Here is a 144179-nt window from a genome sequence, read left to right on the forward strand (position 1 = left end):
TTCATCACAAATTGGTACTATCACTTTAGAGTTAAAATTCAAATATACAATATAAATCTGTTTTAATAAGTGCACAACTAAGTAATAAAAGATTTTCCAATGGCTATGATTGCTGAGTGGTAAAGCTGTATATAGAATTGTAATACGCTTTTGCAACCATCAGGTAACCGTTTTTAACTACAAAACAGAATCATAGTAAACGAAGCACGGTTTGTATTCCTTTGCAGTATATTATGTTAATTTAACCATAATAAGAAAGGAAGTTACCGTAATGTAAAATGTTAAACTTCTGAAAAAATAATGTCTATGCCAGAGATGAGCAACCTTTGTTATTTATTGATTTTAGAAGGATGGAATTTTTTTTAAATAAATTCCTACTCCAGAAATATACATACGATGGGTATAATCAGTCGAATTTGAGAGTGGTTATGGCAACGTTTAAAAAAAACTCATTGGTATGGCATCTATTAAATTCCATCTTGAACTTTAATTTCTTGTAATAATTAGAATTTACTAATTAGAAGTAAACCTAAGCGAAAACAGAAAATGCTGCATCATCATTTAGAAGACTGTTGATGTGGAGAATTGCATGGGTGGTTATGACCACACTCCCCAGATCCAGAAAAATGGCAAAACAACAAAACAAACAAACAAAAAAATACAGACTGTTGGACGTTACGTGAGTGTCACCGGAAGATTAATTTTATTGCCGAATAAGAAATAAACGTTTAATGCCACTGTATCTAGTAGGTCGCTGCAGCGGACCACATGAAAAGGTTGCCCATCCTTGACCTATGTACGCCATTTTGGACTGGCTCGGTCTCAGTAAACGTAATCACAGCTATTTGTTTGTGCGTTAGAATCTGTACACCACCCATTCCACAAAGAAATGCACGGTCAGTTGTTAACTGAATGTTGTTGAAGTGGTTGCCACAACAATGAAGTTGTAAATAATTCTCCTTGTCACAGAGCTGCTGTTCTGCAGTAATAAAAAAGGAAGAAGGGAAAAAACCCTTTTTATTGTCTATATATCTTGGCCAGAATATCTGGTTTTATTATTTTTGTAATGCATAGCGTATGTTATTTTTCCTAAAATTACAATAGGAACCCATGCGAATAACAATTTGCATAGAGAAGGACAAAGTCCTTGCACTAACGAGCCTTCAAAACGACTTGTTATTTGAGTGACAGACAATTATACGGCAAATGAATACAAACCACGCTTTTTTTAAAAAAAGAGATCACGGATATTTATGTTTTTATGATGCAACAACGAAATAGTTAAAATGTTTCAAAAATGTATACACATAGATCTATATAAAGTAAGATACATAACAGTTAACTGAATTGACTCATTTCCAAACCCACAGTCGGTTCACAAATTGATTAATACAAGTGCATATAGAAAGGCTGATTTCGTATTTATATTCGTAAAAAGACCAAAGTATTTAATTACAAATTGAATTAAAATCATACCTATTGTCTAGACCAGTGTTTCTTGAAGGCGCCTCAAGTAATGACACGCTTAGTAGGTATCTGAGATTAGTGATAGGCACAATTGAAAGCTGATAATCGATTATAGCAAATCATTTGATTATGGAAAATCATTCGATTATTGAAATCTCTCGATTATGTCCACACTGCCTCAAAATCGCTACTCACTCAAAGCTTGTTGTGAAAGTAATTTCTAAAAGTGTTTAGAAATTCCTCTTCCTTTATGTGTGTATTTATATTGTACCTAAGTGTTGTGACGCATAGGCTAAGAAACACTAGTCTAGAATGATAGCAGCCATTCCCCATCCCCAACTCCCAGCTGGAAAAGTCAATAGCGGATTATTATTTTGAAAAACTGCGCACAGCGCAGGTACTAATTTTCACTCTCTAAATAGGTGTAGTCGTGTTTCAAAATTTTTATAATTACCTTTATAAAATTGCATTACAATAACCTCAGTGCGAGATTCAAATTTACGAACAGTTATAAAAATTCTGATAAAATACTGCGGTACTTTTTAAGAGTTATATTGGCAGTAGAAATATTTAATAAGTATTACTACGCAACATTGTTATCAAATTAGAAGATTGTGTGACAATTGCGCCATCTACTGTTTGTTAATAACTTTCACACAAATAAAATCTGAATATAAATTTTGATTGAATTTTTTTTACATTACAGCAACAAACATGAAACAGTTCCGATGTTTAAAAAAAAAAACACATTTTATAGAGCAGAAATATCAGTTAAAGTGTATAAAAATGTAAAATAAAATACTTTTCATAAGGTAATACAATATTATCGAATATAATTAAAATAAAAATACTGGACTAGCTAATAAGGACTAGAAGCTATTAAAGAAAAGTGCATGCTTTTAACATAATCGGGTTTTTTGACTTAGATGAAATTTCAGTAGACGGTAATTAACAAAATAATTCTACCAAATCAAAGGAAACTAAACGTTATGCTATGAACATTATACCCAACTGGAAAACGATGCCTTTTCTGAACATACAATACAAATTCGAATACAAGTTTGATTAAAAATTAATTGTTGCACACTACTGTAGAAATAAAAATAAAATCTAAAACACGATAATGAAAGACATATGCGATAAAATTTCCCTGAATTAGACAGTTGCAGGTTTTTTTGTTGTTCTTGTTTTTTTAAATCATTTCCTATAACAGTCGAGGAAAGACTGCACAAACGTCCGATTATGGAGAACTATAATGGGACTGTTCACAAATTACGTAACATGTTTTGTTTTGTTTTTTACTTTAGGTCTTCCTCCCGTAGCATTCGTAACAGCTTTGGTCCCAGCCCCAGTATAACTTAACGAAAGCTTTACTTCCTTAACTCATTGTAATTACATTTATTTCTTAATTTCATATATTAAGAAAAAATAAATAAATAAAATGTACCCTATTTGAACGACAGACTTTTTCTTTTAGAGGAGCCATTTTAATCTGGATAATACCAATCTTGTTATTTTTTTTAATGATTTTTCTTATAATCCTAAGGGGAATTTCGCAGAATAAGCATTAGCGAGAGTTTCTTGAAACAATTTCATGGTAAGAATAACAAAACCTTCGTTTTCAAAAGAAAAAATTTCAGATTCAATCACCATTTATAATCAAGAAGATGCAAGTAATTCTATATGATTAAAATTAACTAAATTTTACCTATTAGCATGCGGAATACTGAAAATATTTTAACTGAATAACAGTAATGTATATCCAGATAAGTTCAAACAGGTTTTTAAAAAGCTTTCAGTGTGGTCAAGAAGGAACAGCATTTTGAGTATGCTGCCAGAAGCAATTACAGCTCCCAACAAAAAAAGAATCTTTAATTGATGCAAGCAAGAGAAGCTGTGGGGGGTAGGCCCTGATAAGCTTGAAACCACGAGCATACAGCCTGAAACTTATCCTGAAAATAGGGGAGAAAGGACTGAGAACTCGAAATACTCCTATTCAAGTTATATCATTTATTATTTTTCAAAATAACCTTTTACATAACACAGGAGTTTATCTCATCCAAAAGCATTGCACAGAATTTTATGTAACTCCCACCTCCTTGCGTTACGTGACTTGTGAATAGCCCCAGTAATATATTGCAAAGATAAGGCTTCATTAAGATAAGGATATATGAATGTAATGATAAGGCGCTTGCAACTGGAATAAAACGATGAGGCTTAAAACTGCGTGAAGGCACTCAGCAACGAAAAATATCAACAATATCCTAATACTGGATTTCTTAAAAATATAACATCGTCAGAAGTCTGCGTTAAATAATTCGTAGCACCAAATAGTCGCAAAAGCTGCATACTAAAGAACGATATCTACATGTTTCATTAAATTGCATAATTATACTTTTTGCATAGCATTTTAAAGCTAAGCCCACGTTCGAGACATATACCCAAAAGTTTCGTCATTTTTTTCTTATTTTTATTTTTAGGAGTTAACTTCTTAGAAGACATCTTAAGGTGAATCCTCTTAAACGTGTTCTACTAGACGGTGAAAAGACAGGGAAATTGAGGGCGCTTCTTCTCTCTCCCTCTCCTCTTCCTTCCCACCTATGGTGGCCCTATGCTCAAATTACATTCATATTATGGCCTGAGATATTTTGTCCATTCTCTCGCAAAGGATCATGCCTTCTGCGTCCACTGTACTACATAACGCTACGAACAAGCTATGTTTGTTTTTCCATCAGTCCGTCCTTCTTTTAATTGCCATGATAACCTTAGATACTAAGTTACTACGTAAGGAAGCAATAAAGTCACCATCACTACTCATAGAAACACACACACCGTGACTATTCAGATGTATCACTACAGTTAATTAAAATATATGAAGGCATTGTCTCACCAACAATGCCTTAACAATTGCGCCACTTCTAGATTTGCTTCCGCTGCAGGCAACTCGGTCACCATACTCTTGTTGCACTGAACTGATCGCATCCAAAGTTGGAGAAACTGTGAAGTGTCGAGGGAGCACTGCAGATAGCAGAAGCAGCCAATAAAAGCAACAGTGGGGAGCTAAAAGTTTCGAAAAAGTCTGATTATTACATTCCACTGAGGTTGTTTTGTTGAGTTTGTGTTTAATGGCGCGTTGGCTTCCACTGAGAGATATTACAGTACGTTTGAACCTCTCAAAGCCTTGTGAAAAAGTAAAAAGAAAGGGGTGGGGGGAGGAATATCACAGTCAACGATCTGATGGACAAATAATACCCAAAAAGGAACAGCGATGTCTAATAAGGATCGTTAAGAAGTGATCTCTGCAATTAGTGAAGCTGAAAGTACACAGCAGCGGCACACATACGGTGACTCTGTGGGCTGAAACCATCCCCAAAGGACTCTTTATAATATTAAAAAAAAAGGAAATCTAAATACATTTTACTACATCGTTAAAAAAGAAGTAAGGCGACTTGATTTCCTCTCTGATTATTGTGAAGTTTTAGTTCGTAATAGAGGTCACTCGTAATATCTCTCTTATGACTAGAAATCTGTTGTTACTATAAATATAGTTCATTTAGGGAAAAGGGTAATCAAGTTTCATAAACCTCTAGCTTTTCAAAGTAAAACCCTGGGTATATCACTAATAGTCATCAACAAGAGCTACCAAAAGTGCTCCCGCTATCATTAGTGGAATCCTGAAAGTGAAGTGTAGAAGAGGAAAAGAAGAAGTTATAGTAGATTACCTCTTGTGCTCGTGTTGTTTTCCTAAAAGAGACCGTCTGTCATAGTACATAGAACCAGTTCCGTGTCATATATCAATATTTTAAACAGTTGTTTATAGTCTATAAGTTACCATTGAAATTTGGTTGAAATAGATCCTACATACCAGCAGGATTACGCACTGAAGAACTAAGCTAGGCTTGTGCGCATCTACTCTGAGAAGAACAGTTTTCAAATTGGTATAACTGCAGGGATCTGGCCAATGCGAAAGCCGTGGAAGATAATTGGGATGAGCTGGGACGCTAGGTCAGGATACAAACGTTTCCAACTTCCACTGTGCTCATGATAACTGCTTTGGAAGAAAAGTGGAGCAAAATATTAACTGCCTACTATGGTAATTTGGTCGGAAGTCTAAGCAAAGCTAAAGATAGATCAACGCGTTATTGATTTCTTGTAAACACATCTTATTTTCTTGAAAAATAAAAATGCATCCATATTGCCATTGCTTTCTATAAAGCACTATAAGAAACACACCTCTGGTGAGATGGCAGTGTCATTGGTATTGCGATGATATCTTCTTTTAAATAGCAAAATACTTCTCTTATAGAAAGTGCTGCTTGTTCGAAAATAATGCAACACAAGGCAACTCTTTGAAAAGGCGGATTTCGTTCCACGTTGGGAAATTACTCCGTGTGAAAATAATGTCACCCTTTTAATGCAAAGTGAAGAAAAGGCCAGTACTGCTAAACTGTTCTCCAGTTAAATCTTCCACGTTTTTATATCCGCTTTCCATAAATTTCGAAACTGGAAAAATTAATACTCTGTCACTTTTGCTTTGCTATAACTACATAATATTTCACCCATGACATTTCCGATGAAACACAGTCTTAACAGTCTTCCCTGTTTAAATTAACCATAATTTCAATGATCCATAATTGGAAAAAATAAAAAGTCGAACGTTGAAATAAGCAGAGATGTTTTTGAGTTGTTGTGGAAATTGGCATATGAATTTTACCTTTCGTTTTTTTACCTTTTTTTAATTATTTCATAACTCTTTTCATACTCGTATATTATTTTACTAAGTTCTAGTTTTCTATTTTAAAAATTTAAATTCTTAATTATACATTTTCAGTTATTTTTCTGAATAATTTTTTTGTCATTTCATATTAGCATAAAATGCTGAATATACAAAAATAGGTCTTATTTACATAGAACCTTACAGCGTAGTACTATTTTATGAATACAAATCAGTAATAAAACAATGTATGTTTTCACTCATTTCGACTAACTGAGATACACTTTATTGATGTACTGATATTTATATAAAATATTTCAAACAACCTGAATTTTAAGAAAAGTTATTTTTGTTTAGTTTAGCAACCAACACCAGAGATCAGACAGAACCGTTTCAACAACATAGTAAAGATTTGTTATTTTAACCCTTTAAAGATGAAACTGTTCTATTTCGGGACTGTCTACCTTTCGAGTGGGCTTAGAACGTTTCCTTGTTGTAGGATACAACCTCTCTTCTGTACCTTCTTAAAAGTTGCGAGTTATGTGACTTTTACATAGTTTTTTTAAAGATCTTCTAATTGAGTGTATTTCATTTTGGCGTATGTATATACTTTAACAGTTCATTAAGAAGGATTGTGCTTATGAAAGGTATGTGAAAATCAATGAGGACTCCTTTTTAACTTAATCACTGTAAATAGGCTTACTGTGTTTCCTGGATCCATTTTTTCTTATGAAAAGTGCGAAGACTCTTAATATTTTCTCAATATAGAAGATTCTAAATTTCTCCACAGATGCAATTCTTCTTTTTTCCTTTTCTTAAATCTTATTAATTACGGCGAATAGCGGCCATAGCAACTAACTGAAGAGATAGTCCGAAAGTTAAAATTTAAAGAACCTTGCATTGGTATGGAATAAAAGTAAAGAAAAACTAATTGCCCTATTTCTTTAGCCCATTTATACGTATATATGTAATATTTTTATGGATTATCTGTCGAAAATAACAAAATAGAAAAATTGGTTTAGCGGAAATATCCCAGTAGTATCTCTCGAACATAAATAGAGTCCCAGCTCGCTCATGAAGGCTCAAGATTCTATTGACTACATTTTTAAGGAATTTCTTCCAGAGCTTATTAAATTAAGTGTTGATTTTTGTGGAGGCAGCGGAAATATTAATGATGCTTTCCTTTGTGCCTTAATTTTCTGCAATAACTGCGATGCCCTGCCAGCAGGATTCGCAATGAGAGATGATCGATTCATTAAATGGATCTTAGTGAATCCAAATAATGTGTGGCTCTTATGAACGGAATAAACTAAAAAGATGGGAGTCGCCAAAAGTTTAAATGGTAAATATGGGCATGTGTAAATATTGGTTACTTCAAAATGACTATTTCCTAAAACTGCAGCTCACGATAAAAATGAGATAGTCCTGGATGCGATCTCCTGGTTTCTTATTCATATGCTTAAAAGTTCCTACAAATAGTTTTACAAGGCAATAATAAATCGAGTATCGCAGCGATATTAAACAGCCCAAAATAACTGCGAATAACTGGCAACATTGTCCATAAATTATTCGTTAATAATAACAATATGTCATATTATAAAAATAATAAATATTCTGTCATTTGAAGCGTACATAACAACGAATTTCAACAAGAAATTTATGAACGAAGCACGTGAAAATACCCATATCAGAATCGTCCAGCAATCCACTATATTACCGAAAGTATTCACAAAAGTACACAGTTATTACTTAGCAACCTTTAATCCTATATTTAGTATAATATGGATCTAGTTTTAACCAATCACTGTACTCGCTCTGTTCGACACTTCAGACCAAATTTTGTGAGATATACAAGATTACAAGATTTGGTTATGGCGAGGCGAGGCGCGTCATGTCAGGTATTGGCAAGCTTGGCATCCATTGCTGTATTCAAAAGAACAAAAAGACTAAAGCCATTTCATAAAGAAACAATTCCAAACTGTAATACCCACAACTTTCATTGCTTTCGGTAATACATTGCTGTGACAACACAATCATGTGTTGTCACAGCAATTCCCTCAAGTATAAACAATGATCACATTCTGCCCATCTAAAGTCTTTATGAGTTTATTACCTTATGTCGCTTCCTTCATTCCATGTATTGATAACAGGGATCAAAACACGTCGGATAATCGACTTTTAATATTAGTTCTTTTAATAAACACATGATTTTTTTAATTGTCCCACTGTGAAGGTACAGCAACTGTTAAAACTTCTTGAAACCTCGATCCCAGCTGATGTACTTTATAACTACTTTCATGAAGGCAATGCTTTGTATTTCGCGAACAACGAACCCTGCGGGGGATGATTCGTTTGCCCTCCCCCGTTTCTTTGATAATATAATGATTTGGTAATGTTTCGATTATCTACCGATGGCGACTATAATAATAATATACTAGAGAGAGGAAATGATGAATTGATGAGTACAAAAGAGAGAGGAAATGATGAAAACACCAGTCCCAAATAGCATACACTCTTAATTTTTATGTTCAGTGCAACGTTGGAATTCCTTCTGATTGAAATGGTTTAGATCTCCTTTAAAACGGCTTGACAAATTCTATTATAAAAATGTACCTTACACCTCTTGAGGGAGCCCAAAATTTCAGCTGAATCAAAGTTTTGAATGGATAAGTCAATGCAGCCGGGGAACACACCTCTCATCTCTCTTTTCCACTCTCCAAACTACGCCTTCGTTCCAAAATAGTTGCTATATGAATTTTCACCTTTAATAAAGGTCTGGGTACGAATTTAATCTTAATTCTGTGATCCTCCATCAGACGAAGGCTATGTATGATCAGTTATATATTGTTCTCCATTTTAAAAGAACAACCCCTCTCATCCTTTGATGGGATCGATATTGATGATTTAGTTATCACAGTGAAAGAGATCATTTAAGAACAAATATCGTATCACATCGACTAAGTTCTGGCAAGCAGTGAAGTCTAAGAAAACATCGGCTATACACAATCCATTAACAGCTGGAGAATGCCCTTTCACTCAGGACAGCCTTCCTCTCATGACAACACTTTGACAGCTCGAAGACAACGCCCTACAGGTCATCTTTCTTTTGTCAGCCCTTCTCTGGCAACTGGTGGCGCTAATCAGTATGACATGGACCTTCTGCATGCAATAAGCGATACTAGATTAGTAAAGAACAGATGTTTCCATTAATTTGTATCTATCCGCTGTATGATTTAGTAGCTTGAAAAAGATGACACCGCATAAGCCATTCGCATTCACAAATTTCCCTTACCTGGTAAATAATTCTCAACAAATGACACCTTCAATAACATTTAAACATTTATCCCTGAGTTAACAGACTCGTTTTAAGTAAAGAATAACCATGTCTTAAAATATTTTTATGCGCATTCCTTCTTTCATTGGACAAAACAAAATACGTCGTAAAAAGCTAACTTTGATATCGTAATGGAATCGGTAACTACAGCATTCGACGTATACTAGTATTATTATTCTTGATTTCTTTGGTTAAAGAAAGAAGAAAAATATCTTTACAATCTCGTGCGAACCAAGGTTACTAATCATACAAAACACATCTAACTATGCGGACTTTAAGCCATCCCGTTACAATTAAAATTGTAAGTTTCGAATTCGCACAGCTTGCTTTGTGTAAAAATTAGTTGAAGAATAAAATCTTAATTTTATATATAGCAAAAAAGGTTTTAGAAGTGCCCCAGAAAAGTGTGTGTACTGAGAAACTTGGTACGGCCAAACTACAAGTTGAAATATCTTATCAAAAACGTTTAAATAAGCTTCATGTTTGGGGAGTTAAGTGATGTTCAAAGCTGACTTGAACGTGCTCCAGGAGCCTTGGATAATCTCGTACCAATATCCATTCTCCAATTCTTCCCGTGCCTGGCTGCATGGGAGGAATTTCAATGTCTTCGATGTCTTCGTGAGTAATGGAATATATATCCAGAACATCCTGAACTGTGAGAATCACCTGCTCTAGTTTGTTTACCAGGTTTATAAAATCCTCCAAATATGCAGCATCATTTCCATCCTGATTATCACGAAATACCTTAGCATATTCAAAATAATGCTTTAGAAGAATTTTGCACCGAATAAAACTTTCTTCTGGCTGTTCAAAATGGAAATAGAAAAGTTAATAAATACCTGATCGCAGACTGTTTGTTATTTTGTCACAATGCTAAAACAAAAATAATGGATTTTATTAAGATGTAACAAAAGTGCTTAAAATAAGTAAAATTTAATTATTAGAATTGCATGTTAGCAAATTAATATTTTACATAATTGCGAAAGACTTTGCAGATGTCAGACATTTCACAGTTAAAAAATGCTTTAAACTTAGTAGTTCATCTGATTTTCATTCGGATAAACTATCATTCGTATGCGTTTGTTATAAGTATTTGGTATATATCGATCACCAATCTAGAAACGTATTCTGAGCTTAAAAATTATTATTTTTGTTTTTACGGATAGATTCGAATGTCTAGTAAATGTGCAATGTCTTAATTTGCACAGTGAACTTTGGCTTAACCACGAGTTACCTGGGTATTCAAATCCTTTTAAAGAAATGGACTCGTCGAAAGGCTGAACGAATTGGGGGAAGAGGTCTCATGCTAAGAGAGCAATAAAACATTATTATACATTGGCTATGCCCTACCTTTACTTTATCCGCCATTTATTTAGAGACCAGTAAGACCAGTAAATCTTGAAACAGGGTTAGATTATGAAATCTCTTGGCGCCTTCGACTACAGACATCTACCTCTAGTTACTTCTCTTCATTTCTATTTCTGTTTTTCATTTCTATTGCTGTTTTCTCGTACCCATCGGGTCTCTTTTGAGTTTACTCATCCCAAAATTAAACAGGTTGAAACTGTACGATTTGTGAAGGCCGGCCTTTTCTGTTTTGCAGCCATCTCAACTCATGCCTTTCTACAAATGCTTTGCTGCTTTTCACTGTCGATTAAGCGCACCCACGGCAGAGTCGGGAGGCTAACCCTACAAGGACATTTTGTAGGACTATTTAAATTGTAGCACAAATGTGGCGACATATCTCCTACTCCAAAAAAGGTTGTTGGGCACAAATGCCAAAAGGGAAGTATTGATATTTTCAAAAATGTTCAGCACTCCCATTCACTTTTATATAATCTGTATGAAAACCTTTTTCTGAGGCGGACGAGAGGGGGCAATACAATACATTGAACGCCGCTTATTGCGATCACTTCGGGACACAACTTATTTGACAACGGTACCCTAAGAAACGAGAATGCAGCTGTTCAGTACTGTTTATTAATGCTGAGTGAAAGTTTTGCATGAAAAGGTAGAAGTATACAGGAAGAAAACATGAAATACAGCAATATAAAATACTTTAATTTGAGTGTCAACTGTTTCTTCGAGAAAGTTATCAATAACAATGAAACTATCATAATGTTAAACACAAATAAATAAATATTAAAATCAAGAATTAGAAAAGGGATAATGCTCCACTGTAAGACCGGTAGGAGTACAGATACAGTATTTTCTTTCACGCAGAAATGACACCGACAACCATACGAACTATACGAAGCAACAGCAGTAACTAGACACGCAACGTGTCGGAGTTTAAGAACAAACCTGGATGGTACGTAATCTCTTCCATTGCATGTGCGTAAACCGCAATAAAGCAGAAAAGCCATAACATAAACCGAAGTCGTTTATCCATATACGTTCATCCTCGTTTTGATAAATATGGTACTTCACTTCTATTTGCCTATGAAGAGCAGTTTAGATGTCACTGCTCTTCATAGGCAATTCAATTTTGATTGTCGTGGTACATAAAACAAGACTGGAAAAGTGGCAAACGAAACTGTTCAATGAGAACCAAAAATCGAATTTAGTTAAAGACTAAAAATAGATGCTGCAGCACCGAAAATTGGGTTGCAAAATACCTCCCAATGACGTAAGAAAAATTATGGAGCCATCTGAATGGAATAACAGTATAACAAAAAGGTTGAGAACACTAGTTTAACATCGTTATATGCAGCATAACATTAACTGATAAACAAATTTCCTTACCTCAGTGATAATATCATTTGGAATATCTGGCAGATCTCGGAACCTTCTATGTCGTACGCTATCTAGAAAATCCACTTCATCTTCTCGAGATTTCTTTTCCTGAAAATATATATGATATAACTAAATAAAAGATGCATTTTAAAATCTCGTTAATTTTTTTTTCAGAAATACACTAGAAAATTTTAACATATGTGTCGTTATTTAAAACAATAAAACACATAATATATAAATTCGATTAAAAAAATTATGGAACTAATGGAAATATTAAAATCCCTTAAAATATCAGTTTTATTATTATTTATCAAATTGCTGCAGTTATTATGAGTGATATGTTATAACATGAAGAACACAATTTGCATATTTAAATTAAATAACTCTGCTCTCTCACACTGTTTGGAAAAGTTCATGTTGGGTTCGATTCCTATCGCATGCCAAATTTTAGAAATATTCTTGAACGGATAAGAAAACGTTTTCTTTCTTTTTTTTTTTTTCACATCGCGTGTGCATGTTGCCTTGTTTTTTTTTTTTTTTTTTTTTACGAAAACAGGCAGATTAGTCATAGAATATATTGTACGCCTCATGGCTTTAATTACCTGGACAGAAATTTTAAGCGACGCAGTCCGTCGGATCAGTGGTGTGTTTGCCTGTCAGTGGCACCGAGGCAATTAAAGCCATGCTGTTTCAATAAATTTTGTCTGTAAAATGGGTGAATTCAATGTTCGGTTTGTCTGTTTTGCTGTATTAAAAAGTACAGTTTTCGGGATTCGAAGAAAAAAATAACAACAAAAAAAAAAAAAACAACCTAAAATGGGTTTTAACAGAGAAAGAAACTATCATTCTGTAACCATTTTTCATTTAAGTTCTCTAAACACTTGAACTTCTAAATACTTGGATTAAAGATTATTAATCGTATCTAAATCATATTTGAAACTGCCAGTTGTCATTAGCATTACTTTATCTGTTCAGAAACCTGCGCACTTCACACAAATGGGTTAGCAACTAAGAGAACGTTGTACATTAGTTTTTCACCCACCGTATAGTTCAGATGTGTCTCCTTGAAACTTATGTTGGGAGAAACGAAAGCTGAAGGTTGTAGTACATGCAATAAGTATATTAGAATATTTTCAAATACCTGTAGTTTATTTTTACTATGTGTGTTGGTCCTACCATATAGCGAAAATATTTTACAACCAAATTCTGTGGATTAACCATCTGCTGTAAGTAACCAACTATTTGTGTTATCTGTTGAGATAGCGTTTCTAAAAAAACAGATCCGAAAAAATCTATGAATGGCAGTGTCCATCAGTGCCGATAATCTAGATGCATTTATAATTCACAGATCGCCAGCGGATAATTTAATTCCTTTCCAATAGTACAAGTTCTAGATGCAACGTAAATCAGACCTAGTCTGCAAATATTTAATTTTTTTTTTCTGAAGTGGATTGTCGAGTTAAAATACTCGGTTCGGTTTAAAAAAAGTGTAAAAGTTCAGTCTCATCCTTCACAAAATCTATACGTCTCTTTTGGATTTTATGCTTGTTGAAGTTGAGAGGGAGGATTGGATAGTTTTTGTGATAAAAATGACTGCCTCACTGTAAAATTTTCTACCTTTTGTGTAAAGCTTGATAACTGCAGATTATAGTGAAAAGTCATTTCAAAAACCTTCCTTCACTCTTTGACACGATTTGAACGCAGATCTCCAAATATGGAGCAGAAACCACTAAACTGTCACTTACGCGATATTTAATATATTTTTTTCTTCATTGTCTAACCAAAATATTTGCATACCGTGTGGATAAGAATTGCTTAACGCGATTAGAATTTTTCGCTTTAATTTGTAAAAAGCTTAATGAAAATCCTGATGTTTCAGTAAGGTTCTCTCTGCGGAAAAATTTCAAGTTTTTTTTTTTTAACTCAGTTTATTTTTTCACGCAAGGTATTGTGATATGCAGTTTCTTCTGTATTTATTTATTATTATTTATTTATTTTTTTTTTTTTTCAAATAGTTTTTAGAGCTGGAAATGGGAAAGAAAGGCAGCGATAATTTTTAATGTTTTTTGTGGACGGGCGAGGAAGTTTAACCTTTTCTTTGCATTCCATTTTCCTTTGCCAAGTTCTAATTTGTGTCCTTTCCAAACTATCAGGCAACGGGGGGGGGGGGGGGGAGTTCTTCTATTTTTCGCCTTCGTCCCTGCATTATCTCCATTACCCGAAGTAATGCAATGGTATGATCCGTGGTTATAAAAATTCCCATGGAGTTTTCTGCTTAACCTTTGAAGAAGGCATTCGAAAAGCGTTCGTCTCTTCGGGATCGCCCTCCATCAGCTTACTTGTCTGCCTCTTCATAAATGGATGGCTTCTTCTATTTTAGTGGGAAATGAAGTTAAATTTGTGAAGTTCTACGGATTGGTTCACCTTTGGTTTTAATCAGTATAATGTGAAGGTTTTATCAGCTCCGTTTTCCTTGGGATTGATGTCACTTTTCCGGAAATAAATTTCAGGTACGTTTCTTCTTTTTTTTTTGTTTTCTTTATCACATTTCTTCCTTATTCTCGGCACTTATTCGAATTCTAGTGTTTAAATTTAATGAAATGATTAATTAATCTTAATTTTTACGAAAGGATATTTGGTTTAGTCATATTAGTAAAGGCATTTGTTCTACTTTACTCGTGTATCGGGTTTCGAAACGAAAGGTTCTGCTCTGCTCTGAAGTTATGTTCTTACGCTTGAGTCACGCTAATATAAGTTATTTTTAAACATACTTTGCATTTTTTAATAGAAAGAGAAGAAATTAAATAAACAAATACGCGTGTCTTTGTCTTTCAGCGAAGAAAAATCTTCATAATAATCTATTACAAGATTTAAAATAATTACATAGATGATGAAAGTTTATATTTGATTTTTAAAAATATTTCAAATAAACAAATTGGTTTGTATTCACAATGAGTGAAAAGCGGCTGTGTTGAGGTCCTTTGTCTTCATCTTCCGAAGGTTTAGTTCAAAGATTTAAACCTATATTTTCGATTTATTGAATTTACTTAAAGTTACGTGTCTCTGTTATTCGTTTATTAATTTATGTAGTTAACTGGTCAACTAACTGATAGACTTTATTTAGTTAATTACTATTATAATAAGAATTGGAAGCTTTATGTTTATAAAGATCATCGAATGCGGTAGCGATACCTCTTTTATTTCTGAAAAACGAACTTTAAGCCAGCTTGTGTTTGCACACAGATCCGCTGTCTTTAGGATGAAATGTATTCTCGAAGCCAGACAATCATGGTTAGTTTTTAAAATTACAAATAAATATGCGGAACAACGGAGCAAAGGGAATTACAAAATGGGCTTTGGAATTCAGATGGTGGAAGATGAAGACAAAGGACCTTAACACAGCCGCTTTTCACTCAATGTGAATACAAACGAATTTGTTTATTTAAAATATTTTTAAAAATAAACTTTAATCATCTATTTAATTGTTTTAAATCACGTACTGGATTATTATGAAGATTAAAGAATTCAAGATGAATGGATTATTATCCATTAATCTTGGTATTTTACAAATGGAATTGTTTACCAAAAACTACTTTTAATTTTGTATTATTCATTAAATCAATATACTGTTGATCGACAAAATAAACCAGAACTGTAAAAAAAAAATCCTGATTATTAAAAATGAGATTTTATTAACCAGTATTCAGTTTACCAAAGGAAAGTTTTCCATTTCGACTCATGTGCTACTCCTGTTACTGAATATGTACACGACGTTCCGCAATATTCTTGTAAATGAGTTTTCTAGCAGTAAGTGTAATTATCTGCTCTGTTAGGAGAACTCTTGAAAGCTTCGGTGATTTTATATCAGTATATTTTAGCATCTTTCAACTTATCGCTTCTTTTTTTTTTACTTGGGAGCATGCGCAGTTATACCGATGGTTACGATGTACAGTGTATTGTTTTGTTTTAAATTTTGTAACATTTCCTTAATCATTTTAATTTCTCTATATCCTGCACTGGTGAACTACGTCAGCTGAACTTCATCAGGTATTTACAGTTTTGTTTCCTAATTTTAAAAGGATTAGTTCTTGCTTCCATAAGAAAACACTTTTTTAACTGAGTTTGCTGTGAGTCCGTATTTTCGGATGTTTTTTGGGGTTTTTTTTTGTAACAAAATTAGCTTAATTGTTGAAATATATTTATCATTTCCTCAATAAAAAACACAAAATGATATTTTTCAAAAGAATTTATTTTTAGTAATTCAAAATCATTACAGTGTTATTTATGCATTTCCATCGATATACAATATGCGTGATGGTTTATATCACAAAAGAAAAATAATATACAACAGAACGGAATAAAAGTATTCCAAAAAATAAAATAATAAATATGATTTATTTAACAACACCATAAAAGTTTATAAAAAATAGTTTATAAATATCTATATATATATATTTACAGACGCATTTTCTTCAGTAGGATAAGGCACTGTTTTTAAGAGGACATGCGTATAAATTACAATAACCTCCATTACGTAACAGAGTTAATGATGTATAGCTAGAGTCTATACAAAAAATCTAGCACGTCTTCATTTTTACGAAATTGCTGTTATACACATATCACACTTTATTTTTAGACAGATTATAATTTTGATGAAAATCCCCGAAAGTTCTATTTTTTATTTTATTTTCAATTATTATGAAATAATGGCTTATTCTATAACTTCTAATGAAACCTAATGCAATATTTCTCTTTAGTACGTATTTTAGAAGCATTAAACATCACAAAATATATTTCTACTGAAGTTTATATATAATATACTCTCAAAAACAGACACTTCTCTATTGAACTGGTTTAACCAGTACACGATAGCTAAAAAAGGTGTCCAGGATGTACTATGGCTATCTGTAGCAGCAAATGAGTTTCGCAGAGCTCAGAAAGAAGGTGATCTAACAGTCAAGAACAGTCCGATAATAGGTCAAGAAGATTGAAGAAAATGATCATGGATCTTCTTAGAGCGAAGTATTATTAATTTAACCTGAATCTAGCCTTATTAGTTTCCCGAAAAAAAACCGATTTAATTTTTGAAAAATTACTGTCGTCACAATATTTTTGAGAGTATAGTACATATTCATGTAGACATAATGTCCTTGTGAGTGTTTCAAAGTTAACATAATAGTTCAATTAGCATTAAATTCAAATTTACTGGAGGACTGCTAACAATGAATATAAAATTCAAAGCTGAAAAGCTTTAAGATGTGTTAATTATTTTTCTTGAAGGTTTCATTATAGCTATTCTTGTTTATTGTTTTTAGTTTAATAATTTAATAGTAATTTAATAATAAACTTTACAATCTTCATTATGCAATTAAATCTCTAACCATATGAATAATCATGACGATGAAAACACTAACAATATTTTCATCGTGATTTATCAGTTATGCATTAATCACTGAAACTGGGTTAGTTCATCAAAAAGCGCATCTTTAGGGTCAACCCATATTATACAGAAATATATTAAGATAGTATTAATTACATCATGCAGAAACCTGACTATTACTTGCACTCAGCTATTAGTCGGAGTCAAATTTTAAAATTTTCAGTCTTCATTCGGTATAGAAATTGCGACACATATAACCTGTAAAAAGGTAGTGGAAAAATAGAATTCTTTGGAAGGCTGTCCAGACAAACGACTATGCAGTGCTGATTCACTGCTAATGATATTCAACTCCAAACGTTATTTATGCCTAATGAAACAAAGAACAGCTTTTATTACAAAAATATGGATGGCTATGCTATATTCCACGATAAGAATCATTGAAATAGTCACTTTGAACATATTTTTAACTTTCTTCAGCGAGTTTCTTCTAAATGCAAGACTGATTGGTTTCTATAGTTTTTCAGACAAGCTGAAAAGAAATCAGTTATCTTCCTTCGTATATTCATACCCGTATTTTATTTTCTATCCATGTGAATAGAATTTTATTTTCTATCCACGTTTCTATCCATGATCATTTTCATCACCGTAGGTACAATACCCGCATCACCACAGTTCCTAACTATTGGTGACTAGTATTTCTGTCGGAATTCTTTCTTGGAGAAATTATCTTTTCGTTAGAAGGTGAATTTCTCTAGAATAAGAGCGAATACAAAAATTCAGCACAAGTGTCTACGAGAAAATAATTCCTCTTTTGACGTCTCTTGTTCTATCAAAAATCATTCCTCAACAAATATCCATCACATCTCACACGAGTATATGAGCTACAATACAAATCTGTATCTATTATTTTTTTGTAGATCTGGTTTTCTCCACTTCAGAGCTGAAAACTGGTCATAGAATTCATTAGATAATTGAAACCAATATACAGTTATTACTCTGGCCTCGGCGATGAAGTTAATTTGGTACAAAACGATGACATCACGAAAACGGCAGAACTGGTGGGTTTGCATTAAAATTAAAATCTGAGTGCAAGGTTTTTAAGTTTTCATTTCTTTTAAATTAGAAACTATCTACACGTCAAAATAAGTTCAAAGCAAACTAAAATGCCAAAATGAATTTTTACTTCATTTCATTTAGAAAAGACGTTTAAAAACCTTGGTAAAGTAATTTAAATTACCGTGTATACATAAATGAATACATTTTAACACCACAATGTCCAGTTGAAATGAATACGAACATAAAGAACAAATACAGTACAAACGTTCATTCTATCAATGACTACGAACAACTTAGGGCTAGTATTTACAATCGCTACAAGTCATATATTTTACAAATACAATAAACAAAATATTGAGAAACAGATGCATAACTAGTGCGGAATCAGAAATACAGGGTCATCGAAGAAAAAAATTCGGTATTTCAAAATTTAATATCGCGTGAAATACAATAAATGTTCATAACCTCACAAAGTTTTCGTTCCTTGTTATCTTAGAATTTTCATTATTGTATTTTATTTCACGGGATTAAATTTTGAAATACTGCAGTTATTTTCCAAGGACTTTGCATAAAAAAATCTTCGTCTTTTTATTTGGTTATTTTGTCTGTACAGGGATTACGCCGTTAATACGAATAGTTGCAATGCTGGAAATTTTCCAATGCAACAGGGGTTGCATTAAATAAGGATACATTTTTCCACAAATTTCTTTGATCACAACATTCTTTAAGCTGCTTTTGCCTTTTCCAGAAGTCAAAATTATCCATTAGGCAGGTAAAGTAGATTTAATATATATACTTGTATGTAGATGTGGTAATAAAGTATAATATGAATGTCATATGAGGTATAATATGAATCGATGGTATAGTCCACAGTGTTTAAAAATCACTGTCCTTTGTGCAAAATAATAAATAAATAAAATAAATAAAAAATGATCACAGTCGGTGTGGGAAAATAAATTAATCCACAGTGCAGGACTTATGGTAATTTGTTTAGCTGATAACAAAACAACTTCTGAATATAGTCAACTGCTTTAAAGTATTCTCGAACTAAAATGAAATCCCATATCTTTCGTACTCCTCCTCTTTTGGCTTTCTCAATTTTCAGTTCACCAATTCGGCGTCGGATATCAAGATCGTTCAGACCAAACACTTCGACTCCGTCACCGAGAGAACTAATTATCTGCAGTTGTTTTTCATACATGCGCTCGATGTCCTCAACGTAATTACCACGATGTTCTCTCGCTTGCGTTAATGACAGCGATGTACCGGTGGCAAAATACTGCATGTATTCCATAGAGAAGAGAAATGATGTGTTTATCTGTGGGAGAAAAAGACCGAAATTAGTAAAAAATAGTAATAAATAAATAATATATTATAAGCTGAAAACTATATATATATATATATATATATATATATATATATATATATATATATATAAGTGTGTGTAACATGCCGAGCTTACTAAAAATATCTGAAAGACTAAGTGAAGTAGAAATACATGAAGAATGAAAAACATATAGAAAGAGGGAGAGAACTATAAATATATAAAACTTAAGATACTTTTTCCCATAAAAGGAACCAGTCTTATCAGTTTATTATGCATTTTCTGAATCTCCTGATATAGATAACTCTGTATTTAATTATTAATATGTAATTAGTGCTGGGCTACTTAATATATATAAACTGCTGAATCATTTGGATCGAGTGACATAAGCTCTGCTGAGGTGGATTGGTTACAGTAATCGCCAAGGTGAAAGCCAAAAAGAGTCAGTATATTATGTCTTTAGACAGTATTTATTCCAGGCCGATTTTCCTGAATGTAACAAAAGTTCTCCTCAGCTTAAACTGGCTATTCCAAAATGAACAATAACAAATATTTTATAGAAACTTTATATATAAAACGGGCAAAATTTCTTTCTGGAATCAAACTGCAGACTTTTTCTAAATAGGTAGCAGTGCGGCGTATTCCAGCCTGATGCCATTTTGGAATGACAATATTCACCTCAATATTAATAACTAATTTTAATTCACTCGTTTTAATTAACGTTAATTTGCATAGAACTGAAGCTTTTGCTTTCATCCAAGTCTGAAAAAGCGTCCAACCACGGTTAAGACGTCTGGTGAGATCGGCAAAAAGGGTGCCCATATGCGAAAACACTTCGAAAATGAGGACCTATGGAGCCTGGAAACCAGACACATTAAAGGGGACTTGATTGAGGTATATGAAGCTCTGGGAAGTGAAAGTAAAATGAATAAAGGATTCCAGAAGTAGGGGCCATAAATTCAAATTGGGAGGGGGCGAAAGAGGTTTAGATACTGATTGCAGGAAGTTTAGTTTTAACCAGCGTGTTGTTGACTACTGGAACAAGTTGCCTCCTGGGTGGTTGAGGCTGACAGCGTTGGGATATTCTAAGGCCAGCTGGATATATACCCATGAGAAGGGAGTCGAATCAGTAGTTTATTTTATTAATTAATTAGTTACTATTATTATTTTTTTGTCTGCCGCAGTAAAAAAGCTTCGGACTTGCACTATATGACTTCCTTGACTATATGACTAATAATAATACTAATATACACTTCTTACTATGAGTGTAGTAACTGTTTGACTTCCAAGTAAAGTCATAGGTCATCATGTTACGTTTTACCATCCTTAATTTGTAACTGCTGACACCGCCCATTAAACAGGTCATTCAATCGCTCTTATGTATAATTTCTTATTTGTACATTAACACGATAATGGAAGGATCCCGTCAAAATGGAAACCATAGACACAATGATCAGAATATTAAAGTTCTTCGTAAATCTGACAATGTCAGGTGTCCGTTTCTTCTTTACTCTGACCGAGGAAGATTCTGTTTACACAAAGACGTCTGTTATATTGGTGTTGCGGCTCATCGGCACCTTAGGTCATATTACGGCAGTATATACACGTGTGTATTTTCATGGGCCGATTGGCTGATTTTAAGCTCTAACTGAAGGCCTTTAAGACTTCTTTTATTCACTGACGAGATTCAAAACCACCTCCATCCAACGAGTAAAGAAATCGCTCTACTGTTATGGAGGATCTGTTATAAAAGTATAATGTCCACTGAATATCATGCTAATATAACAGATAAAAAGAAACACAGAACACTTCTCAAATTAACGCTCTGCTAAAGACGTTTTCTAGGCTTTTCAAATCTGATCGCCCAATTCCTCGTAAATATGACAATGTCTGGTCCCAGTTATCTTTACTTTGAACAAGATGGAAAGCGTCTCTATTCAATGAGTTAAGCTTCCAAGAAAAGGAAATGAAGGATAATTAAATAAAAATAATCTTGGTGTCTTGCATTATTTCATAAAAACAGTGATGATTCCGCTTCTTTGAACGTTTAGTTAGCTGCATTCGTCATTTAGATGCATCATTGAATGAAATCATTTGTGTTTCTTTCGCTTTTTTTTCGATTGAAATCGGCTAATGAAAGCGCGATTCACATTACTGTTAGTTGCTAGGCAACCATCAAGTTAATTAATCGGTTTTTTATGGTAATCACCGCAAGGTTAAGTACGAATAGCTGATATCTAAGATAATTTGGCATTTTGAAATATTATAAGATACAACCTCCTTCAATTTTTTCTAATAAAGAGAACACCTTAAGCACAGCTATGTATTTTTGAACAGTTCAGATTGTAACAGATAAACATCTATTAGATATTTATCTGTTATTTTGCAAACGGCTAATCTCCCATCCCTTCTTTCTTGATTTCATTGCAGAAGCAGGGAACTGATAAATGCGATTGACAGCGCTTCATACGGCTATCAAAAAATAAAACTAAAATTTTTTTTTGGCAATAGCTGTTGTTTGTTTTTGGGCCAAAGAAATTCAGTCTAAGCCGTTTTTCATACAATGTGGAAGGGCGGCGCTCGAAGGGTTTTATTTATCCACTGAAATATATGCAATACGCCATCCTTTTTTATGAAATGGCGACAATTTTTGAATTAAGTATGACAGGAATTTAATGAGACTGAGGAGAATTTCATATGCACTTCATATTCTATTCAATGAATCTTGAAGTTTTGTTTGTTTTATTTTGTTATTTTTTTATTATTATTATTTATTATTTTTTTTTTTTTTTTCAGTAATCGGGCTTTTGACATCTTTTCGTATCAATGAGAATTAATACAAAAAGATATCAAATAGTTCTCAATGAGAAATTCCCAATTTAAAAACTGGTAACGATATCTTTTTCACTTTTTTGGTTCTATAGTTCATGCTGTTTTAACGTATTTTCGAAAAGAATTGGGAACTGTTTGCATATTTCATGAATTTATATTTTAATATTACTACTCTATGTACCTAATTACAAAGTCATGATAATATCAGAATTCAAATTTTATTATAAATGTATTACATACTACCGTTGCAGAAGTTCGTTTTTAATAAATATATTCAGAAAATTATTTTACTTCAAAAAATTCATTTAACTGTGAAAACGATTTTCATACAAACGCTGTTTGCTGCGGAAACTGCTATTACTCAAGTAGTTTTAAGCTAGTTAAAGCATCCATTGGTTTAAAAGGGTATATATGATGATCGTACCGTACACATCTAAGGAAATCCTCGCTGGTAACAGGTGGTTATAATTGCATTCCTCCGGGACCTGGTGGAGAAAGCCCGAGTTCGAATCCCATCGATGCCGCGAGGAATTTTTATGGGCTTTTGTAAAACATGTGGCTGAATTAGTCGGTCTCAGGCGAGGATTGTATGGTTTTTACCTCACGGAAACTCGGGTTTTCCGGAATAACAAACAGACTTAAGAATACACGCGATTACAGACACAATATACTGATCCTTCATAGCCTTGTTTACTTTGGCTGTAAACACACACCTAACACAACACTTGAAGGTATATACGCTGAGATCAAAAGTTGCTGGATCATATTAAAAAATGAATAAATATCGTCACTTAGGATTTACTTGGGCATTCCATATTATCAACCCCTTAGTAGTCCAGCGATTCTGCCACTGTTGGAAGCATTTCTGGAGCTATTTCTGCGCATCCTGCGATCCTTTATCCAAAGCATCTTAAATCTTCATATTTTTTGTGCAAATTTTATTTTCGATAAGGAGAATTCAAAGAGCTAGATCTGAAGAATGCGAAGAACGCATAGGTTAAATAAAGCATTTTTATCAGAAATTTTCATACACTCAGGCTCAATCAGGTCTGCTCAAATGTCAAAAGCAAGTTTATCATGTTATTTAATATCAGTGGGATCGTACATGAAGAATTTGTTTTACTTTTAGTGGAACAAATTCTTTATGCACAATTTTGGAGCGAGCGGTGGAAGATGTGCTGCGAAAATGTCTGAAAAATGAGGTGCTGGACAGTAATTATTACTCACGCCAGTCTGGGTGTTTCAACAACATGTTAATAGAAGATAGGAACTATCCTCTATTAACTAAATCTATCTCCTAGTGATTTCTTCTTGTTCTCAAAAGTTTTGCACTCAAAGCAGAAACTTCATGTCGTTTCAGAAAAAAATCGCAGGATGTGCTTAAAGAGATCATAATTCGGGGGGGGGGGGGAATGGTTCCATCAGGAGGCAGAATCATGAACTCGCTGCACTGGAAAAAATCTCCGTCCAATAAAGGAGGAAATAATAATGAAAGTCTATTAATAATTTACGCAAAAAATGAGGAGGCCTTGTTAGAAAAGATGAATATGGATGAACACGTCCAGAAGACAGCGGCATAATCCGAGACAGTCATGAGTTATAAAGAAAGGTCATCACAGAATGCCATTTCTGAAATGGATTGGAGATATCTGCGCCAAGTTCCCCTTAAAACTGGAATCCCGTCCTCATGGTGAGGTTGATAGGTGTCCCTTGAAGTATCAGCATGATGATGATAATTCATAACAGATGAGTTAGCAATGGATGCCCATAAAGGTGAAGACAACCATCTGAGAGTTTATTTTAGATAAATTTAGAAGATTCTTTAGATCTGAAAAATCATCAGAGACTGGTGGAGAAAGGTGTAAGAAGAGCATAGTATTGTTCCAGGTAACCCTGATATATGCATGTGGATTTTGGCTTTCGTAACACGCACATAAACGTGATACAACATAACCTAACCGGAATGATGATACCATTCCAGATATATTCCATCTTCAGAAACCTTATCTGAGATTTAAAAGTAAATAATAGCATTATTTGTAGTCCGATGTGTGATATTGCAATGCAGTTTCTTTGAGTGAAGTTTGGGACATTTTTCTGAGACTGTACACTTGGCCGGATTACAATTAAAATCTCAATTAACATGTAGAAACATTCTTAATCAATTACGAATAAAGGTTTCCCACATAAGCCGAACTTTTGCTTCACATAACGCCAGGTGTGCTCTAGCCTTTCTTCTTACAGCCAGTTTCTGCAAACGTTTGATACATTGCACTTGTCGAATGTCTACTGATGTAACTTTACCTTCTATCTGACTGAATACCATAATTTTAGTTGAAATGCGAAAACAAGACATGACTTCTCGGGCGGACATTTCATCATTGAAGAGCTTGACCACGACGCATTTGATGTATCCGCTTCCATAAGAATATAAATTTATTATCTGTATCCAGCAGCATAATTTTATTATTTTTTTAATCGCAAGGATTACTTTGAATCACCCCATGCATTTAATTCAAAATCCTAAACTTATTAAGACATGATACAGATTATGAAAAATTAAAAAACATGAACACTACTTACGTTTATTTTCTCAAACTGTGAAGGCGTTGCCGACGGTATTTTTGGAATCCACGGAAGTGTTGTCTTTTCTAAATCACGATATTCACCGGACTGAGTGATCTGAAAATAGCGTTAAAACTGTCGCTTTTAACTATATTTCATTTGTACTGATTACAGCCTTGAAGATAAATATTTCTGTTATTACAGTATAGGTCATGCTACTCGAAAACTCTTGAATTAATGCACTGATATAAAGTTACATATATTTCAATATTGTAAAAGGAAAATACACGCAGTGATGTAGTATATCATTATCCAAAGCAATAGAATAATTTCTTCAGTTATTGAAATAATCGATTATTAATCATTCCTTTATGCCCATCACTACTTAAAATCAAGCATAGGATATACGCAGTTTACAGACACAATGTAGTGCTGCCTCAGCGACCTCTACTGCATCGAAATCTTTCCTGGACATTCAATAAATAATAATATAAATATTTTCTGCTACTAGATAAAACAGAACATTAATACTTCCTAAAAAGGACTTCATTGACATCTGCACATACGGTATAAATACACAGAAAAGAAAACCCTTATGTTAAACTAAACAGTACAGTTCATTCACACGTATTTGTACTTACTCGAGAAATTATCATAAAAAGCCATAAATTTTTCATTGTAAATTTTTCTTAAAAGGAAGAATAAGATTTTTTATATCTTTATAGCGCGTTTTTGAAAAGGTTTATTTTAATTTTTTTTATATTCATCAAAACAAAAATAGCTGAAAACAAAGTAGACTCTCAGGAGAGAATTGTGTTTTCCTACGCTACTTAGTACCATGAATGGGTTGAAGGTTGAGAAGATGAAAGAAGCTACTTGTTGACATTAGACTTGAATTTCTGTTGACTATAATTTTCAGAAAACACATGTGAAGGAAGATTGTCCCAGACAACAAAAGTTGAAGGGATAAGCGAGGAAGAAGAAAAGTTGGTTCTGTGAGTTTGAAGTCCGACAGTTAAAGGATGCTGGCTGGTTGCGGCACGTGTTAGGATTGGTTTGGAAGACAGAGCGGGAATTATAGAAACCAATTCAGAAGAACGGTGCCCATGGAGATATCTATAGGAAAAGCATGCAGCAGAAACGGAACGTGTATGAGACAGAGTGGATAGACTTTGTTAGAGATGGGTCATTAATTAACCTAGCTGTCCTCTTTTGAACGGAATCTAGAAGCCTGAGAAAGGTTTTAGGGGCACTGCCCAGATGTGGAAACAATTTCAATGGTAGGGCGGATTTGCGAATTTTACAGAGCGAGCAGCTGTTTGGAAGAAAAGTAACGCCGAGAGAGAAAGAGAAAACCCAATATTTTAGATGTAGTGGAAGCAATATTTGTGACGTACTTATGCCAAGAGAGTTTAGTACTTCACCGAAAAAAGAGAAACTAACCGCGACAATTAGATCTTCTGTATAATGCCGATTGGTGCAAATATGGCCCTAGTCGCTGATGCTCCTAAAACACGCCACTACCAGGAACAGTAACAAGTATGGCGAGATATTTTTATAACGTTATTAACGATGTTTATTACCGTTTAAATTTTACAGAACAATTCCTTAAATCTTCACCGAAATTCAATAAGTATCGATCTGTATTATTCGATTTAAAGTGGTAAGGCAGAGACGACCGAAAGACTTACAGAAGTACTGAAATGTTGTCAGCGTCAATACAATCCTTTCTTTGTAAGGTTGGGTACATCGCTTAGGATGAATCAAATTGAGAAATACGCTATGACTCCGTCTTACAGTTCTTTTAAAGATTAGCAAAATTAAAACAAACTTAAAAAAAAAAAAAAAACAAGGAAGAACAAAAAATATAAGACACTTATAGCCTAGTTTTCGTCATAATATACTAACAGACATGCGACTCTTTAGTGCAAGGCAACGTGAGAAAAAATTTCTGGTTCGAGGCTCTGAAGGTCTAGCGTTCTCTGGAGATTATCACTCCAGGAAATTCTAGAGAAATACGAGTGGTAGATATCACACACGGTTTATACGTTTCTAACCTTTACATTAAGGATGATAACAACCCATCCGGAGAAGATGAATCATCTCCAGTGTCTGACACTCCAGGAAACACTGCAGCCACATAAAAATTGTTTGCATCACAGCCTCAAGAAGCAGTCTCTTCTAACAGTCTTTAGGAGAAGTTCCACGATGAAAAGCCCTCTAAGTTGTTCCTGTGCTACAACTCTGCTTATAATTAGCCAGAATTGCATAAACTCTCGTAGAACTATGGTTAAACTATATCAGCCAGGAATAAAATCTCGTTTTATGCAAAGTACACTCACGGTATATTTCTTTATCATGGGAAAATTTTTATTATAGTTAAAAAAAGAGAAGAGGAAACTTACCTGTAATTAATATTTTCCTCATGTTGTGGCCAGAGTTACGTGACAGCACATAACACTGGGAAATAGAAAAACAAGTGAAAAAAAACAGTGAAAGACTAACTTCACTTTCCGAGGTGGGGAGGGATAAATCCTATGCTCATCAAAGGTGACTGACTTTATTCCTGAGTACAAAAAACAGATAAAAGAAAAGCCTTTATGGAGAAATCCAGTCTGGAATAGGATCCTATCTTCTCTAAGTCAATGTGGCAGTCTTATCTACTGCATTTTTATAGAGCACGCCGTAGAAGTTAGGATGCAATCATGATCTTATATACAGCTGAGTACAAAAAAAGTATGCAGTCTTCAGAAAGTCATTAGCTTCATGAAGAAATTAAAATGATCGGTAAATGTAATTTTTTTGCAGGTAGATGCCTGCTAATTTTTCTAGTTTGTTGGGTGACCCTTAGTTTCTTGCAGTTCTCTAAAAGGAATCCAAACTTTAATGTTTTTCCTCGAATTTGGGAGTAGTACATTGACTTTTTTGAACCTTAACATACTAATTTGGTTTCACTTTTTTTTTTAAATAGATTTTTAATTACTTGCAGTTCAGTTGAAATTTAGGATAATCAGATTGATTCTTATAATGTTCTTTATATTGTTTAGACATATTTTTATGAACGCAGAGTTTTAAAGATTTGTAAAAAAATTTAAGAAATAAAGATTGGGGGTTTTTAAAAATCCGATTGCAATTAGAAAGACGCAATTTAAAGAGAAATTTTATTTAATTTTACAAGCTAGTTCTCCCCCTTGCCTCCCAGGAAATTCGGATTTTTCATCCAGTAAAAAACAGTAAAACAAAAAAAACCGAAAATGGACTTCCTTTCGTACAGTTGAAGGGTACAACACACTGACACCTCATAGCCTTAGTTAAGTTGCCACAAAAATAAAATAAACAAACAAGCGTCCTTAGTCGGAATTTCCGGCTAATGATGCTTTAAGACATGATGGCTCAGTTACTGTGTGCTAAGTGATCACTTTTTCATTATGATAGTTGGGTGAGAGAGTCCTTAAAATGGCTGAACTGAGTACTAAAGCAATCAATCTAGACTTAATTAGGGGTGGTTCCTGATGGAAGCTGTGCGTGCGTGTCTGTGTGTATATAGGTTGAATCTTAAAGAATACCGAACATTTATTGTGGATCCAAGATGTATTTTTAGAAAAGATGAGCATTTGTTATAGGAGTTGGACGAACTTTTCAGAGATAAGTAAAAGTACACGGCCTTTTTGCAGTGTATTACTGAATGTATAGTTAACGTAAAGACGTGTTTTTATTTATTGAAGTTTCACTTGTATGTTGGTGTTAGGTGTTGTGAAGAGTCATGTAATACATTCGTTTTTTGAGATTTGTTTAACCAGAAAATGGAAGATCCTCCTCACCGGGTTAAGAAGAGTGCCCCGCCTCATTAGGTACAATTAGTCAGGTGATTGATGCAGGGCTAAGTAGTCTAAGATGAAAATAGTTTAATAAACTTTTATGAGACAATAAATAAGACAACTTATTTATTGTCTTATTAAGAAGAATAAATAGATAAATAGGCGTTGAGCTTAGGGATGAGGAAACGCTAGGCTTATGTGAAAGTGTTGAAATGATGACGATTATCATCGATGTGTAATATCTGATCTGAGTTCAAAAGGCCTCTCTGTTTGTGGAAACTGGACTGACTGTCATCTTTTCCGATTAGCCACTCGTGCGGACGCAAATTATTCTCGACTTTATGTCCATGCATTCTTGTATAAGCCAAATTGTTAGAAAACTTGCATATACTAGGACTTACAAGAAAAGACAAAGCAAGTTTTGTTAAATATTCACTCATCAAGAAGACAATCTAACAGTTGGACTTCTTGTATTTTACAACTTTTAGCAATACCCTCAGAAACCTTAGTAAGATCCCTCTGTAAGCTAATTATTGCATATTTCATAATGGCAACATATTTTGTATAAACATATTGAAACTGGAGTGTGTAACCAAGCTTCAGCCTGCTCTATTTTCAGGTCTTCATATTTTATGGAGTAACCTGTCAAATCAGGATGAAATAACGATAATAGACTTGTGAGCAGAATAATTTGATTCGTAAAACGTTTTGTGCCTGTAGATTCAAAGTTGTGTAGCAAATGATTTAAAGATATGCCGTTCTCAGCATATTTCAGAATAATTTGCTCTGCAGCATTTTTGCAAAGTTCATATCTTACATTGTTACATTGATAGCAATGATTTTTTAATATCTAACTAGAGCATGGACTAAGAAAAACCAGTATCAAGTTTTCTTCTCTGTTATTCTATCTTAAATTATGAATGGAATTCGTGGCGTTTTGCAGACAGAACAAGATTACCGCCACTGTGTAAGAATTCTTCGGTAATGGAATGCTTTTATTTATTTCTCCACATGTAAATATTTTTCCTTTGTAAATAATAGAAGAACGCAGAGCTTACCTGCATGTTTTCAATAAATAAATTATTCCGAAATAAGACATTGAACGGTAAATACGGCCATGACTTGTATTCTTTGACGTGTATCGTCTTTTATTGATAGACTTCCTTTAATTGGTCGAGCTATCGACTTATTAGAGAATTAAATTGATTCCGGGGACATCAAGAATTTTAATAGAATAATATTCATCGTTTTCATGTAGATAGACCTGTCTTCGGGAACTGATCAACGATGCCCAAGCGAAAGAATTGTCCAAACCACCATGGAGATAGTTCTACCTCAATAGTTCCCATTTGTAATGATATAGGAATACGTAGGGAACAACTCAATGCAGAAGTAAAAATCAACAAATTTGAAGCGCATTACTCTGTGAGGTATATGATCGCGGGAATCTTTCTATTCCCTCAACAGACTGGCGCTAAAGCTTGGTCTTATGTCCAATTTAGAGACTGCATAGCATTGCCCATTCAGATGATGCTATCCATATTGCTATCTATGCTTCATAGTCTTGATCTCTGCTGAGAAATACATGCACACACCACTCACTCCACTATCGGGAATAATACCTTTTCTTATACCACTTTTTTGTTTGTTTCTTCCTTTCTGTTTCCTCTTTCTTTTCGTTCTTTTGTAATAGGGTAAATTCTACAGTACAATAGCTATACAGTTCATGTTTCAGATCCTCTCCATCCCCCTTCCTACCAAAAAAAAACAAAAAAAAAAAAACAGTGGATATACCCCTATTACTAATCGCATCATAGTTTAAAGCTTCTGTGGATGCTACTGGAATAAAATAAATCTAGGAACTTTATATTTACACGCACCTAATATAATAAAAAATACTGAAAACCTATTCGTAAGATGTAAGGGACAGAAAGAACTGAATAATCACCTTAATCAAGAAATTGTAAACATCGGCATGAAAAAAGGGCTTAAGCGACTCTATCTTGCTATTATTTTCAACATTATCTGAAAATAGCGTTGCCGTGTAACGTTGTACTCATTAAGAGCCTACATTCAAGATTTATCTCGAAAGTTTGTGGATTATTTTAGTAATTAAAACTACACTCACCATTCTGTCTCGGAAATCTGTGGCATGTCTTACCGCAGGAATCAAGACAGTCATTACTCTTGAAAGCAATTCGCGTTCTACTGATGGAGTCACTTCCTCGTTAAGCGACTCAGCTTCCATGGCACACGGAGGTAACCGATAGAGGTCGTTGGCAGACGTGCTTGTAGGAGAGTAGACTGAGACGGAGGATACTGAACCGACCAAACCCCACGTAAGGCACAGGCGAAAGTCTAGAGAGAGAGAGAGAGAGTGAGTTAACTTCCAGTTAGCTAGGTACAAGGTTTGTCTTTTTCTTAGAATCTATGTTAGCACAATGCTAAGGCATTAAAGATTATTAGAAGCAACGTGGGGAAAAAAGCTATCATTTATTTTAATGGTTCGAACAAATTTATAACTTTTTTGTTAATCCTCTATCTTTATTCATTAATTATATAGTAACTTATTATTAACAGCATATTATTATTATAGGCTTTATAAATATACATGGCATTTTCTTTTAAATTATAGGAAAGGTCACTGAGCATATTTTATGGAAATCAGAATATCATAAAATTAACAGTCACATGTAATTTGAAATAGGCTAACATTTGCTTTTAAGGTATTATTTTAAGTATTATTAAATACGTTTATTTATAGAAATATATTTAAAAAGATAGATTAATTTAGTCTTACAAAAATATCTTTTTTATAAATTTATCGCTTTTTCAATATGCCTTTAAATAAACTTATTTTATAATATTTATTTTTTTAAAAGTGTATAGATCTTTTAAAGATCTATACCCATAGTAATTCGTTAATGGAATGTAAATATTGTTGAAAATATCAACAAATAAAGGGTATCTACAGATTACAAAGATTAATAAACATAACATAGATGTGAGAATTTTTTTAAGAAATGTTTTCAAGATACACATTTATTGGACAATCACAATTAATCCATTATATGTAGTTTCAACCATATTCACTACCAGATCTATCGATAAATCCTTGCTTTCTGAGAAAGGCAGATAATTATCTTCTTTACTCTCCCATAGTGTTAATCATAAATTTGTTTGCTAAAACCTTATATAAGATGGAGCAGTTCTCCTTCTGAAGGTGTTGCAAACCAAATCATAAATAAACACTACTTACTGCAGAGATACCAAAGGATAATGAATAAATGTCTATTAAATAAATACACGTGTTAATGGCATCATCGCGTTCTAATCTGATAATTCAGATTAGTATAAATCTAGATTAAAAAGAAATTGAATAAAAGAAACTAATCCCATCTAGAAATAACATCGGTCTCAACAATTCTTTCATTTCAGGGGTAATTCACGCCGTTAAAAATAATTTAGCGACTTTAAAATAAATTTTAAAAATCTGAGAATCAAATGTATGGTAACCTGGATTTTAATCCCGAATTTTGAATTAATAAATAATATTGGACATCAAATATGAACTTCAGTAATTTATGCAACCCTAAGAGAAATGCAAAATACTAGGTCTACCTACTGAATAAGAAACATTTCGAGGGCCAAAGTGATAGCATAAAACCAACGAGTGTGACTGTTTTCCTTCCAGCATCGGTAAGATTCCAAATATGTGCGAAGATCATTACGCTGAAGAAATGATTTACCAATTTGAACCACTAACTCTAATATAAATTGAAAGTAAGAAGGACTCGACTCTGGTGTATCGAACTCCATGTCTGTTATTTATACTCTGAGGTGCACTTGGTTTCTGAACGTACTTCGGTAGAGTTCAAAAATCACTGGGATCTGACGTCACCGAGGAAACTGACTTCCACGAGGCCATTGGGCATTCCGATAAGGTGTGCGGGCGTGCGAAGACCAAAAGAGAAGAAAGGCGCCAAACATAAACATCAGTATTGGTGCATGGTCTTGGGGTTGGACTCTGACGTCAAAAGGCGGCACCTTTCATCATTCACTAGTCTTGAGTCAAACGTTTTACGTTTCAACAACGATATGAGTTATGGTTTTTTTTTGAGGTGTAAACCAATCCAAACTCAATCCGCCAGTCTCGCCTTACACAACTACCAAGAAAATCACTAAGAGGATATCCCTGGTTAGTGTGGTGACGATTTTTGGTGAGTTTACTACTCTGATGTAGTGAATGTTTATTTTATTTTCTTATTTTAAATATAAAACAGATCCTGTCAAAATAATAAGCACTCTGTGAATAATTATTATTGCTAGAAAGAAATTTGTTGGTCCGTTTTTCCCAAGAAATTACCTCACAAAAAAAAAAAAAAAAAAAATTCAAGTGTAACGTTATGATTCACGATCGGACGAGAAGTACAGGTTTCTGTACATAATAGAAAGTGCAATACAAAAAGGAAATTTCGATCTTTTTATGACATAAAGAAATCAAATAAAATATCCCCAGCAAAACGAAGAGCGCAGGATCTTTTCAAAATAATAGGAACAACCGCAGATAACTAAAACATCACTCAACGATTATTATTAATGAAGCAAACACATCCCCGGACAGCCTCAAGGCTGGAAGCGTTCTTGAAGTGACATACTGAAGAGGGGAAAAAAAGAAGAACATAAGAAACAAGTGATAGCGCATTATGACCAAAGCAGTCGATGTGCCAAAAAAACTTCTCAAATTACCATACAACCAAACAGCCAACCAACACTAGATTAAATGTTATACACGACGTCAGTTCGCAAAGTAAAAAAAATCAACTTACATAGGATGGTCTTAGAATGATCATAAGTATTCAGTGGCCACAAATGAATAATGGAGAAGGCCTAAGAGGGGATCTGAAAGATCTTGTCCTCAAAGATACATATCAGTGCTACAACTTGTTTGGTGAAAAGCAAAGGTATGCTCTTTATATGACGGCCTCCGTAGCCGAGTGGGCAGGAGCGGGAATGCAGTAGCACACGCTCTTTGAGTAGACCGGGGTTCAAGCCCCTGACTGCTGAATACGGTCGATCTGCCAACCCGCACTGGACCAGCGTGGCAGATTATGGTCCATTTCCCTCAGCATGAATTGTTGAGGAGGCTTCCACCCTGCAGTGGGTTGATAATGGCTGCACTTTACTTTTTATTTTATAGGAATCGTCATTAAATAATTTAAAAATAATAACAACTTTAGAAAAAAACCAAGTACAGCTTTACTATTTACAAATTTGGGAAATGTAGCTTATCATAAATACGCATGCAACATAATTTTTTCAACACAGATTCTGGACAAAGAAAAATGAACAGGCCAATTGCTTATTAGTGCCATCTCAAGTATCACAGCGGTTATAATCTCCATCCGCCCAAACCCCTGAAAAGGCCTGAGTTCGGATCCCATTAATAACGCCAGAAATTTTATGGGAACGTGTTTTACGACGTGGCTGAGTTAGTTGGTCTCAAGCGAGAAGAAATATCGCGAAAGAGGAAAGATATTTTGCGTTTCCCTCTCTCGGAAACTCGATATCAGCAAACCGATCGAAGAATACTGGCAATTGCACACAATTCATTGATGCCTCATAACCTTAGTTGCTTTGCGGTTAACACGCACATTTTATACAATAAAACGTTAACGTTCTCGTTTCCAGCAAGTTCTAATGCCAATTAATGTCTTCAGGAAATACACTGAACTTGCTGGTCCCGTTATTACTACTATTGTTATAATTTTAATAATTTGGTTCTATGGCTCACTCGAACACGTTCTGTGGAAAAAAGATTTTCTAGTTAAGGTATCTTTTCAAGAGGTATTCTTCTAGCTTCAGATGGAGTTTCGCGTTTTACTTTTATTTATTTTTCACTATAAAATATATACAAGATGCTATACGCACCAAACACATGCACATCACACGTAAAATAATCCGTATATTATAAATACATTTAAGTAAAATGCAACAAGCAAAAACAGCAGGAAGCAAACTAAAGTTTATTAGACACATTTTCACAAAACTACTCATAATGTTCACTTTTAGAGCAGAAGCAATTTATAGGTGCAATTCACTGACGCATCATGGCTTGAGTTACCATACTACGCCAATCTGAAACAATCCTGTACCTCTGTATAACTACCCACTTGTAGCAACCTCGTTGCACCGACAGAGCAGACTTTCCCAGTTCAAATTTCCTTTTTTTTGCAAAACTATTCCTATTGGATTACTCAAATACGAATCGAGTCTGACCAAATCTCTCCTCTCTTTAATTAAAAGTCACTAATTTCAATTCAATGTGCAATACCTTTCATCTCTCACTAATAAGATATTATATGGTTATTATTCGTCACGTGTATCTCATTTGTTGCTAAGGGTGGCGACTTACTGTAAGCAATATCTTCTCCACTCACGCGCCCATCATACGTCGCCACGCTGGCCAGCGGATCTCCGAGTGTAACCCAATAAATATGGTGTAATGCAATACAGATAAATATAGCCTAGAAATGTGTTTAGATCGTTTAGTGATGATAGGCTAACTGTTTTCACTCGTGTAAAGATAAGTGGAAGTTTTTTTTTTTTAGTTTACTTTTTTTTGTGATATACACGCTCGCCTAAAAGTTGGGATCACAGCGTATGACAGAAGTGTTCGTTTTTTTTTAATTAGCTCTGATGGTATAAGGTTTAATATAAAAAAAAAAAAAACACACTACAAAGTACTTTAAGATTTTATATTTATAATTGCAAGATTACAGCAAAAAATATTGAAATGATTAATATTAACAACTATGCCGATTTTTCATCAAAATATCCTTCACGAGATTTCATCACTGCCTTGCACGCCACAGATGTGGCATTCTGGCGAAGTAACATTACTCCAAATGATGAAATCTCGTGAGTTTTAGTCAGGCGACTGGGGTGGCCACACCATAATTTGAAATAATCCGTCCTGTTGTTTAATTGCTACAAAGTCTCTGTACAGCTTAGAGCTGTGCTTGGGGAGGACGTTGTCTTGTTGTAATATAAACTTTCTTCCAAAAGTCGAAGTGTCTACAGGACGTTGCATTATGTTCAAGAATGTTTTTATAGCTTCTTTTCTTAAAATTCCTTCAATTCTTCGACGTTACCCACTCCAGAAAAACATAAGCAACCCCAGATCATGATGGAACCACCACCGTGCTTGGCTGTAAGCACTAAACAATGTGGCACTTTTTTTTTTTTTTTTTTTTTGCTTCAGTTAATCGTCTTATATGAACTCTATGCTTGGATCCAAAAATTTCAAATTTGGATTCATCTGTCCACAGTACGTTTTTCCACTCTTCAATTTCCCAATGTTGATGGCTCTTAGCCCAAGCTAACTCGTTTCTTTCAATTTTCCGGTTTTAATAAGGGTTTTCGGACGCTACTCGACCATGAAATCCTGTTTATTTAAGACGAAGTTTTACAGTGGGCGTAGACGTGAGAGTTTCTCTGTTCCTATTGAACTCGGCTCGAATTTCAGGTGCAGTAAGTTGTCGATTAGAAGATTAATCGTTTAGAAATCAGTTTTATGGTCTTATCTTGTGCTTCCGTTGTTACTCGCGGTCGTCGTGATATTGGTTGTCCTTTAAACTGCTAATCTCCTTGAATTGTCGAATCATAGTTTGTGCTCTAAATGAAACTAGTTTTTTACCAATACTTCTCATGGAAAAACTTTCTTTATACAGAATTATAAAAGCACTTCTTTTTTCAACACTCATTTTCTTATTTCTTACTATGTTTATCTCGGAACGCACAACTTACACCAAACACACTTTCTGAGTGACGGGTGTTCAATTTAAATTGCAGTTCTTACTCCTCAGTTTATGTTATTGCAAAACACTATATGTACTCTATAATAATAAAACAATACTCCCACTTTCTAGAATATTCTAAATCATTGATAACGTTTAGGAACTTTCTGCAATGTTCTACCACATTCAGGAGTCTTCGATACCATTCTGGAATATTCTCGAATATGATGTGATTCCAAACTTTTAGGCAGGAGTGTATAAGAATTGGATTTTATAATGTGCATAGTACCAGTTGAGTTCTCTCCGCTTCCTTCATCCCAGAATTATCTAAAAATCAGCACTGAAGTAGCTGTTCCCGTTTGCCAGGTTGTTTTCATTTGAGATTTAAGAGGATTTTCCATCGACACGGATCATTATATACAGTAGGAAAAGGAGAAAGTGAAAGATTGGGATCTGAATTATAAGCACTGGCTGAAAAGTTTGAAAGAAAAACCATTTTATGTAAGATTTAAAAATGAATGAATCAAAGAACCACCTTTCGTTGATGGAGTGAATTGATAACACGAATAGGAGTTCTTACGGTCTCGGCGAGGATCGCATTCTTTATTCTCCCTGGAAATATGAATTTTTAATTCCTCAACAACCGATAAACCTGCTAGAGAATGCCCTCACTTTGCTGATACTTATATGCCTCATGATCTTGGTTGCACCGTCGTTAAATTCTGTAAACAATTTATCATCCAAACAAAGACGTCAAGAGAAACTGCTTGAGTTTCATTCGTAGGACTGCAGCCACTGTTACTGCACACAAATATTTCTGCAAATATCAGAATAAGAAGAAATAATGTGGAATTTTAATGCTCATATGAAAGAATATAAATCTACATGTATATACAAAAACTGTATATATAATTTAATTATACGCAATGTAATCTACCCAAAACCAATGTTTATTTACTCATTGCACTTCTCCGATTTTAAAGTTGATAACTCTGATGAAATATCAGAAGTGTTTCCGAAGTGTTTGTTCTTCAGCTATTGGCAACGCACCAGTATCGAAATCATTAAGAGCTAGAGAACAAACGATATATATGCTCTAGGGAGTAGCACAGTTGATATAATCATCATCCCCCCCAATACCGGGTAAAGCGGCCTGATTTTGAATCCTCTCAATGGCGCGAGAAATTTCGATGGGCTTTTTTTCACAACGAGGTTGTGTTAGTCGGTTTCAGACGAGGGTTACATGGTTTTTTAATTCCGAAAACTCGAATATTTCGTCCAGCAGACAGGCCACAGAATACACAGTTTATAGACACAATATACGGACGCCTTATAACCTTAGTTGCTTTGCGCTTAGCCTTAGTTGCTAACGCGTACACTAACAAAAGGATAGTTTTTACTGGAATTTTTCATGTATATAGACCTAGTATACAGATCTATATGCTGCACTGCTTCTTTTTGACTGCTGGTTCCAGTGGTGCTTCTGAGTTTTTGAAGTAATTATTGCTTTTTAGTTTATAACATTCGGGCCACCCATGTGAACTGATCTTGCTCGTACCATATATTTTCATACAAAAAAAAAAATTCGGAAAAAGGCCCAGACAGACACAGTTTTTATGCTTTGTTGAAAGTCCGCTTCAAAGAACAAACTGTTGGAAAAATAAAATCGAAAGAAGATATGCATTTTCTCTAGAAGTTATTTTTCTAGTTTTCCTTAATTTTGGACGAAATTTGAGCTATTTTTTTTTAAAATAATTTCTTGTATTGTGATAACGAACCGGACCAGTGTGTCGTCTGCTATATATTTATCTTTGCACTAATGGTAAGTTAATGAGAGTGCCAGTTTTCCTCAGATTTTGCATACTGAATTTTCTGAGCAGACCCGGTAGTGCTAACTTGTGTGGATAGCAATTATTTCATTCTTGATTAAGGAGTTGAGTAATTTATCCTTGCCTGTTGGAGAGCCATCCAGCAGAGGATACCCCGAGAAGCAGCACGTTTAAGTTAGAATCGATTTATGGAGATTACATGTCAGTTAGTCTGGTTCCACAATAGTTATACAGGGTCAGTTCCAACATTGCTGCTATGCATATCTACACCATTAATCTTTGTTAGTGCTCCTAGAATTTTTCTTCCTTAGCCGTCTTGTTGATAGCGAATGTATTCTTTTGTGAAAAACAGATATTCTGGACAGCATCAGTGTCTGGTATTGATTTATTCATGTTAACAAGGACGAGGATACATAACACCCTCTCTAGACCTATCCTAACCTATGACTCTGAGGCATGGAAAATGAGCGAATGGGATAGGAGGAGGTTGACTGGTGCAGAAATGCGCTTCATGCGCAGAACCGCAGGCTCTACCAGACTTGACATGAAAAGAAATAAATCAAGACATCCTGTCAGAACTGGAGACAATTTCAGTACTGGATTTTATCGAGTCATGCAGAAACAGATGAATCCAGCATGTAGAGAGAATGGAGGACGGACACTACCCGAAAGAGATTCTAAACTACATACCCCGGGGAAGGAGAGACAGAGGCAAAGACCCCTGCAAAGATGGAAAGAGACCGTAACAGGCCGCTAGGCCTAATACTGAAGAGGAAGAGAGGTAAAACATATTTCCCTTGTGTCGGGTTAATGATGTCTCTTCCGTGGCTAGATGAAGTGTTTTTGGGTGGTTTCTTTTTTGAATGCAATACAAACTTGTACTTGAATATACATACTAGTTCAGGATTGCTCGTTTATCGTAGTTTACAGAATCAACTGTAATAACCTCCGATGTGAGTTCAGAAAGAACCGATATTGTTATATAATTTAGTTTTGTCTTGTTGGTATTGACTAATTCTCTTCTATCTCTGGAAACTCGTTAGAGAAAAACCAAAATCGAAGACTGTTTTGCGATCCCCCATTACTAGTCATAACAAGCTCAGTTATTCGTGTTTTTAATTTGTGGTACCTCATTTCCACAGAATATTCGAGACTTAAAGAATTGAGATCCACCAGAGAAATCTTGTGGGAGACCAGAACTAGAAAGGTTCTAATAAGAAATGTTTCACAATTGTTCGCACTCCTTATCCACTTAATTTAGGCGTAATTCAGTCAGATCTCGAAAGTTCGGACTTAGTATTAATGTGATCTGTCGTCAAAGTTTCTGCATGGTGAAGATGTATAACTAATACAGTATATATACTATTTCAGAATAACCCACTGATATACCACATCGTGCAGTTCCACAGCCATTGAAGTTCTGTCCACCATTGTTGTAAACTACAGAAGCTGACTCTTGTGCCTTTCCCTGAAGCATTAATATGGAACTGTCCAAGAAGATTATCTTTATGGGTGACTGAAAATCGTACTGTGCTTTTTATCATAAAACTGCATTATTTTGGTTACTGAATGACAACTGAAGAAAGTTGTTTGTATAGAGTTACTATAACGGCTCACTGATTGTTTGTTTGAATTTTTAGGGCGCTTTAGCCCTTGACAACATGTATAAGTACTAACGATCTTGGTCATATTTGATCTGCCGCTAGATTCACTGCTCAGTCTGAAAGAATTGGCCATGTAAAGCAGGATCAACATTTTGCTAAAAGACATATGACAGTCGAAATACATCCTTTTGTTGTGCATGATTACTGCCTGAGATTGTGAAGAATGTCAGGAATTTTTGTATATAGAATTCACCCAAACAGAGAGTGAATCAGATCATCCTAATTCTCTTCACTGTTTGAATTACTTACTTTGAACAACTTCACTGGAAATAGAACCACTCCAACCATTTTACATCGTCCTTCAAACTGGATTGTGGTCTTCTGACCTTAGAGCCCAGAAAATATTTGTTTTCTATAAGCTAGAAAACCAGGCAAAGAGGATGTGCTGAGTGAGGGGAGGGGGAGGCTCGTGCGAGCCATTTGTTAAATTTCTGGGCATTATCTGAGACCATTGTGTTTGAAAAATATAACATACTATTTAACTCGCATTACCCTTAGCTGAAATTTTTCTCGAGTGATCCTCTTGTTAACAAACTGGCAACACACCCCCCTCAGTAAAGAATACATACAATTTAACGCGTGAACATGATACGAACCTCAGGAACATAAAAAGATACAACAAAGTCATTCCACATGTTAGCAATTTCACTATTCAAGTTTTTGATAGGATGTTCCCTTATCTCATTTTCTAACAGCTGATTGGAAGGAGAGGTCCTTAAACTGTACTACGCCATCACCTGGGCAATAATACGCGAGCAGTGCAATATAAGCAACCTAAAAAAACAACCTTCGTGACCACGGATGATTTTAGCCTTCTACTCAAGTTCAACTGGGACTTCCTACACAAAAAAATAAAAAAATAGATAAAAAGGCGGAACTCGCATGAAAGACTTCTAAGAAGTCGGTCATTATCTTGCAACAAGATTTTAAATGGAATATACGAGCTCTTTTCGAAAGATTTCAAACAACTTTTATTTTTAAACTTACCACTATTATAAATGAGCTGACTGTTTAGCTTGGTCACCCTGCCGATATATCCAGTCATTTCCAAACGCATTTTATTAATTCGTGTGGTCAAAAACATTTTATTCCAACTTAAGTTTACGATAAAATTCAGCACCAGGTACGAATAATGACAGCAAAAGAAGAGTTATCGAAAATCTTTCAGATCACTAAACAAAATACTGAAAATAAAAGCCATTGCTTTTCAAACACCAGGACTCTCTTATGTACTCTAAGGAATAAAGATTATTTGACCAGGAAACCCATCTAACTCTTCATTCTGCTCCTAAGTTTTTTAATCTTATCAAAAAAAAAAAAAAAACATTTTTGGATGAGGCCTACGATGGACGGTTTTCATTTGAAAAATTCATTATGCAAATTATAGTCAAAGATTTGAGTGCCCATTACTTTGAGACAAAGCACTGAAATTTTGGATTTCTTCATCACTGGATATATGTGAAAACGACTTTTGAAAGAAAAACAAAGCTGAATCTCTGTTGTTCAGTACAAACCGAGCCGTTGATTAGGCACATCAACGGCCTATATTATTATATTGCAACATTGTGTATTATGTCCGTACAAAAGTGTTCACTAGCTGATATGCACGTTGTTGCGGGCTGAAAAACCCGGAATAACTAACTGGGTGGGACCTTACTCGCTCTTCTTGAAATCGCCTCGATTGAAGAGCCTTTGGAAATTCTTCCAGCCACTGACTGGGCTCGAACTTCGAGCTATCCAAACGAATAACGAAACCCCTATACTATCAAATGGATTCAAAACTGGGGTTGTGTGTTATAACTCAACTGTTTCGATATGTTTCTTTGTAAATAACAGGTCAGACAGTTCATATCACCTTATTCTCAAAATACGTCTTCTTGTGTATCGTAGAAGAGATCTCTTTGGAATTAACAAAGAATCGGCTAAGACCATGAGTTTCAATATACCTTGTCTGTTTAGTTGAGCTGAATATAGTTCTGGTATATTCAAGGTTAAATAGGGTATGTGGAAGTAGGAAAAATAAAAATTAAAAACAATTTTTGGGAGGTGCAAAAGATACAGTCCCTGATAAGATCACTAATTCAGTTGCAGTGTGAAAAGCTCATAAGTACCATCCCGACGATAAATATTCTCTGACAGTTTGTCAAAGGCCGGGGAATAGACCTCGTGAACAAATTTCCACGCTGTATTAGAGCAGTAACACTATCCACTGCAGTACCAGCAAAAACCTATCAAATGTACAAAACAAAAGTACATTTGATAAAAATTACTCTGACATCGGCTAACTACATTTCAGAAGCTTTTTCTTTATGTAGTTTTGAAGAAATATTCCTCACCAATATTTCCTCAATACTACATAACATCCTAATTGAGCGATATCAGTGATTTAATGAGTGTATTTATCAAATATGGATTATAATAATGAATTATTTTTTGTAATTAAAACTCTTCTTAGATCAATTAGTTTTAAGTTAATGCTTAATTTAAACTCAAATATTTCATTATAAATAAATAATGAAAGGTAATCTTATAAACTATGCCACATTAAAGCAAAAAATTAAAGCAAAGCTTCTGTTTCAAACAACAGTCAGCAAGTCAAAAGTCCATTTTTAAAATGTAAATAAATAATTCTGATTAAGATTAATCACTATATTTTATTACTATTAATTAATTACTTTATCAAGATTAATTGGTCATTCGTGAATAAATAATTCTATTAAGTAAAACATTCAAACGGAAAATAACCATCCAATTAATAAAGAAGACAGCGGTTCTCAAAGCGTGGTCCGCGGACCCCCAGGGGTCCGCGGATCACACAGTGGTATCGTCACACGGTGACGATACTACTGTGTGCTACCGCGCAGATTTTCATAATAATACTAAGACTCTGAGAGTCCTCAATAATTTTTAAGAGTGTAAAGGGGTCCTGAGACCAAAATGTTTGAGAACCGCTGGAATAAGGTATTAGTGGAAATTCCACTTAAAATCAACACTCATAAATATAGATACAGTCTGTAGAAACAGAATGGCAGCATACCGCCACATTCTCAGTAGTTAGGAGCAAATATCATAAAAATCTATCTCTCGTCATGCAATTAAGTACGCACCAGCAACACTTGGTTACGTATTTCCTGTAACGCAAACCCTCTTTAAAACTGCATCTGCTAGTAAACAGCAAAAGTAGTTTGGTAGTGCCATATACTACCAGGATGTAGAATGGGCGTTCTTATCCTCTTCCGCAAGCGTCACTTATACGGTGGAGCAGTCGATTGGGGAAGAGAGAAAGTTTTGTAACTTACCTTAATAAAAGGTTTCATAATATTCATTTCAATAAACTAATGTTTCTAGTAAGAAAACTGTTAGAAAATCATATTTTCTTGTATGAGAAAACATAAAGATTTACTAACTCAATTAAATTCGGTAAAAAAAAAAACAAACAAACATTTATCATTCTTTGTGCTGTGATTGTGTATCAGAAATGGCTGAAGATCTCTCTTTCATGGGAAGTAGAAAAATTAAATTTGTTTCTAGTCAAAAACGTAGAGATAGAGCCTTTTTTTTTTTTTTTTAAATAGATATGCGCACTAAGCAAATACCTCTTTTGCAACTGAGTCTTAATGGTAATTGAAGATTATGGAATTTCTTAAATAATGTCTAAACGCTCTCGATATAGAAGGGAAAGTCGTTCGAAATGATCAAAGCAATCGAAGATAAATTACATTCCTCGTGGCTATATGAAGGCAGAGGTTAGACTACATGAACATTAACTTCTTTATCACGTGAATTCGAACATGATGTCTGGTTACCTGCATCTTCTAACTAGATTAGAAGAAAATGACAATTATAATTTCGCTTTGGACGAAATACACCATTGAAAATACCTCTACAAAAAAGGTAAGAAGGGTGCGCGGAATGGAATGAATCTACAGAAGCTGGGTATCCGATTAAGACAGAAATAAGATTAACAAAAGCGTTAAAAAAAAAAAAACTGCTACAAAACTATAAGGAAAGTATAAATTCGCTTGCCCAATCACAAGAGAAAGAAACCAGCCCATAAACATAAGACCTGAGTTCGAATCCCGTCGATGACGTGAGGAATTTTTACGAACCTTTTTCACAACATGGCTGAGTTAGTCGGTCTCAGGCGAGGACAGTATTGTTTGTTTCTTTCCAAAACTCGGGTTTTTCATCCAATAAGCAGAAATCGAACACACGCAATTACAGACAATATACACTGCGCAATATGGCCTCAGTTGCTAATGCTCCTAAAACTCGACTACGCTAGTCAAAGTGGAACTACTAGCCAACTGTAGTTCCACTTTGTCCGCGCGGTAGCATATTGGTTAAAATAGCCACCGTTCCTCCCCACCGCGTGGGAAAGCCCTGGGTTTGAATCTCTTCAGTGGTGCGAAGAACTTTTATGGTTTCCTTCACTCGGTGACTGAGTTTCTCGGGCGAGGACAGCAAGGTTTACCCCCGGAAACTAGAGATTTTCGTCCAACAAAGCAGGCAAACTGACCACATATGCATTTATGAACATAAATCACATGGGAAGATGTTCTTGGGGGGGGGGGCTGATATGACAGTAGGATATTTTTGTAGGATATCGTGCAAAGCTGTAGTTCCATATTTTTTTGCCTCAAGGCAAATATGGACTGATATGTAAAATTAAATATCGACTGAGAGGTAAAACTACTGTTTTACATATCAGTCGGCTTTCAAATGGAAGCACCCTAATATTTTAACATCACAGCTGCAAGTGCTTTGAGATTATTTCTAGAAATTTGAATAATAAAAGTTAAGTTTTTCTATCATTGATATTCATTATTAAACATAAATTTTTAAAATATATATATTTTTTTTTTTTTTTGAAGAAAATGGCATGCATCTTCATTAGCTCTTATAAGATCTAATGTTTGTTCTCTCGGATAAATGTAATATGAAATAAATTATTGTACTGTCAAACGACACGAAACTTAGAATGAACATGAGCTCTCTCTCTCTCTCTCTCTCTCTCTCGTGTTCATTCGGCTCTATCGGAGCACAGGTCTTCCACCTAGTTAACCGCTAATAGAAGTTGCATCCAATACTTTTAAAAAATGGAACCCAGGTGAGGTCACAAATATTAATGTCATCAATGATGATGACTCCACTATTAGAAAAGTTGGAATAGAAAGTCCAAGTTTCAAGGAATAAAAAGTCAAAGTTCCTAGTGATTTATGAAGTTCAGTGAGCTTTTTAGGTCAGGCTCACGTGTGTTAGACGCCAAAGCAAATGAGATTATAATGCGTCGGTATATTGCGTTTATAATTGAGCGTGTTCTTCGGTCTGTTTGCTGGACAAAAAAACCTGAGTTTCCGGGGAAAAAATTATGCGACCCTTGAGTGAGACAGACTAATGAGATACATTGTGAGAAAAGGCCATGAATTCCTCACGTCATTCACAGAATTCGAATTCAGGCCTTTTCCACCTGTTGTGGGAGGAGGGTGATTATAATCACAGTGCTACCAGCGAAGGCGAATAAAAACAACAAATGAATTTGATAGAACTGGATGAAAAAATTGAGTCAGAGGGAATAAAAAGAGAAAATACGAGTATTAGGAGGTTTATGAGAAATAATATCAAAACAGGCACATCCACAAGTACAGTCACTGAATAAATAATTAGTTGAGACGAAATGAGTGGTTGTTGAAAACTGGTAGTTGAGATTTTGAGCAAATGAAAATGGTGTTTAAAAGACTCTGTTCAATAAATTGGAAAATATTTTTAGAAAAGTTTGGTTTTCCTTAGAATATCTTTATCCATTAGTTTAACGATTCACTGAAGTAAAATTTTGGGGGGGGGGGTAACACATGAAATATGAAGTTTTAGAAATATCGACAGACTTATTTATTTCTATTTATGCAAGTCCCTTTGGGAGTAGGATTCGCTGGTCTCTAGCTTACTAGAGATTGGATTATCCACCACCCTCTATTACTCAGAATTGGTCTTCCTGGGTACGGCAACTGCTGGCATCTACTGGTATTGCACTATCTCCAGTGGATGAGGCATTCTTTGTGGTTTTGATTACGGTACGTGTTAGTAGAGGATTGTTGGCACCCATTGGACTTGCACTACGTCCTATGGGTGCTGGATATAATCCATTTAGGACAGTACGTGTAGAGTTGTGACCTGCCTCCTCGTGGCGTGTGTGGGTACTGGGAAGCAGCCTTTCTGGTGATCGCTACTTCCGAATAGCAAAGTAACCAGAAAATTAACAGCACAATAACTATGTTCATTCCTGACCATTTTACTTCGTTGTGTATATCACCGTCGCCATTGTTCTCCAGAGAACAATGGCGAAGATTAACTAACGTTTAGGAGTCGCCCTACATAATGCACATCACATGTCTATTTCAAACTCTTGGCCACAGAGTGCCCTTGACACACACGCGCGCAGACTCCTAGTCACAGCTGGCAGAATAGAGGCAACGGGATTGTTTCATTAATTCATCATGGAAACATCCAGAAGCTATCTAATGGCTAACCTGCGATATCCTTTGAAAGTTGTACTCAGTGGTGTGGAAGAGTTCAATTAACCTGCTTAGTGGTTATAAAAGGGGGGGGAACCGTGCTGACTGCCGACGTCCCTGGCTTCACTCTTGAAATATTGCTTCTCACCATGGCGCACTATGGCCATAGTTGCCGATGCGCCTAATAAATTCCGAAACAAACAAACAAACAGCTTCTCACCATAATGACCTTCAATAGGTACGATTCGCATTACATCATCTCTGGAAAATGCGAGTCATTTATCATTTTCCACCGCAGAAACTATAACCGTAGCATTTTCCAATCACTACGTGGGGGGGGATAAAATAAAATAATGTTATTATTAACTGTAATTCACTTCCACCCTACTGAAGTCACAATCCCACCTTACAAACGCAAATCTGACTGAAATTCACAGAAGATTCTAGGGTGTTTAAAGCGGGTGTTAGAAGAACATTAAAGACATTTATTTACAAAAAATGTACAACCTTAATGAACATTATGTACAGCATTTACATAAAAGAAACAAATAATTACATACAAGCATATCAATTTCCATACATTTGAACCCTACTACACTATCTCTCTCTCATCAACTATTCTCAATTTACAAATTATTAACATCAGTTGTATCTTACTAAATTTGAATCCTCGATGATTACTCAATCATCGGGTGTTAGAAGAACATTAAAGACATTTTATTTACAAAAAATGTACAACCTTAATGAACATTATGTACAGCATTTACATAAAAGAAACAAATAATTACATACAAGCATATCAATTTCCATACATTTGAACCCTACTACACTATCTCTCTCTCATCAACTATTCTCAATTTACAAATTATTAACATCAGTTGTATCTTACTAAATTTGAATCCTCGATGATTACTCAATCATTCTCTTACATTACCAATTTTTATCTCTTACATCAAACTCATTTCAACTATTATTACTCTTTCTATATATTTTGTTATATCTCATAGCTTTTAACCCATGAAATTTATTACAACTGGTATTACAACCTCTTACATCAGTACTATTTACTACAAATCACTCATTCCACCTTAGTTACTCTCTAGTTACCATCTTAGTCATCCCTCTTTATCCCTAAGGTTTCTCTATTAATAAAATTTCTTTCTCTTTACACCTCATCTGGTATGTTATTTGTGTTGGCACCTGGCCTATTTAATGATATAGGTTAACAGATCCTTACAGTACTACCCGTATAAATATTTTTTATAATTTCTTTGCTAATTCCTTTATACTATCACTTTCTTTTTATTACCTTTGTACCACCCTTACGTTATTTCATAATCATTAACATTCATAACAAATTATTTGAACCTTAGTAACTAACTTGCCTAATACAACAGGAGCCTTCTTTTTTAAAGGATTATCATTCAATTCCTTACAATTCCTTACTTATGAGTCCTTGAGTTCAGGATTCCAGAAAAAAACAGGAACGGACTTACGTTCCGGAATGGCCGCTACTTCCAATTTCCTTGCGTTCAGGCTTCCTTCGTGGCAGACAGGCTTTCTTCCATTTCTTGGGCACACTGCCTTCCGATGCTGGACCAGGCTTTCTTTCTCTTCTTGGCCCATTTATCTGCACGTTATCACAACTGGCCATTATCACTGAATTCCGATGCCGGACCAGGCTAACTTTATTCCAGTTGTAACTGTAAATGTCCAACATTTTCCAGTTGTAACTGTAAATGTCCAACATTTTCCAGTTGTAAGATCTACTCTTACAACTGGAAAATGCATGCGTGTATGATTTCTGCCGTTATAGTGTTATAGGCCTACGTGAAAAGTATAATAGCAAACAGGTTAATAAATTACCTACACTTTGCCATTTATCACGTCATATGGAATAATTTATATTTTTAAAACAAATTCGATTATGGGCTTAATGTGAACGGGATTGTTTCATTAACTCATCTTGGAAACATCCAAAAACTTCACCTGTATGTTCGGTCTGATGTACTATCTAAGGGATGACCTGCGATATCCTTTTAAAGTTATACTTTTTCGTCCAGAGAACACACGAAATTTTTACAGACACAAATACGGATTGTATGTAATCAATTACGGGTAACCCTAATATAATAATAATTTTTTTTTTCTTAATAAGAAATACTGAACGTGCATTCTGCTGTCTTGAGCCAATCAATCCCATGTTTATTCTCTGCCTGAAAATAATTGCACAATATCCTACTGTGTTGTTAAAACATTGCAAAATCGCTGGGCTTAACTTATATGTATAATGTTCAGATTTCCACGCAATACGAATTTGACTATTACAGTGACTAGGATTTCTGGTCTTCCACATCAAGTGAAGGCCTGGATTCGAGTCCAATCACGAACTGAAAACGAGAGGGACATTTTGGGATTCTTTCACATCGTGGCCGAGTTAGTTCGTCGTCTCTCACGAGAACTGCCTGCTTTTTATTTATTATTAATTTATTTTCATCACGCTTTTCCGTCCTGCAAATGACGCACACTGAGTATAAAAAAGGACGCAATTTACTGCTACGGTATAAAGATCCTGATGTTATCTGTTGCAATAGAGCTTTAGGCGCATTAGCGACTTAGACCATATTGCGATGAACTCGTATGTGTTATGTAAATTAAGTATGTTCTGTGGGCGATTTGCCCTTTTGTTGGGCCAAAACAAGAAAAAAAAAAAAAAGTCATAGACGTTGATTTTGAACTGTTATGGAGCTACAGCTGATTGAATTTTAAAAGTTGACTATGGAGTTTTGAACAATAAAAAATAATTAATAAGAATTAAGCAGACATGTACACACAAAACCTTTGTTCTTACTAAGTACGTTCAGCTTTTTTTTTTATTAGTTTTTTATTTTTTTTTTTCCTATTTCAAAACTCCATTGTCATTTTTCTTAGCCGTTCAAAATCAGGCACACGTTTGACTTTCTTTATTTTCTTATTTTGGACCCTAGAAAAAAAAATCAGTACAAAAATTATTTTGTACTGATTTTTTTTTTTTTTTTTTTTTTTTACTGCTTTTCTTTGACTTGTTGAATGTCATGTACCACTTAAAATGAATTCAAAGTCATTATTCTTGATTTATTGGTGGATATTTCCCTTTTATGGACGCCATTCCAATCAGTAATAGATTTTATAATATCAGCCAGCTCGTGTTTCTAATTCCCTTTTAGAATTACCCCTAACTAAAAACTAATTACCCGCAAATGCAGTAAGAGGGATTCTTTCCCTTTCTATAATCCAATAGTTCGTCGAACGCACTTTACCACATAGTTGGGCAAAGAACAGATCATGGAGACACCCATTTGTGACTTTTTTTAGTTACGCTATTGAACTCTATAATTACAGATTGAGCTACTCTCGTGGGTAGTACAGTTAGTAATCGCCTTCCTCCCCGCACTGGCTGAGAAGTATGAGTTCAAATCACGTCAATGATGATGTGACGAATTTTTAGGGACCTTTTTCACAACTTGTCTGAATTAGGCGGTCTCAAGCGTGGGCTGCATGTTTTTTCTCACGGAAACGGGGGTTTTCATCTAGCAAACAGAAAATCGACCACAGAACATACGCAATTTATAGACAGTATATACGGAGCAAAATGGCCTTAGTTGTTGATGGGTAATGATATCACCCGAAGACCAACCAGAACGTTCATAAACCACACTAGCCAAGGAACTGTCAGATAGCGACACCTACACGCTCTGTGTATATACCAATTTATTTGTGTATATACCAATTTATTTAAGTCCTATTTAATTTATTTTGGCAATAAATTAAACTTACAGTTAAATTAAATTTAAGGTGAATGCAAGACTTGCTTTCATTTTAGCAATATCTGGTGGCAAAACAACATTTTCATAGTCTTAAGATCGGTAATACAACTACTTTTCAAACACTGCATAGCAAGTTGTATTTTCAGTATAGGCTCTCCCCCCCCCCCACACACACACTTCAAATTGGAGGACAAATGGCTTCCACATAAAGAATGTAGAAAATAAACGTACCATTCTCAATTTCTAGGAGAAGAATCAATAATCATTATTATTGTTAAATACATGATTATGAATTTATTTAACTAAGAGTTAAACAAATATGAGATAGTTATATTATAACATTAATTGATGTTAATTAATTAATTTTAATTATATTGTAAAAAAAATAAAATATATAAATAAATAGATATATGAAAAAATAAATTACTGTAGAACTTCAAGGGTGGGTGTCCGTTAAACTGAAAGTGTTTGTTTGTTTTTTTTTCGGAGACCAATTTGCCACAACTGAAAATTGAGTTTTTATATATGTATGTGTGTGCGTGCCAGGATAACTCAGAATCGGAGCTAAGAAGCCGAATTTGAGATACTCATAAACCCCTCAGACTCCTTTCCTCCTTTCTTTTTACATTATGTGACAGGGTTTTTTTTTTTTTTTTTTTTTCTCACGTTCCTTACAGATGCAAGAACAGTTTCGCCAGAGTCTTAACTTTTCTAACGGCTTTAACTGAGCAACACTCAGATGCACAACCTTTTCTCGTTTCACCAGTTTTCACAGGGCCATCATCATACACTTAAGCGTTGTTATAATAAAGAAACAGTTAACAATAAGATAGAGAGTTCCCGGTTTGTCTCCATCTCATGGATCAACTCAAAATACGCTCTGGTACAAGCGAAATTTTTTCGTCCGTTAAATCCGAAGGCTGTTTCATTGAGGTCCGTAAAATCAAGGATTTACTGTAATATGGAGTTAGGAGGAATATCCTGTCTCCGTGTGTTTTTTCTTTTTTCTTGCAGCCAGGAGGATTTAAACAGCTTAGATAACGAAATTGTCTTAATGCTGAGAGCAGAACAAGCTTTCATAAAGGGTTGCGTGATATTGCATAACTTTCAAACAGATGACGCCACAATTTATTTAAATTTATTTATTTATTTTCATAGCTGATTAACCTATTGGAGGTATATTGGAAAAGGTTAATCCATATCTAAAAGGTTAAGCTGCCCACTGGTTTTAAAACATATGGTTGAAAATGATACCAAGGAAACACATTGCGAAGACAAAGTTGGTTCTGCGGTTCGATGCGCCTTTGCCGTTCCCTTTACCTTTATTATTTCTTTTTTTAAAAAAAGAAATGACAAAGGTAAAGAAGAAATAATCTGAAAAACCTTAAAGTACTTGCAACATTCACTGGATTTTCGATTCTAAAGGAAGTTCAAAGATCTTCGACTTTTATTTTTAATTGAAATAATATTATTTCGACTTTTGTTATTCAATTCTATTAATAAAATAAAAAAAATGCTACTTTAAGTTTAGATGAAAAAAATAATAATTTAAATACGAATCATCAAAAATTCAATAAATGCCCACATTTTCCAGTAATTTTAACTTTCCCTTAAGAATACACCAAGCTGTATATAAATTGAATTTGAAAAAGCTTCCTCCAATAATTTAAAATTAAACGCAGAGACTTTCAACAGAAATAGCATATAATACCGTACTCTGAAATTTTCACCGGTAGCGCTTTCCACCTTTCCTACAAACCTGTACCGCCAGAAATCTTTAATTCCATGTCCATGCAACTGTTGATATTGTAGTCTTTAAAACCAATTAAGTCAAAGTGAATTAAATTTTAAAAAAAATTCATAAAATTTACAAAAATGATATACGATTTGTGCCTGTATATCGATGTGCGTGAGACAGCAGTACCGACTCTATGCTGTAATGCAGTTCCCAACGGGTGTGCCTCGACACACAGCTGTACCGCAACATTAGGAAAAATTCCATTAAGTTCGATGGCAATCACTATTTCGGTATGCCGTTAATATTCGTCTTTTAACTTAAAATGTGACTTGAGTGGCAAAAGATTGGGAATCACTGCTCTAATGGTTTGTAATTAAACAATTAGTCCATGAAACTACTAGTGTACATATTATTAGACTATTATGATGCAGTATATAAAATTATGATAACTTTTTAATTATCAAGAAAGAAAATAGGATATGATACATTATATTTGTACTGGAAGATTGCCCTCTTATAGTAACTCAATTCTCAAATAGATATCACTTCATCGGGAGAAATTAAAATTAGAACATCAGAAGATACAATATGGTAGTATTAGGTTCCAGGTAGGCGATCCATGTGATGAGTTGTTGACGTGAATTAACAACACTTTTGATTATGAATATAATGCATGATTGGTTGGGGAGTTTTTTTTTTTTTTTTTTGTTTAAACATTCATCGTACTCGAGTACTATCAGTTCAACTCTACATATTTCAATTATCAAAAAAAAACCAATGATTTCTAAAACGAACATGCAGAATACTTTTACTATTTGGTTACTTAAATGACATGAAAATTAAAAAAAGGAAAAAAAAAAACAACAAAGAACATAACAATACAGTATAACCTTCCTAACATAATAACGAGAGATTGGACTGGAAACTTATTAAAAGTGTTCTAGGTTTCTTCAGTTGATAATAGATGGCAGCAGTTGACTACTGCCATTTTTACGACAACGCAGAATTATAATGAAAATTTCCTAATGTATTACAACAATTCAGTTTCTTGTGAAATGCGAAGACTTTTTAAATGCCAAGATTAAAAGGCTTCTTACATTGATAGCACGAAGACTTTTAATAGTAAACAACTGGTGAATGTGGAACTAAAAATTATTTATGTGTGTCGTGTCTACAAAATTCCCAAAGGGAGTGAGTTCATACAATAGTTTCTATAAATATGCAGTAGAGGTTCTGAATTTCTATTATGTATTTATAGAAACTCTATAAAATTTAAGCTTAATAAACCTCTATAAAGCTTATGCTTAATACTCCATATTAGGCTTCTTTTGGCAACAGTGATGCCAGAAATTTTTATGGGTTTTCTTTTACAAGATGGCAAAGTTAGTTGGTCTCAGACGAAAGTTGCATGGTTTTTCTCCCGGAAGTTGGGGATTTACGTCCAGCAAACCGAACGAAGAATATAGATATTTACAAATATAATGTACTGAAGCTTCATAGCCTCAGTTCCCTTTGTGCTTAGCACACACTGAACTTAATCTAAACACACTGAACTGTCATCGAGATTGGGAGGTTGGAACACCTTTTATATAGGATTTAGTATTAATAGTGGCAAGATGCAAGAAAGCAACTAATACAGCATCAGCCAAAAAAAAAAAAAAAATCCCATTTCATCTATCCTTCCCATCCAATAGTTTGTCTAGTTCTTCCTTGAATTTATTCAACCAATTCACTTCCACAACAACAGATAAAAGCTTGTTCCAACAATCAACCACCTATTGGTTGAAGGCACACTTTCATTCATTTACATCCAACCATTCTTCCTCAATTCGAATTTGTGCTTCCCCCTTCATGTGCACGGTTTGAACAAGAAGAAGAATTCTATCAGTATTGAGTTTGCTCAAGCCATTCAAAACCTTAAACACCTCAGCCAGATCACCTCTTAGGTGCCTAGTCTCCAAATATTTCAATTTGGCAATACTAGGTGGTAGATGACTCTCTTCAAACGGTGCAATACCACCACTTTGCTTATTGAAGGTTTGAAGTGATGGAACCCATGTTTAGTCTCCAGAGCTAAGTACCGGTCAATCCTTCGCCATCTATTCCATCATACAGTATGACTGATGACTTTTCAGGTTATGATGGACGTCATGGCAAGATCCAATCTTCCTTATATTTCGAGGGTACAGCTCTAATACGGTGTTCGCAGGTCGGCCGCTAGTTAGTACACTGGACCGAACCTATTGGTAACTCTTTAGGAGGCTTCCGGATCAGCTAGTGTATAATCTCGCACCTCTACTCTGCCAGATAGTGACTGGAGGGAGTCCGAGCAATGTGTATGCGAGGGGCATTGTCGAGGCCACGTTATGTCAAGGATCTGGGTATATTCTTACCATGTGTACGCCATATCCAAAAATTTCATTTCTTCATACAGCATGTCCCACCCACTTTTTCTTACTATTGAATACACCATGAACTGTCAAACTAAGAGAGTAAGCTTATCTGCGAAAAGATAAGCTTACTCTCTCCCAAAACCTTCCAAACAATTCCTAATTCATTTCACAAATATAAGTGGTCTCAATTCTAATTTCAACGATGTCCATTTCCACTTGCAGTTTGCCAAACCCCGTGTACTTTTTCTGACAGAATCTCAGTTATCGGTTGATTCAACTACTGCTCATCTCAGTTGCCCAAATTATTCGCTGTATGATTCTTTTCGCTCAAAGGTGGTACTTGTGCATATGTCCGTTCCAATGTTCCCTGTCAGAGACTTGATAATTTGGAATCTCCTCTTTTCGATCTTCTCTGGCTTAAAATCTCTCTACCTCATTGTGTCAAATTCATCTGTTGTCTCTACCGTTCTCCCAACTCCATTAATCACTTGGAGCTCTTTGCAACTTGACTTTCTCCAGTCCAACTTTCCTAACAGTGTGGTAATATTCCTTGGTGATTTTAATGTTCACAACTCCAGCTGGCTTCCGTTTTCTATTCACACCGACCCAGCTGGTCGAGATGCTGAGGCTTTTGCAATTACTAATGACCTTGCACAGATTGTTCATTTACCTGCAAGAATACCGAACAATCCTAACCATACAGCCAATACGCTTGATCTTTTTCTCACAAACAACCGTCCTAAGTACACAGTCGAAGTGAAAGGTCCTTTAGGCACCTCAGATCACAACTTGGTGATTGTCTCTTTTCTAATGAAGCCTTTATCTCATGGCTATTCCCAACCTCGTATTATTTGGCATTACAAGAATGCAAAATGGGACGACCTGCGAGATTTCTTTTCTTCTTTTACTTGGTCGGATTATTGTTTCAAAACTTCAGATGTCGACGTTTGCTCAGATCGTGTCAGTGAAATTATTCTTGCAAGAATGGAATCCTTTATCCCACACACCACTTTAAAATCTCGTCCTTTATCTAGACCTTGGTTTTCCAATAAATGTGCTAAGGCTATTCAGGAGAAGAACGTTGCATATCGTAATTGGCTTGTTTCTAATTCTTCAGTTTCATTTTCTTCCTACACCAAAGCTCGCAACAATTATAAAGCAGTTATTAATCAGTCCAAACTAGAGTTTGAACAGGCTAAGAGTAGAAAACTTGCTTCTTGCCCTAATGGTAGCCGAGCATTCTGGTCTCTTGCCAAAGCTATTGGCCGCAACTTTTGCCCATCTCTGCTCCCACCTCTGTCCAAACCAGATGGTTCTGTTGTCACTTCGGCCAAGGATAAAGCTGACCTGCTAGCATCCCATTTTTCTTCCAACTCATGTATTAATGATCTTGGTAAAACACCTCCCACCATTTCCAACACGATCCATTCAATGGAGGTCTATTTTTCAAGATCACTTCGAGTAGTGACACATATCATGAACATTACCCACCCAGTCGTGAAAGAAATAATCACCTCTTTGCACAACTTGTCAGAACTTGAGAGAAACATACATTGGGTGATCACTGAATTATGACCACCCCTATGAAAACTGAAAGCGACTCGTTAATCACATGAGGTACGAGAGTGCGCAGTTAGTCGACCTACGTAGCATAGATGAGGTGTCAATGGTTCAGTAGGTAGCAAAATTCCTAGCTTGATGGGTAAAAGGAAGGATTTATCGGACTTTGATAAAGGGCAAATTGTGGGAACTAGACAAGCTGGTGCCTCGATTTCCCAAACGGCTGACTGGCAGGATGTTCGAGAGCCGCCGTAATTAAAGTGTACCAGGACTGGCGTAAAAATGGTCAAACAACGACCCGACGGCAAAACTGCAAAGGTCAGCAAAAGGTTGATGTTAGAGGTGAGCGCCGGGGTCGACGACTCATGTAGGCGCAGCACTGTTGAAGAATTAACTACCCAATACAACATGGGCCAACCCGGAACAATATCTGGCATGACCATGCGTCGCACGCTCGCACTTATGCGCTATACCAGCAGACGACCCCTACAGCATCCTCTCCTAACCAAGGTTCATCGGCATAAAAGACTCGACTGGTGCAAAAGCATGCAAGTTGGATGTTAGAAGACTGAAAGAAGGTGTGCTGGTCGGATGAATCACATTATTTACTCCACACTGTGGATGGTCGTGTACGGATTTGGCGTCAACAACATGAGGCTCTTCATCCGTCATGCATGGTATCAAAAGTGCAAGCCGGTGGAGGTGGTTGTATGGTGTGGGGCTTATTTCACTGGCAGGAACTTGGACCTGGTGTATGTGGAACAACGTATCAGTGGTCTCTGCTATCGTCAACTGCTTGCTGACTGTGTATGCCCCGCTATGTTACACTTTTTCTCGAATGGCGATGGTGTCTTCCAAGATGACAATGCGCCGAGCCATCCGGCACTTGATGTGAAGAAATGGTTTGAGGAACACAGTTCTGACTTCCAGCATATTCAGTGGTCTCTGAACTCCACCGATAGCAATCCCATAGAGTACTTGTGGGACATGGTGGAAAGGCATATCAGGCGCCTGGATACACCAATCACCTCCATACCTTCATTGCTAGCCGCATTACTCACAGCTTGGTTGGCTATACCTTCCGACATTTTGTTGAATCAATGCCACGTCGGATGGCTGCTGTATTGAGCGCAAAAGAAGGCCCTAAGAAATATTAGCTGGTGGTCATAATTCAGTGATCACACAGCGTATACTTATGTTGGGTTCCAGGACATGGCAATTCCTAGAAATGAACCAGCAGACAATGCTGCCAAATCTGCTAATCTACCACAGGACAAAAAGTGGAAAGTACCTCATCAAGACTATATAGACCAATAATCCATGAAAAATGCATGTACCAGTGGCAGTTATCATGGAAAAATCAATCTAACAATAAGCTTCGAAGTATCAAGCCAAATCTTGAGTGATGACCTTCCACCTTCAGTTCAATCAGAAAACAGGAGGTAATATTGGCTCGTCTGCGAATAGGTCACACAAATATCACTCATAGTTATCTTTTAAGAGGGAAGGTACCCCCTCAGTGTCATCACTGTAACACTGTGCTTTCAGTAAAACATATTCTTGTTAAATGCACAAAATATACAAAAGAACGCTAGAATCTTTTTACTCCAGCCACAGCAGAAAACCTCTTATATACTTACTTTACTTTTGGATAATAAAACAAAGGTCTAGGGCATTTTTTCATTTCTCAAAATTATTAATGGATACCACCTCGTTTAACTATTTAAAAATAAATCTTCTGGTACTACTAGTTTTGCAATTAGCTCTATCCAAGAAGAAATAGCATACACACAGTAACCACATGACATGTATGGCGCACTATGGCCACAGATGCCGATGCGCCTAATAAATCCCCAAACAAACAGCAGTCATTGGTTATCTTCAGTTTCAAGATATTCCTCCACCATTTGAGCTCAATGTGCAGTGGCGTTGTGTGCATGAAAAGAAAATCTGGGACAACCACACTCCTAAAGTCGCACATAGGCTTTGAGGATCTATTCTCGCTAGCTCTGTGCAGTACGGTACTCCTATCAAAAACACGAAGAGGGGTACGGCATTATTCCTCCCCACACGAGAACACCAATTTAACTATAAGTATCCTTTCTCTAATGTTGGAGGAATGGTATCGTATTCCTTGTTATCTCCAGATAAAATAACGTCTTGAATCTGTTTGTAGGCTAAAACGGGACTCATCAGAGAACAGAACCGTACCCAATTTGTCAGGGCTCCAAGTCACATGTTCATGGCACCAGTTTCGATGAGGTCTACGGTGGTTTGTGATTAATGAAACGCAAACCAATTGTTTCCTTGCATACAGTCCACTTGAATTGGAGCCTTCTTAACATAGTCCAGTTGGAAATATTTTCACCTGTGGCTGCATCAACCTCAAAGGACAGTCGATGACATGACTGTAGGGTACCGACTTGTTGTTAGAGCCAGATTCTAGTTGATTCGTCCGTTCTAGTAGATGTAGCCTTCGGACGACCTTGGCCAGCTCTCCTTTAATGCTTCCTGTTTCCCGAAACTGCTTCCATAGTGCAGAGACGACATTGCATGACATATTAAGGAAATGTGCCACCTCCATCTGCGATTGCCTGGCTTAAAGTCATCCAACGGCCAGCGATCTCAAGAATCACCTAAACGACGGTGACTTCCATCTCGAGTACTGGAGATGTAGCTGTCCCACTGAGCAAGCCAAGAAACGAAAATGAAATGATGTGGCTGCAATCCGTGTTTTTATAGGTATGAATAGTTTGCATAATGTGCAGCTCTGTAAGTTTTGTCATATTATGGTTATCCGAGAACGGTCTCCTCCACCCATATGTATTATGTCCAATATTTATGTGTGTCTTCTGGTCTGGTTGCCCGTTTTTCCCAAAGAAAAAAAACCTTGTTATCTCCTTTGTGACCACATCATAATAACCAATCAAATTTGTCGGACAAATTTGATTGGTTATTATGATGTGGTCACAAAGGAACTGGATGCAAAAAATAATTTTGATATCATATACTTGGATTTCAGGAAAGCTTTTGACACTGTTGCGCATGGAAGACTACTGTACAAATTGGAGCAGAATGGTATTAAGGGTAAGTTGCTACAATGGATAAAAGGATGGTTAAGTGGGAGAAGACAGAGGGTGGTAATCAATGGGTGCTGCTCTTCGTGGACTAATGTTATTAGTGGAGTCCCACAGGGTTCGGTGTTGGGTCCACTGTTGTTTTGTATATTTATCAATGATATTGATGAAGGTATATCAGGCTTAATGTCGAAGTTTGCAGATGACACGAAGGTTGGCAGGGTTGTTAATGACAGTAATGGCAGTGTGCTACTGCAACAGGATCTAGATAATTTGGGCAGATGGGCTAAGAAGTGGCAACTGAAGTTTAACCTTGACAAATGCAAAGTACTGCATATGGGTAGAAGTAACCCCAGAGAAACGTACCAACTGTGTGGTACTACACTTAAGGTGGTAGAAAATAAAAAAGACCTGGGAGTAATTGTGCAGTCAGATATGAAGTTTTCTGAGCAATGTAGACAGGCTGCTAGGGCAGGTCATGGGGTTTTGTCAATGATATATAGGAATTTTGCTAGCAGGGAAAAGGAGGTGATTGTCCCTCTGTATAAGGCAATGGTCAGGCCACGCCTTGAGTACTGCGTACAGGTCTGGAGGCCTCATTTTAGGAAGGATGTAGATTTGCTTGAGCGTGTACAGAGAAGAGCAACACGATTGGTGAGGGGAATGAAGGGATCCTCTTACCAAGAGAGGCTTAAGTTCTGCAAATTGCAGTGGCTGGAGACTAGGCACCTGCGCGGTGATCTGATTGAGGTCTATAAGGCCTTGAATGGGTTGAGCACGCTGAATTCTGATGGGATCCTCCCACTTGTTCAGAATACGAACCTACGGGGACATAAGTTCAAATTAAGAAAGGATAGATGTAGAATAGATGTGCGGAAATTTGCCTTTAGCCAGCGGGTGGTTAATTGCTGGAACAAACTTCCATCTGTCGTTGTGGAAGTTGATAGGTTAAATAAATTTAAGGAGGAACTGGACAGGCATTTGGAGGGTATGGTGTGATATTTTTTTTTTTTTTTTTGGCTGATGCTGCATAAGCTCCTACACTTGCTTTCTTGCATCAAGTGCCACTACTACTACTACTACTATCTCCCTTGAAATCGACTAACTCAGCCACAGAATGAAAAAGCCCATAAAAGGTTTCTTGTATCATTGATGGTATTCGAACCTGGGCCCTTTTCCATCCAGTGGGGAGGACTGTGATTATAACTGCTGTCAGGGCCTGATTTACATATAAGCTAAACAAGCTACAGCTTAGGGCCTCACTTACAAGGGGCCTCTCTCCTTCTTAAAAAATCGTTTTTAGGGTTTGTAGTCTAACGAAGGACCTTTATAATGTCACTCGGTTGTCTGTCTGTCCATCCGTCTGTCACAGCATTGTATCTCTGGAACCACTCAACCAGAGGGAGGGAGAGAGAGAGAATCGCCAAGAAAGAGAAGAATGATGATATCCAGCTCAGAACCCTGGGTGTGCCAAGCCCATACCCACCAGATGTGAGCCCTCTGGGCTTAGGGCTACAAGTTTAAATCCGGCTCTGACTGCTGTGCTACTTGAGATGGCTACGTCTTTGGTAGTAGCATTTAAAACTTTCAAATATAGCTTGCTCTAATGGCCGAGCCTTTCAAGCAGTGTTCTTTGAAAAAGATGCCAATTTTACCACTTTTAATGTAGAGTGGGAGTATTGTGCTCTACACGCAACGCTTTGTGCATGTCGACTTATTTCTCTTGTGAGACGATCGCATCACAGAGTAATCCCGCTACTCTGTGGATTGCATGTTCCGAATAGGCAGTTTCGATTATACGGCTGGGAATTGTATTATTACCGTAGAATACTACAATACTGCAATATTATTATAATATTGCAATTAAAAAACTGAGAAAGGCTTATTCGTTCATGAAGGACGACTGGAAAAAAAAAATATCGTATTCAAGTAATATTTATTATATCGTTAAAATTGTGAATACCTAAGGACAGTGTGGGATTACGGCACGGGCTAGCAAAAATATATATATATCCTTAGTAAAGGGGCGCCGAAAATCTTTCTGCCCGGGGCGCAAAAATACCTTGGTACGGAACCGCCTAAGGATTTATTGTGCATATTTAGTGCTGTAATTTTTTGAGTGGTTTGGTAAATTAATTTCTGCCTAACATATAAAAATGTCAAATATGGCTTATAATTAGAGATTCTGAAAATCTTAAGTTTCATAAATAAATTTATAGCATGCTATGTTCTGAATTGTATTATTAATTAAATTTTGTTATTACAGTTTTTTGCACTTTTGTATAAATATTTGTATAGAAATTTGTATAGAAATAATTTGTATAGAAAAATAATTTCTTTAAAGAAACTATTTTTTGATAAATAGTTTCTTTAATAATCCAGAATGGGATATCTTGTAAAACTATTTACAAACAGGACATATTAATTTAAAGTTTGGACTGTCTTTCGAAAAAGGGAATGACAGACATGTCTAGAACACAGTGGTGTAGCCAGGGTAGAGTCAGCAGGTACGTTGGACCCCCTGAAACCAAAAATAACAGGTGGGTTAGTATTACGCAATTGGCACCTTTTTTTTGTGAATGTAGCTGTTGACAAAAAAAGTTCTGGGTACGCTACTGCTGGAACAGCAGGCTGATATATGGACATAATCTGTGTTACAATGTAACCATCGATTTAGTACTTCAAAGTTTTCATGTCCTAAGGCTAACCTTTTGTTTGTAGAATTCTAACTTATTGATAACTTTTAGCTTCCAAGAATCACTGTAAAAAAGCCTCTTCATTATTAGGATACAAAGCATTTGATTGTTTCCGGCAAAATTCGTATTCTGTTTTTAAGGGTTTAATGTGGAGTTTCGTATTCTTGTGTTATGTGAGTTTTTCTTGACCTCTGACACATTTTGCAATTATTTTTGCTTTTTATACCAAATTAACTGCATTTTGGAAACCTATTTAAAATAGAAAAAAGAGTTGAGTTCTCGAACAGCGGCAAGAGGGGGATAAACACCCTAACTAACACTAACCACAGCTGGTTAGGCATGCCAATCAATACCTTCTTCCTCTTCTCCTCGCCACCATTTTGGAAAGGTGCACCCGTAAGTAAATTTTAACACCAGCTAAAATTTAGTATCCCGTTCCCCTTGTGTGACAAGCTATGTGACAAACAGAAGGTTGTGTGAAGGACGTGAACTGAGAAAAACAGTTGTAGTTAGAAGGGGAAAAATTATAACAGGGGGTCATGTTTTTAATTGACTTTCATTTTTTTTTAAGTTAAAAAAAGGTTATGTTTTTACCCTACTTCGAGAGGGATTGAAGCAAAAATCAGTCGTTGGCCAGAGGTACCCTGATACTAAATTTTTACTAAACATTGCACTGTGTGACCAGCATGGGTAGAAAAAAAAAATTAACACTAATATCTACTCATACAATTAAACTTTTTCTGTATCGTTTGCTTTAGTTTCTATATGCTCTTTAATGCTTACATCACATTTTCAAATTACAGTGAATGGGGAAGTTGAATAATTACAGTGAATGGGGGAAGTTGAATAGAGCAGGTCCCTATTAAAGAATAAGAGAGAACAACAGCAGGTCCCTGCTAAAAATAAATTACCTTTTTTTGCTAAAGCATCTGCAGCAGCATGTCAAATTGATGACCTTAAATGATTCTGTAATATAATGGCATGTCACATTGGGCCAAGTTCGACCTTTCAAGTGTCATCATCTTTTACAAGTAACAACAGCAGGTCCCTGTTAAAAATAAATTACCTTTTTTTGCTAAAGCATCTGCTGCAGCATGTCAAATTGGTGACCTAATATGATTCTGTAATATAACGGCATGTCACATTGGGACAAGTTCGACCTTTCGAGTGTCGTCATCTTTTACAGGGTAACAGTGCCATTAAAATAATGGCAATAATGATAAAGAATAATTTTTTTAAATATTTTTTTTTTTCAGTAATGCCACACCAATGTACTGTGTGCACACCAGTATACCTGCAATGCATTGGTGAAGCTATGAGCACTCCCAAGTTTTCCACCTCTGATCTAAGGCTGTGAGGTATTGTGTACTGCACGTGGACATATAGTTGATTAGTATGATTATTAGACAGGTCCTGTGGTTTCCCATAAATCTGCATTAAATATTCTATGATGCTGCACACCTTTACAAAACCAACCGGTGTGGGTAGAGTGTTGTTCAACGGATCACTTAGTTACCGAGAGGCAATACCACCAGGAAGAGATCTCCAAGCATCTATCCACAGCATGAGGAGCTGGACCATGCACAGCAGATAAGAATGCTTATTGGGCTACCAATACTCTACTGAAACAACAGCAAAGGGAACGGATTAGATAGTGTGAAATAGTTAAGAGCAGGCAAGACAAGATGGGGGATTAAGGAAGAAGACATCCCTCAAGGCGAGTGAAGAGCATGAATCTGAAAGAAGTAAGGGGGCCCTATATAAGGGTAGGTAGGATGGGATGGATAAAGATGGAAAACAGAGGATCACAGTTAGCTGCAAGGCCACTGAACTCACAGAGAACAATCCCACGCTGGGAGAAATACACTCCCACCTAAATGTTTAGAATCACAGCATGTGATAACAGTTTCGTTAATTTTATTAAAATCAGCTATGATAATGTAAAGTTAAAGTTTTTAATATAAAAAAGACACATTAAAAAGTAATTTAATATTTTTTATTAAGCATCAAAAAATTTACAGCAAAAAAAACATTTAAACGATTAATATTAACAACTATATTGATTTTTCATCAAAATATTCATCACTGCCTTAGACAGACGTGCCATTCAGTCTAGGAACTATTATAAAATTAATAAAATAATTTTATAATAGTTCCTTGACGAACATTATTCCAAACGATCTACAAGGTTTCCTATGAATTTTGTGAAGATCAGCAGATTTCACTGACTTCAGTCAAGATGATCCCATAAAGGCTCTATTGGGCTCTTAAGTCTAAGCTATTACAAATTATGGCATGGCCACCCCAGTCAGGCGACTGGGGTGGCCATGCCATAATTTGTAATAGTCCCTCCTGTTGTTTAGTTGTTATAAAGGCCCTGCACAGTTTGGATCATGGCCTTGTAATATAAACTTTCAACTAAAATCCATTATTTGGGTACCACTTGTCTTCGTGCGATGGGCATGGTCATAGAATGGAGTGGTTGTAGAGTTCTGTTGTGACTGGGTGATTACTGTGGAGGTGTTTTCTTTCTGATTATTTTGTGTCATCAAGGAAGGGGTGTGCTTAGCTTAGGTAGGGTGTTTATCCCCCCACCCTGCTGTTTTAAAATTGGAAAATGAGTTCCTAATTTAAAAACAGTGGCAAGTGGAGGGATAAACACCCTAGGCATATCAACCAAGGATAGTGGATGGGGAAAGCAGTGAGTGGCACCTGCCAATCACTGCTTTGTTCCTGTCTGTTTGTCAAAATATGGATTATTACCCAAGATCTGGAATTTTACTGAAAAGGTATGCCTTGGAAACTTCCTGTGTGATAGGGAATGCAGCAAAACCTGAATGACCTCTTTTGGTTTTAGGAGACATCACCTATGTGGGAACAACATTCAGAACAGGGTAGATTTGAGATTTATACCAAATTAGGAGCTGCTTAGACAAAAAATAATTCCAAGAACAAAAAACAAAGCCGTAGATTTAATACAGCGGGAAGGGGAGATAAACACCCTAAGACTGAGGCAGTCTGGAGGGTGCAACCATAAGTAAATTTCAGCCAGGACAAAATATATACCATATTTCTCCCTTTTATGTACATTTTACCTAATTATATAAATTTAGTGAAAAATGAGCTTGAGTTGTACATTCATCCTCCCTCAGAATTTAATAAGATTTCTTTCAAGTATACTAACAAAAAAAAAGTATAATAATAAATATTCATTTGAAGAGACGGTTTCTTGAGATATTAATAATGTATCCTGTGTCACCATTATATATTTGTGTGTGTATTTTACATAGAAAACTGATTTTTTTCAAATGATTTTTTTACAGGTGAGATTTAAAATGAGATGGCTGTATTTGGCAAATAAAGGATATAATTTATTACCATTGTTTGAATGTACTGGTATGTAAAAGATATTTATTTTTTTGCTTTGGGTTCTGTGAGTGGAAGGGGCCACAAAATTGAGTTAGAAATGCAAGGTTTGATAAAAGAGTGATTAAATAAAATTGCGTTTCTTTGCTTAATCTTCCACTGTCAATGTGGCATCTGAAGGATTTAAATTTTTCTGTTTCTTAAAATTTGTGGATGAAATTAAATCCTCAACGTACCATTCCTCACCAATCATATAAATATATATGATTATAAAGAGTAGTTTCTATTTCATTTTGATGTAGAGAAATCAAATTCTTTTGTTTGTTATTTAACAGATGCCAGGCAAGTAAAAGTGCCAGACTTCCTTGTACTCAAGTCTCATGCTCGTGTGATATGAAACACCAGAGAGAACTATAATATTGCCATAGAGCTTTGTTTTACTGGCTTTTCATAAACTAAATGCAAATGATTGACAAAAATACAGACATTTGCCATCCAACTTCCAGATACCACAAAGCATATGCATTTCAATTCAGAGGATGAGTCATCTGGAAAAATATTAATAAATAAGATAAACATTTTTTTTTTTTTATTATTGGTTTCCCTCATTCATTTTTGTTTGATATTTTGTAATCAAGTTTAGAAAATCAAATGAATAGAACACCATTTTCAATTCAATGAAAACTAAAAATTATATTTTTGTAATTAAAACAAAAAAAGGTATCTTATAGATTAGCATATATGACCCATTTAGGAGGCAACATAGGGTTAATAACCAAAGTACATGTAAGACAAGGCTTCAAATGTAAAATATCAATACATGAACACTTGTCAGAAATAGAGGAACAGTTAACATATTCAGAGTGTGCAAAAGTCTTATACCCCTTCTTCAGCAAAAACATCTTGGTTATTTGTTGTGAAAGTGATAACTGAGAGATGTAGGTATGACTAATGGTGGGGAAAGTAATCACTAAAGACAGTTACACCAAGGTAATCTGTGTGAGCACCATTTTCATAGCACACACATTTCCACATGCAGTGAAAGATACACACAACAAACAAAACAGTATTGCTGATTTTAAGTAATGAAAAGCATTTTGGATAATATCATTTAAATTCTTCCATTGAATGTAGAGTTTCCTTGATACTTTGTTTGATGAACCCATGAAACATTGTCACATGATAACAGATCAGTGCTTTAGGGTGACCACTCAAGAGTTGCATTGGCCATATATTGCAGTGCATGACCTGTAAGAACATTTTGTTTTGTTATATAATTATATTGCCAGGCATCATTGCTTAGAAAAGGCACCGAGTAGAGTGTGAGCCTCTTCCCCCCCAACAAAATTTCTGGGTCTGCTACTTGAAATGCTACTGGTTTCTGATATAGTGTGATGTAGAATTGATTTCTTGTAGACCCTACCTTTTTTATTTTTTTACAGTATCTCAGTCTTTTCATTTTTTCTCTATGTATAAATGAAGTTTGTTTATTTCTTCATTAGCTATTCTGACATAATACTGTTGGTTGTTTTGGAAGTTTTGAGTATGTTTTCTACTTAGCATTAGCATTATTTTTGATTATGAGAAATCTTTGGCAAAGGATGCAAAGAAAAACAGCAAAGAGTTCTTTACTTATGTAAACTCTAGAAGGAAGGTGATGAATCAGATTGGTCCACTTGATATCGACAGTTCATCCGTTGATGATCCTGCTCAGGTAGCTAACAAACTAAATGAATATTTTGCATCGACATTCACACATGAGGAGCTATTCAGCGAGGGGAATGCCAGAGGTGTATTCAACTCTGGCAGTAAGCTAGATAATCTTGTAATAACTGAGAGTAAAGTGGAGAAGAAATTGTTGAAGATAAACACAAGAAAGGCACCTGGGGTGGATGGGATCTACCCAGTTATATTAAAGGAGGCAGCAAACCCTTAGCAATAATTATGAGAGCTTCCTTGGACTCAGGGGAGGTACCCATAGACTGGAGATGTGCAAATGTGACCCCAATTCACAAAGGAGGATCAAAGGCTGACACAAGTAATTATAGACCTGTGAGTTTAACTTCTGTTCCAGGAAAATTAATGGAGGCACTGGTTAAACAAGCACTGCAGGATTATCTAGACAAGACTTCAGTTACAGCTTGGACACAGCATGGTTTTGTTAAGGGGAAGTCTTGCCTGACCAATCTGATTGGATACTATGATATCAGGAAGGGCAACAGTATTACTGGATAGATTCCACTCACAAAAGAGCTGGATGCAGGGAATAACTTTGATATTATATACTTGGATCTTAGAAAGGCTTTTGATACTGTTGCACACGGAAGACTGCTGCACAAATTGGAGCAGTGTGGCATTGGAATTGCTGCTATGGATTAAAGGGGTGGTTGAGGGGGAGAAGACAGAGTGGTAATCAATGGACACTACTCATCGTGGACTAATGTTATTAGTGGAGTCCCTCAGGGTTCAGAGTTGGGTCCATTATTGTTTTCTGAATTTATAAATAATATTGATGATGGTATATCAAGCTTAATGTCCAAGTTTGCAGATGATACAAAGGTTGGCAGGGTTGTTAAGGACACTACTGATGCTATGCTGCTGCAACAGGATCTGGAAAGGTTTAGCAGATGGGCTGAGATGTGGCAAATGAAGTTTAACATTGACAAATGTAAAGTACTACATATGGGAAACAATAACCCCAGAGCAACGTATCAACTCTGTACTACACTGACAGTGGTAGAGAATGAAAAGGACCTGGGGGTAATTGTGCAGGCAGATATGAAGTTCTCTGAGCAGTGCAGACGGGCTGCAAGAGTAGCTCATGTTGTCTTGTCAATGATATACAGGAATTTTTCTAGCAGGGATAAGAAGGTGATTATTCCCTTGTATAAGGCAATAGTCAGGCCACACCTTGAGTACTGTATACAGGTCTGGAGGCCTCATTTCAAGAAGGATGTAGAGCTGCTGGAACGAGTACAGAGAAGGGCAACAAGATCAGTGAATGGAACAAAGGGTTGCTCTTACGAAGAAAGGCTTAAGTTTTGCAAATTACAGTGTCTGGAGACTAGGCACTGGCTAGGTGATCTGATAGAGGTGTATGAAGTCTTGAATGGTTTGAGCATGCTCAATGCTGATGGAATAGTTTCTCTTGATCAGAATAATTCCCGCATTTCCACATCCTCCATATTTGGTGGATCATGGGCTCGAACCCCGGTTTGATCAAGAAGCATGTACTACGCACTGCTGCTCCTGCCCACCTGGCTACAGAGGCACCACAACCCATGCTGTGTCCAAGCTATAATTACCTGTGTCTCCCTTTGATCCTCCTTTGTGGATTGAGGTCACATTTGCACATCTCCAGTCTATGGGTACCTCCCCTGAGTCCAGGGAAGCTCTCATAATTATGGCTAAGGGTTTGCTTACTTCCTTTGCCACCTCCTTTAATACAACTGGATAGATTCCATTCATCCCAGGTGCCTTTCTTGTGTTTATCTTCAACAATTTCTCCTCCACTTTACTCTCAGTTATTACAAGATTATCTAGCTTACTGCCAGAGTTGAATACACCTCTGGCATTCCCCTCGCTGAATAACTCCTCATGTGTGAATGTCGATGCAAAATATTCATTTAGTTTGTTAGCTACCCGAGCAGGATCATCAACAGTTGAACCATTGATATCAAGTGGACCAATCTGATTCATCCCCTTCCTTCTAGAGTTTACATAAGTAAAGAAAGTAAGTAAAGAAAATGCATACCATACTTGAATAAAAAAAATATGCTACATAAATTTTAAATTTAGATTTTTAACTTAAAACAGTAGCCTTTATAAATCCCAAAGAACATATGGATTTGGTTGATAATTTATTCTTAAGGGATCAGCACTAAGCTTAATCAGAAGTGAGAGGAATGTCAAACTAGCTTAATGTCACATGTTTGCTTTCTAAAAAATTGGCCAAATCCTTGTACAATTTGGGAGCTGTGCAAGTTGCTGTTTTTAAAATTCCATCAGTAGTTATGTTCTATGTAGGGAAAATAAATGATAGCGGGTTTGATGCATTTATGATATGTCTAGATCATTAGGGACCGAGTCTGTACCAAACTCATAGGTTGCTATATTTATGTTGAATTAGAAGCTTTCATTCATTACATAAACATGAATTTAATGTTACATACGCAACTAAACTCAGTGATTAGGATATAAGTTATGTAAGTAATGAAGGTAGCGTCATAAGAGCAATTTGACCACCTGGTGGCTAATCAGATAGGCCAAGAGTACACAACGATTATTCTCAGAAACTTAGTTTTGTTATAGTTTAATTCTATAAACAGGGCTATTCCTAGAGTTATATACAAATATGTGTAAATTTAAAAATGTGCCCTTTTATTGCTGAAATCTTATTATTATTAAATTTTTTTTTTTTTTTACTGTTGATCAATATAATCCCCACTCATTTGAATAGCTCCATACAAATGCTGTAATCTCCTTCTGGGAAGCAGGGAGGGAGTATTGTTTGGTACTTTTTGCTAAGATTTCTTATTTCCTTTTTTTTATGAATAAATTGGATTTAGCAGAATATGCAAATGAAGATGGCAATGCTTTTAATTTTAATAATTTAAAAATTGTGGGGGGGGGGTGGAGATTTCATGAAAATGAAAATTAAGGAAGCTGTGCATAAGAATTTAAAGATAGGATGATAACTAAGTGTATGGGGAATATATTAGTAAAATAATAAGAGGAGTTTACCTCAATATAGTACGTAGAACACTTCCGTATGATACCCTCCAGAAATTAAAACGAAAAAATCGACAACTTACCGGTACATTAGAGTAAAATATAAATAATTAAATAATCAAATTAATGCAATTAAAAGAATCTAACGAAAATATTCAAAACGATTTAGGAAGGAAAATCGTTTAAATGAAAAGCAATTAATAGAATCTAACGAAAATATTCAAAACGATTTTCCTTCCTTAGGAAGGAAAATCGTTTTGAATATTTTTGTTAGATTCTTTTAATTGCATTAATTTGATTTTTAATTGTGTTAAATTAATTATTTATATTTTACTCTAATGTACCGGTAAGTAGTCGGTTTTTTCTGTTTTAATTTCTGGAGGGTATCATACGGAAGTGTTCTATGTACTATATTGAGGTAAACTCCTCTTATTATTTTACTAATATTATTATCAACGTAGAACATATTGAGTAGTATAGCTCTGATTCATACTATCTAATGGGGAATATAGGAATATTATGGATGACTTGATTTAGGAACAGAATTCAATACTGAAATTTTTATTAATAGAAATTATAATCAATGTATAGTAAATTGTTAATTTAATCCTTATGATTTAACAAAGTATTTATTAAATGATCATTTAACAAATTATCATAAAACAAAGATGAGGGGGGGGAGAAGATAGTGTAGTGCTGTGCACAAGCTTAACCAAGTGACCATCCAAAATTGATTTCCTGAGTTATTAGCTTTCCAAAAGAAAGATGTCAACAGCTCCCATGAAGAAATAAATGTTAATTTTGAATGTTTGTATATGTAATATCCACTTTGAAAAGCTCTTGCTTTAGAGATTAGAATTAAGGGTATGTTTATTCTACCCAAGTAGCCACTCATTGGTTAGTTGCTCTCTTATGAATGCCATCTCCTTTACTTAACCAAGAAACCCCCAGAGGTTTTGGAAAGAGATGTAAAATAATACACCATGCTTAATTAGCACAGTAATAATTAGTGATTTACTCTTAAGATAGTTTTAATGTTAATATCATCAACAAGTGCATCTATGAGACCTATATATTATAACTTTAAAAAGGATACTTTGTTAGTTCACTGCTTAAAATTAAAATCCCAGTCACTCATAAAGATACTTGGCCTACCCCTCCCTCCATAAAGTGGTACCACTGAACTCATTTCTGGTAGTTGTTAAAAATCCTTTTTATATATGAAATATGATTTAGTTTCAAAAGTGATGCTGTTAATAAATTGGGATGAAGAGTGCTCATATCAGTGGCCTGTGCACTCTTAAATATATATATATATATATATATATATATATACATACAAAACTTCATTGCTTTGTCCACTGCCCACCATACATGCTTTCTATTATCAAGGAAAGGCCATTAGTATACACCCCCTAACCACCCTCCTTTTACATGCAAGAAATCTAAAGAATCCTAAATAGCATACCATTTGGTCTATGCAGGTGACCCCGTACAGAGACTAGATTGGCCTCTGTGCCAAATGGGTTAACAGTTTGAAATTTTTAGCAATTGAAGTTTAATACTGGCAAATGCAAGGTATTGCATATGAGTAGCAGTAATCCCAGAGTAACACATCAGCTATGTGGTACTCCACTCAGAGTAGTGGAAAATAAAAAGGAGCTGGGTATAAGCTCCTTTTTGTGCAGTCTGATATGAAGTTCTCTGAGCAGTACAGACAAGCTCCCAGGATAGCTCATGGGGTTTACAATGATATACAGGAATTTTTCTAGCAGGGATAAGGTGATTATCCCATTGTATAAGGCAATGGTCAGGACACATCTGAATACTGCAAACAGGTCTGGAGGCCTCATTTTAGGAAGGATGTAGAGCTGCTGGGACGGATACAGAGAAGGAGAATGAGATTGGTAAGGGGAACAAAAGGGTGCTCTTATCAAGAGAGGCTTCAGTTCTTCAAATTGGAGCATCTAGAGACTAGGCACCTGCAAAGTGATCAGATTTAAGTGTTTTAGGCTTTGAATGGTTTGAGAAAACTTACAGCTGTGGGCTTCTTCCTCTTGTTTAGACTGCACATAAGAGGGCATAAATTCCAACTGAGGAATGGTGGTTGCAGAATAGATGTGCAGAAGTTTGCCTTCAGCCAATGGGTGATTGATCATTGGAACAAGATCATTTTTAAAAAAATTAGCATGAGTAGTAGCATATGATATATGAAAGCAAGCTGCTTATACAGCATCAGCCAAAAAAAAAAAAAAACCACTTCCCATTTCACCTATCCATTCCCTTCAATAATTTGTCTAGTTCTTCCTTGAATTTATTTAAGCTATCAATTCCCACAAGAACAGATGGAAGTTTGTGCTGCCAGTCAAAAGAAATCTTTGCTGTTTTCCTTGGCACCTCCGTAGCCAGGTGGGAAGGAGCAGCAGTGCGTCGCACAAGCTTTTTGATTAGACCGGGGTTCGAGCCCGTCACCACCAAATATGATGCGGAAAGGTTAGGGAATGACCATCGCATATCCCTGAGCAATATGGCCTTAGTTGCTAATGCTCCTAAAAACCAAATCACAAACAAACAAAAGCTGTTTTCCTTTGCATCATTTGCCAAAGATTTCTCATAATCTGCATTTTCCTGCCTAACATACTTTGTCACTTGATTACAGACTACGATAGGCTTCTGTGTCGCCTAATAATTTATATGCATTGTTCAAACAATCAGTTACCCTCTGGCAGAAAGAATTTTTTGTGAATATATTCTGCAGCCATCCTTTTCCAATTTATACCCCCCTCATGTATATTGTTCAAGAGTAAGCATGCCATCAGTATTTAGTTTATTCAATCCATTTAAAGCCTTAAACACTTAAATCATGTCTCTTCACAGGTGCTTTGTTTCCAAGTACTTTAATTAGCAGAACCGAAATGTTTTTGGTAAAAAGTCCTTTTATGTCCTTGGCTAATATGGTTACTCTTCTCTCTCCATCCATTCGAAGATATCCACATCCTTCATAAAATAATGTTTCCAGACCTGTATACACTACTCAAGACATGGCCTAATCATTGCCTTTACAATAGGATAATCACCCCCTTGTCCCTGCTGGAAAAATTCCTGTATATCTATCATCCACAGAACCCCATAAACTGTCCTAGCTGCCTTTCTGCACTATTCAGAAAATTTCATGTCAGATTGTACAATTACTCCTAGGTCTTGTTCATTCTCCACCACCTTGAGCATTGCATCACACCTAATTGGTATACAGTTCTGGGATTACTGCTGCTCATATTCAATACCTTACATTTATTACTGTTAAACTTCATTTGCCACTTTGTAGCCCTTTGCTTAATTTTTCTAAGTCTTGTTATAGTAGTATGCCTTGATTTCTGTCATTAAACTCAAATCAGCATAACTAACTCTGGGGGTAACTTAGAGTGGATGGGGAAAGTTTGTGTTCTGAGGTTTTGTGGCAGTTGATAAGTCCACGGTTATAGGTAATAAAAAAATTAGGATAAAAAGTTAGGTCATCTGCAGCATGTGTGGATTACCAAACTTTTTATCTCCCCCAGATACACACTATACACATGCATTATAGTAGTAGTAGTATTCACCATATATTGCAAGGAAGCCACAGAATTTTACTGCACTGTTTAAAAAAAAAAAAAAAAAAAAGAAGCAGATAAGAAAACACAAATTATATGCTTGTGTATAGTGTTAATTCTAATGCAGCTCTGGGGGTTTCCCCAACTCTGCATCCAGCTATGTGATGAATACATACTCTGTAAAGGCCAGATTTATGTATGTTAATGAATGTTCATGCAGTGTTAGTGTGGGTTATGTTCATCCAGCCTCTTAGCCTAGAAGCTTGTGTTTTGGCACAAAAACCTCTAGTTTACCATCTAGCGGCATGAGGAGGTAAGCCAGGCAGTAGGGAGTGTAAAGCACTAGTGGAACATACCCTGAAGTAGTCAAGGCAGGCACAGTCTAGTAAAAAAAAAAAAATAAAGTGGGGAGGTAAAGTGGTAGAAGGATAGAGGGGGGGGGGGCAGTAGTGGAGGTGCCTGCCTGGTTAATGAGGTAGACAGCAAAGGGACCCCCTAAGACTGGATGCCCATCCTGTTCCAGGGGTGGGAGTTAAAAGTTGGCAGTGGAATGACCCACCAGGTGAAGAGAGGAAGGAGAGAACAATTTCCCCGGGTGGTAGGATTGAAAGATCATAGGGAAAGGGATCCCTATATTGGAGTGCCTTTAGGTGCTCTGTCCCACAATTGGCAGGGGTCTAGCCCTATTGATGTCAGCATCCCACACCATGCCAGTTAAGGAGCCACGGCATGGTCTCTGCTTGGATGGGCATGGGCAACAAGTGGTTCACATGTCCATCAGTCTATCCAGTTAAGGGGGCAGGAGAGACAATTAATTACACTCAATCATTCAACTTTCATTCTTATTTTATGATTTTCTTACATTTTTCTTGTTATTGTTATTTTTTTTTGAAAATTTACGAGCCCATTGTTGAGACGATCATTTATTTTACAAATGAAATCCTAAATGCAATTATTGAGTATCCAGAGCCGAAATTATGGTGGGGCGAGCGGGTCCCCATTCCCAGCACCAATTGGGGCCCCATTGATCGGTTATGTATTTTAAAATTGTTTCATTTTTGATTTAATTACAGTCTGACCTCTGTTTAACGAACTTCTTTATAGTGAATTTTTTTGATTCCCTTGGTAATTAAATTTAAATAGTTTCTGTTGAACGAAGAAAATTTCCATGTAACGAACGGATTAGGAGAGACAACTATGCATGCATTGTTCTCACCTCTGGCCTTTAGGCAACTTAGGTAATTAGAAAGTGTAAATTAAGGGTGAAAGGGATTACCATTTCACAATATTAGTGGTGTCCATAAAATCTCTGCAGTTAAATACCGAGAAGTCGCACTAGTCAATATGCTTTCCATAGCCAGTCAGAGGATTAAGAAGATTCTCAACACGGATTATAGCCTCTGGTAAACCTGTGTTGTGGTTCCCCTTTACTCCAACAAATGGGCATATGTTTTTCAGACAAGTGAGTGATCCTTGCCTTCCAGTAAATTTCTCCTGTCTATGTTTACATGGTCATAGTAGCTGAATATCTGTGTGATTCCAAAATTTTGCACTGTATTCAAAGAACTAGTGAGAGTAGCAATGTAGATGGGGGATTGAGGCAACTAAGATATTATATAAACTTTACGAAGGTGAAATGTTGGCAGGTTTTGAAACTTTGTCAAGCCTTTCACTGTGTAGAAAATGTTCTAAAATATAATGGCATACAAGCAATAGTTAAAAAAAAAAAAAAAAAAAAAAAAAAAAAAAAAAACTGTATCGCCATTCTCCAAAAAACTAGTGTGAATTAAGGATGATTGCTAAAGAACTTGATGTGGAGACTATAAAGATCTGTCGTGTGTTCAGGCCACGATGAGCAGCTTGCGGATGGCAGTTGTGGATTGGAGGAATTATCCCGCTTTGTGCAAACATTTTGAATCAGAACTTAAATATTCCGGATTATTACATCTACTTTTAAATTTGGAATTTCTTAACCATTTAGCACAATGATCGACATCCTGCAGGAGCTCTCTTACCTTTCAGAAGCTTTACAGAATCACAATGTTAAAAACATATAAATTAATTATTCGAACTATCAATGCTATTGCTAATTTGAAAAATCCTGAAGGAAATTATGAATCTAAAATCGAGAGCATGTTGAAGTTGAAAGAATTCGAAGGAATGAAAATCGAAAGTAAAAAAATTACCTTGTGACAAGTTATTAAATGCATTGTTTTATCCTTAATGGATAAGTTATTAATGCAACAGAGTGATTTTAAATGAAATAAAGAAAATAATGATACCATTGAAAGAAATTTTAACCATATGCTACCTAAAATCTTGGAATGTGAAAGAAATTTCGTCTCGGTGACAAGATGGTGAAAATCAAATAAGAAATTTAAGTTTTCTGATAAAATATAAAATAAAATTAATGATTTTAGAGATCTTGTCAAAGCCAGTTTATCTTTAAAATCGAGTGAAATTCCCTTTTCAATTAAGAAAGCCAAAAGTATCTTTGAAACCATTGCAATTAGCAGTGCTGAAGCTGAGTTCAGCTTTCAGTGTAATGAATAATATTGTGACAATTAAACACGTTGAAGATTATGATGACCATACATCTAAATGGAAAACCATTGCTTCAATTTGATCCGGATTGTTACGTCAAATCATTCCTCTGTAATCATCATTCATCTGTTGAGCAATGAATATTAATAAAGATCTACAACAAATATTAATAAAGAAGTAAATTCTATACGGCAATTTTTAGAATAAATTTTTCTTGAATATTTTTGAAATTTTTTTTCATGTAATCTGCATATTTTTTTTTTTTTTTGTGTACTTTTTTCTAGAAAGTTTGTGTTTTATGTAATATTTGTTTTTTATGTTGTGGAATGCTTTGTGATAGTTGGTTATTTGTGATATGGGAAATATTTCATGTTATTTTTTATTTGCAATATTAAAATTTTATCATTAAAAAAATGTATCCACTATATTTCCCTAGTTAAAAAAAAGAATAAAAAAGTTGCTCATCACACGTGCAACTTTTTTATTCATCTTTTTTATCCTAAAATCTACATTGAGTGACAAGCATGTGTGGTAGATTGTTTATGCGAAACATCCTTCGTGTTTCTTTTAGGTATTTTGTTTTGTATATATCAATTACGAAATAAGAGCTTTTTTATTGTAAATATTTTATTGATCATTCACAGATTTTCATAATTTCTGGAAGTCAAGATACGATGGATATATGATAACTAAAGTAAGAGATGTATACTTGCGAGTGCAACGTATCTAAAAATTAACCCCGGGGGCTCACATCTGGTGAGTATGGGCTTGGCAAACCCAGGGTCCTGAGCTGGATATCATCATTCTTCTCTTTCTTGGTGATACCTCTCTCTCTCTCTCTCACACACACACACACAGGGGGGTAACTCGGGAATTTTTTTTTTTGGCTGGTGCAGCATAAGCCTCAGGCTTCCTTGTACCATATGGCTAATAATAATAATAAATAATAATCTCTGTAAAATAGCACCGATTGACATAATAATCTTGTAGTTGAAGTGACATATGCAGCTGTCAGGGGCACTTAACAATGGATTGTAATGAAAATGGGAGACGAAAAAAGAAATTGTTGACAAATATTTGTATTGTTGCAATCATACTTACTGCAGTAGTAACTTCAGGAAGCATGATTGTGATGTCATACTATTCAAAAATTCTAAAAAGTTAGAACTCCATACACTGTTTTATCCAGTTATCATCATAGGGCAAGGCATGACGACCAGGTTTTTTTTTTTTAGATAGACCTAGGCACGTTTTACACATTCACTTATACGCATGGTTAAGGGGGTAATAAGCCACATCTGACCACCCCTCTAAATCCGCCCGTGACTCAAGATATCATACCAGTCACGAAAAATGTGTCACGCACTCTAATCACACTACTAGTAGTGCAAGAGTGGGAAGCGCCTCTAGTTTAAGCCACGGATGACGTCACTTCCGTGATCAATTAGATTTACTCAGTAGAAAGTCGGAAAAACTACGAGCCCATTGTTAAAATATTCACAGTTCGCCACTGGGTGAAGGTATGCATAAAATAAAGATTAACATAGAGATTGATAGCGACTTAATATCTACATAAATGATATATAAATCTTATTACAAAGATGAAGGTGCATATTCTTCCGTACTTGCACACATGCTTCCATTCATTTGTTCAACATTCATTTCACACACTGTTTCTTCCTTTCTGCACTACACCCTCAGGCACTTCAGCTTACTGTTTTTTTCAGATGGGGGTGTAGCCCTGTCTGCATGTCTTACACACGAGGGAGGAAAGCAGTGGGTGTGTTGATGTTATATTAATGAAACTAAACCAAAATAACTTAAAACCTATTAATAAATATCCATACTAAGTACACCATCAGATTATATAATGTGTGTTTTCTTTAACCCAGTCCCATTCACTCACATCAGTTATTCCCATTTACCATAACAGCATTCACAGAGTTCCTGAGAGTCCTATACATCTCAATCGCTCACTTTTACTGCTATACTGGGCCATTCACCAAAACTCTCATTCATTCCCTTTTACCAAAACTACTATTACTCCATAGGCTTACACCCTGCCCATTCATTCAGCTCCCGCCACATTCATGCAGTTGGTTCTATTGTCATTCATTCATTTCATGCATTCTATTCTATCTCTCTATGTTTCAACCCTAGATATCTCAGCTTACTAGTATTTTTCAGCTGGGGTGCATCCCTGGCTGCATGTACTTCCCCTTTGGTGTTGACTAGTTTCTGCGGGTGCCCTCTGACCCCCCAGGCACCCACCAGTCAGGGTGACCTGGGGGACAGAGGCCCAGTTACCAATCCAGTAGATATAAATTCTTCGTATCTGTGCAGGATGTTGGTTACAAATACCCTATCAGATTAAGATGTCATCACCTAGGCATGGCGGGAGACATGGGCAAAATTGATTATTGTTTGGTTGTACAGCCTGTCTCTGCAGGTTGCTTCCTATTTCAAAGATTCTTTAAGTATAGCTAACAAAGGCTTTTTATGTGTTTTCTTCCATTATGAAGAGGTGTTCTTGTCCCCTTTGGAGGGGGGCCTATTTCTGCTATTAATTGTATTCTTGGTATATTATATAGATTGTGTGCCCGCTCCTCACTCTCACTGCAAGTACAGTATGGGTCATCAGTCAACCCTAAGGAAATAAGCTTTGCCTTTAGGGAGTTGTGACCTGTCAGAATATAAATGGTACATAATCCAGGGGCAACCCACTTTTGGTGGCTTTGGACTGACCACTGCCACCTGTGGCAGAAACCTTTTGGTGACAGCACCTTGGGTTTCCTACTTCCAATTATTTTGTCATAATTTGTGGAGTTTTGTGGTAACTTTTTTCCTTTCAGCCTTGATGTGTGTCTAGATGGTGGCTATCTTGATGGCTGTGTCTAGTGCAACACCCAGAAATTCTCTGGGAATGCCCTTCCTTAGTCTATAATAGAGTCCTCTTTTAATTACTTCTAGGTACAGTGGGAGAGTGTCAGCCGACACCTGCAGTGCCAGTGCAACATGCCCTTGTAATTGTGAGAAGTATTGTTCTCTGAATAGTTTCTAATTTGTTCCTATTCCTGACTATGGCCGTGCTGGTAAACCAAGCACCAGCTTCATAAGTGATTACAGGTAAGAACACTGCTCAATAGAAGTTGCCAGGGTCTTCCTTTTGATTCCACTCACAATTTTTGTCAGATAATTTAGGTGAGGGAAAAAGTTAATTTTGAATTGAAACCAACCCCCAGGTATTTTAATTCTGCTATCATTTTAATTGTTGTTCTATTAATTTTTATTTATGGGGGTCTCCTAATGTCTGAATTTCCTATCAAAAGAATTAATTTTGTTTTTTTAGGCAATAGCATGTGCATTTCTGCCCGCTCTTGCAGTTGCATGAGAGTGGCACTGGCTCTTTGTTCTGCTACCACTCTGGTGTTTCATTTTACTAGGAGAAATCAAATCATCCACAAAAGTCTAGTCTATCCACTGGGCCCAGATCCTGGTGCCAGAAGTTCATCCAAATTAATTGTTTCAGAAGAATGGGCCAAGGATTGAGCCTGCGCCATCCTTTTGTCACAGAGCATATCAACTCCTGTAACTTTGTGCAAACCAAGAACTTTTGTTAGTGAGGTTAGTCCTTAATTACCTGATAGCATTAGCAGAGGCATATGGTGCACGAAAGCAAGCTTATATAGCATCAGCCAAAAAAAAAAAAATCACATTCCAAAAGTTTGTCTAGTTCAGTCTTCAATTTATTTAAGCTGTAAACTCCACAACTTGGTAAAAGTATCGGTAAGAGTTTCCACGTGTTCGTAACTACCGCTACCATTAGTAACTTTCCCGCCATTGTGATACCGTACTAGATATACCGTTAGGTTATATACCGTACTAGGATAGCGTTAGTTGAACTTCGTTAGCAGTTAAATTGTACGTTTAAATAAATACATATAACGACTTAGATTACAAACGTAATATAATTAATAACATAACATAATAAATTAATAGAATCATGACTCAGACCAGAGCAGCAAAGCAAAAGGCTCAAGCTAATGGAAGTGCTGTGGCTCAGAGCAGAACTGAGGGGGGGGCAGTTGTCCTCTGACTCACAGCCTTATAAAATGCACTGTTTGCTTAATGTTTGCAGAGCAATCGGGTACAGGACATGATACTGCCAAGAGGATGTCTTTGTGTGTGCGCGATGCAAGGAGCGTATCGATATCAGGCAACAACTCGGCGTTCTTATGGGGCCTATATGAGAGCTTGAAGGACAGGGTGGATGCCCTCGAAGAAACAAAATTGAGGGGCCCATCAAGCTGTCAGCTGCCCACATCAACGCCAGAGCTTGCACTTGGGCATCACGTGACACAAGAGACAACCCCCAAGGCAGAATACGCTCGGTCCCGAAGGAACTAGTAGTTGTTGGTGACTCTTGTCAGGGAAACGGGGAACATGCTTTGTAAAAAAGATAGGTGGAACAGGACCAGGGGGTATGTCTGCCCAGGGGCAAAGGTTGATGACGTTGTAGAGCGAATATCATCTTTTAAGGGCACAAAAGGTGATATAGTTTGTACACATTGGCACTAATAATATTAAGAGTAGGAGACCGGCAGAATTACGTAACAGGTACAGGTCACTGTGTGAACAAAAGCCGAGAATTACGGGTTGAATTTGAAAGTGTCTGCAATTCTGCCCAGACACGATAGGAGGGAGTATATGATGAGAGCCTTGTCGATCAGTTCGGCCCTGGAAAGATTGTGCAAGGCTCAAGGGGTAGAATTTTTTTCAGCCTGGACTGTACTTGTTAACAGGAGAGATTGCTTCTACAGGGATGGGATACACTTAAATAGAAAGGGTGCAAGAATATTTGCTGATGCTATCGAGGCAGTGTTAGGTGGGTCGGAAAACTGCTAGCTTGGGGGAGGGACAAAGACCAATAGATTGACAGTAGCCACTGGCAGAGGTGAAAGAGATTCTTGCACTGCTTCTATTAGAATGAGCAGAAGCCTGAAAAACAAGATGCATGGTATTTCAGAGACTGCTGGGAGCCATTGCGGTACAAGTAAACACATGGGTTGTGTTAGGGTAGCTAAGAATAGAAACGGGTGCAGGTATACTTGCGTGTACACCAATGCTAGGAGTTTAGTAAATAAATTTGATGAATTTGAGGTATTGCTCAAAACATCGAAGGCAGATATTGTTGGGATATCAGAGACGTGGTGTCACACAGATATAAGGGATGCGGAACTGCAATTTGGGGAGTACAACGTCTACAGAAAGGATAGACAGGATAGGAAGGGGGGAGGTGTTATGCTATTAGTTAAGAAACACATAAAAACCAAGGAAGTGAAGCCAGTCGACATCGCTGGACAGTGCAGTGTGGAGTCAGTTTGGTGTGACATAAACATTGGGAGATCAAAATTGAGAGTAGGAGTGTGCTATAGGCCTAATGACTCTGATGAGTATAATAAGGAACTGTACAGGGAAATAGAGTGGGCCAGTAAATCAGAGTGTCTTATAATGGGAGATTTTAATTTCCCAGATATTGACTGGATTTTGGGGGCTGGTTACTCACACACTAGCAGGGCTTTTGTGGATTTATTGGATGATTGTTTTCTACATCAGCATGTTCGGGAGGCAACTAGAGGGAGTAATATTCTTGATTTGATTATCAGCAGTGATTCTTCATGCATTAAGAATCTGCAGATAAATGAACCACAAGGTGGCAGTGATCGCAGTGTGCTGAAGTGGGATTTACTCAAAGAGGTAACTACCATTAGGGGTAAAGGGAAGGGTTATTGCTTCCGTAAAGGCGACTACGATGGATTGAGACAGTATTTAAATTCTATACAGTGGGACCAACTGATGATGTTACCAACAGCAAATTCAAAATGGGAAGCATTCAAAGAACTTATCTTGGAAGCTACTAGGCTTTACATATCAACTAAGAAATATTGTTCAAGGTTTAGGCCAAAATGAATGTCAGATGAACTAATGAGGCATATGGCAGAGAAGAAAAATGCATGGGATACATACAAATTAACACATGACACAGAAGCCTATGATAGATACAAGTTGATATGCAACCAAGTTACAAAGGAGGTTAGGCAGGCGAAGGCAGATTACGAGAAATCCTTGGCAAGGGATGCAAAGAAAAACAGCAAAGAGTTCTTTACTAATGTAAACTCTAGAAGGAAGGGGATGAATCAGATTGGTCCACTTGATATTGATGGATCAAGTGTTGATGATCCTGCTCACAAACTAAATGAATGTAGCTAACAAACTAAATGAATATTTTGCATCGACATTCACACATGAGGAGTTATTCAGCGAGGGGAATGCCAGAGGTGTATTCAACTCTAGCAGTAAGCTACAGAATCTTGAAATAACTGGGAGTAAAGTGGAGGAGAAACTGTTGAAGATAAACACAAGAAAGGCACCCGGGGTGGATGGGATCTATCCAGTTATATTAAAGGAGGCAGCAAAGGAAGTAAGCAAACCCTTAGCCATAATTATGAGAGTTTCCTTGGACTCAGGGGAGGTACCCATAGATTGGAAATGTGCAAATGTGACCCCAATTCACAAAGGAGGATCAAAGGCTGACACAAGTAAATATAGACCTGTGAGCTTAACTTCTGTTCCAGGAAAATTAATGGAGGCACTGGTTAAAGAAGCACTGCAGGATCATTTAGACAAGACTTCAGTTATAGCTCAGACACAGCATGGTTTTGTTAAGGGGAAGTCTTGCCTGACCAACTTGATTGGATACTATGATGCAGTCACAAAAGAACTGGATGCAGGGAATAACTTTGATATTATATACTTGGATCTTAGAAAGGCTTTTGATACTGTTGCACATGGAAGACTGCTACACAAATTGGAGCAGTGTGACATTGGAGGCAAATTGCTGCTATGGATAAAGGGGTGGTTGAGGGGGAGAAGACAGAGAGTGGTAATCAATGGACACTGCTCATCGTGGACTAATGTTATTAGTGGAGTCCCTCAGGGCTCAGTGTTGGGTCCATTATTGTTTTCTCTATTTATAAATGATATTGATGATGGTATATCGGGCTTAATGTCCAAGTTTGCAGACGATACAAAGGTTGGCAGGGTTGTCAAGGACACTACTGACACTATGCTGCTGCAACAGGATCTGGAAAGGTTGAGCAGATGGGCTGAGAGGTGGCAAATGAAGTTTAACATTGACAAATGTAAAGTACTACACATGGGAAACAGCAACCCCAGAGCAACGTATCAACTCTGTGGTACAACACTGACAGTGGTAGAGAATGAAAGGGTCTTGGGGGTGGTTGTGCAGGCAGATATGAAGTTCTCTGAGCAGTGCAGACGGGCTGCAAGAGTAGCTCATGGAGTATTGTCAATGATGATATACAGGAATTTTTCCAGCAGGGATAAGGAGGCGATTATTCCATTGTATAAGGCGATGGTCAGGCCACACCTAGAGTACTGTATACAGGTCTGGAGGCCTCATTTCAAGAAGGATGTAGAGCTGCTGGAACGAGTACAGAGAAGGGTAACAAGATTAGTGAATGGAACAAAGTTGTGCTCTTACGAAGAAAGGCTTAAGTTTTGCAAATTACAGTGTCTGGAGACTAGGCACCAGCGAGGTGATCTGATAGAGGTGTATAAAGCCTTGAATGGTTTAAGCATGCTCAATGCTGATGGGATTCTTCCTCTTACTCAGATAAATCACCTGAGAGGGCATAAATTCAAATTGAGGAAAGACAGATGTAGGATAGACGTGCAGAAATTTGCCTTTAGCCAGTGGGTGGTTGGTTGGTGGAACAGACTTCCATCCCTTGTGGTGGAGGTTGATAGCCTAAATAAGTTTAAGGCTCAGCTGGACAGGTATTTTGAACGAACAGAGGGGTGAAGTGGAAGTGGTTTTTTTTTTTTTTTTGGCTGATGCTGCATAAGCTTGCTTTCTTGCATCAAATGCCTCTACTAATGCTAACAACGAAAGCTGGAAGTTTATTCCAGTAATCAACCACCTTCTGGCTAAAGGCAAATTTCCACACATCTATTCTACAACTGTCTGTCCTCAATTTAAATTTATACCCCCTCAGATGTGGAATCTGAACAAGAGGAAGAATCCCATCAGCATTGAGCTTGCTCAAACCATTCAAGGCCTTATACACCTAAATCTGATCACCTCGCGGGTGCTTCATCTCCAGACCCGGAAATTTGCAGAACTTAAGCCTTTCTTGATAACAGCAATCCTTTGTTCCACTCACTAATCTTGTTGCCCTTCTCTGTACTCGTTCCAGCAGCTCTACATCTTTCATAAAATGAGGCCTTCAGACCTGTTTGCAGTACTCAAGGTGTGGCCTGACCATTGCCTTACACAAGAGGATAATCACCTCCTTATCCCTACTAGCAAAATTCCTATATATCATTGACAAGACCCAGTGAGCTACACTTTCAGCCTTTTTTGCACTGCCCAGAAACTTCATATCTGACTGCACATTTAGCCCCAATTCTTTTTCATTCTCCACTCCCCTGAGTGTAGTACAACACAGTTGATGTTACCCTTTTGTCTTCCATGTTGCACATGGAAGACAAAAACTTTCCTAAAATCAAAGTATATGATATCAAAATTAATTTTTGTATCTAGTTCCTTTTTGACCACCTCATAGTATCTGATCAAATTGGTCAGACAAGAGTTCCCCTTAACAAATTCATGCTGTGTCTGAACTATAACTGCAGTCTTGTCTAGATGATCCTGGAGTGCTTCTTTAACCAGTCACTATTATTTTCCCCTGAACAGAAGTTAAACTAACAGGCCTTTTTGTGGGATATTTGTCTGGCAGAGTCTTTTAAAGATACTGTGCCACTAGAGTGAATCAAATGCCCCAGGAAAGTCAATGGATATCACCAATCTATATATTCCTTCTGTGTTTTGTACTGTAGTCAGAACGTGGTGCATGGCATCCTCCGTACAGTTACCCTGCTTAAATTGGCGCCTCCGTAGCCAGGTGGGAAGGAGCAGCGGTGCGTAGCACACGCTTCTTGATTAGACCAGGGTTTGAGCCTGTCACCACCAAATACGGAGGATGCGGAAAGGTCAGGGAATGACCACTGCATATCGCGGAGCAATATGGCCTTAGTTGCTAATGCTCCTAAAATCCAAATAACTAACTAACTAACCCTGCTTAAATCCATATTGATTGTCTGAGTGGTTGCCTGCTTCACTGTAATAGGTGGATATTCTGTTGTATATCAGTCTTTCATATATTTTGCTCAGTAGAGGGAGAAGAGCCATTGACCTATATGATTTGGGTTCTGTTGGTGGTTTTTCAGGGTTCTTAAGTATCAGCAGTCTGTTTTCCATGTCTTAGGGAATTTGCCATATTAAACAATGGTTATAGGGTTCTCTGAGCCTGTATGGTACTGTTTCTGTGAATTTTGTAATAATTTCTGCCTCTAAGGAGGTCATGCCCACGGCATTTATTATTCTTAGTTTCGAGTAGGACAGTTTGCAGTTCTTCTATTGTGAATGATGGTTCTACGTTGGCATGTGCATATTCAGTATTTTCCTTGCTTATGATTAAGGGAGAAATCCCCAGTCTCAGTTTGGATAATGTTATCTGTTATATTGTTGACAGAGTCTGCCCAACACAGGGTTGGGGTTCCATCTAGTCTTATTGTGGTCTCAACTACGTCTCTTCTTGGCAGCTTGTTGGTAACTGTTCTGTACATAACTCCCCATGGGTCAGCATTTCCAGAAGTCCCCACCAAGTGCCACCAGGATTCTTTCTTCTTCTATTATGAGAGCAGTGTATGAGTTCCTGAGAGTCCTATAAGTATCTCTCAGGGCATCAAACTCATTTTAGGGCCAAGTTGTTCAGGCCTTTGAAAATTGCTTCTATGTGGTGGACCCTTTTCCTGAATGTAGTCAGTTCAGGGCACTGCCGGGGGACTACTTGCTTTCTCAGTTTTTTCTTGGGGACAGAAAGGTCAGTTGATTTATTATTATTCTTGTTGTATTCAATGCTTATTCATCTGGGCTATAAATGTTGTGTGATTTAGATCACTCATTTTCCTGCTGCTGCTGCTGCAACTCTGCTGCTATGACTTCTGTGAATGTTTGCCAGTTGGCTTTTTTATATTAAATCTCTTGATATCCATAAGTGGCTGCTGGACTGTCTGTAGCTGTCTATGCAGAGAGAAGGTTATAACTCTATGGTCTGATGTTGTCCACTTTGGCTGGACACACCAGTTTGTTATCTTAAATGCTATAGAGTTTGTCTTAAGAGTGACATCAATGTCACCCTCCCACCTTGTACTACTGTACATAAGCAGATTGTGGTTGGTTTATTACCTGCAGGGGGGGGGGATGTTGCAATAAATTATATCAGAGTTTGTCCACTGTGGGTGCCTGCTCTGTCTTCTGCATGGCTATGCTATAGGGTTGACCGGCAGTTGACATCAGCATAAACTATTATATTAGCATTTGGTAACAGTGATATGGCTGTCTGAAAATACTGAACACTTGGTTTGTTTTCTCCAGGCCTGCAGTAAAGTGATATAATGTAGACCTGATCCACTGTACTGTGAAGTGTGCACACACTGCCACTGGGGAGCAGAGGGGACCCACCTTTGTAATAGTCAGGTCAGTATTTTTAACAGCTATTGCTGCTGAACTATTTCTGCTGAACACACCTATGGTGTGTTCAATGATTAACTCCTTGGATATCCTTGAACTCTACCCATATGAATGTAGGGTTCTTGGAGTACCAAGATATGTGTTATTCTAATATTTATTTTTGTTTTGTACAATTTTTGTTCTGTTATCTTTTTTTCTGCTCTGTTATACACTTTAACTGGGCTCATGCATGTTGTGTATTATTATTATAATTAGCTATATGGCACAAGGAAGCCAGAGGCTTATGCTGCACCAGCCAAAAAAAAAATTCCCAAGTTACCCTGAGAGAGAGAGAGAGAGAGAGTCAAAAGTAGAAGGGAATCACCAAGAAAGAGAAGAATAATGATATCCAGCTCAGGACCCTGGGTGTGCAAGCCCATACTCACTAGATGTGAGCCCCTGGGGTTAATTTATATGTTAAAAAAAAAGAAATAAATATCTATATTTCTTTCTTCCAATTTGATCTGATAAACAATTGTGCTCTCTGAGCATTCATTTGAATGAAGTTTAGAGCTCTGGTTACTTTCAGGTTATTAATCTGACCCATAATTTGTTCTTATTTGCATTAATTTCACCATTTTTAGATAACAGGGGTATTTGGCAGCCTGATACTATAGTCAGATATCCTGGCTGACTTGCATGTAGCATACTTGGGCTGTTGATTTTTGTTATTACAATTTTTGTATTCATGGTCAGTGGTTGCAGTCTCTGTCAGTATGGCCATATTTATGGAAGTTAGTACATTTTTGTACTGGGAAATGTTCCCTGAATCTATGATGGTCCAGCCAGCATAGATTCTCTGTTGTGCTTTCAATATGTTCCAAATCCTTGGTGCTATCTCTGTAATGATGTTAAGTTGCCCATTTTTCTTTCTTTTCCTTTTGGTTTCTCTCTTTAGTTGCAAATTCATCTGTTATCATTTGGCCTTAAGTTTGTGTAATAAATGTCCATCATTAATTCCCTTTCTGGGAGTGACTCCACCATATCAAATATAATTATATTTAGTTTTCTTCCTTTTTTGCTTTTCAGGCTCTAGGTCTAATTTTTTAACTTCTGGGTAGGTTTCAGTTTTTTGCATATCTTCTTTACTAGCTGCTTCTATCAGTATTCTGTTGTTTCTTATTTTTCTCAAGTTATTTACTTTCACTCATTTTAAGTGTGGCTCAAGTTTGATCTGACTGTCTTTCACTTCTCTTTAGAGAGGAGTATGTCTTTGCCATCACTATAAGGCAAAGACAGACTCTCCCCCCCCCCCAAAGAGCAGTGAGGCTGTGAAACACAGTCATATTGAATTTTTTAGAATAATGAGAATTCCACCTTCATTAATTTTACTAACCCCTCTCACAGCCTTATAAACCTCAATCAGATCACCTCTGAGGTGCCTAGTTGCCAAGCTGTGTAGCCCACATAATTGCAGTCCTTCCTCATACAGTCGCCCTTCTGCTGATCTCTCCATACTTGAACACAATATTTCAAATGTGGTCTTACAATTGCCTTTTACAGTGGGATTATGATCTCCCTATCTCTACAGGATACCGTTTGATAAATCATTGATAGGACACCATGGGCTTTCATATCTGCCCATATTGTAACTCCCAGATCCCTTTCCACCTCCACTGTTTTTAATTCAACCTGACCAGTGGTATAATATTTGTGGGTAGCTATTCCCAATGTGTTAAGACCTTACATTTAGCAGCATTAAAACATAGCTGCCACTTCCTGACCATCTTTGAAGTCTGTTCAAGTCATCCTTCAGGATGATTTACCAATATTTACGTCATATGCAGCTTTTGACATCACACCTTCTATCCCTTCGTTGATGTCATTTATAAAAATGAAAAATAACAGTGGTCCAAGACTCGATCCTTGAGAAACCCCACTCCTGAAGTTACACCAATCTGAAGAATATCCCTTAATTACAACCCTCTGCCTTCTGTCCTGCAGCCACCCAGCAATCCATCTTAGAACCTTACTAGTAATCCCAACCTATTCAAGCTTATACAGTAACTAACCTCTCATGAGGGATCAAGTCAAATGCTTTGCTAAAATCCAAATGAACTATATCGAAATTATTCCATAAATCCAGTTCATGAGTAACTGTGTCAAAATAGCCTACTAAGGTAGTTAAGAGTGATTTAACTATGTATAAATCACTTAATCACTGCCTCAAGCTATGAAGGAGTCTAGACTATGTATAAATATAGTGCAAACGCATCAGAAATACATAGCTATATCTGAATAAATCAGAATATTAGTAAAACAGCATCGTTTTAAGTTATATCTCAATATTGTGAATACCTTCACAACGAGTTGCCATAATATTGCACTACTTCGAATAAGTAACGCTTCACCTAAGGAGAAGACTAAGGTTCTTATTCTCAAATGGATACCACCACCACCCAGACGGCACCGTTTCAGAGCTATTTATGTATGTACGTGAATATCTACTCGAATATCCACTTGTCCCTATTAGACTTAGAAAAGCAAAAAGTAGAGGGAAAGTTATAGTAGGAGTGGAAGAGGAAAAGAAACGGTGTAGAAGAATGAAAGGGACAATAACTCCTTCAACTCACACCACTCAAAAACTCAAACTCCTCGAATAGGCAACGCTTTCCCAGTGGAGAAGGCTGTTGTTACCTATTCTTGGAAACTCCGGACATCATCAGGCTCCCCCTGGCGGCACCGTTTCAGGGCTATTTGGCCCTTCTTCGGTGGGTGGGTAGGTACCCGAGTGATGCAATGATGGCAAAACAGTTATGAAGTATAACTCCACAATATGAGAGATGCCTGATGGTGTATCATGTATTTAGACTCAAGCGTTTAGGGCATAAGCCTCAAGCTATGAAGGAGTCTAGACTATGTATAAATATAGTGCAAACGCATCAGAAATACATAGCTATATCTGAATAAATCAGAATATTAGTAAAACGGCATCGTTTTACTAATACATACATAAATAAATTTCACATACATACATAAATAGCCCTGAAACGGCACCAGGGGGCACCTGATGATGTCCGGAGTTTCCAAGAATAGGTAACAACAGCCTTCTCCACTGGGGAAGCGTTGCCTATTCGAGGAGTTTGAGTTTTTGAGTGGTGTGAGTTGAAGGAGTTATTGGCCCTTTCATTCTTCTACACCGTTTCTTTTCCTCTTCCACTCCTACTATAACTTTCCCTCTACTTTTTGCTTTTCTAAGTCTAATAGGGACAAGTGGATATTCGAGTAGATATTCACATACATACATAAATAGCCCTGAAACGGTGCCATCTGGGTGGTGGTGGTATCCATTTGAGAATAAGAACATTAGTCTTCTCCTTAGGTGAAGCGTTACTTATTCGAAGTAGTGCAATATCATGGCAACTCGTTGTGAAGGTATTCACAATATTGAGATATAACTTAAAACGATGCCGTTTTACTAATATTCTGATTTATTCAGATATAGCTATATATTTCTGATGCGTTTGCACTATATTTATACATAGTCTAGACTCCTTCATAGCTTGAGGCTTATGCCCTAAACGCTTGAGTAATTTAACTTTAACAAAGCCATGTTATGTGTCCTTCAAATGTCATATCTATCTAAATGTCCCTGAATTGCACACTTAATCACTGCCTCTTAAGATTTTTCTTACTACTGAAGTCAGACTAACCAGTCTGTAGTTACCAACTTCACTCTTAGAACCACTTTTATGTATTGGTGATACATTGACACTTCTCCAATGGATAGGAATTTCCCTTGAGTCCAAAGCAGCTCTCAAAATTAACCTCAGTGGTTCAATACACTCCCTTGTACTCTCTCAGAACTACAGGGCATGTGCCATCAACTCCAGAAGCTTTACTTGCTTTTATGCTCAAATGTTTTTTTAATAAACAATCATCTATAATTATGACATCACTAATTTCATATGACTCAGCCTCACTCGCACAACTTCTCAGCATGAAGGGTCTCTTGTCAATAAAGACAGATGCAAAGTACCTGTTCAATTCATCTGCAACATCAGCTGATTTGTCTGAAACTTTCCCACACCCAATGCACAAGGGACCAATCTGATTTGCTTTTTCTTCCTTGTATTGATATACATGAAATTCCTTGTCCCCATTCTTTGCTCTCTTAGCCAATGCTTTTGCATATGCAGCCTTGGCCTCGACCTTATTTGTGGTACTATTACAGATTAATTTGTACCTGTTATAGGCTTCGGTACTTTTCATTGCTTTGTAACTGTTCCATGCTGTCCCTTTCATCAGCCAGCTCTGCAGTCATCCATTTCGGCATCAACTCCTGCAATATGTTTTTAAAGGTATGTATGCGTTCATGGCTTCTGTGATTTTTTGCTCTAAAAGTATTCCATAATTCAAATGTATTTGCCATCCCTCGGCAATCTTCCCAGTTCACAGATGTCAGTTAGTGCCTTAAACTGTCAAAGTCCCCTCTTCTGAAGTTAAAACCAGTGCCTTTACTTTTAACTACTGCAACATCTTTCAGCTGATGATTGCATGATCACTTCTTGATAATGGTTCCTGTACTTTAAGCCCTGTGATGTCATCTGAAATGTTAGCAATAACGAGGTCAAGGATATTCTCACCCCTAGTACTTTCTCTAATAGGTTAGTACAAATAATAATCATCTAGTTTATTTAAAAAAAGTTTTTCTCCATCGTAAGTTTCCCTCCCAGTTATTCCAGTCAATCTGGGGCAGGTTAAAGTTACCCATAATAAGACATTCACGCTTGCTTGCTTTCCCATTTCATCTTCGTGTAAAGCCTCTCATATTCTTCACGACCTTCTGGTCTGTAGGTTACTCCCACTCTCATTGTTCCTTTGCTTCCGACTAACTCACACCACACAGATTCTATGCTGCGGAGACATAACTTCAGACTCAGCAAAAGCTCTTTTTGCACTCAGGTTGCTTTTGTAAGAAGCATGACCCCCTCCTTCCCTTCAATCATCCCTATTTTTCCTAAATACATTATACATACCCTAGTAGAACTTGTCATCGCTAATTTTGGGGGTGGTACCACATTTCTATTAGCCCTATTATATCAACATTAGATATCCTATCTAGGAGTTCAAATTTACTATTTTATTGACAACACTCGCGATATTACTGTAGACACAGTTGAGACTAAGTAATCTTCTATAGTTTACTGCCCTGACACCCCTTGAAGTTATTTAGGTTTGCATACCAAGCTTCTCTCTCATTGTTACCTTCAGAACATCTTATCACATTAGCTGTTGTAGCAACACAAGAATTCATGAGGTTAGTGCAAGCATTACTTTGACTCATATCATCAGATAAATGTAGATCTAAATTACCTTTCGCCCCCCCACAACTAGCAGTTTCCCTGAACCCTTAGGGCATCCACAGTGATACTGGCAAAAATCCCTTCACCGCCTTTATTCAAATTAATTCCATCTCTACAAATTAGATTCCTACTACCTGCAAATTACAGGAATTTTTCTTCCAGGGATAAGGGGGGTGGTTGTCCCATTGTATAAGGCAATGGTATAAGGCAGCCACACCTTGAGTACTGTATACAGGTCTGGAGGCCTCATTTTATGAAAGATGTAGAGCTGCTGGAATGAGTACAGAAAAGGGCAACAAAATTGGTGAGTGGAACAAAGGGTTGGCATTATGAAGAAAGGCTTAAGTCATGCAAATTGCAGCTTCTGGAGACTACGCACTTGCGAGGTGATCTAGTTGAGATGTATAAGGCTTGAATGGATTGTGCAACCTCAGTGCTAATGGGATTCTTCCTCTTGCTCAAATTAGTCACCTGAGGGGGCATAAATTCAAATTGAGGAAAGACAATTGTAGAATAGATTTACGGAAATTCATCTTTAGCCAGCAAGTGGTTGATAGTTGGAAGAAACTTTCATCTGTTGTAGTAAAGATCTGCAACTTAAATAAATACAAGGCAGAACTATCATTTGAAGTGAATGGATGGGTGAAATACACATGAGGAGTTATTCAGCGAGGGGAATGCCAGAGGTGTATTCAACTCTGGCAGTAAGCTAGAGAATCTTGTAATAACTGAGAGTAAAGTGGAGGAGAAATTGTTGAAGATAAATACAAGAAAGGCACCTGGGGTGGATGGGATCTATCCAGTTATATTAAAGGAGGCAGCAAAGGAAGTAAGCAAACCCTTAGCCATAATTATGAGAGCTTGGGAAGTACCCATGGACTGGAGATGTGCAAATGTGACCCCAATTCACAAAGGAGGATCAAAGGGCGACACAAGTAATTATAGACCTGTTAGTTTAACTTCTGTTCCCGGAAAATTAATGGAGGCACTGGTTAAAGAAGCACTACAGGATCATCTAGACAAGACTTCAGTTATAGCTCAGACACAGCATGGTTTTGTTAAGGGGAAGTCTTGCCTGACCAATTTGATTGGATACTATGATGCAGTCACAAAAGAACTGGATGCAGGGAATAACTTTGATATTATATACTTGGATCTTAGAAAGGCTTTTGATACTTTTGCACATGGAAGACTGCTGCACAAATTGGAGCAGTGTGGCATTGGAGGCAAATTGCTGCTATGGATAAAGGGGTAGTTGAGGGGGAGAAGACAGAGAGTGGTAACCAATGGACACTGCTTCGTTGACTAATGTTATTAGTGGAGTCCCTCAGGGTTCAGTATTGGGTCCATTATTGTTTTCTGTATTTATAAATGATATTGATGATGGTATATCAAGCTTAATGTCCAAGTTTGCAGACGATACGAAGGTTGGCAGGGTTGTCAAGGACACTACTGACACTATGCTACTGCAACAGGATCTGGATAGGTTGAGCAGATGGGCTGAGAGGTGGCAAATGAGGTTTAACCTTGACAAATGCAAAGTACTGCATATGGGGAAAAGTAACCCCAGAGAAAAGTATCAACTGTGTGGTACTACACTTAAGGTGGTAGAAAATGAAAAAGACCTGGGATTAATTGTGCAGTCAGATATGAAGTTTTCTGAGCAATGCAGACAGGCTGCCAGGACAGGTCATGGGGTTTTGCCAATGATATATAGGAATTTTGCTAGCAGGGAAAAGGAGGTGATTATCCCTCTGTATAAGGCAATGGTAAGGCCACGACTTGAGTACTGCGTACAGGTCTGGACGCCTCATTTTAGGAAGGATATAGATTTGCTTCAGCATGTACAGAGAAGGGCAACAAGATTGTTGAGGGGAATGAAGGGATCTCTTACCAAGAGAGGCTTAAGTTCTGCAAATTGCAGTGGCTGGAGACTAGGCACCTGTGCGGTGATCTGATTGAGGTGTATAAGGCCTTGAATGGGTTGAGCACGCTGAATTCTGATGGGATCCTTCCACTTGTTCAGATTACGAACCTAAGTGGGCATAAATTCAAATTAAGAAAAGACATGTAGAATAGATGTGCGGAAATTTGCCTTCAGCCAGCGGGTGGTTAATTGCTGGAACAAACTTCCATCTGTTGTTGTGGAAGTTGATAGGTTAAATAAATTTAAGGAGAACTGGATAGGCATTTGGAGGGAATGGTGTGTGTTTTTTTTTTTTTTTTTTTTGGCTGATGCTGCATAAGCTCCTACACTTGCTTTCTTGCATCAAGTGCCACTACTACTACTACTACTACTACTACTATCTCCCTTGAAATCGACTAACTCAGCCACAGAATGAACTTGCTTTCTTCCATCACATGCCACTACTACTACAATAGCACAGTAATCTGCCATTGAGCCTGTACAACGCGCTGCACCCTTTGCTCACTACGATCGTATCCACCTTTTGTAATTCTTTACAGTTCTGTTAGTGGGAGGTGGTTTTACTCGTTCGATATCATTCTAGCGTACGAAGCTGTTTGGTTTTTTATAGTGTCATCCAGCACCTCCGTAGCCAGGTGGGAGGGAGCAGCAGTGCGTAGCACACGCTTCTTGATTAGACCGGGGTTCGAGCCCGTCACCACCAAATACGGAGGATGCGGAAAGGTCAGGGAATGACCACCGCATATCCCGGAGCAATATGGCCTTAGTTGCTAATGCTCCTAAAAACCAAATAACAAATAGTGTCATCCGTAATGGACTATGTGGTTAGTCCATTATGGATGGTGTGGGTCATAATTCAGTGATCAGTAAAAGTATTTTATTCCTTTTAATATATTTTGATATCTGCTCGATCCTTTAATGCAACACTCTGATACTAATGAGGGATGCTTTACCCGAGAATAAAATTTTGTTGTCTTAGGTATAGGAAACAGTTGCAGAATTCAGCAAAATGTTTTTCTTGTTTCAAAAATTACATTAAATGAAACAAACATTCCTGTTCTTTATATAGTTCACGAACTTTGCAATTAGTGTCGTATCATTATATGCTTGGCAGTGTTATTTGTTAAGTTCTAATGTAACTTTCTCTTTTTCTTTTGAGCTCCCCGAACTCAGAACCCTGCTGTAGTTATATCATCAGCACCATAAGATGACATGCCACTCCTTACATTAGTATCTTTGCCCCACTTTTACATTTTGTGTAACACACTGTCGAAGTCATTTAAATTGCACGAATGGACGAATTCCAGTGCTTTGTGTCACTGGATTTCTAATCGAGTGACACAAAGCACTGGATTGGAAATGCTACTGGAATTGAATGTTCACACGTTTCTAATAGGTAATCGAGTTAAAAAATCATGTGGTTGAGGAAAGCAATAGGCAAGTGAAAAGAATGTCTTCCTATTCTCGACTCATTTCTGAGATCGAATACTCTACTCGCTACTGTAATTGTACTGAAATGTAGATTTACACTGATCCAGTTACCAAAAGCGATTAGTTCGCTCCAGTGATTAGAAAAGTGTATAGCTTTTATCTAAAAGCTGCAGGCTTTTGGGTAATACTGTACTTATTTAAAATTTTATAATAATTTAATTATGAAGGTGAACAGATTGTTAGAAACCTATCCCCCGTTACAGGAGATTTCAGTCTTTCCTTTATTGATTGGAGAAATTGGAAGGAAATTCACATGGAAAAATTGTTTGAAACTAGTAGATAATTGTTATTTACATCAGCATGTTCTACTGAGACAAGAAAATTCTCGATCTGATCATATCAGCAATGCAGATGGTATTATACAGCAGTGTTTCCCAACCTTTTTTTAGTTACAGACTAAAAAAAAATTAAACTATATATGAAAGTATATTAATAACTATTTTTAAATACAATATTTTAAATATAATATTTTTAAATACAGAATTCAGCAGTATTTTTTTCTTGTTTTAACAACAGGTGTATGCTGCTGCAATCGTACTGAACATGCACAAGTAGTATACATTAATTTTTTTTTTTAGGTATACCTATATTTTCCATAATTAGGATTGTTGTGCACTGCAACAAAAGGCTGTGTTATTGTCAAGGCCCGCAGACCACGGTCTTAGGTCATGCTGCTACATGTTGGGAAACACTGCTAACTGTCTACGTCACAGAGTAGTAACATATCTTACTTCTCTGTGGTGTACACTCTACATCACCTATGGCAGGGGTGGCCAATGAGTCAATCGCGGATTTAATTTCGGTCGATCACGACGAATTTTAAATAAACAGTCATCCCTTGATTTGTGCACTTTGTGCAATGAAATTTTTGAGAAGGTAGATCGCGTCACATTTTGAAGGAAAAAAGTAGATCGGATCACAAATTAAGTTGGCCACTCCTGACCTATGGTACCTTATGTTGCTGTCCGAAATAAAAATCTTAAGGGGGAAGTGGCGATGACCGCTGAAGTCTACGTTATTAAAGGGCAGGGTTTTCATTTCAAGAAAGGAGACTGACAGAAATGAATTTATTTAATTATTGAAAACAATTAATGAAAAGCAAAGGCACATTTTCAGTACTGTATTTGGCAATAGGTGCTAAAAAGCAGTTACGATATTGTGCTACCTAACCGCTACAGGTACTAAGCTCGGGAAAAAACACTGTAATTTGGTTACTGTAAATTAAGAAGTGGCGGTGAGAAGGAAATGAATACTGTAGTTCTGTTTATCAAGGTTAAATGGAATGCTTCAGCAATTTATCATGGGGGGGGGGCGGAGATCTTTGAAAAATGCCTTAGAGTAGTGGTGTCTAACCTTTTCCTGTACAGGATACATATTCAGTATTAGATTTGTTTTGCTGGCCACTGAGTGATTCGAAAAAAATTAAGTGTGTTACTTTTTCCGTATCTTGTTATATGTAAAAGGGAGTTTCTATTTTCATGTTACCGTTTTTCATTTTCAGGCTATACTTATGTGAAAAATGCAAATGCCTAACACTTTTATGTGCAACAAATCTCTGTCAGTGATTTATATTTTATTAAAATTATAAAAATATGACTTACTTTTGTTTTGCATTAAAAAAAAAAAATACCTTACTGTTTTTAAACGCTCATAGAAAATTTACAGCCTGAAAAGGATCACTGCTTTTCAATATTAAGGTGAATAAATAAATATAGTGATACACCTAAAATTTAAAATATTCGAAAAATGTATTAAATAAATACAATACACAATTACATTTACTGAACAACACATTTAATGAGAATTTTTTTGATAATTAAAATTTAAAATGCTGTTTTAGTTCACTTTCCGCGCGGGCTGCATAAAAATAATTCACGGGCCATATCCGGCCCCGCAGGTTGGACACCACTGCCTTAAAGGCTATATTATTGCCGATCTGTGTTTAGCATTGTTGTCATTACAACTGGCTTACACAGTAGGACAGCTGTAACAGTTTTATAAGCCCACACCCTCTACATAAGTCATTTGACGGTGGGCATGAAATTACAATTAAACTGGCCAACCAATTTTAAATATAATAAAAGTATTACATATGCTGTCTTAAAAATCACTCTTGTTTATTTAAAAATACTTTAATCGAACATACCATTAATATCCAGATATAAAAATCTACCTGCAGATCTACAAATAAACTTTATTTACAGTAAAATTAATAGCATGACCAGAAACCTTTATCCTTTATGACATCCTTTAGTCTCCATAGAATGTTCTCCATTAGTTTTTTTAAATGGCTTCCAATATTCGACCTTCAAAGCGGCGATCAGTTCAGCTCCGTTTTGGACGGTCTCTCCTCACATGCACCCGATGATCCAATTTATCTCAAAGGTTCTCTATAAGATTGAGGTCAGGGTTCTAGACCGGCCAGTCTAACTTTTCGGTGCTCATTTCCTTAAACTATTGCGTCACAATGCGAGCACCACGACAGGAGCGTTTTCCTGCTGATGCGGGTATATAGTCCTACCCCAACGCACTGCCAAAACGTAGCTAACGATTATTCTCCAGGACGTCTAGATAGACCAAAGTCTATCTAGATGTCCTGGAGATAAAACCATATTCATGGTTTTATCCAAACCAACCAATGGTCACAGCCCAGACCATCACACTGCCTCTGCCCAACTTCATTGTCTGGCAGATAGCTTTCTCTGGGCTTTCACGACACCCAGGCACGACTGTCAGAGTGACAGACCACGTACCGTAACTCCTCACTCGAAAACACTGTTTTCTATTGGTCTACGGTCCAAAGACGGGACTTTAAACTAATTTATGTGTCTGGCATTATGGTGCAACCTCCTACGAAGTGTTCTGGTGCTGACTTGTCCCATTGACAACATTGCCTACACTACGAATGAAGCCTCGTCGGTAGCACAGTTAATACAATCGCCCTCCGCCCCACACCGGGTGGAAAAGATCTGAGTTCGTGTCCGTCGATGATGGGAGGAATTTTTAAGGGTCTTTTTCACAACGTGGCTGAGTTAGTCGGGCTCGTGCGAGGGTAGCATGGTTTTTTTCTCCTGGAAACTCTGGTTTTTCGTCCAGCAAAACAGAAAATTGACCTCAAGCATGGTTTTTTCTCCTGGAAACTCGGGTTTTTCGTCTAGCAAAACCGAAAATTGACCTCAGGACACGCAATTTATAGACAATATACACAGAATAACATGGCCTTAGTCACCGATGCTCCTAAAATAATTTTAAAAAAGATATGATTACTGAAGATGTTCAAGAATTACTGGTAGAAAAAGAAGCCAACGTAGTGGATTTGGTGGAAATGGCATCGGAGGTAAAATCAATTCAAATGATATCGCAGATGAAAATTCTAAACTTCCAAATTTTACACTATATTCCAAAAGTTCACAAATTACGAGACAACAGCCATCCCTCGATGGTCCAGAGTAATGGAAACAACTAAAACTCTGACTCAACTTGTTCAAAGACACCATAGAAGAACCTCATCTTTCCCTGTTGAGCACCTGGACTAAAGGACATCCAAGGTTGTCATATGACTCAACATACACTGTTTCTCTCTTAAACGATGCTTTCTTTCCCTTCCCGTGGGGAGAGGGGGCTTTGCCCCAACTCCTTCCCTCTGGTGGAGCACGGGCTGCTCCACTGCAATCGCGGGGCCATCCTCTCTATCGGCCCCTTACTTCCTTTTCTTCCCTCCAGTCTTCACACCCCTTTACTGTTGACTTTCACAGCATTTTCAGCCCTACGCGTCCAAATTTAACTACATCAATTTCCTGCCCGACCCATTTAGGCATATAGAAAATATTATTTCAGCGTATAGCCCCTCGCAAGCATCTAAATTATTCTAACAAATGCTAATAACTAACCGCGAACAGCACTTTTTTTTTTTTTTTTTTTTAAGGTTCTAGCCACTGAAATCCCAGGAAAGTAGGTGGCAGTACCCGCCAGAGTACTATATAGGTAACACCCGGCCGGCCTCCCCGTGGCGACGTATGGTAACGTCGGGTCCCATTAGGGGCCCGGCGGCTAACAGGCCGGATGAACAAGGGCACAACATGCTAAATACCACATGACCCATATATACTTTTAAATCCCTGGCTTGTCCGATACAGTGTATATATGCGGAGATGGGAGAAATCCCAGGAGCCGTTAGACCCAAATATAGCTATACCTATACTAAAAAGCATAGGGGAAGGCATAAAGTTAGCCGAGCAATTAGAATCTTTTTTTTTTTTTTTTTGCAGATTGTTGAATGAAACCAAAAGTTCAAAAGGGAGCTTCAAAAATGCTTAGTTCCATACGATGAAATTTACAAAGATTTATCAAGCAAAAGCAAACAAACCCAGATTACTGATTTTTTAAAGTGAGCAGAAGATATACGAAATCTAGAATGGTGTATTTTTGTTAGTTTTGTTAACATTTTGTGAACGAAATAGTGTATTTTTGTTAGCTTTTGGAAAGTAACCCCCCTTTTTGTACTTTTTCTTAGTCCCGTATAACACGGTTTCGCACAACACGACATTTTACAGGAACCTAATAACCGTGTTATACGAGGGTTACCTGTACTGTAATTTTATTTCCTGCTTCAACTAAGTTCCACTGTTGTAGCAGAATCAAGGAGTTCTTCTTGCTCTTTAGACAAGTTTAAATCGCGAATTAAGTCTTTCAACTCTTCTTGGTTAATTAAGTGCGGCGTATAATTTTCTAATAGTGCAAATCTGTTGAAGTGGACGGTCCAGCAAAGTCTGCAACGCATGAACCGCTATATTCATCACTGTTTTCTTTATCCCATGATTTTGGGCAATCTGATTTCGGTATGTATTCATTATGTAGAGCAAGCCTTATTACAGTTGGATATATTCATCACTGTTTTCTTTATCCATGATTTTGGGCAATCTGGTTTCGGTATGTATTCATTATGTAGAGCAAGCCTTATTACAGTTGGATATTTGATGCTGTGCTTGCTTTTTCTGGACATGTAATAATTCTGTCATGCAGAAATAGCAATCTCCAATGTGGCTGCGCAATGCTCGCCACTCCATAGAACTACAAAAGGCATACTTTTAATTTTCCCAATAAGCCGCATCCTCGGATTTGTGGAGCTCTAGTTTTGTACGTCGTCATTAATTTAGAAGTTACTATGACGAAAAGTAAAAGGCATTTTCCAAATAAATTAAGGAATCAACTGTTATACCTATCGACCTACATTATTGCAGTGTGGTTTTTGCCAATTCAGAAACCACGAGATATTTTTACCGGATTATTTCTAGAGGAATACAAAAACAACTTTGAGCATATGTTTACACAAACTTATTTCATTGTTTGCAGGTGCTCAATCGACTCTGCATTTACGGCCCTCGTGTTATGAAACTCCCTGTTAATGTTATTAATGTTTCCCACGGTGATACGCTTTTATATAAAAGTGTTAGTACGAGGAGTATCTGTATTTGTAACATAACTAAAACTAGTTACGTTACAACGGGTTACAGAGGCAACCAGAGAGAGTAATACTCTTGATCTGGTTATCAGCAGTGATCATTCGTGCATTACGAATTTGCATATAACGGAACCACTAGGTGGTAGTGATCACAGTGTACTGATGTGCGATTTACTTAAAGATGTAACTACCATCAGGGGTAAAGAGAAGGGTTTTTGCTTTCGTCAAGGTGACTACAGTGGTCTCAGACAGTTAATTCTATACAGTGGGACCACCTGATGTTACCAACAGCAAATTGTAAATGGGAAGCATTCAAGGAAGTGGGTTGCATTTGGTGAGTATGGGCTTGGCGCCGACCGGGCTAGCCGAGTGGGTTAAGTACCTACCCGGCAACCCAAAGGTCGCGGGTTCGATTCCCGCCTCGGGCTTGGATCAAAGTACTGCAAAAACCTTGGGAGGTGCAATATGGCCACAGAAGCCGATGCGCCAACAACTACCAAATCAAAAAAAAAAAAATCAATCAATGGGCTTGGCACACCCAGGGCCCTGAGGCTGGATATCATCATTCTTCTCTTTCTTGGTGATTCCCTTCTACTTTTGACTCTCTCTCTCTCTCTCTCTCTCTCTCTCTCTCTCTCTCTTTCTCTCTCTCTCTCTCAGGGTAACTTGGGATTTTTTTTGGCCTGTGCAGCATAAGCCTCTGGCTTCTTTCCATCATACAGCTAATAATAATAATCGTAACTACTAGGCTTTTCATACAGATTAAGAAATACTGTTCAAGATTTAGGCCTAAATGGATGTCAGATGGACTAATCAGACTCGAGGCAGGGAAGAAAAATGCACGGAATGCATATAATTATCTAACGACACAGAAGCCTATGGAAGATATAAGCTGGTGTGCAATCAAGTCACAAAGGAGGTTAGGCAGATTTCGAGAAATCTGTGGCACAGGATGCAAAGAAAAACAGCAAAGAGTTCTTTACTTACGTAAACTTTAGAAGGAAGGGGATGACTCAGATTGGTCCACCAGATATTCATGGTTCGACTGTTGCTGATCTTGCTCAGGTAGCTAACCAACTGAATGAGTATTTTGCATCTACATTTACACACGAGGAGTTATTCAGGGAGGGGAATGCCAGATGTGTATTAAACTATGGTAGTGAGCTAAATAATTTTGTAATAACTGAGAGCAAAATGGAGGAAAAACTGTTGAAGATAGACATAAAAAAAGGCACCTGGGGTAGATAGGATCTATCCGGTTATATTAAAGGAGGCAGCAAATGAAGTAAGCAAACCCTTGAGAGCATCCTTGAACTCAGGGGGAGTCCCCACGCACTGGAGATGTGAAAATGTATCCCTAATTCACAAAGGGGGATCTAGGGGTGACACGAGTAATTACAGACCTGTTAGTTTAATTTCTGTTCCGGGGAAAATAATGGAGCCACTGGTTAAAGATACATTGCAGGTGTAAGATGTAAAATCTTACAAATATGTTATTTTATAGAAAAGTGAGATTTATTTAAATAACACTTATAATATGGCAATATGGGGGAGCGAACCTTACAAGCCAAGGGATTAAATTAGACAACGTCTATACAAGGGGAGGGTAAGTGAAAAGCTATTAGCAACCTGGGTAAACTCGACTCTCAGCTCACACAAACAAACCAAACAATAGAAACTAGTAGCAACTGCTATTAGTAGAAGGGTCAACTCTGGTAAACAATAGCGCGGTGGACCATGTGTTGTCGGGACATTTCTTTAATCGGTGACACCTGAAGAGGATAATAAGGTGGTAAAAACGGAACAAATGCTGGGAATTAGGTTTAAGTCTGTCTGGCTGTCGGTGATGGCAAGTTTTTAGATCGTGGGAAATTAGTCTGCTACAGTATAACTATAAGCGGCTGACTTCAAAGGTACTGACAGCCTGAGAAAGTTTACAAATTTCTTAAAACAAGATGTTAGATCGAGCAACAAGGAATCAGCTTGAGAAAATAAAATGGGCAAATAAGAAGAGAGAGAAAGTTGATAAAATGAGTAAGATTGGTTAAACAGAAAACTAGGGCGGCTTTGACATATGTAGGCGGTACAGAAATTGAGATGAACAAAAAGTGAGTGAACAGGGGGAGACACACACAGTCATACCCCGAGTTGAGATTCATGTGGGTGTTTATGGAAATGAGTTAGTGGGATTCTAAGTTGAGTTTTTTGTTGGTGCTAGGGAAATGAAATAGTCAGCGGACACAGCAGTCGAGATAGGTAAAATGAGTTAGTAACATGGACAGTTGAGGGTTCTGTTGTGGTAGGAAATATGTGTCAGTTAACAGTTGAGTGTTTGGTCATGGTGGGAAAAGAGGAGGATAGCGTCCTGGGAAGTTTTCTTCTTAAAAAAGTTCTTAATAGGTGGAGCGGAATAACGAGGGTAGCACCCTATGAGTTTTTCCCTGTGATAAGTTTTAATAAAGTGGAGTGGAGAAGGAGTTAGTGTGAGATGCCCTATGAGTTTTCCTTGTGATAAGTTTTAATAAAGTGGAGTGGAGAAGGAGTTAGAGTGAGATGCCCTATGAGTTTTTCTTGTGATAGGTTTTAATAAGGTGGAGAGAAAGGGAGCGAAATCCGCAGAATTAGTAGCTCGAGAGAAAGGAGCGAAAATGCGAAATTAGTAGCTCGATGAGAAGGAAGGAAGGAAGCAGCGAATGGATGGTAGCCCGAATAAGGTGGAGAAAGAACGCCAGTCCCATGCAGCCAAGAGTTCCTAAAAAAGTTATCTGTAGCAAATTCAGGTGAAAGCAGATGAAGGAGATCCTCAGTGAGCCAAAAATGGAAGTTTGAAACCTCCCCGGAAAGCAAAGGAAAGAAAAAACGATAATAGTAAGTACTGTAAGTTAACAAGGACTGTGAGTGAAACAGTATAGTGATTAATTAATGAAAAAGGGATAGCACTAGAAGCAAATTTATTGATAAATTATCTCTTAAGTAAATTATATATATACTAACAGAGTTTAATTAATTCAAAAAGGTTATTGTAAAATGCAAGAGAAACGAAAGATAAGTAATAGATTAAATTGTTGCTCAGATGATTATATGTTAGAAGGATAATTGAACTATATAAAAAAAACTTTGAATGTTTTAAGGACAGATAATTGAATCCTATGAGAAGTTTTGATTGTTTTAAGGATAGATAATTGAATATAGTGTTTGTATTAATGAAGAATTGTTGGTCTAACTGAAGACTAATAACAAATAAAGACTTTAGGAAAGTTAAGATTGGTCTTCAGTGTATTGTAACAGAATGGCGAGAACACAGAGTGTAATGATGAAAATAGCATATTGATTGTTAATATAAGAATAATATATGCAAGGTATCCTTGACTTAACCTTGTATGCATATTACATGTTTTTTTATTCAATTGTATATTTTGTTGTATATACATATGTAAATAAACTTTGTTGTTTATTAATTTGTGAGTTTGTTATTCCTGAACACTCAGCCTTTCCGAAGGGGATTATAAATAATTGAGAAGTTCCCACGAATCCGGAATTGTCCTGTAAAGCAAAGTCAGATGTGTACGTGGGGGTGTAAGGAATAGAGGTCTATAGTTATAAGGGAACAGAACAAATAAGGAATATTTAATAAAGCATAATTATTATTATACATATTCAAAATAAATTTTAAAGAAGAGTAAAGACATATGTATATAAATAAGGACTTTTTATTTCCACCCCCCCCACACAGGATCATCTGGACAAGACTGCAGTAACAAAGGGCTGGATGCAAAAAATAATTTTGATATCATATATTGGATTTCAGGAAAACTTTATACATTGTTGTGCATGGAAGACTACTGTACAAATTGGAGCAGAATGGTATTAAGGGCAAGTTGCTACGATGGATAAAAGGGTGGTTGAGCAGGAGAAGATAGCGAGTGGTAATCAATAGACACTGCTCTTTGTAGACTAATGCTATTAGTGGAGGAGTTGTTATTTGGTTTTTGGGAGCATTAGCAACTAAGGCCATATTGCTCCGGGATTATGCGGTGGTCATTCCCTGACCTTTCCGCATCCTCCGTATTTGATGGTCACGGACTCGAACCCCGGTCTAATCAAGAAGCGTGTGCTACGCACTGCTTCTCCTGCCCCCCTGGCTACGGAGGCGCCTATTAGTGGAGTCCCACCGAGTTTGGTGTTGTTCCCACTGTTGTTTTGTATGTTTATCAATGATATTGATGAAGGTATATCAGGCTTAATGTCGAAGTTTGCAGATGACACAAAGGTTGGCAGGGTACTTAATGACAGTGTGCTACTGCAACAGGATCTAGAAAAGTTGGCAGATGGGCTGAGAAGTGGCAACTGAAGTTTAACATTGACAAATGCAAAGTACTGCATATGGGTAGCAGTAACCCCAGAGAAACATACCAACTGTGTTGTACTACACTTAGGGTGGTAGAAAATGGAAAAGATCTGGGAGTAGTTGTGCAGTCAGATATGAAAATTTCTGAACAGTGCAGACAGGCTGCCAGAGCAGGTCTGGGGTCTTATCAATGATATACAGGAAGTTTGCTAGTAGAGAAAAGGAGGTGATTAGCCCTTTGTATAAGGCAATGGTCAGGCCACACCTAGAGTACTGCGTACAGGTCTGCAGACCTCATTTTAGGAAGGATGTAGAGTTGCTTGAGCAAGTACAGAGAAGGGCAACTCGATTGGTGAGGGGAACGAAGGAGTGCTTTTACCAAGAAAGGCTTAAGTCCTGCAAATTGCAGCGTCTAGAGACTAGGCACCTGCTAGGTGATCTTATTAAGGTGTGTAAGGCCTTGAATGAATTGAGTAGCTCATTCTGATTAGATTCTTTCTCTTGCTCAGATTACGAACATGAAGAGGCACAAATTCAAATTGAGGAGAGACAGTTATAGAATAGATATGCGGAAATTTGTCTTTAGCCAGCGGGTAGTTGATTGATGGAACAAACTTCCAACAACCCCAGGGGCTCACATCAGGTGAGTATGGTCTTGGCACACCCAGGGTCCCGAGCTGGATATTATCATACACTTCTCTTCCTTGGTGATTCCCTTATATATTCTCTCTCTCTCTCTCTCTCTGAGTAACAGAATTTTTTTTTTTTTTTTTTTGCTGGTGCAGAAAAGCCTCAGGCTTCCTTGCACCATATGGCTAATGATAATAAATGATGATGATGATGATAATAATAATAATTATGGGGCTTTTTTCCCTTTTATAAAATAAAATAAACTACTTACAGAAGCTTTCGACTCTTCCTCAGCTATGAATACATAAACACGTTACTATATCTATATAATATCGGTGTAGATACACGATTAGACAACTCTTAAATAAAAACTACGATCGTAGTGTGAAAAGCATCATTTCATGTGTATCTCATATTGTGCTCACCCTTTACAACGAGTTACCAATTATTGCACTACCCCGAATAAGTAACGCTTCACTAAAAGAGAAGACTATTGTCACTTATTCTCGGTGGGCGCACCACTCAGACGGGACCGTTTCAAAGCTAGATGGCTTTTCATTAATGGGTGCCTTTCACACTACTTTAAGAGTTGGCTATGGTGTATCTATACCAATATTATATAGATATAGACTCTTAAACTCTTAAAATATTATGCTTTGTTGCATTTAGTTTATTAAATAAATATGTTACATATGGAAGCATGGTACCGCGTGGTCATATTAGATAAACATAGCGCGTAACCACGCTAAAACAGAAGCTTGTTTTACCACAGTAAAAGCTTCTGTTACGTATTTTAGTATTTGTTGGGTATTACACGTAACCCGCATCCCTCTTCTCCCATTGGCTGAATAAATATCATTAGGAGGAAAATTATTTTAATGTTTAGAAAGATAATAATCTGTCGTTGTGGAAGTTGATAGCTTAAATAAATTCAAGGAGGAACTGGACAAACGTTTAGAGGGAATGGATGTGTGAAATACCATAGGTTTTTTTTTTTTTTTTTTTGGCTGATGCTACATAAGCTTGCTTTCTTGCGTCACCTGGCTCTACTAATAGAAGTAGTAATAGTTTTAGGGATAATTACTTGTAACTAAAACTAGTTATAAACAGAAAATTTATTATAGGGGAACGTCACGTTGCACTATTTTCAAAGAAAAGAAAGATTGTACACAAATTACACGTCAACTCGGCTTTCTGATGAGCACATATGAGAGCGTTAAGAGTAGGGTGGGTGCCCTCGAAGGAACTAAAATGGGGTGCCATGAAGCTCTCGGCTGTTCAACTCAACCCCAAGACTCACACTTATGCATCTGGCAACACAGCGGCAATCCCCAAGGCAGAATGTCTGGGCCCACAGGAGGTAGTTTTAATTGGTGACTTGTCAGGGACACGGGAAATATATCGTGCAAGAATAAGTGGAACAGGAGCAGGATATATCTTCCAGGGGGAAAATTGGATGACGTAGAAACTTTTAAGAGTACAAAAGGTGATATCCTACATGTTGGCACTAATGGCATTAAGAGTGCATGTGTGGACCAGAGGTGTATTGCTAAAAATATATAGTACCGGAAAGCTTGTCGTAAAAAAAATAGTACCGGAATTCTCGTCGTAAAAAAAAAAAAAATAGTACCGGAACGCTCGTTCTCCAGAAGACTATATGATAACGCCACATCCACTGAAGTCTGACGTCTGATTCAGTTACTGTACAGTAACTGAATCAGACTTCAGACTCACGGTTCATAGAACAACCAGTTCTAGCGTTCAGCTCATGGCGAATCAAAATACAGCGTTCGCACGCATTACAGTATATCTCATTCGTTGGATCTCTTTATCTAACACATTGTACTTTAGTAAGAAACGTTCAAGTTTCATTGCGAAATTCATATTTTTGTTTTTAAATAAATTTTAAAGCGATCTTAATTTTAAAGATTACTATTAATATATATTTTTAGTAGCAATGGGTAAAATAGATATTTCTCCCACCCCTTTGATTATTCATTGTTTCATAATATTAGGTATGTAAATTTAATGATTTTCTGTTATGACATTTAGAAAAAAAGTACCGGAACTTTGTTCCGGTGCGTTCCGGCCCGAATACACCATTGGTGTGGACTACTTAACAAGTACAGGGCAATGCTGACAAAAAGCCGCAAGTTATGATTAAACTTGAAAGTGTCTGCAGTTCTACCCAGACACGATAGGAGGGAGTATATGATGAGAGCATTGTCAATCAGTTCGGATCTGGAGAGACTGAAGGCTCATGGAGTAAATTTTTTGCAGCATGGTCTGTTTTTATTAACAAGGGAGACTGCTTCTACAGGGATGGGATACACTTAAATACAAGGGATGCAAAATGTGCTGGTACTATCAGGGAAGTGTTAGGTGATCTGGAAAACTGCTAGCTCTGGAGAGGGGGATTAGCCACAGGAAGAGGTGAAAGTGGTCTTACACTGCTTCTTTTGGAACGTGCATTAGCTTTGAAAGCAGGATGTTGGGGATTTCAAAGCCTGCTGTCAGTCATCACGGAACAAGTAAATACATGGGCTATGTAAGGATAATAATAATAATTACTTATTCCCTCTCTGGGACGTGAGAGGTAGCCTTAAGGTGTGCCCTGGACACCTTAAGGTGTCCAGGGCATACAACGAGCAACATGACAGACCATTACTCTATCGAGGTCATCCTTTGATGAATCCTGAAGCAGGTGTGGGTACCCTGAAAGACCCGTACCGACTTGACTTTTAGGTCGGAGGCCGATAGGCCTAAAGTCTGGAGAAAAGAGGCTGAGGCGGGGGTCCAAACTGCTCTATGTGAAATGGTGGCAGTAGATACTACCGCATTGAAATTAGTTAGGTCTCTGATTTGTTCTTTGAGACTTTGGTTGGTATCATAGTACCGAGACTTTAAGCGATGAGATACGTCTAGGTCGTGGCAGTGTCCTACAACTTGCGCGTCTATAATATGAGCGCTTTGTGCGTTAAAGCACGCTATGTCTGATTTACGCAAGCCTTGGTCGGTCTGATAGTGGAGTTCTTTCAGCGCGATCCATGCCTTTTGAGATAGTCAGTTTTCTAGGATGTCGACTATGGCATCGTGTCTTTTGACCCTCATGCCATGGGTCCGGTGACATCGGAATGCCACGTGAGCTAGAGTTTCAGTTGCTTGGCAACCCTCTCTACAGGCAGTGCTTTCATTCCTTCCTCTGGACATCCTGGCCAGGGTTGGAAGAGCATTGATTCTGGTTCGGTTTAAATCAATGAACTCATGCCCTGATAGGAATCGAGTGCCATCGGTGTTGGGACTTCACAATGTGAGGTGTCTGGAAGGCCTTGGCATCGCAAGAGCCTTGAAGGAGGTTCCGCCATTTTTGCTTGACCTTGCTTACTGTGTCCATTATCATATGCTGGTCTTTGATGAGATTGTTGCAAGACCGTAACTCTTTCTTGACAAGACTGTAATCAGCTAGTTTTCTTATAGTACAGGACGAAGATGTTTCGAGTCCTATAAGCCGATTACGTTTGAAAATGGGTATCAACCACCTCATAGAAGGGATGACAAGGCCTCCATCCACCACGTCAGCATGGAAGTGAGCTGTGGGCACATTTTGGGTAGGCGCATCCAAGTCCGGATGGCCGTCCTGACTTGAACGTCAAGTTTATTCAGCAACCCAGCAGTGATGCGCCCCAGCATTCATTTTGTGGCGTATAGTCTTGGTAGGACAAATACTCTGAGAATGAAGAGCCGCTGTTGTGGTTTCAGGGGAGCTTTCCTGAGTTTAGTTAGAGACACTCAGGGTGCATCCTATACTGGTTCTGCCACCGGGTGAAAAGTCCACCCCTAGATACCTCCACATGTTCTCAACTGAAACAGATGGAAGTTCAGTATTACTTAACAGGAATTTAATGTCTTGGACTTTGATTTTCTTCTCGCGTCCAGACGGGACGAGGGACATCGTCCATGTTTTAGAGAGGTTAATGGCCAAGCCCCGCTTCTTAAGGAAGTTGAAGGACTGGTCCAGAATCCTCTGTAGGCCACCTTTGGTGGACTTCATCAAAATCAGATCGTCAGCAAAAGCCATAGCATTAATCTTTTGATCCTGCAGGGAGAATCCAATATGGGAAGGGAGCTTTTTTTAAGAGCAAAAAAAACCTCAAATTATTATATTAGGGTTACCCGTAAATGATTACATTAACCCGCATTCGTGTCTGTAAATTGGGTGTGTTCTCTGGTCGATTTGCCTGTTTTGCTGGACGAAAAAACCCCAGCTTCTGGGGGGAAAAAACCTTGCTATCTACGCCTGAGACCGACTAACTCAGCCACGGAGTGAAAAAAAGCCCACTAAAGTTCTTCGCGTCATCGACGGGATTCGAACCTGGGCCTTTTCCACCTGGTGTGGGGAGGACTGTGACGATACCACTGTGCTACACGCGCAAACTCTTTTAAGAGCAAGTCCACAACCAAATTGAATAGGAGGGGAGATAGGGGTCCCCTTGTCGCACACCTCTCGTTGGTCTGATGAGGTGTTCCTTACCCGCGACTCTCATGTTTGGGCTACAGTTCTCCTGCAGGAAGATAATGTATTTCATGAAGGAAATTGGAAAGCCTTTCCTTTGTTGAGCTTCAATCACTGCTTTATAATCTATTTGGTCTAACGCCTTTTGAATATCTATCGACGCTAAGTAGAGAGGTCGTAAGTCCTGTCTGACTTTGTGCATGATAGCGGAGAGAAGATAAACATTCTCGGCACAGCCGTCGGCGGATATGAAGGCTCGTTGTCGATGGTCAAAGCGAATCAACTTCAAAACCCTCTTGTTCAGGACTTTATGGTAGTCTCACCACCAATGAAGCCACGGTTATAGCGCGGTAATCACCGGGCGAGGTAGGTTCACCCTTCATAGGAATAAAGATGGTATAAGCCTTCAGAAGTGATTCAGGGACAGTATCAATCAGTAAAAATATACGTAACAAGTCGATTAGGACTTGTACAGGAATACTCTTGAGTTGTTTCGGGCTGATCCCGTCGGGCCTAGGGCGTACTGACAGAGTTGGGCAGGCCTCTCTAAGCTCTGTTGGACTGATGGGCTTGTAAATCTCGGCCTTTAGCTGCTCATCCTCGGTGTAAGAGGGCGGTAGTGCCCTTCTTTCTGATGGCTCGTCTGGAGAACTGAATATCTCTGACCAGAACTCCTTGAACACATCGAAATTTGCTGACATGGGAGCTGCTGCCGCATCATCCAGAATGGTATGAGCACATCGCTTTCGATTCGTGGCATAAAGCCTTTGAATTTGAACGACAGGAGGGAGTATCTGATGAGAGCATTGTCAATCAGTTCGGACCTGGAGAGACTGAAGGCTCATGGAGTAAAATGTTTTGCAGCATGGTCTGTTTTTATTAACAAAAGAGACTGCTTCTACAGGGATGGGATACACTTAAATACAAGGGATTCAAAATGTGCTGGTACTATCAGGGAAGTGTTAGGTGGTCTTGAAAACTGCTAGCTGTGGGGAGGGGTGGGTACGTAGGCTAATAAATTAATAATAGCCACAGGAAGAGGTGAAACTGGTCTTGCACTGCTTCTTTTGGAACGTGCAATGACTTGAAAGCAAGATGTCGGGGATTTCAAAGCCTGCTATCGGTCCTGAGCTGGATATCATCATTCTTCTCTTTCTTGGTGATTCCCTTCTACTTTTGACTCTCTCTCTCTCTCTCTCTCTCTCTCTCTCTCTCTCTCTCTCTCTCTCTCTCTCTCTCTCTCTCTCTCTCTCTCAGGGTAACTCGGGATTTTTTTTTTTTTTTTTTTTGGGCTGGTGCAGCATAAGCCTCAGAGTTCCTTGCACCATATGGCTAATAATCACGGAACAAGTAAATACATGGGTTATGTAAGGATAATTAATTGTAAGAACAGGTGGCCCCCGTGTGTAGCACAGTTGGTAGTATCGCTGCCTCCCCACGCCGGGTGGATAAGACCTGAGTTCGAAGACGGGAGGAATTTTTATGTACCTTTTTCACAACGTGGCACTCGTGAGTAACATTATGTTTTCTTACATAATTTCTTACTTATGTAAGAAAAAATCATGCAAGGGTAGTATGGTTTTTTCTCCCGGAAACTCTGCTTTTCATCTAGAAAACAGAAAATCCGCCACACAGAACACACTCAATTTACAGACAGCATACACGGAGCAATATGACTTTAGTTGCCGATGCTCCTAAAAATCAATTAAAAACAACAAAAACAATATAAGAACAGGTGCAGGTATACTTTCATATACACCAATGCTAGGAGCATAGTAAATAAATTTGATGTATTATGACATGAAGAACTGTGGGGATAACCCTTCCCGCCCTCCTGTCCTGTACAGAAAGGACAGCAGGGTTATGCTCTTATTTAAGAAGCATGTAAAATCTAAGGTAGTGCATAGTTTGCATGAGTAGCCAGTACAAAGTTGAGTCAGTTTGGTGTGACGTAAGCTGGGAAATGAAAATGAGAGTGGGAGTGTGCGTGTGTGTGTGTTATAGGCCGAATGACTCTGATGAGTACAACAAACAACTAAACAAAAAAAATAGAGTGGATCAGTAAATCAGAATGATAATGGGAGATTTTAACTTTCCATATATTAACCGAAACTCGTGTGTTGGGCATTCACACACTAGCAAGATTTTGTGGATTTATTGGATGACTTTTCTACAACAGTAGGTTAGAGAGGCAATAATAGGAAACACTACTCTTTATCTGGTTATCAGTAGCAATTCTTCATGCATTAAGAAATTGCAGGTAAAGACCCACTAGGTGGCAGTGATCACAGCGTACTGAGGTTGTATTTTCTTAAAGACATTACTGTCAAGGTAAAGGGAAGGTTTGTAAGGGTGATGACAGTGGTCTCAGACAGTTTTTAAATGCTCTTCAGGGGACCCAACTGATGATGTTACCACCAACAAATAAATAGGAAGCGTTCAGGGAAATAATCATAGAAGATACTATGATTTCTTCTCTAAACAACTTTTCTTTTCATAATAACTCAGAAATACTGTTCAAGGCATAGACCAATATGGATATCAGATTGAACTAATGAGAATCGTGGAGGAGAAGAAATATGCGTGGGATGCATATAAATTATCAGGTGATACGAAAACCTGTGGTAGATATAAACAGTTCTGTAATCACGTCACAGAGGAATTTAGGCAATCTAAGGCACATTGTGAGAAAACTTTGGCAAAGGCTGCTTTAATTATGTAAACACTTAAAAGAAGGGAATGAATCGCTGCTGTCTTTCCACTTAACACAAAATCCAAGCACGAGGGTCTGTGGCCAAAACAGTGATTGATAAATGCTGCATGAATCTCTTCGAATACTTTAAGAAGACAACATCCTATTGAAATAAGCTGCAAATTCTTGGATTTCTATTTTTTATTTATTTATTTTTTTTTTTTTTGGAATAGGCCTAACGATGAAGCTGTTCCAGACTGTGGGTATCTGAGCAGACCTAACGTTCTGCTGAACGAAAGATATGAAGGTGCTGCATGCCTTGACAAGAAGAAGAAGAATCTTTATTGCAACGCTTAGAATGATCACTTACATAATAGTAGTTGTAACCGAAACCCGTCACGGCACAGTGACCAGGGGTTAACAACGTACTACAGAGACATTATTGCCTCAAAAAGCCAAAATACATAAATAAATAATAGAATAATAAATAAGTGAAATAAAATACAGGAAAATGGAGAAATGACTTGAGTATGCTAAATATATAGAACAAGTGCGTGTACAATCATTTGTTTCAAAATACATACTATGAGGATATACATTGAAGTGCATAAATATGTACATCGTTGGTTGGGTTAAGAATATACATTTCTCCAGACTCATATTATAAGAGTAATAGCCTTGGCCACCCCACTGAGTATTCTTTTCCTATATTGTTGATCTCGACAGAACTTGTTGACGTCGACATCTAAGTCCTGGACTCGATATAGCATCTGCTGAGAAAGAAACCGGTCGGATAGGTCAAGGCGTCTTTGCAGAGGGAATAGCTGGGGAATTGCTCGTAGATGTGCCACTGGGATCCTCCATGCACAGTTTTCCCAGAAGGAGGGGAAGGAGATGAGACCAGTCATGAGTTTGAATGTTGTGACGAGTTTCCTTTCATTAATGAGTGACCTGAGCCTTGGGAAGTTAAGTGTGTTGGCCAAAGAGGTGGTCCGGAGCTGGGGAGGAAGGCTAAGTTTGTGGCACACCCACTTAAGAAGCCAATACTCGGATGAGAAAACTGGTTTGGTGGTAGAGGGAGATGCAGATGCCCAAATCTCTGCAGCATAGAGAAGTGGGGGATACACTATTGTTGAAATGTATCTCACCATTTCAACAATAGGTGCATTTGTCTGTTATATGGTGCAGATGTTGCTTGCATATCCATCTAAGTCTGGCGGCTTTTGTGAGGAGTATGTTTACGTGCTGGCTGAAAAGAAGCTTTGGGTCGAATCTGATTCCTATGTCGATGTGATGTTGGACAAGCGGAATGGAGGCTCCCTTGAGGGTTGGATAGATTTTTGTTGGTTGTAGTTTTAATCATGATTTCTGATTTCTCGGGACTGATGTGCAGATCAAATTGTTTGAGGTAGATACATATTGAGGCGAGAGTGGAGGTTAGTGAAGAAGTAGGTTTTTTTTTTTTTTTTTTTTTTTTTAATTCTAGACTAATACAAATGTATGGAAGTTGTGTTAATGTTTTTTAATGTTTACAGCTACAACAATCAGGAAGTTGTTCAGTACAATGTTCTGTTCACCTGTGGTTTGTATTGATCAAAGACTAGGAAACTGACTATTGTTTTATAAATAGACGCCTAGTTTTATTTATTTTTGTAATATATTTCCTTGGACAGTATCTTTCCTAATTCATGTTAATATTAATTCCATAATATAAATTACGATTATTTTAATAAAACCAAAGGTGTGAAATTTGTTGAGTTGAAAGATAGTTTGTATTGACTAAAGCTAATGGCCTTGAAGTAAAATCTTCGCTCTTACATTACCAGTTCTTGACTTGGGAGAATAGCCAGTCCAAGAAAAAAATTCACGATTTTCAAGTGATTTACTGGATTTCCCTAGTTTCCTAAAAATATGCAGAAAATGGATGGTGCCGGAAATTAGACTGCTGAATTTGGGAGGTTGATCTGTATATTGTAAACATGAATGAATCAATCATTACAAACCCCAAAATATTGCGCTGATTTTACATACCGTATAAAATTAATCTGGCCTGACTTCAGGGTGAAGTAGTTACTTGAATAGCCCATCTAGAAACTTCGTAAAGGAAGAGGGAAAAACGTGAGCTTATTTCTCGTTGGTGAACCAACCAGTAACATCAGAGTTGGCAGTGTGCTAAGAATGTCTGAATGGATTTGCCGAGACATGAAAGAATTTGGCTGTCCAGTTTCAAGCTAACTGTGTTTATTGTGTAGTTGTCCACACACCTTGGAGAAGGTTCTAAGAGTGAAAGACTAGTGTTAGAAAATCTTTTGGTGGTTGCTTTTCTACCACCACACAAAAGAAGGTGTGGTGGTAGAAAATACACACGATAATGTGTGTTCCCCTCATTCCACATCACAGGAAATTGCCTGAATATATGTAGGCAGCGCCTGCATGAACTGAAGCCCAATGGTGATAAGCACCATTTGCCATGAGTGCACATTTGTTCTAAAGAGTGATTAGAGATACCAGCATTTCTCTGATAACATCACTGAAAGCAACACCTATGAGGATGAAGTTTAAAATAAAAGAAGGTTTTATTGGTCACCTGTTTGAGTGGGCATACTGACTTGTATGTGCTTTCAGGTGGCACAATAGCTGCGCAGAGTTACAGAGATGATATCTTGAACCCCCCCCCCCCAAGTGAGACCCTATGCAGGTGCAATAAAAGGCAATTTCTACTTACAGAACGATAATGCCCAACCACATCGTGCCAGATTGCCTGACTGACCGTATCTGTAGACGGATACCACTATCTGTATGGCGTGAACAGGAAACCTGCCGACTTCAAATCCAGTGGAGCATTCGTGGGCATCGTGAGATACGTCTTACTACTCTGTTCTCCTTTTGAAAATCCATAATCTCTCCAGAACTTAGAATTGCTTTTGTGGATCTGTGAATATCGATACCATCTTGGGTATCAACGGTATTCAGCATATCTCTGATTCCTGTATTTCAGCTACGTTGTCTTTCAGGATTTGTACTTCTGCATTTATTGCCATTTTATACCCACTAATTGTCATTAATAAAATTATTCGTATTTTCTATTTATCAATCTGTAATATTCATTAAAAATTGTCTACTTGGAAAGTTGCTATCGAATATTTTGATCGCAAATTTCCAAGTGGATGGGCTCTCATGATGCGCTCTTTGTAATCAGTTAAGAAATGATCGCCATGAAAAAACATTACAATGATTTTGAAATGAAAAAAATTACAATCGACTTTATGAAAGACTTTATCTTGTTAACTGATCATACATGTCCTAATCAAATATTAGGAGGAATATTTAATCAGAGCATGTCTTTTACTCGTGAGTAAAAGATATCAAGATGAGAATAAGGAAAAAATATTTTAGATCTTTAAATTAAAATATTGCATTTATATATTTTTGTATTAGGGAAAAGACCTTTCTATGTGAGGTGTTTTACGCTGACAGTTCTTCCGGAGTAATAATCCCTGTGGATTATGCGAATCGCTCATGAGTCAATCAAAATCATCAGTTTACTCCAAGAAAGTACAATATCGCTTAGCAATACAAAGTTGAAATATTAACGACAGTAGATGTCTGAATACTGCCAGACATATATAGCTGAGTAGAATTACTTTAGTTTTATGAATAACTAATTTCTCTTATCAATGAGATGTATGTTATACATTTTGTGCACACTAGTTCCCCCCACCCCGATCATGGTGAGAATCATATTTAAATAAAAGTAAACATATTTATTTAAGGGCAATGACATTGCCATTGTCGTTACACAAATTATGATTGCATTCCTCAACGATGCAGTCCTTTTACATTTTAAATTTATTTATATTTTTAACATTAAACCCTTTTACACCATTCATTCATCTTATAATTATATATTTGCAGTTTCGTTTTTCCTTTGTTCTCTGCCTAAGCCTAATCGTAATACTAAATTCCTTCGATGCCCCTTTAGAGTTCTGTAAAATAATTTTCGAATCATCTAAAATAGCTCATATGTTGAGAAACTCCGCGTTGCAATAAATTATTCAACCACGTGGATTGATTAATAGCGGTATTAATACAGAAAAATTGATAAATAAATTGAGAAATTCGTAAATTTTATTAATAAAACCATTTATATCGGTATAGAATCCTTGTACCCAGTTCAGACTCGTATAATGTCTATTTTATAATCTTAAAATTCAGACTAAAGCGTCTGTTAATTTTAGTGGATATTCTTTAAAAAATAATAATAAATTCCTATTAAAATGTTTAATAAGATATTTAAATGTTTTAAATTTAATGTGCCACAGTTAGTTATAAATTTTAGATATCTTTTTGCCACAGAGTACGAAAATTCCTTAGCAGCATTTTACATTTCTTGAATTAGTAAAAGACAATTTAAAACGCTAGTAGAGGGCTTTACCTGATTGCTCTTTTACGATGCCTCCGGCAATACGAACCGAAGCCTAAACCAAGAGTGGACGGATTAGGAGCCGAAAGCGGCAAGCGGAAGGGTCAGGAATACAACAGTTGCGCTTTTGTATTTCGTGAACTTTCAGATATTAGTAGGAAACTTTAGAAAGATTTGGCGTGCACTTGGAGCAAATTGATGAAAGAACAGTAAAGCAGCAAGGTGCATTAGTACTAGCGCAGTGAGTTCTGCCTTATCTACAGAAACTCTTATTGGAAGACGAGAATGGCGTCGGAATCACGTGACCACTGAAACGGGAATACCGTTCTTTTTATGCGAGATTCAGGAATGTAATATTCCAGGCCAACTCGTGGAAAACAGCTGTTCTCAGATCCGTTTTTAATGCGCTCATTTTCAAACCTAAGCGTTGTTCAAAAAGAAGTTTGACAAAAATACATTGTAATGTTAAAGTAGATAATAACATTTTGAAGTGTTCGAGTATATTTTAATCCGTAATTGTTACGTGCGGATACAGTATCGGCATTTGTACGACTTGCTATCTTAGACAAGCAGATAGCAAAGTCTGTATTCAGTGAAGATAAAGAGCTGCTCGTGGAAAATTAAATCTCTGAACAGAGTTGGTAGTTTTCTGTCATTTCCAATATAATCATACCTGTGGTTTATTACGTTTGCTATGTGAGAAAGTACTAAGTAGTCCATTCTTCCGGTCATTTCTTTCCTCAAAACCTTATTTTCGTGACATTGATTTTCGATTATATTTATCAAAAGGAAATCGCATAATCTGTCTCGATATTAAAATATATCTATTTCATAACGGAATATTTTCTTATATTCATACAAGTACATAGTACCGGCTTTTATAACATATTTTATAAGAACATTTTCTTCAGCAAATGATTTTAAAAAATCTTGTGCTGTCCGGCTAATCGATCAACGAAAAGAATGAAGTTGAAAGTAATTTCGGTTTAAAATAGCAGAAAGAATATCAGAGACAGCGAGTTCACAACGGTGTCCAATGTTGCACCGTATGCAGCGGTTTTTAAATGTAATATAAAGAATATAACTCTGTCCTGTATTAGTGACTAATCTGTGTATATTTTTCTTTTACTGGTATGCATATTTTGTGTGCGTTCATAAAGCGGCCTGAATTAGTTTGAAACATTATTACTTCTAAGAGGGATTAGTGTATAGAAAAATCAAATTATTTGTAATTTTAGATAGCTGACGACCATTAAAATATATGAAAATAAATGAAACTGAAGAAGGAATATGAATATCGTTTTATATCAGTCCATAACGCTTTTTAATAGGTTGTCCAGATTGTCCTTAATTATTTTAATGACTAATAATGCATCTATCTGAAAATAAGATGTGTCCAAAAATAAGATATTTAGGAAATTAAAAGAAAGTGAAAAAATTTATTAAGAAACTTGAATATGGAAGAGAAAAATATTTTAAATCCAGTATCATCCATCCATTTTTTATGAATTCACTACAGAAAGTTACTAAATTCTTGATGGGGAAGTAAAAAAATACACGTGTTGACCGTGGTTCGAATCTATATGACCATGAATTGCTCTTAATGATAATATTCTTATCAGTGACTGCTTATAAATTAAACTCTTTTGATTTATGTGATTGTGCTCATGCACAAACTGGATTGCATAATGGATGACAACCTTAACGTTCGACTAATTAAAGAGTTCCTACTTTTGCGGCAACAACTTAAAAATAGGAATTGTCATAAAACATATAAAAAGAGGGGAGTTTACTCAGAATACACTAGGCATATGTTTGCTTACTTATTTATTTCTCCTAATTTATTATTTTTACCACTGAAAACTCCATAGCCATTTTTTTTTAAATTCAAACAGCCATAACTTCGTAATCGTTTAGAATCGGACACACGTTTATACGAACTTTTTATCATTATTTTCAGGTTTTGAATCAATCCTGAAAGTAGAGCCCATAATCATCAAGACTGTACTGCCGAATTCAGTATAACTTACAGAGCCCCAAAGATGAATCCAGGTTTTCACAATCATAGAAAACATTCATGTTGTTGCTGACGTCGTTTGGAAAGATCGTAGTAGTGGATTACAATACATTGTAAAAACACTAAACATATTCTGTGAATACGTCCATTCACAAAGAACTGTGCATGCAAAATATTTCAGCAAAATGGTTACCAAAAAATTTGAATGCAACCCACACGAGGAAGAGGGTGATTGTATGAAGACAATTCTTGTGTGAAATATCCTCAGTGATATATATATATATTGTCCTAGGGTTTCCAGCTCTTGGCAACCCCGCTATATATTTACAACAAAATAGATACAGATTTACTCCAAAAAAAAAAAAAAAAATCAATCATAATCAGGTCTCAAGTCCAAATTGTCAAGTAACAGATTCTAGCACCAAATCCGTACAGAGGCCGCACTAGTGGCAGGAGACACATGCAACAACCACATACAGGAGTATAACAGGTGAAATTTGGATTCATTATTCATTGAACGGGCCATAATATAGCATCACGAAGGATCTCCTCGCCACAAGAAATTTCAAAGGGTGCTGTTAGATTACCAAGGTGAAAACATCAAAGAATTAATGAAAGAATTGATGTCAAGTTCGCCACAGCTAATGCCTATGAAACTGCTTAGAGTGAACTGACTACCTCAGAAATCTATGATTTTAGAATTGATCAGCATTTTTGTGCATATCTGCTCTGTAGAGTAAAACCGCTGCCTTGATAAGAATGGGAACACGTGAAAGAAACATCAGAAAAGAATAAAATATCAGAAAAAAAAAGAAAATATCATCCTGTGGACTAGGCCATTCAAATACTTACTGCTTTGGCTTTAGCACCTCTAGCTGTGGATGGACAATCCGCTGTAATCTCGAGCTGGATTACCTGCATTTTGCCACAGTGCTTTATAGGAATATTAAATCTTACCCCTCTTCCCCCAGTGCACAAATTCGTTATGGTGTACAAGATATGCTATTTTATTCTTTTTTTCTTTGTTTTTTTCTTATGTAGTATTTTTCTATATTACCATTTTGTCTATGAAATATCCCTTTACTTTGTAATCCCTGGAAACTTGCCGTGATGGGGAACAAAGATTATTTATTTTAGTTTCTTATAAGTAGGTACTCTGTCTGACGAAAAATGGAACATCATGTTGTTAAAACATCACTTTTGAACTTTTGATATCAAGCGAAAAAAATGAGCACATCACCTTGAGATGCACATTCACTGTTGTTAGTCATCGCCATCAAACAACCTCTGTTATGACAATATTTATATTATTTTGAAAGGGGTCTGTACAAACGATCAGAATCTTATATTTGGTGTTATAATAGCTGCGTTACATTTTTGAAGAAACCATTAATCGTTTGCGCTGTCATTCTCAAACAAGTTTCCAGTGTTCATCACCAGTATCTAGAAGAGACTGCGATATGACACACGATCCTGCGCGACCGACGAAAAGGCGCCAGCAAAGGAGAGGCACTGCTATTCAGCGTCATCATTTATACACAAGAGAACTCTGTCACTAGGATGAAAAAAAAAAAAAAAAAATATTCCTTTTGTTTTAACATTCAATCTTGTTCTCAAAAGTATGCAAAAACTTTACAGTAACGTTTCTCTTTTTGCAGGATAACTGCTTTATTAATGAAATAAGAATAGTTCCCCAAAAGTCAGACCCAAAGGCCTACCGTCTGGTTCTCTTAAGATCCTAGACACCATTGGCATGGACACAATCAGTTAATCGCAAGCTTACTCGATGATAGGCACTTATTCACAAGAGGTCATCAGCCCAAGTACTCTCGTTTTGGAGATTAGTCTAACGATTCAATCGTAAAAGGACAACAAATTACGAGGAGAAAGACAATTTCTCAATATCCAGTTAAAGTTCAAAATATCCAAGGGTTATATTGAGCTTTATTAAATTAAAGCAGTATTTCTAATAGTTTTAACTTACCACGTGGAATTTACGTTCCATTTGCGCACGCTCAAGAATGCACTCAAAGCCAGAAAGTACTTAAGGCAGCGATGTTGGTGTGCAGGAGAAAAAAAAAAAAAAACAATATCAGGATATTAAGACTATTGCAGAAAGTATAAAACTGGTGGTAATTCAATATGTTGATATTTGTATCAGAAAATGTGAAGCAATGATTTTCAACTCGTGTTCTAGAGCTTTCGGGTGTCCAGAAAGGGTCGTGAGAGTTACTCAAATGTTCCGTAAGTTTATTTTTTACTATTGATTTTTTATTTAAGTTGTACTTGTATAAGGGAAATTTGAAAGTCTCTAACCTATCGCAAGAAGTATGTAGCAAATTGTAAATGAATCAACTTTTATTCAGCATCGTCATGTCTAAACACTATATATACCTGATTCAACTCACTCCTATGTAGAACCTACTATCTTGGACCTCTAACCACTGCTCCGCTGCATGAATAACATCATTATTTGTCTTAAAATGTCCCACTTTCTAACTTCTTTTTTTTATTCTGCGCAGTAAACAAGTAGTAATCTGGAAGATGCAAAACTGAAGAATAGAGCTAGTGTGACAATTCATTACCTAAATTTATGTCTCCGTGGACACCCGAGCTTTGTGATGAGAGAGTTTGCAGTGTAGAAAAAGTATCTCTCTGGAGAGTTTTCCATTGCGTTTGGCCTTTAATTACTCATGAAATTTCAGTTGCAAGGAAGAATAATATTCACCTGTAATGGATTTATCCTCTTAGGGAATCAGTGAATATTACCATCTTTTTTTGTCAAAAAAAAAAAAAAAAAAAACTGATGTTATAATAATAATAAATCTTTATTTTTTGAAGAGATAGAGATTAAATCTTCCTCCAATAATAACCCTTAAACAATGCCGGGGGATTTACGATAGAAATTATAGTTCATTTGATGGAGAGAAGGATGTGAGGCGTGGCTCGCTCCCGCACGTCCAAGCTTGGGGATATTTACATAGGGTAGGTAATAATTCATTTATAGATTCATGAATATTTACTTATGAATCTGTAATTCCCAGATCAATCGAGCTTCTTGGTTAGTTTGAACTTGTATATCATGGGATGATTTGAATGATCCATTTCAAGAACTAAAGCATGATTTCGCGAGTTCGAATTCAATGCTTATTAATATACGGCACTGTCACGACAATTTAACATTAACAGCGATTTATTGTTGATTCTGGATTACACCTTGCACGTTCATTTTAAAAAATAACACTCTAAACCTTACGCTGCCACGTTTTCCGACCGCGAGTGCCAAAGCGAATATTCAAATTTAAACATGCTAATATTCAAATAAATAAGTTTTCAAAAAATTTCCAAAGTTTAATATAAAATAAAAGTCCAACTTGTCAAAAATGAAAGTCACTTTTGCTTTATTACTTTATTTTTATTTAAACTAACTTACTTATTCCATGTTTGGCGCCGTTGTTACCTTACGTGGCTCTGGTTGAAAACTCAAAAGGAACAAGTAACCTTACAGGGCCAAAAAGAGCAGAAATGAGTAAAAGCAGTACCCCTTCAGGACCTCAAGAGAAGGCCTCCTCAAATAGACAAACAGGCAGTCCTCAGAAAAAAATTGCAAAAAAAAAAAAAAAAAAAAGATAGACATGGATCCACAAACAAAACCAACATATCTGATAATCATGATCAAATTAGGACGAAATTAAGACGAATATTCCCCTTCTTGCAAGGCTTCTGCTGAATTTTGTAGCAGGAACTGTGCACGAACATCAGTAATAGTAATACCTCACGCTGTTTCGGATTAAACACCTCCAGAAGAGTGAGGATTACGATCAGGAAACAGCGTGAATGAAAAGAATTGAAAAGGATTTGAAGGTGTAAAAAGAACGGATATTCGGAGAGAATGAAGCCTAGTACTGTACCAACAAAGAACCCAATCCTTATCTTTAATACACCAAAAAACCTCCAACAGCAGTCAAGTAAGACTTGCGTACCAAATTCACTAAGATATTTCAAATGCCTAAAGTTTGTACACTCAAACAGAATGCAAAAGCACATCCACAAAACCAAAAACTACTCAGCCGACACCCCGAAATGCCCATATTATAATGGGGAACATGCAGCTTACTCATGAAAGTGAAAATTTGAAACAAGAGGAATATACGAAACAGAGCATGTACGAGAGCTCTGGTGAACGTGGTAATCACAGTTATCTCCAAAATTTAAGCCTCAATTTTTTGAAGCAACTGACTTTCTTTTTCCAAGAGACATGGACATTGAAAAATTTGATTGATACCTTGAATAGACAATAGCTTTAGAAATATCATTTTAACTGTACATAGTGAAATGATAAGCTTTGAACAATAAATAATTCCTACAGGTTTTTGTCTTATATCAAAGGAACTTATCAGTTTCCGACTTATCTATTTATCGAACTTATCTATTTCCGACTTCTTTTATCATTTAAAAAGATACGGATCTCCACTCTGAGAGAAGGACAATTTTAAGGTAGAAATAACTTTTTTTCGGCAATTAAACTGCATTCATAAAAAATGCTAATTCCTTGAATGAAATTGGCCAACCGGGCTAGCCGAGTGGGTAAAGTACCTGCCCGGCAACCCAAAGGTCGTGGGTTCGATTCCCGCCTCGGGCTTGGATCAAAGTACTGCAAAAACCTTGGGAGGTGCAATATGGCCACAGAAGCCGATGCGCCAACATCTACCAAAAAAAAAAAAAAAAACTTGAATGAAATTGAATCATAAAGAGGAAACAACATTATCTGCAGTTTTATAAATTGTGTGTTTGTTTGTATAGACTATAGAGTAAGGCTGGGCTAGATATTTGTTTAAATGAATTCGTTCTCGTGATCGAAAAAAATACATTTGGCAAGCCATAAGTACGAGTAGATAAAAAACATAGTGCTCGAAATAGGCTCCACGAGATTTTGATAGTCGCGATAAAATGCCATAGTATATACGAATTTTAATTTCATTTTTCAACTGATGACTCAATCAAGAGTTATCAATCAACTGATGCAGCTATGCGTCTTAGTCCATATTCAACTTTGTTCCATGATCTTACTTTAGATTCCTTCATGCTGTTACTTCAGAGAATTGCTTTCTGCGGATCATTATTTCCAGAGATGAATAACGGTGCCACCATTACGATTAAGAAACAAAGAAGATAAGATATGAAAGAAGATATAAAGCTTGCATTGGAAGCATCAGAGGTTTTCACCTCTTAAGAAAGGATAGAAATAAGTCCCGTTGCTAGAAATTTTCGCAGAGGGGGATTTGTTAAAATCTTTAATTTTTTTTTTTTTTTTTTCAAATTAAAATTCGTTGTTTAAGATTTTAAAGGTGTTTATGGTTAAAGTTTTTTTTTTATTTTATTAAATTGTTAAAGTTTGTTAAAATTTAAAAATTAGTAATTAACTGTGGTATGGACTCTGTAGGGTATGACGTGGACACAAATTTACTTCAAGTAAATTTGTGTCCACATAAGATAACACAGCCCCCATGAATATGACTTTCACAAAAAGGAGGACTATTAATGAAATTATGCTCACAATAAATGGGACTGCCATTAAAAAGGTTCACTCCCACACGGATTTCGGGTTGAAGTGGGATGATGGGCTTACTTTCAAAGACCACCTCAAGATGGTCAGGCTAAAAACGCTTGCGGCGTACTGGGCAATCCGGCAGGAATTGGTCGGTCTTAGGCCTCGAGAGTTCCTTTTGGAATACGTCCGAAGAAATTTAACAACTGTACCGGAGTCCAGCGGCTAAACGACCAGAAGAACAACAGTACATGACACTAAACGATCCAAGACACACACCCTTTTAAATCTCTGGCATTTACAGCGTACTGTAACACACAACAATGTAAACTACGTGGAGAGGGGAAACTCCTGGTGCCGCTTGACCCTAAACACACTTACACTTACCGCTGTACCCTTTGGTATACCCTTTGGTACTCTGGTCAGGAGCCTCCTCTACTCAACTAAAGAGATTTCCGAGGGTTGAATATTGGCTCCTGAGATGGCTAAACAGGGAGATGAGCTACCCTTTCACCATCTCTAGGAGCGTGCTCTAATGCAAACCTGGGCATGAAACCCTGAGAAACCATCGTCAAAGAAAGGAATCTACATACCTTGGCACAACTATGCGGCCAAATGGATTCGCCTAACATCTGGGATGTATCTGCAAACCCTCGGACCTCACAACGAATCCAGTGCAATTTAACACTTTGTCTACAATCTTGTCTGCAAAATGTGCAATACCTAGGTCAGTTTTCCCGGCAAATACATTCGGAATGTATAACTCTCTGGGAATTGAGATCTCATCTTTCTGCAGCTCGAAGCGCTATAGACAGGACATAGCGAAAGAAATCTATAAACACGAACAATAAGCATTATGTGAAAAGAATCCCCTGCAAAGACTTTCCTGGATTCACCGTTGTGTTTTTTATCGTTTGTTATTTATTTATTTTATTGTTTATTATTTTATTTATTGATTTTTACTGTGTTGTGTAATTTCAATCTGTTTCAATCTGATCTCGTGCTACTCCAATCATTGTAATCAACCGGAATTTGCATAATGTACACCCTTCTAACCGAACCAGGCTGTTCCAGGGGTGCCCACTGATGTGAAAATAAAATGATCTGCCAACAGAAGTTACTACGCAACAGCTCGATGTTAAAGATAATACTAGACACTACTTGTAAAAGATTGCACTTCCAGATGGTTGTCAAATGAAGCTTTAGCAATCATGAAAATCCGGGAAACACTGGACGTTTCGGGCTCATTCTGGAACCCTTTTCTACTAACAAGAAGAAGCAAGTTTGGCTAAGGCACTGATTACATGAAAAAGAATATGGGTACTAAAGAAACGCCGAAAAGACACAGCAGTGCAGAAACTGCCGATTCTTATTCCGACACCAAAACCACGGGACTGTGGGGTGTACAAGTAGAACGAAACCTAACCTCTGTGTTGCTTAGAGGTCCCAAACAACAGTGGCTATTAATGGTCACTCATTATTGCTAGAAGTGAAGAGAACCATAAAAGATGTTATATGCTTTTCGTCTGAAAGATTTTTTGAAAAACGTTCTGTGTGGAATTAGAGAAATTGGCAAGAGGCGTCATCATAGCTTATGCATTTGTAATAAATGGAATTCCTTTTAGTTTTTAATTATGAAATTCCATGTTATTCTCTGTAATACTATCTTCCGTTTGTTGACCTTGGCCGGAAGGAAAAAACAATATGAAAGTGCATGGCTGGCGTTCAGCATTACTGCCGGTCTGGGCTGAGATGAAATGAAGGGAACAATGGGCAAACTACTATGCCGAGAGGACTGCCACCATGGGAAGGGCGTTGGCTGTTTTGGTATAGTCGTTAAAGATCACGTGGGCTGCTGTTTCGCCTCTTGAAGTTGCTTTTGAAACGGATCGAGAGTGCTGGGAAGAGCACTTTCACGGAAAGACTCCCAATCGTGATTTGATTACCCATCGAATGAATAGAAATCGATTGACGGTGCTAATTTTGATGGATGCTTTTTCACAAAAACATTCAACAACAAAAACTTTAGCTGAGGTCTCTGCTCCCTCACGAAATAACAGAATCACTACTCCATAAAGCACTTTAATGAAGCTCACGCTTCGCGATATTGATTCCATACGGAGAATATTGCACATTCTCTGGCCGCTTCATTAGGTTTTTTTCCTTTAATACATTAGGAGGTTCGGGCTATATGCGAATATATGTAAATCGAAGAGGTCACGTGGTGTGTTAAGTGTACAGAAAGCATTATAAAGCCGTGTGACTGACTACTGCCCAAATCAGTTCACCAGCAATGGGGAACTTGCAAGATCTCACGAACTTAAAAAGAGATGCGACTGTCGGTGCGCAATTACAATTAGCAGGTGCTGCAGCAGAGACGACAGCTACACTTGTCGGGTGTTCGTCGACTAGTATCATTCGAGTCTTTTCCGAACATGATAAACACCTAGAAAACGGGTCTACGTCAATTAATTGTACGATAGTTCGGTGTACGAGACAATTTGGTGAGTGCCATTTCGCTGTATATGACAATTGGTGGCTACGACAATTCGGTGAGTACGGCAGTTTTGTGAACGACAGTGTGGTGTATCACACATAAATTAGAATTTAACCAAATCAATGAAATAAAAAGGTTTAGGAAACAAGACAAATTTTGGCGACTTATAAAGGAGTAATGCAGAAATTTAGAAAAAAAAAAAAAAAGAAAAGAAAATTATAATGTATTATATATTATATTTCATAAATTATAATACAATACATAAAAAATAATATTTTAAACCTTTAATCCAGATAACATTATTTATTAATATTTTTTAACAGACCTACTTAGTTGAATGCTGTGCTTTTCCAGGATCATGAATCGGTTGAGAGCTGTGATCTCGAACACCAACTGGAAAATACGGTTACGTTAGTGCCAGGAACGCGAAGGATAGACGAAGGAGGACTTCGCACCATTGAGTACATATGGAGAATCCACATTAGGAACAAGAACCATCCCGTTGCCGATACATGCTGCTGGAAGTGGTGTAATGGTGTGAGGTATGTTTTAGTGGCATACCGTTGGTTCTCTGATCCCATCTTAGGGCACGGCGAATGTCAGAGCATATCTTTTGGCTCTTTCGTGAAGACGCTTGTCCCGGGGAAAACGTTTTTGGTCCTAGTCGACAAATTTGAAATTGATAATAAAATGATTATCATGAAATACTTTGCAGATTACTTCAGTCTTGTTCAAGCATTGGATATGACTGAAGATGTGTATCTGCAGGCATTCTCAAGAAACTGGGACCTCGAATTCTGGGTGCTGGAGTGGACCATTGGAAGAGCTTACCTTACTTGCTATACGACCAGACTGACTGCATAAACTCTCCTTCAACTTTGGATACACTGTCGCTGACCACAGAGCTCGTGATGAAAATAAAGGCATTCCTACAAATGTGCTCATCCAAACACAATCATTTAACCATTTGGAACAGGTTGGGTGCAGGCTGAAAAACCCGGAATAACTCATGTGGAAAAACTCTACTCCCTCCGCTTGAGCTCGGCTAATTAGAGCCTCGACTGAAGAGGACTGTTAGAATATTTATCGAACCCAGACCTCTCCAAACGAGCGACAGGCGGTGAAACCCCAATACTGCCACAGAGGGTATTACTTATAGTCGTAGGTTTTCAGGCGGTATATTTTACGTACTCGATAAAGGCTGAAACCATTGATTACTGAAGTGGACTTCGCTGATCTGATGATTAGCTGAAGACCACTAGATCAGTAGACATCCACTGATCTGATGACAGCATGAAGCGATGCTGTTTGTAGGAACATTGTCCTTTGAATTTGCTTAATTCCTGCGCCGGCAGTGGTTTAGCGATTAGTGTGCGCATACACAAATAAGGAGGTTACTATACTTAGAGGCCGAACGCTGCCACGAAAAATACACGACTCATGATGAACTGTAGCGTCGAAAATCTGGCTGCTCCTAATAATTATTTAAATATGTAAGTGTTCCAATGAATTTGTAAGCTCATCTGGTCTCGGCCATCATGAGAATGAACAAAAGTTTATTTATTTATTTTGATTATTTTTCCCAGTGTTTGTACTGTTGTTTATCTAGAACAGCACTCGTATTTCTAAAGACTCAATACCGAAAAATGTTTCCATTACTGGCATTAATAATTTTCAACAAGCATTCACCACTTCGTGTTATGGTTGTTAATAAGATGTGCGTTCTGTGACACGCTGTCTCTGGAGTGCTATTAAATATCCATAAATGCAAATACGAATGTTAGTTGTTTCGCAAAGCCGCCCATGGCTTTCATTTTTATTACGAAGATCGTTTTTCTTTGTGTTCCTTTCTTGGTTTTACCACCCCATATGTTTTGAACATCTGTTTTCATTCGATAATGAGCACTTAAATGGATTAATCTTTATTTACTCCGTTACACGCGTCTCGAATATAAATAATGTGACATGGTGACATTGATATACAGTATTTCTCTCTCTCTGCAGATCAGTCTGCTATGGGCAGTACGTACTTCCTGATGATATGCAGTCAGTTTAATCAAGTAGAATATCACGGATCCTGTTTAAAATGCAGATTTAATCTGAAAGTCATAGCTCACAGATTAACTTTTCTTCCTAACTGAAAACACAGTACAAGACAATAAGATTCAATGAAAATGTTTAGTAAACTGAAATTTATAAACAAGTACACCTAAATATGATTTAAATAAAATAAATGAAGCTCACTTTTCATTCACACAAAAAAAAATTAAAATAACAACATACAATATATTGTTATCTGCATATGTTGGGGATGTAATACATATCTAGTGTTTGTTTTAAAAAAATGGCTGACTATGAGAGTACGCAAAGCGTACTGTCATCGTCAGCCGTTGGCTTCTTTCCAGATCGTACCCTTTATTTAGTTTAACGATAAAAAGGATCATGTTCTATATGCGCGTATATGCCTATGCGTGTATAAAATTCCTCGCATTATTGACCCGATTCAGATTTGGCCCTTTTCTACGCAGTGTGGGAGGACGGTGACTGTAACTACTTTTCTACTCGATATGGCCACACAGTGCGTTAACACAACTAAAAAGCCATTAGTCACCAGTTCATCGTGTCTCTAAATTGTGTGTATAACTATGGTCAAGTTGCCTGTACTGTAGGCGAAAATCCTGACCTTCTCTCGGAAAAGGCTATATTTGTCTTTCCCGATTACCTTTAGGTGCTTCCTCCTTAAAGAAATATGGGCCTATTAATAGGCTACTACGAAACCAACCCATTACAGTAATCCCTGGATAAATGGTTTGTCTGTGGAGATGGATGAGGCCGATGGTGATTCAAGGAATTGCAGCAAAACGTGTTGTATGAAAGGCATAACGTGAGTTATTAACATCATTTCAGAAATAAATAATAGAAGCACTCACACCATTTGTGTATGTAATTAGTTATTGCGAACAAATAACTGAAATACACAAAATATTTATCAATTTTTTAGATAAATAATATTGATTTATAAATATAAATATTTATTCCTGAATCGTACTAACAAAGTACGATTCAGAAAATTAATTGACTATCTGGCTACATTTGGAACCACTTTGGGATTCCACCCTCAGGCCAAAATAAAACTAAATTTAAACTGGTTTCTAAAAGTTCATCTTTCCTGCTCACAACTGGTGTAAACAGTTTGCGTTAGCTAATACAAACTGTTGGGTAGTGCAAAAATTAAGGCGAACACAAATCAATAAAAAAAAACAATATATATGAACAAGTTAGTGCAAAGCATCATTTTAGTCTGCAGTAAACCGCCGAAGTAGGTGAAATGGCATCGTTTTTGTCATATCTCATATTGTAAATGCCTTCACAACGAGTTTCTCTGATATTGCACTACCTCCAATAAGCAACCCTTCGCCAGTAGAGAAGACTAATATTACTGATCTCGGCGGATACCACTACCCAGACGGCACTGTTTCGAAGCTTGTTGGCCTCTCATCGGTGGACGGATAAGTATCCCGCTGATACAATGAGTAACAACTCAATTATGATGTTTAACTCCACAATATGAGAAATTAGCATTAGTCGTGTTAGCATTAGTAAAGGCATATGATGCAAGAAAGAAAGCTTATATAGCATCAGCCAAAAAAAAAAAAAAAAAAAAAAAAAACCTTTCACTTCACCCCTGTGTTCGTTCGAAATACCTGTCCAGCTGAGCCTTAAATTTATTTAGGCTATCAACTTCCACAACAAAGGATGGAAGTCTGTTCCACCAACCAACTACCCGCTGGCTAAACGCAAATTTTCGCACATCGATCCTAAATCTGTCTTTCCTCAATTTGAATTTATGCCCTCTCAGGTGATTATTCTGAGCAAGAGGCAGAATCCCATCAGCATTGAGCATGCTCAAACCATTCAAGGCTTTATACACCTCTATCACATCACCTCGCTGGTGCCTAGTCTCCAGACACTATAATTTGCAAAACTTAAGCCTTTCTTCGTAAGAGCAACCCTTTGTTCCCTTCACTAACCTTGTTGCCCTTCTCTGTACTCGTTCCAGAAGCTCTACATCCTTCTTGAAATGATACCTCCAGACCTGTATACAGTACTCTAGGTGTGGCCTGACCATTGCCTTATACAAGGGAATAATCACCTCCTTATCCCTGCTGGAAAAATTCCTGTATATCATTGACAATACTCCATGAGCTACTCTTGCAGCCCGTCTGCACTGCTCAGAGAACTTCATATCTGCCTGCACAACCACCCCCAAGTCCTTTTCATTCTGTACCACTGTCAGTGTAGTACCACAAAGTTGATACGTTGCTCTGGGGTTGCTGTTTCCCATATATAGTACTTTACATTTGTCAATGTTAAACTTCATTTGCCACCTCTCAGCCCATCTGCTCAACCTCTCCAGATCCTGTTGCAGCAGCATAGTGTCAGTAGTGTCCTTGACAACCCTGCCAACCTTCGTATCATCTGCAAACTTGGACATTAAGCTTGATATACCATCATCAATATTTATAAATACAGAAAACAATAATGGACCCAACACTGAACCCTGAGGGACTCCACTAATAACATTAGTCCACGATGAGCAGTGTCCATTGATTACCACTCTCTGTCTTCTCCCCCTCAACCACCCCCTTTATCCATAGCAGCAATTTTCCTCCAAAGCCACACTGCTCCAATTTGTGCAGCAGTCTTCCATGTGCAACAGTATCAAAAGGCCTTTCTAAGATCCAAGTATATAATATCAAAGTTATTCCCTGCATCCAGTTCTTTGTGACTGCATCATAGTATCCAATCAAATTGGTCAGGCAAGACTTCCCCTTAACAAAACCATGCTGTGTCTGAGCTATAACTGAAGCCTTGTCTAGATGATCCTGCAGTGCTTCTTTAACCAGTGCCTCCATTAATTTTCCTGGAACAGAAGTTAAACTCACAGGTCTATAATTACTTGTGTCAGCCTTTAATCCTCCTTTGTGAATTGGGGTCACATTTGCACATCTCCAGTCTATGGGTACCTCCCCTGAGTCCAAGGAAGCTCTCATAATTATGGCTAAGGGTTTGCTTACTTCCTTTGCTGCCTCCTTTAATATAACTGGATAGATCCCATCCACCCCAGGTGCCTTTCTTGTGTTTATCTTCAACAATTTCTCCTCCACTTTATTCTCAGTTATTACAAGATTATCTAGCTTACTGCCAGAGTTGAATACACCTCTGGCATTCCCCTCGCTGAATAACTCCTTATGTGTGAATGCAGATGCAAAATATTCATTTAGTTTGTTAGTTACCTGAGCAGGATCATCAACAGCAAGATCATCATCGATACCAAGTGGACTAATTTGATTCATCCCCTTCCTTCTAGAGTTTACATAAGTAAAGAACTCTTTGCTGTTTTTCTTTGCAGCCCTGCCAAAGATTTCTCGTAATCTGCCTTCGCCTGCCTAACCTCCTTTGTAACTTGGTTAAAGATCAACATATATCTATCATAGGCTTCTGTGCCACGTGTTAATTTATATGTATTCCATGCATTTTTCTTCTTTGCCATATGTCTCATTAGTTCATCTGACATCCATTCAGGCCTAAACCTTGAACAATATTTTTTAGTTGGTATGTAAAGCCTAGTAGCTTCCAAGATAAGTTCTTTGAATGCTTCCCATTTTGAATTTGCTGTTGGTAACATCATCAGTTGGTCCCACTGTATAGAATTTAAATACTGTCTTAGACCATCGTAGTCGCCTTTACGAAAGCAATAACCCTTCCCTTTACCCCTAATGGTAGTTACCTCTTTGAGTAATTCCCACTTCGGCACACTGTGATCACTGCCACCTAGTAGTTCCTCGATCTGCAGATTCTTAATGCATGAAGAATCACTACTGATAATCAAATCAAGAGTATTACTCCCTCTAGTTGCTTCCCTAACATGCTGATGAAGAAAACAATCATCCAATAAATCCACAAAAGCCTTGCTAGTGTGTGAGTGACCAACCCACAAATTCCAATCAATATCAGGGAAATTAAAATCCCCCATTATAAGACTCTCTGATTTACTGGCCCACTCTATTTCCCTGTAGAGTTTCTTATTATACTCATCAGAGTCATTAGGCCTATAGCACACTCCTACTCTCAATTTTGATCTCCCAATGCTTATTTCACACCAAACTGACTCGACACTGCACTGTCCAGCGATGTCGACTGGCTGCACTTCCTTGGATTTTATGTGTTTCTTAACTAATAGCATAATCCCTCCTCCCTTCCTATCCTGTTTATCCTTTCTGTAGACGTCGTACTCCCCAAATTCCAGTTCTGCAATCCTTATATCTGTGTAACACCACGTCTCTGATATCCCAACAATATCCGCCTTTGATGTTTTGAGCAATACCTCAAATTCATCAAATTTATTTACCAAACTCCTAGCATTTGTGTACACGCAAGTATACATGCACCTGTTCTTTTTCTTAGCTACCCTAACACAACCCATGTGTTTACTTGTTCCCCAATGACTCCCATCAGTCTCTGAAATATCCTACATCTTGTTTTCCAGGCTTCTGCTCATTCAATAGAAGCAGTGCAAGAATGACTTTCACCTCTGCCAGTGGCTACTGTTAATCTATTAGTCCTTGTAGATGCCAGACAGTGTGCGATAGTGAAGTACTAAAAAGGGTTTAGGGCTGAAAACCTTAGACGACTACGGGAAACTTACTAGACAAAGATGGTAGTGTCACTCATTGTATCATCGCGGTACCTACACGTCCACCGAACAGAAGCCAACAAACTTCGAAACGGTGCCGCCTGGATGGTGGTATCCGCCGAGAATAAGTGACATTAGTCTTCTCCACTGGCGGAGCGTTGCTTATTCGAGGTAGTGCAATATCAGGAAACTCGTGAAAACATTCGCAATATGAGATTTAACAAAAACGATGTCATTTCACCTACTTCTTTGATATGATTTATACATATCATATTACTAATATTATACATAGCATTATCCCAATATAATGCTATTATACGTACATATTATTATCTTATATAGTTAGTTATTTTTACATTTAAAGAGTAATTTGCAATTTTATAAGATATTAAAGGAACATTTAACTACGGTATGTTCATATAGTTAAATGTTCGACTGTTAACAGCAAGACAGCATAATAAAATATAAATATAACGCATGCCAATGCGGAAATAACACAGCATGGTTATTATTATTATTATGAGTATGATAAGCATTGAGTTGTTTTTCTTTCAGCCTACACATTCAATTTGTTTTCCCATTCATTACACTATTCATTTCCTGCATTCTGTTTTCTTCTGTGGGCTTCACTTGCTCGCAGTATTTATAAGTGGAGTATCACATTCTGAAAAACTTCCATCCTATAGTTTTTCTCTGTGCAAAGTCTTTCTGGGTCTACTTGGAGGTCGTTGTAGATCTTTGATAGTGTTGGACGGAAAAAATCACTGAAGACGTCCCAGCTGCGTGAGGGCCTGCTAAGTGGAGGTGATGGCATAAAGTACTGTATCTGTACTCCTACCAATTTGACCGTTTAACAGTACAGCATTAAACCATTTCTAATTCTTGATTTTAATATTTTCTTTATTTGTTTTAATGGTTTGTATGGATTTCCAGAAAAATTCCTTTTTATCGATGACTTTTCTCGTGGATAGTCAAATTAAAGTCTTATATTGTTTAATCTTTCACCCTTTGACGTATACATTTCCGCTCTGCATTAATAAACACCGTTGAGCAACTGCTTTCTTCGGTTATTGTTATCAATTAAGCTGTGTCCCGAAGTGATAACCATTGCTATTCGGATACCCGTATATCTACAAGTAACCTTTATTTACACAAAAAATAATAGCATGTCCAGAAACCTTTAGCCTTTATAACAACCTTTAGTCTCCGTGGAACGCTCTCCACCAGTTTTTTGTAAATGTCCTCCGATATTTTTCGTCATTTGGCCTTCAAAGCGGTGATCATTTCAGTTGTGTTTTGGATGGTCTCTCCTCACACGCACCCAATGATCTAATTCATCTCACAGGTTCTCTGTAAGATTGACGTCAGAGCTTCGGGCTGACCAGTCCAACTATTCGATGCTCATTTCCTTAGATCAGTCCGTGACAACGTGAGCAGTATGATATTGAGCATTGTCCTGCTGATGCAGGTATGGTCCTTCCCTGGCCTGCTATCACAACGTAACTAACGCATTATTGTCCAGGGCATCTAAATAGAGTTCGGCATTGATGATTTTGTCCAAACCAACCAATGGTCACAGCCCCAGACCATTACGCTGCCTCCGCCAAACTTCATTGTCTGGACGATACAGTCCGCAGGTAGGTTTCTACAAATAACAACGACCGGCAGACCATGTACCGTGACTCCTCACTGGGAATCAAAGCTTTCCATTGACTACGGTCCAAAAACAGGGCCTTATATCGTGCTATACGACGTGTGGCATTAGTTCGGTTGATTATTAGCTTCTGTACAGCTGCGTGACCGCTATAAACCTTATGATACAGTATGATACACAGCATACTGTACTGGTGCTAATATGAGTCCTGATCTCCTCACTAAGGGCTTGTGTGTGTGTTACGACAACTTGCGTTCTTGGGGGACGATCCTTTCCTTTGCAGGCTATCCTTTCACGTTCTTTCAGCTTCGGAAGTTTTCTTGGTCATTTCGTGACGATTTCAGCACCAGTCCACTTCCATTTTCATATCATATTACCAGCCATCAACCTACGGTTCTTCAGTAGTGTTAAAATGCAACGTAGAGACCGTTTGGTTGTGTTGCACCCTATTATCATTCCGTTCTAGAAGTCTTAACTCCTTCGATCGATTGTGGCGCCTTGCATTCACGATCATACTTCTGTCTCTTTGAAGTCTTACGAGTATTTTTATAGTTGTTTGACACGTGGTGCTTAGGTAGGACGTAATCAGCTATCAACGGAGGCGTGTCCGACTGGGTCCACTCGTTACCCAGTCGCTTATTTTACAGCTGCCACAAATGCTAGATAAAAAAAGTCTCTAAATTGCTTCTCAGAATTTGTGTGAGGGGTGAGCTTGTATCTTTTGTGCTAACATAATGAAGACAGATTTTGAAGTATTTAAATTATACAAGCAGGAATATTGTATCAGCAACACAACTACAAATTCTGGGCTTGCCCTCACCGTCCTAATAACTATATTGAACATATCTTCCCCCCCCCCCCATCTGTAGTAGTGGCAAACTTGGCTGAACGGTGGTTTTGGCATTGAATTGTACACCACTGCTACCTCTTAGTTTCTTCTTATATATGCTTTCGACCTTATCATCTTTACTGGATAAGTGTAGAAAATCATATGCTCTTCAGATTCTTACCTGCTTCTTAGTTTTCTTATAAATTATAATCTTGTTATGTCTGTATATTACGGAGATTGTAATCTATGATGAACTACTACTTTCGAAATGCATCATAGCTTTTGTAACAGTTCTTGAGACGAAAGGCTTTACACATCGTCATTAAAAAAAATCCCCAAAACGTAATGTTCTGTAACCGTCACGCATTATTAACAGACATCGCGTGCATGACAAAAAAAAAAAAAAAAAAAAAAAAAAAAATCCATCATTAAAGAAAAAAAGTGGACTTTCTTGTTTTTCTAGTAAATTTACTTGATTCCTTGTTTTTTTTTTATTTGCTTGTTATCCCCGAAGCAACATTTTTACGAAGGAGTTTCTAGAATATTACACGTACAACCTAGGAGCAATACAGTGTGATGTTCAAATTTCTAATGATATTTACTATTGCAATAATATTTACCTTAAAGATTGGTTGGATTGAAAGAGGCAACAGTGGACAGAATTGTATGTTACGTGTACTCTTTGTGTTTTGTAAGCTTCGGGATCAGATTTAGCGTTTTATTTTCTGATAGCTCTCTTGTATCTTTTGCTTCCTCTAGGTTGAGTTTTATTACAGACGTTTTATGGGTTTGTTATGAGGTCATTGTATATTTGGAGAGCATCATTTATGCGGAGAAAGTCTCATCAGATCAACCTTATTGTTTAAACTACTCTGAAGAGGTATCCATACATCATTGTTCATTCCTCTAGCACACCTGATTAATATACAATTATCTGATGAATATCAAGTGCATCCTGATCTTCATCAGAAGGTCAGGATGCACTCGATCTTCAGCACATAATACTGTTTAGTGACAGAGAGAGATTTGTTGTTGTTATTTGGTTTTTAGGAGCATTAGCAACTAAGGCCATATTGCTCCGGTGATATGCGGTGGTCATTCCCTGACCTTTCCGCATCCTCCGTATTTGGTGGTGATGGGCTCGAACTCCGGTCTAATCAAGACAGAGAGAGAGAGATTGAGAGAGAGAGATTAGGTTATTCTCATCCTAAAGCTGAGCCCATTGTCATCATTTCTAAATATGAGCATAATGTTGATTTTAATATGACAAGGGGTTGTTCGGTGATCCGGTTGAGCCAAGTACTTGCATACTGATTTTTTTTTTTTTTTTTTTTTTGTGAAGAAGAAGAATACTAAGCTTCCCATCACACATCATTCTCAAATATGTTTTAATAACTTTCAATAAAGTCAATTTATATTACTTCATTTAATTTTTCTGTCAAAATAATCGGGGAATAGTTAGAGGGGAAAGAAAAAAAAACTCCTACGTCTGGATTTTTTTTTCATCACGCTTTTATTCAGTATACTACATATGATGATGTCATAAGCACAACAGTTGTGGCTCACCCATTGCCGTTGTGCTTTTAACATCCTGGTTTACATTGTCACTTAATTATTAACACAGTCGTCAATTATTCAATTTCGTATTTAAAAATTAACTTATTCGTTAAATTCTGGTTATTATCATAAATTTGGTTACTGGTTGAGACTTTTCGAATGACGTTTCATTTATCTTTATAGATGCAAAAGTCGAGGCCAGTATCGGGGAATGACTTATCTTGAAATTTAGGCATCGTAACGAGTTGTGACATGTTCAGTGACTCATCTAGGCCTAGTAACGCACAAATCACCCGTTCATCTAGAGCAGTGGTTTTCAACCGGGTGCCGCAACAACATATTCCAGGGGTGCCATGTAATTTGGGTTTAAGTTACTTAAACTTATTTTTTTAAAATTTATTATGTTTATTTCATTATAAAAAGATGTACAGTATCTTTTTAATTTTGTGGTGATCTATAATTGATGTTTATTTAGTACCTAGTAAATTATAGGTACTAAGTACTAAGAATATAGGTACTAGGTAGTGAGTACCTATATTCTTAGTACTTAGTACCTGTATTCTTAGTATATATATACAGGGTGATTCACTACCAGTGCGACAAACTTGCAGGAGGTGTAGGGGGCACAAAGACGAATCGGAATCACATAGCATAGCAGGGTCCGAAATGCCTTCGTCATGCGGTAGAGGACGTTGAACGGGAGGTCGCGTGAACAGCGATCCCGCTGGAAGTCAGCATTTGCGAACCGGTTCCCGAGGCAGTAGGATGGACGAGTATTCAAACGTTGAACTGGCAGACATGCACCTCGCGTATGGAGCTGCGGACTGTAACGGGCGCGCCGCTCTGCGCTTGTACCAGGAACGTTTCCCGCACAGGCGTACTCCTCATCATACGATTTTCGCACGTGTGCACAGAAGGTTACGTGAGACTGGTTGTTTCACGAGAGGTACCATGAATCGAGAGCGAACGACGAGGACGCTAGACAATGAGGAGAATGTCCTACGTCTTGCAGAAGGCAATCCGAGTACGAGTACTCGAGCGATAGGCCAACGGTTGGTTATTTCCCAATCCACTGTATGGAGGATACTGTCAACAAACCAAATGAGTTCATACCATCTGCAACGCGTCCAATCATTGGAGCCTGCGGATTATCCACTCCGGAGGACTTTTGCTATTTGGTTTCTTCAACAGAAACGGTTCGCAAATGCTGACTTCCAGCGGGATCGCTGTTCACGCGACCTCCCGTTTAATGTCCTCTACCGCATGACGAAGGCATTTCGGACCCTGCAATGCTATGTGATTCCGATTCGTCTTTGTGCCCCCTACACCTCCTGCAAGTTTGTCGCACTGGTAGTGAATCACCCTGTATACAGAGAGAGAATCTGATCTAACAGGCAGAAAATTGAGTAGAGGTGCCGCAAAACAAAATAAATTACTTAGGGGTGCCGTTATTAAAAAAAAGATTGAAAACCACTGATCTAGAGTTATCTCAATTAGCCAACTTTGAATAGAACACATTTTGTTTTTCATCGCATTGTAAAATGAATGATTTTATTGAGCAGTAAATTACATAAAATTTTGTTTCAAATTAGAAAAATGTGCAACAGAAACCCACGAAATGCTAAAAACAGCATACGGAAAGGATATGTGTCGTCGGAAGACTTTTCGTTATAATTTGCAAAGTTTAAAAGAGGACCACTTATCCGCTGAATATGATCTTCGCCCTGGCTGTCATTCATCTTCAAAAATTAGTGATTCAACCGCTGATGTTCATGATCTGATCAGAAGTGGTCAATGCTTAACTGTCTACGAAGTTGTTAGTGAAATCAACATTTCTTATGGATAATGTCATGCGACGGTTTCAGCCAAGTTTGTGCCTCACATTTCAGGATTTCGTCAATGTGCCCCTGTTGACCACACTTTTTCTTCTATCCTGACTAATGACGAAAAGGCCCAGTCCTCTCAATGCAAGACTTTGTCTTCTCCAAGACCCAAAATGCAAGATCCCAATTAAATGTGATGATCACGCTGGACATTGTTCATTATGAATTTGTCCCGCATAATCAAAGGGTGAACCAGGAATACTACAAAACAGTTTTGCGAAGTTCACAGAAGCTGTTCAGAGAAATGGGCCAGAAAAGTAGACTTAAGGAATTAGAGTTTTCATCTTGACATTCCATCGCTATGATCCTCCATTACCCATACGTACTGGATTTAGCTCCCTGTTATTTTTATTTACTACCTTTTATTTTATTTGTCACCCAAGCTGAAAATCTACTTGAAAAGTCTGATTTGCAACGACTGAGATTATTCAGAACTTTACACAGTAATTTCTAAAGAACCCTTTCAGGAATGCTTGCGGACGTTGCAGAAGTGTTGGAATCGATATACAGTATATATATATATATATACAGTAAAGGAGACTACTTCGAAGAGATTTCGAATAGCTGGTTAGCTCCATCATCTCCCAAATATTAGTTCAGTCCCCGAAATTTTGTTCGTCCCTCATATTCAAGAATGTTTTTTGTACTATTTTGTTGTAATTGTTTATATAAATATTTATTTATTTATGTAGCAATTAGCATATTTCAGACAATAATCCCAATTATAGGGATATTCAAAGAAAATTAGATGACACGGTGTTAAAGAATTAGTTTTAAAAACTATAAACTTAATAAAATAATTAGATAACTGAATGCATTTAAAAACAATAAAAGCATCGTAGTGATCTATTAAGTGAAGTTGAGAATTAAAATGGACTAAATTTTCCAATATCGCGTCTAAATTTCAATAAATTTTTTTGTGATAATGTGTTTCTCTTGAGAATATCGAAGTTAAATTCTGGTAGATGGTAAATTTGATTTTATGGACGAACCTCAATCTTTGAATATATCTTCTTATAAATAAGGTTTCATTTTATATTTGGCGAGATAGGAATGATATTTATGGCTGTGATAAGTAACGATTCTATCTTGCATTAGGAGATATTTTAAAATACGAATTTGAATTTTTACAATTTTATTTGTTAAATAGGATATTCCAGAAAAGGCAAGAGAATTCTAACAGCACGAAAATTAAAGCGGTATATAAGTTTTTAGTTAAACTAAAGTTCTGTAAAGAGAAACCGGAGGAGAACCTCTTTTTGAAATCAAGTTTTCGATAAATTGAATATTATTTATACTGGTTGCAAATGAACAATTATCTGTGAATGTGTTTCCTAAGTCTAAGATAGTAGTAACTATATTAATTTGTTGGAGGTTTATAGTATATGGGAAATATATTATTATTTTTTTTTACTGTGGTGAAAAGATATAATATTGCACTTAGATATATTCATAGCAAGGTTGTTAATATCAGCCCAGTTTTTAAATATAGTAAAAGCAGCTTGAATATGATTATTTTGAATAGGACTGTCACAAAACACTTAAAGCTTTACGAGTATATTGTCGGCATAAAGCAGAAATTTTAATCCTTCAGGTAAGGATAAAAAAAAATATATATATATATATATATATATATATATATATATATATATATATATATGGCTTAAATCATTGACATTAAAGAGAAGGCGGCCTAATGAAAAACCCTGGGGAATACCGGTTTCAAAGGTAAAATGCTTGGAAGAATGATCATGAAGTGATACTAGATATAGATGGTCAGAAACACGATCTGAGTGGCAATGGAAGACTGGCTTTCAGGTCATGTCATAACCGTAGGATTCCAGCTTACGTTTTAATATTTCATGGTTAATGGAATCAAATGCCCTTAACAGATCAATGTATACTACATCCAGCCAACGATCCCCCTCAACTTCAGTCGATTTAAATTGCCACAGGGTAGCCAGGTTTGTCTTCACGGATCCCCTGAGCGAAATCCATGAACTGCAGCTCCCAGTAATGGGTTAAAGTACGCTGATTTCGTGTGAATGATGTTATCGAATCATAATGATAATAATATGATTAAATATTACGTGAATTCTTTCAAATTACATGTTTTGAATATAGCAATATTAATTATGATAAACCATTAAAATAATGAATCATAAACGTTTAAAGTCTTAAATGTTAACTTTTATGGATTCTAAAATTGAAGTATGCATATGGATCCCTCGGTCAAACTCTGTAACCGAGTGTCTCTTATGAGAAATAAAGATAATAATAATTTGGAATTAAACCGGAACTTTCGGAGTCTGTGACCTGATAATTGAGTAAGATAAGGTGCTGTCCACGTGAACAGAAAAACAACTTGACTATCATTGTCTTTCACTATAGATAAAAAATATATTCATGAATATTATCAACTAAAGAGCCTACATCATAATGCTGAATCATTAATCTATTATATAGAATTATGATGGGTTGAGGATTAGACGTTTTAAACCACTAGTAGGTGCTACAACTGAATGGAACACTCTAGGTTTGTAAGCTTATAATGCGGCTGTGTATGAATATTTTTCATTAATTTCATATCTTGGCTAATTTTTAAATATTAATCATAATTGTATCAACTGTAGTTTTTGCAAAGCAACTTTTAGATATGTCCACAAATATTTTTTTATAATTCAACAATCACGTACCAATATTTCTTAATTTTTTTAATTGTCAACAACATTATAAAAATATCTATATTTTTATTTATTTTATATTTAAGTTAATCCATTCTGAGATAATAGTTTCCTTAAATTTCCTTGGAACATTTCAGTATATTTCGTATTCATTCCTCTGTTTCTTCTTTTGAAAGAAGCAGGGTAAAAGCCGCTGAATATTAATGTTTTGGTCAATTAAAATAAATGTGATCTGCATATTAACTTCTAGTAACGTATCAGAACGAGCCTTGTGAACATCAGTTGTATTATTATATATAATGCGTAATAAAGACAAAGTACTGTATTGTTATTGTTATTTGGTTTTTAGGAGCATTAGCAACTAAGGCCATATTGCTCCGAGGATATGCGGTGGTCCTTCCCTGACCTTTCCGTATCCTCCGTATTTGGTGAAGTACTGTATGGTATACTATATAATATAAGGCAAAATATAGTTTACTATATAAATTATAGCGTACTGTACACAAACAAAAATTCAACCACGACCTTGGGTTTCAGTACGTTTATGTGTCCTATTGCTATTGCTTGAAACATGTCTCCCCTTTCGCATTGCACCACTGTTGAGCAACGTGCAATAATTCGATGTTGTGATTTGAGAGAAGGAAATCCTCCATTCTCAGACGAATGTTAGTCTAGCGATGACAGAATAAAAGCGTAGACCACACTCTTAGGTTCCGTAACCGATCATTCGTGGCTAACCAGTAGATAGAGAGATTTCTTTTATCGATTGGTTAACAAAAATGTCTCGCGTTCGTCGAGTCAAATGGAAACTATTTGTATGGCTGGTGATAGCCC

The 144179-nt window shown here is 37.0% G+C and overlaps 1 protein-coding gene across 2 annotated transcripts; it reads right to left on the bottom strand.

The window, feature by feature from the left end:
- Window positions 1–9917: 9917 nt before the first annotated feature.
- Window positions 9918–118203, bottom strand: LOC150078334 (uncharacterized). Of its 2 annotated transcripts, none has more exons than XM_090384712.1 (4): window positions 117992–118203; window positions 31355–31584; window positions 12261–12359; window positions 9918–10319 (listed from the first exon to the last, which is right to left on the bottom strand). In XM_090384712.1, exons 2-4 carry the CDS (start codon window positions 31472–31474, stop codon window positions 9993–9995), a joined length of 546 nt encoding a protein of 181 aa, XP_090240838.1. In that variant the 5' UTR covers window positions 31475–31584; window positions 117992–118203; the 3' UTR covers window positions 9918–9992. The 2 variants fall into 2 exon arrangements, with proteins under 2 accessions (XP_090240838.1, XP_090240837.1); XM_090384711.1 differs by lacking the exons at window positions 9918–10319; window positions 12261–12359 and adding exons at window positions 19632–20005; window positions 25427–25525.
- Between the last annotated feature and the right edge of the window lie 25976 nt (window positions 118204–144179).

The sequence above is a fragment of the Mastigoproctus giganteus genome, chromosome 11 (assembly GCF_048544385.1).
Source record: "Mastigoproctus giganteus isolate SK-2022 chromosome 11, ASM4854438v1, whole genome shotgun sequence".
In the NCBI taxonomy this organism is placed as follows: Eukaryota; Metazoa; Arthropoda; class Arachnida; order Uropygi; family Thelyphonidae; genus Mastigoproctus; species Mastigoproctus giganteus.

Bases quoted from the DNA above. Each gene is read 5' to 3' on its own strand.
- LOC150078334 (XM_090384711.1), bottom strand. From the start codon at position 31,474: ATGGAAGCTGAGTCGCTTAACGAGGAAGTGACTCCATCAGTAGAACGC. The intron at 25,526-31,354 runs GTGAGTGTAGTT...CGCTATTTTCAG, and splicing joins CAGATTTCCGAGACAGAATG to ATCACTCAGTCCGGTGAATA. The intron at 20,006-25,426 runs GTAAGTAGTGTT...TTTCTCCCACAG, and splicing joins CACAGTTTGAGAAAATAAAC to ATAAACACATCATTTCTCTT.